This window comes from Lissotriton helveticus, chromosome 2_1 (genome assembly GCF_964261635.1).
Source record: "Lissotriton helveticus chromosome 2_1, aLisHel1.1, whole genome shotgun sequence".
NCBI classification, from domain to species: domain Eukaryota; kingdom Metazoa; phylum Chordata; class Amphibia; order Caudata; family Salamandridae; genus Lissotriton; species Lissotriton helveticus.
Genome location: NC_136059.1, coordinates 1,215,077,983 through 1,215,222,161, shown reverse-complemented (window position 1 = coordinate 1,215,222,161; position 144,179 = coordinate 1,215,077,983).

The window sequence follows — 144,179 nt, the reverse complement described above, 5'->3', positions numbered from 1 at the left end:
CTGAGAAAAGACAACACGCCACTCAATCATGTCATTGCTGATACTGGCAAGCAAATAATTAAGTGAGCGGATCAAGTTGTCTACACCCGCCACCTCGTGATGTTCTAGTTTAATATTCACATATGCTCTTAACTCTAGTGCAGAAATATTATGCGAGAGCGGGGTGCGCGCAACTAGGTGCATCTCGTCTAGGTTTAGCATACGAATGCACGCGCTATCAGAAACGCTCTCGTTACAGACTGCCGAATCAAACTATTGTTTGCTGTATAAATCTAATTAGACAGAAGTAGTTACGCGATTCCCAGCGCATAATATATTCTTTTAGCTTTGCTTTTTCACTTTAAAAACTCAAAATGTAATGACTGAACTCACCCGTGACCAAGGTGCGGCTGCACCGAAACGCGTCGGGCGTTTGAGACCATTTTGCTGAATTAAAATCTATCACGCTTATGGAGATTGTGGCTCGAGTTTCCTTCTTTTCTACCTACAAAGTTGGTTTGACGAAATATATATATATATATATACATATATATATATATATGAAATCAACTCCTTGCAATATCCGCTTTGCGCAGCCACAACAGCACGCCAGCAACGAAGGAGACGGACCAGCCAGGTACAGCAAGATGGAAATTTTATTTTTCACAGAGGAAACAGCTACGCGTTTCGGGCCAACTTGCCCTTGTTCACACTGTATATATTTATTTATATGTATATATATATATATATATATATATATTTATTTTTTTATTTATGAAAATGCAGATCACACTCGGTCCCGGGTCATGGTGAAAAATGCGATCTACTCCGTATCCGGCATTGTTCAAAGTTGATTTATTTCGCAAAGAAACAGAGACCGCGATTTGACCTATGCAAGATCTTGGTAACAGGACCACAGATGCAAAATGGTGCAAAACGTTTAAGTTGAATAGGTTACATGAGCCCTGTGGGCCCCTACGCAAAGTACAATACAGAGTATGCACCCCTAAAGCAACTGATTTACATGTTCACAAAAGCATAGATCCTTTCTGCAGCCTAATCAGTCAGCTACAGAAGCACATGTACTTTCAGTCACTTTCAAGAACCTACTTATGCCTGCAGCAGACTCAAAAGTAGTTGCAGTCACACAATCATAGCTCTCTATTCCCTTATAGAGGCTCTGAAGTATTTGTGCAGCCACTTACATACACATTGGACAGTTATAGAGCTACTAAAACACACAGTCATATACCAGCACATTTACTTAAACATCTTATGGCATCGTATGGCACTCACACAGGTGTACTGCTATACAATATGTAGGAAAGTACTGACACAACCTTCTGAACCATGCAGAGAACTAGTCTGTGAATCATGGGTGATGTCTAATAGTGCAGACCCCGTCTGTGAATTCTTACTCCAAGCTTCTCTTGGCATGTTATATGTCTTTCTCTAGTATCAAACCCACGTTTTAGTGCACATAATACACTTCTAAGATATGTTGTAGGTATGCAATAAAGGGTGATGCTTTGTGCTTAACAGTTTGAGAGATGTCCTTTTGAGTTGAATAAGTTACTTGTGCACTTGCTGGCCTCTATGCAAAGTACTACATCGAGTATGCCATTGCTAAAACAATTGACATACATGTTCATAAAAGCATAGAGCCTGTTTTTCAGTTACAGAAACAGCTACAGAAGCACTTATACAGTTAGTCACTCACCAGAAACTATTTATGCATGCAGAAGACTCAAAGGTAGCTGCAGTGATATCTACATAGCTCTCTATTGCCTAACACAGGTACATTATTTTTTGTGCAGCCACTTAAATACACATTTAGACAGCCATAGAGGCACCATAACAGGCAAATACAAACCAGTGCATTTACATAAACTCATGGAACTGATAGAGGTGTACTCCTACATTCGCTGAGATATGTAGACAAGTAGTGACACAACCTTCTCAATCATGTACAAAAAATAGTTCTTCAAACATGAGTGGCTGCTACCAGTGCAGACCCTGCCTGTGCTCTCTGCAAGCTTCACTAGGCATGTTATAGGTATTTCTCAAGTGTCAAACGCACTCAAAAACACATGCACCCAGTCACTGACCCACGTAGACACTTATGCACCCACTTAGACATCTACTCAAACAGCCAAAGGGTCACTCAGACAGTGATGCACCCATTCACACACTCATTGAGACACTTATGCAGGTAGTCCCAGGTTCACTCAGTCACACACATACCCAATCACACACCCATTGAGACTCTCATGCACTCAGGTTCCAATTTACAGGTAGGAAATAGAATTAAAAAACCCTTAGAATTTCACTGAAAAAGCCAAGGTTATAGGGGTGTTATAGTTAGGAAATCGAATTTGAAAAAAACAAAGAAATTTACTGAAAAAACAAATGTTACAGGGATGTTATAGTTAAGAAACAGATTTTTTTAAACTTAGAAATTCAACTAGTAAAATTTAGTAGTTATAGTTACCTAAGCTAGCTATAACTTGCAATGTATTGCTTATGCCACACATATTACATCACTCATGACATGTGCAGTGACATCACTGACATACAGACCCAATCACACATCCACACATCTACATAACCACTCACACACCCATACAACCACTCATACACCCATTCAACAGCCATGAAAACTACTCACACACCCATACAGCCACTCACACACCCACTCAGAGACCCAGAAAACCACTCCCACTCCCACTTTTCATGCAGCTATACACACACCCACTCAGAGACCCAGAGAATCACTCAAACATCCACTCATAGACCCACAGAGGCACTCAAAGTCAAGTCATGTACACAACCATACAGCCACTCACAGACCCACACAAGCAGTCCAACATGTACTGACACACCCACCACACACTCACACACCTACTTACACACCCACACAACCACTCACACACCCAGGTTACAGGGACCTTATAAATAGGAAATAACATTTAAAAACATAGAAATTCACTGAAAAAACCAAAGGTTGCAGGGACGTTATAGTTAGGAAGTAGATTTTTTTCAAATCTAGAAATTGACTAAAAAAATTAAGTTTACAGGGATTTTATTGTTAGGTTCAGATTTTGCACACACAAAACCATAGAAATTCAGCAGTTATAGTTATCTCAACAACTGTAACTCATGCCCTGAGGTAACTATAAATCATGCCCTCACCACACACTGCTAATTAGTAATTACCCCACATACTACATCACTGATGACACCTTCTATGACATCATTAAAAATATCACTGCAACATTTGAAGTGAAATTATTGATGGGAAAACTGTGCATGGGGAGGGCACAAGTTATAGTTACCTTAGGGCGTGCGCTATATCTACTTGAGAAAACTATATCTGCTGAATTTATATGGCTTTGTGGGTTTATACTCTGAACCTTTCTAGCTTCCCAAAGCTCAGTGGCCTCGAGGAATCAACAAAAAGAAAGAAAATTGTGATTCAAATTGCTTGATCACAAAAACGTTCTAACTGTGAAAAAGTCACACATAGAAAAGACTGTTGAGAAGTGAATATACATCTTTTTGGGAGAAGGAGAGAGGAAGATTGTTTATAGAAAACGTATAACTCTTTTGATATATAAGACATGGTCAAGAGTGATAGGGTGATCTGACATCATCAGTTGTCAGTTTGCATGCAATTGCCACACATATGAAAGTGTTTGTATCAATGATTTAATAACAGTAAGTTTTTAAAGACCTATTGTGTCATGACTAGTCAATACAGGCCTGAGGCTGCATTGCACTACTGCATAAATCTCAAAACACATTTCAGTGCCAACTCGGAATAATGCTTTGCAATCATTTCTAATAATAACCACTGCTTTTCCAATAAAGGTACAAATCAGCTGCAGTCCCTGGTGTTAGATCGTCCTTGTGGATATAATATCTCCTGCAATAATAGGCAACTGCATCTCCTTGGGGATTATTGATTCCAAAGCAAACAAAGACTGGGGTATTTTATAGATCTGTGTCTGCTTGTAGGCCGTGGGGGTACAGACTTAGGTCAAAATATATGGAAGACGTGTGATAGTGCAAATATTGCACAATGCTGAGGATATTCTTGTCATGTCTGGCTCCAATCTCCAATTCTGTCTTATTTGAAATCCAAAAATGGAACAGAATCATCCCTTTTACGAAGTGTCCACGGACCTATTTTGGACATTGAATGAGGGCCATTTTGGATCTTCTTGAATTGTTTGCAGCAGTTGATACTGTGGGTCATCACACCTTTCAGGACCACCTACAATTGGTGGCACTAGTACAATAATCCACATTCCCGAGTCTTAGCTTCTAATGCAATCACTATAATTAAGTTATGTTAGGCAACTTTCTAGTGAACATAATGGGCCAAAATGTGGTACCGAAATGGATCCTCGTTATGTGCATTTCTGAGTAGATGATATTTAACTGTTCCATCAAGATTACAAATATCCCACTGCTCTTTGATTACCTGAACTTATATCTCCAGATGGTAAAAGTGTAAATGGCAGACCTCACTCTTAGTGCTCACTTTTAGAGTGGGCCAAATGCAAAACTGTTTGCATCACCCTCAAGACTCCCATTCCTCCATTATTCCCTTACCTCCACAATGCACTTTTCATGAAAGGAAAACCTCATCTAATCCTGAAAACTCCATTTGGAATAAAAAGTTCTCAGTTCAAGTGTCTGCTGGCTGATCCTACTGACATGCTGCTTTCAGCGGTCCTAATGTACAGCCTTGCATTTCGTTTGTAATAAGGTAGAAATATTTTCATAAGTAATAAATATACTAGATGTTGATGGCTGTAACAGGTCCATGCTATGCTGCACTTTCCCTTTATTGATTTTATGTATTGATACAATAATGTCTCTATACATTCACATTTAGGTTGAAATGGTTGTGCAGTTTCCATATTGCTAATAATTTGTATGGTTTGCTCGGAAGAGCAGATCACAAAAATCAAAAGTGGAAATTGAAACTGATTGCATTGATACATGGATTACGTAGTCAAGTTATTTTTTTTATCAGTCACCAGACTTTGGTATGATTTAATTATTTAAAACGTGTATTTAAAAGTATTTTCCATATACTCCACGCTGTGCTCATATGGTAAATATGTCAATTATTCTAGGTATCAAAACAGACGTACAAACACTGTAACATTGTAATTAGCAGTATCATCTGCAGTGGTGATAGCGGTGTTAGAATTTTCACAGTGAACCATTTTTTCATATATTGTAAAAATGTTTTTCACATTAAACAGACACTCCTGATACTCTAAATGAGCTTTAAAAGAACAATTTTTAATTTTTCTAAAGGCAGAAGCCAACATTACGTAGTAAATTCCCTAACATCACTCCTCAACATCAAACTTTAGAGACAACATAACACAAAAATGACGAGCGAATGTCCACAGCAGTATAACCACAAGCAACATTCTAGAATCTATCTCTTATGTGTTTCAAGGACAATATGTCCTTCTCCTTTCTCCTCCTTTATCTTTATAAGTGTGAACAATCAAATCCTCTTTCAGTACATCCTTTTTGCAGTTCCGTAGACCAGTTATGGTTTCTCTCAAAATAATTAAGCATACAGCCATGCAACACAAATTCGGAATATAAATGTGCTTTTCACATAATATTTTCTGAAATGTTACTTCCTACTCTCCTTAATCTTTTTTAAGTTCCAAACAAACTACCCACTTTTAAGAGGAAGCAGTGGGATGAGAGGGATAATGCTAGCCCCCACGCCTTTATTAAAATCATGATTCACCACCCACAATTTTGGAGAATCATTGTTGTATGTCAACCCGTGCGTCTAATCACAAGGGTGTATTCCCGTTGACAACTTCAGACCGACAGATTGGAACAGCGAGCGCTCTCGCGACTCTGCTGCAGTAAGTCTTCGCTTGCTTAGCGTTTTGAGCACTACGCTTCGTTAACGCGTCTCTAGTACCAGCCTGCCACGATGCGGCAGTCAATGCCTCACACTCCCTTCACTTACCATTCCGTTTATTTTTCGCTGCACGACCGCACTGCATTTAATTTTGTTTGACTCAACGTGCATGCACCACGCCATTTTTACTCATCCTTGCACCTGCCCGTCACGACACGGTAGTTTACGTCTTCCACCTCCCCCACCTCTACTTTTATTTACGCTGCACTTCCCGTAGTCTTGCACTTATGATCCGACTTACATATAACCACTTAATTTTATTTTACATTCACTACCGCATTGAGCACACCCGTTTTTTAATCACTCGTTTTTTAATCACCCCCCTCATTGGTGTTCTGTTTATCATTTTAGCTTATTCGTTTTTCCTTCCCCTAATTCGGGCTCGTTTTCATTCTTCCAGCTCTCCTTGACAAAGGGCGCTAACGCCCGAAATGCATTGGAGTTCGTGTCCAAACGATATCGATATGTATGCATCTAACTACTACCATTGATATGACTTAATATCAGTGGGAAACCACGACCACGTTACTTTCTTGATCATTAAAACTTTACAAACCTTCTAAGAAACTTTGGAATCATTCATTTGATCCTTTTTTTGGAGTGCCTCATCAGGGGATGTTCCTGCATGTTCCATGCAGACACTACTAGTTTGAACATTGGAGGTTAGAAATATGTATATTTAAAGCCCTTGAAACAAGAAACGTGCTCAATTTGACATTAAGTAATACATTTAGAAGTCCCTGCCCAATACCAGTCAACTGTCTCCAAAATGTTTTCCAATGTCCATACTGCCAAAAGACTTTAGTAGCACTTTAGCCATGGATGAAATGCGCTGCAAGACTCCCAAAACCTTTAGAGGTCTCTGAATCCTTACTCTGTATTAATAGTTCTACAGACTATATTATCACTATCAATCGTCTTCAGGTATGGCCTGCTGAAATTGCTGACATGGAGCACTGTGCAGATCAGCTGCTTCCCGAGGACATTTCATTAGCAATTGAACACCTACCAAAAGGAATTATTTAGTTGGTTCCAAAATTAGTACTTCAGATACTACGCTTCAGGACAACTTTGGTCCCTGATTCTTATCAGCCTCAAAAGAAGAAGTTACCTAAAACTACTACTAAAAAAGATCCCATTAAATGTGACATAACCAAAACTTACAGGACAACGTGGATCCCTGATTTTCCACAGGCACCCGCCGCCTCGATTAGAAGAGATTCCCCTGAGGAATTCATACCTCAAATTGGGCTGTCTACTACCCTTTAGCCTTGAAGAAGACCCGCCATGACATCAATGAATTAGGCTGTCGTCAGGGTTGAAACTATGGCGTTACACATTCGCTCAGCTACATCAGGTCTCCTGGTTTAGAATGATAAGCACTTCTGCCTTCTACCGGAGATATTGATTTAATTTATGCTGACCTTTTCCCTTAATTTTGTTTTCCTAATTGTAAATCCAGTCTGTTAATTTGTAAATATTTTACTCACACTTGTATATAATGCACTCACTTCACCACAGTCACTGAGCACTTCTGTCACTGTACTATATGTCACTGTTCCTTTAGACAGCCTTAGAAAGTTAAATAAATATTCTGAATGTATCTGACAATTATTAAGTAATTTCCTTTTGAAACTTTGGTTTGTTTGGGTACCTTTGACTGAAAGATACTATCTAAATTGTCTATGGTGATGTGAAGAAATCATTGTTGTACCCTTGGAACCACTGTAGTTTTGTTGCTAAATACCCAGGTACTGAGGGACACAGGGTTTCCCAATTCTTTTTGTAAGACATGGTGTACTGTACAGATCTTTAGCTAAATTATATTGAAAGAATATCAGATAAACATTTTAAACCATTATCCATCGGATCCATACCCTTTTCAGGGCCCACGTTGCCTGTAACATTCATGCTCCTTGAGAACATTTAATTGTGTATGTTTTCTGAACCTTCATGAGGAGTCCATAAGCCTCCTGCAAAGGTTCTGTCGAGAATCCTGGTTTGATATCTTACAAACATTATTCAAGGTTGTCTGAGACACCAGTAGATGATCTTTCCAATATAGCCTTATTAAAGGAGTTGAAAGTGCTGGAAGCAAAAAAGTGCCTTATGCTTTTCATAAGCTCTTTCCACCTTCCTCATACACTGGCGTGTATTGTTAGCTGAGGTAGCCTAATTTTGTTCTTCAAGTGTAATAAGTTGAAAATTGAGCTGAGAGACGGAACATAACCATATCCACTTTTAGTGAACCGCAAAATTCCTAAATTTACAAAACAATTCCTCAGATTCAACATCCACTTGCTGTAGTTTGAAATAGATGGATTTCCAATTAACTCCTAGATTCTGCTGCTCTGAGACTTATTTTTTTATCTATGCAGTGATGCCAAGGTTCTTTCTTTGAATTTAAACAGAACACTGCATAGACATTGTTTATACATAACAACACTAAGCTTGTCTGCCCTGGTGCTAAGAAGCATTTCAGTGCAAAAGCACCAGCAGTCACCTCTGGGCAATTGATGTGCCTTTCCAAGAAGATCATTAACTACTTGTCTCCTGTATTCTAATGCATGCACCCCACCCCAGGATGCTGTTATTTGGCACTACCATATAAACTAACAAAATGCCAAAAAAAGACTGACCATTATAGGTCTCTAAATTCTCTAAACACCAAATAAGCTCCTCTTTAATCTAGTCTGTCAGAAATATTCTATTGCTGCACCAAGGGCCCTTGCACACGTTGCATGTTTCAAGCCTTCCTCGATCAATAATATAGTCAACCACGGCACACAGTCTGAAAACCAAGACCAAATAATCTACTGAAAACCAGCAGACTGAAAAAAACACTGCTCCACACATACTGAATCTCTTTTTTTATTTTATTTCCCTCTTTTTCTTAGTCATATGCTTCACCTTAGATGTCTTTGCATCTACTTGAAACACCAAATATTCAATTTCATTGTGTCATGGCTTGTTGCAGATGCTCACGTCCACTCCCATCCACCTCTTGTTCTGGGCATCATTGGTCGCCCTTTCCTTCCCTTGCTAAGGGCATTACCAATCAGGATGTCACCTGTGCTTCATGACAGGAGCAATGCTGCCCTGGATTGTGTTGTCACATACATTATGCCCAGCTGTCCTTCTAACTCACTAGCACAGTAAATTCTGTCATGGTGTGGGCACCTCAAAAGCCAAGACCATGCGCCCCATCTGAGTGGTAGGATTCTAGGATCTACCACAGGATTCAAGGATCACACAGTCTACAAAAGCCACACCCAGAGCATGGCTATGTGCTTTGCTTTCCTCTCTGTTGAAGAGAGGAAGCCTTTGCTTGGACTCCACTCTTCACCTGTGTCATGCTATACAGTCAAGATTATCTTCAAACCAGATGTGGGGAACATCTTCCCTGTTTCTGACACTTCTTCTTGAAATTCCTTCTGGAGCCTCATCTTAAAGACTTTCCTTGCTTTCTTAGAATTATTCAGTCTCTCCCAGCACTGTCTTCAGAGGCCTCAGGGTGGTGATAGCTACGGAGATTCATATATTACTTGTTTGGATTGTGCGACTTCTTTTGGGCCCCTGCACTGTCCACTGCATACACAAACCTAAATACTGCACACCTCAAGGTTGTGTGTAGATAATGTATGAACGTTTGCTTCTGATTGGTATCTCAACTAGTGGAACATTAACAAGTACTTCAGGACGAAGACCAGTCTCATGGCAGGTCTTTTGGCTATAACAAGATAAAAGTGCAGTGTCATTGATAGGTTGAATGTTTATCATAGTGCATTAATTACTAAAGTGAACATTGGGCATGTTTCATTTCCTCTAGCATGTTACCATTTATAAGAAATTCAAGTAAGAGACAACACTGAGGTCCTGATTCACAAAGAGCCTCCACACTTGTGGCAGAGGCTTTGCACTTGTGGGGGAGTCTCTGCACTCGTAGGCGAGTCAGGCTCAGGTTAAAAAACTTTATTCGATTCATACAACGAATCATAAAAGTACATTTAAAATTTCCAAATGCAATTGTCCATATAAAAAGAACCATCTATTATTACACATTTTTTTAAAAAAAGATAAAAACATGTTTGGTACATTCTATAAATCAATTGTCAGGATATAAGCATACAGGTAATAGGACCCACATTAATCACCCTAAGTCAGCATATATTATTACACACAATAGTTAAAAATTGAGAGGCCATCATACAGCAAAAATACAAATTCCCACGGCCAAGTACAAGTCTGCGGCCAGATTATCCATAGCGTTTCCTAATCTGGAGTGACACTCGTATGAAATTTAACATAGCGCCACATACTCCAGTGGAAGATAGCGATAACAGGTAGTCATAACCTTCTTTATGGTTAGTTGGTTGCCGCCCCTTCAGGATAGGCTTAATAAATCTAATCCTTGGCTCCTGATATAAAGAACAAAAGAGAACAACATGTATGGTACTCTGGCTTACTCTGTTATTGCAAGGACAAGGGAGCAGCCTCTCACACCAGCCCCCTTGTTTAGGAAAGGCAAAGAGAAAGTGAAGGATATTTAATCTGAACCTTGTGAGGTAAAACCGCCATTGCACATGATTTGTAAAAGTTAAATAAAACTGATGCTGTAATGTACGTGTATAATCAGCTGGCCCACCCAGACTTGGTGTGTGTAGGGATTTCCAATAACTTGCTTTAATGTGGGCTTTAATATTTCCCTGGATATTTTCGGGATTATCATAAACATTGCCCAATCCTATCCTATGCAGCATATCACTGACATATGACAGCCAAGGGATCCGCTTTGCATTATCAAGGCTCTTACAATCTTGAAGGATTTCTTTAGAGAGCTGCAGGTCATCAGATAACCATATTTTACCCCATAGTAATAGAGGCGACAGACGAACAATATCCGTGACCCTGCTCATTCCCATTTCACTGTGGCAGACCGGTTTTTGACCTAGTTTACCACAAAAGCGGAACAGGCCCTCTATGGATCTATGGATCGACTGGCACTCTGGGCTCGAGTTTTCATTAATGGGGCCGAGCTCAGTTTGCGGTTAAAGAGATTTCCCAGGTAATTAAAGTTGTCTACCTTTTCAATGGTAAAGTCATTAACCATAAACTTCCTAGATTTTGTCCCTTTTGGACCACAGACCATTGCAAAAGATTTTGCAAAGTTTACTTTCAGGTCTAGGTCCTGCATGAAGGTATTAAAAGCGTTTAGACAAATCTGCATGTAGGCGAGTCTTCACACTCGGGGCAGAATCTCTGCAATGAGAATTCTCATCGCGCAGATTCTGCCCCAAGTGTGGAGACTACCCCACAACTGCAGTGCCGCCACCATGAGTGTAGAGGCCCATTGTAAATCAGGCCCTGAATTTTTTTATGCTGATATAAGAGCAGAAATTAACAGTAGTCTTGTGTTCTGAGCAAGAGACTGCAAAATATCAAAAATAACCTCCATCTGATGAGATGAGTTGGGCGACTATGAACCCTATTGGCCATTATCCCTACATTTCTGTTAGTCCTGAGTGCAGTCTTGGGTGTGTTCAGCACTATTGACAGGAAAGAAAACTGTTGGGTTCCCTGTCATTCCTACAACAGCACGATGATCAATAGGTTAGTGGTGATATGATTTTGAAACATTGCAAGGCTCTAAGAACAATTTCTCATTGTTCGTTAATAAACCAAAATCTTCTAATAAATCTGTGCTCATTGGCAACTGTTCATTCAGTTCCTTGTGCACCTTAGACATTAGAAGAATGTCTTCTAAGTACAGAGTCTACTGTACACGCCTGTCTTTGAGGTAAGCTGCCATTGGTCAGACTCAAAGGGCATTTGTGAAGCCCCATGTCGCCAAAGACACTCTGAATGGTTGGCATGTTCACTAAAATATGTACCCATCGGCACTGTAGACACAATTGATATGGTAAAATAAGTCTCTTTGAGATTAATTTTGACTAACCAGGCCAGTTCCTGAAGTATCTCACAGTAGATGGTACCAGCCATATGGAAATGTTTGTCCACCATAAAAATGTTTAGCACCCATGGGTTTATAATAGATCTCCAACCCTTGTCTTTCTTCTCTACTAGAACATGAGTATATGAGTAGCCATTACACTATTCCAAGACCTTCAAAATGTCACTCTCTGAACTCACCAAGACATTCTGAAGCTCAGAAATATACATAATTGAAGGCTTCATCAACTAATCTCTTCTATATCTGGACTACTTCTGCAGGCAAAGTTCTTCATAATTATTTTCATTGTGATTGATAATGCAACAGTTTCTCTTCACACTCATGTCCTATAGATCACATCTGCCATTATCTTGCCCTATATAGGACTTCTCTTTTACTTCAATCTCCAACCACATTTTTGCAGGATTTGTAATATCCAACATTTATTTCTGAATTGGTCAATATCTGCAGACCTGATAAGGCTCGGCAAGGCAATACTTGTCTTCTTTCAACTATGTTGTATCCTTCAATTGCTATGTTTGCTGTTTTGGGCTATTCATACGGTGGCCCTTATGAAGTATACTTACAATATCTACTTTTTCCTTTCAATCAGAAACTAGCCATTTTTTTATGTTAGAAGATGGTTGTCTAGCACATTTAAACATGGACATTGACACTGGTCACACGCAAAGTTGCTCTTCCACCCACTCCATTGCCAACAATATGACTGTAGTCCTTAATGAGCTGAAATTAGTACAGACATTCGTGCAATATGGGCACTTGAGGCAGCCTATTGTGTTGAAGAGTCACTGATAGTGAGAGGAAATCATGGGCTGTAGAATTTAATGCCTCACAGTCAAAGTGAGTTAATACAATTATTACATAGCACATTTGACAGACATGATAGGGTGTTTATATTCAGTGATGTGCATAGACAGTTTGGTACAATGGAGTCATAGCTGATGGCCATCTAGGCTGATGGCCCCAACCTGTCAATCAAGAAAGCATCTAAACTAAGCAAATTCGACCCGGATCTATACCTTTCGATGGATTTGTTCAATACTTTCACATTTGATGGACGATGTCTGATGTTTTTATTGGCTTCCAGAGTTCTGTACAATGGTAGTGAGAAGATTCCCATTTGTTTATTTCAAGTTTGTCTTTTGAATTCTTCTTATAATCTTCGGATTTGGGACACACCACATTGATATATTATCATGTATATGCTTTTTTTTTACAAGTGATCATTTCTTTATCTTATACTTATTTATTTATTAATCGCACAATGACTGTTTGGCCCCTGCAATGGTGAGTATTGTCTTTTTCATCGTGTTAAAAAATTTCTAAATTTATATCCATTTCGGGCTCCACTTGGACCAGCAAGTCCATGAGCTCTTTCACATTTTATTTGCATTGTGTTAAAAAAGTTATTAATCAAAATACAGAATGATTAAAGTTAACCATATAGAGCTTTGTTTCCTGTTTCAGTGAAGGAAACCCTTACATTTTAAAATAATTCTTATGCAGATTGTAAATGAAATGTTGCACTGTACAGGGTTAACAGTAAAATGAAACACAATTTTTATATTAACCATGGTGAATCCACACCAGTATTACCGAATTACTAGCAAGTATCAATAAACGGGCATTATTACCATGTGGAACCGATTTTTTCATGGGGTCTTAATGCGTACATTTACCACCTGTGCTGAGCAGGGAAACTGTGGGCGTGGTGGGTGGGGAAAGGTTTTTTTCTGGCAGGACTTCCCCTTTAAAAAAATGGGGAATGAGACTTGGCTGCTACTACCGGCTATAATTATTGGTTATGGCTCTCCCCCACCAGCAAATATTCAAATGTACCCTCTCTGAATAAGAGGGTGGAAAATTCTGTGCAGTGATTTTGCTCCACCAAATCAAAATCAGGGCCTAGAGAGATCACTGAAACTGAAGGACACCATATGTGGGGGGCGGCGGGGGGTTTAGGCTAGATGGTGAGAATGTGCTCTTTATTGATAATATGTGCCTAACACATCAGATTGCATTCATAGGGGGACTAGCCCAATATAATTACGATAGGGTGCATATAGGCATGCATTGGGGAGGCAACTTCAACTGCATATATATAAACACGAAATGGGATGAAATTCAACATTATTTTCCTGACAATGCAGGTTCTACTGAGGATGCACTGCAGTAGTAGTAAGCTTTTAAAACTGTAATCCGAAGCCACTGTATTAAACATCATGTGGTCTAGAAACAAAGCACTAAAAGAATATTCATAAACTGCATTTTGTAGTACATAAAGTAGTACTACAGTAATACTTCTCACATACTACCAAATGCTTTTCACAAACAAACAAGTGGAGACTTCACTCTTTGCCTCACTTATCATTTCTATGTGGAGATTGTCGCCAAGGTGGCATTTGTCTCGGCACACATAGGTATGCGTTTCAGTAGTAAATGTGGAAAGACACGGGGAAGTGGTTGGAAAATGGGGCGGTGTTTAGGGAAATTTAAGGGGGATTTAAGGAGAGATATCCCAAACACACACCCACAAAACAGTATAACAATTTTTATTCACAAAATATATTTTTAAAGTTACTATAGCCCTAAAGGTTTCAAAGACATATGTAACTGTACTCCAGCCCCATACTGGAGTAAGTCACATGCAACATACGGCCAATCACAGTACTACAGCTCACTCCCACAGAAAACAACAGAGGCAGGGAAATAAAATAACACCCTTTTTGAATAAATGTTAAAATAAATAAATAAATTCAACATTTATTACGTATTTATTTCGTTGTGTTTAAAAAAGTACATATAATTATATGATTGTTAAATAATTAATTTAATGATTAAACGTTAATAATAAACTTAGGGCCTGAGTTAGAGTTTGGCTGATGTGATTGTTATTTTTTTTAATTATTTAGATTAATTGAACACATCATTTTAAATTAAATGTATTACATATTAAACAAACTAAAAATGCAGGTGAGAGTGTGACGTTTTATTTTTATTGTTAAGTATTATTATTTATAAATTAAACTAACAGATTTACATTAATTATTTAAAGCATATTCAATTTGATGAGTAAGGGGCCGATTAGGATGGCGGTTTTTCCGCATCCTCCGGGCCGGCGGAAGTGTCCGCCGGCCTGGAGGATGCGGAAAAACCGCGGCGGAGACTCCAAAGACCCACCGCCAAATTAGGATGGCTGGTGGGTCTGGAATTCCGTCCGCCGCTTTTCCGCCGCGGTTGGCTTCCGACCGCGGCGGAAAAGCTATAACATGGCAGGCGGTGTCTATGAGACACCGTCCGCCATATCATGATGTGTGTGTAAATATGCTTTTCCACGGCGGCATTGCCGCCATGGAAAAGCATACGGACCTTCACTTCGGGGGCCCGTTGCGGGCCCCCTGGGTGAAGGGGTGGTGGTGGGTGCACATGGGGGGTACCTATGGTACCCCCCTGCATTTGCGTGCACAATGCAGCAGGCACCGCGCGGTGCCTGCCGCTTTGTGCACGCAAATGCTGTGCATGCATTTTTTACATTGGGGCGGGTGCAGCTTGAAGCTGCACCCACCGCAATGTTAGAGATAGAGGATGTGACCGCCACCCTGGCGGTCACATCCTAATCAGATCGGAGGGAACGCCGCAGCCCATGCGGACGTTCCCTCCTCCTCAGGGGTCGCGGACGGACTCAAGTCCGTCCGCGATCCTAATCGACCCCTTAATGTGTAAACACTCAGGGCTCAATTTGGATGCCGGTGGTTGAACCTTCGTCAGCCATTGCGGCGGGCGGGAGACCGCCCGGCGAGCATGCGGCAGTCTGACTGCCTTATTGTGATCACCCCGCTGGGTTGGCTGGGTTGGTGGTCCGAAGTCAGTGCTACCATGGCGAGGCATGCCGCAGCCATGGAAAAGGGCCGCAGCACATGCTATGGCTGGGCAGCAACTTCTGCATGCCCATGCATCATGTGCCATGCGCCATGTTGTGCTGTTGGAAAGGGATATTGTAATCCTGATGGAAAATTCCTAAATCCTGCCGGTGTCAGTTGTCTTGCGTTGGGCTGATGTTGGTCGACCACCAGTTTTGTAATATAGTAGTTGGACCGAAGGGCTGTCGGCAGTCGGACCACCTCCAACTAATTGGCGCTGGTCCGAACGCCAACATTGTAATCAGGCCCTTAGTCCTTATATTTTATTTACATTAAAATATGCTAATATTTTTAAAGAGCAGTAAACATTCATAACTTTCCCTGTACTTTACGACTGGGAGATCTTTCTTTTGGTTACTAGTAGCAACTTCACAACTGTAGATACTGTTGTAGGAAGCTCCATGCTCTTATTTGATGAGGTGGAGACATCTAAGTCTACACCAAGGAGTATATTTACATTTGTAAACTGTGACTAGCAAACAAGTGTACAGTTACACCTAGGTGTAAAAGTAAATATGCCAGTGAGTACATATTGAGAATATGCCCCAAAGTGATTAGATTAGAGGGCATATCCAGGACATTGTAAGTGCACAACAATGCTGACACTAGCAAATGGTCAGGAGCATTAGAAAATAAATAAAGCATACTATTAATAGACAGTCAGAGATTAATTGATTATAGAGAATATTTACAGAGGACCTCTATTGAAGCTGATAAATCAGGCAGACTCTCTGCATGATAATAAAAAGGAAACATGGCTCCATGGTGGCTCAAAGAAAGGGGTCAATAAATTGCACTTTACACAAAAGATTAAATTAACAGGGAGTTTATGAATTACTATCTATAGTCCTACAGTGAACATAAAAAGGCTAGCTTAACTGAGATAAAGGTTGATGCTGCAAAGTCCATACAGGGAGTGATAATGCCCAAGCAGCAGAAGCTCTCTAAGCTACTATAAATGTAGCTGAAGTTAGAGGAGCAATTGAGCATTTGGCCAGGAGACAAACCGAAGAATGAGATGGGCTGTCAGCTGAGATTTACGTTGCATTTTGTCTTGTTGGCCCCTAGACCAGAGGCACTCAGTGGAGAAATGGGCACTCCTTGCCGTGACTAAAGAGGCAACTGTCATTCCATTGCCCAAACCTAAAAAAAATCCCACAAAAAGGAAATTATACCGGCTGTTGTCAATGCTCAATGTGGATTGCAAAATTTTAATCAAAATTTTGGCTAAGAGTCTGTTGCATATGATGTCAACAATAGTTCACCAAGAGCTGAGTACGTTAATCCAGAGGAGAAATAACTAAACCCCTTTCATATCCTAGAAAACACTTCACAGCTGGGTGCAAAGTCAGTAGTAATCTCTTTAGGCATGGGGAAGGCACTCAGTACACTTGATTGTGATTGCCTGTTCATGATTCTAGAGGAGCTAGAGAGATTACATAATTTATTAAAATGTTTCTATTCACACCCACTGGCCTTCTGTGCACTGGAAGGGTCATCTCAGAGTCCTTGAAAGTGAACAGAGACACCAAACAAGGTTGCCCTCAATTCCAGTTTGCTTTAGATAGGAAGCCACAGGCCATCAGAATAGGGGATTCGACAACACTAAACAAATACTAATGGACGGAGATAGCCATACTATCTCATTATTCAGATACGGTTCCCTTGTATGTGAGCAATGTAGCTAATGGTTTGGAGTCATCTGTCCAGATACTTTGGGAGGACCTCAGACCTAATGGTCAACTTGGATATGTGTTGTACTTCTCTGGATTGTTTATATGATGGTCCCTTAAGACAAATATGATATTGGAATCAGTGAAATTCTGCTACATCAGAGTCCTCAGGGAGCAAATACTCTATTGATATAATGAGGTTAAAGCTGGTAAAAAATAAGTTAGTACGTTAGTCTTCTAGGCCATCGCCAGCAAAATGATAATGGCACTAGCTAAAATCTTGCAAAGTGTTTGTATTCCTCATCATGTGTCACTTGCTAATTTCATTTTGTGTTACCCAAATGCCATGACATGTTCAGCTGCAGGAGATCTCTTGTGAGAATGTTACCACTGCTCCTCATATAATGTCTGCTCAAACCATTCTTGCTTCACTTCTTTACTTAAGTGAGATATACTCTTGCATGAAAATTTCACATACAATACTGATCAAGTACCTTTTGCTTAGTCAGTAAATCTTAACACCATTTTTAAGGGAAAAAGGGTGTATTAGTCAAAAAATGCAATTTATGACACCGATGAAAAGTCAGGAATTGTAGATTGTTTTTATGAGATGCATACTCCTAATTTCCTTTGTCTAGATCTTTTAATGTGTTTTACATGGTGAAACTTAAAATGTAAAAGTTAATACATGTGTTAAAATGTAGTGTAAATTGGGTTTTAAAATATGATTTGTGTAGAAATCCCATTTTGAAATAATGGTATATTGTGAGCGCTTCTGTGAATGCTCAGTACTAATCCTAAATAAATGTGTAACTTTTTAAAACCGATTTTACTTCGTTTTGAGTATGAATATGTGTGAAAAGAAACAATAGTTTACAGATTGGGCACATCAATTACCAAATACCAGGTCATTCTTGATGAGGGCCCTAGTCTTGAACATAGCCCAGGTGTAGTAAATTAATTATGGAATATGTAAATGTACAAAAGGGGCACACAATCTCCATCCCCTGAGGGATACGTTTCTTGAAAGAAGACAAGTGTAGTAAAAGTAAGTCAGAAGTGATGTACTATATGGCGACAAGCACTGATTTGCCTCTTTGAGCTTAAAACTAGTTGGTCATTACTACCAAACACAGTAGTATTTGTGTTAATAACCTTACGTGGATGAAAGGATAAGTATGCTATGTTCTGCAGTTATATGACGGAACAACGCAGGGAAATACTCTGCATGCCTTTACCACTCATTTTTTACCCCAAATTTCTTTTTTTAGACTGCATATGCTTTTACAACGTATCCCTTTACCACGCATTGTTTATATATATATTCATATACATAAACAATGTATTTGTGGGGGGAGACCAACCACAGCCCTGAACTTATCTTAAATGCACGGTAAAGGCATATGTTGTAAAAGCATATGCATTCTAAAAACATGCTTAGTAAAGGTACAAAGTGGTAAAAACATTGTTGTAAAGATTGTTTCCCATGTTCTGCGTTAACAAGCCTTAGACCAAGAGGGAGAATGGCAGCAAGAGACAGACACACACATGCACGCACATGCACCTACACACATATATTTGCAGCAACAGATTAACTCCAAGTTACCATTTTATTAATTAATCAATCAATCAATGAATCAGGGTTTGTAAAGCGTGGCTATTAACCTGTGAGGGTCTCAAGGCGCTGGGAAGGTGGGGTGGCTGCTGGTACGTCTGTGCTTAGGAGGTCAATCAAAGGGCCAGGTCTTGAGGTCCTTCCTGAATAGGGTCAGCGATGCGGATTGTCTGAGGTGGGTAGGCAGGGTGTTCCAGGTCTTGGCAGACAGGCAGGAGAAGGATCTTTCTCCTGTTCTAGTCTTGTGGATCCAAGTGACGGTGACCAGAGCTAGTTGGGCGGAGCGGAGTTGTCTGGTGGGGACAACTGTTGGATAAGCACAGATCTGTGACCCAGAAGATACAAAGCCACATCCCAAACAATTAATTAGCTTAATAGTATTCTTGCCATAGATCCTAAAGATCCCAAGTTGAAAACTCTGGCCACATCAGTCTTTCATCCTTCCAAGATCTGTAGCACGAATACCACTAAGTTTGGTAATAATGGCATATGTTATTCATCGTTGTTGTTGTTCTTCTTCGTCTTAATACTATTAATATTATTATTATTAGTAGTAGTAGTACTTGTAGTAGAAGTAATAGTAATAGTGTTTTTGTTAATAATCTTCTTCTTGTTGTTGTTATTATTATTATTATTATTATTATTATTATTTTTATTAGAGTAGTAGTAGTAGTACTAGTGGTAGAAGTAATAGTAGCATTGATATACATAGCAGTAGTAGCATCAATGTTACCATTATGCACTTTTGGCATGAACTTGTAGCATTAACACGAATTAAACATATTCATAATTAGGAACATTTCCTAAAGAACAATAAAAAGGTCAGGTCAGCAATAACAGCGAGTTTGGCAAAAATGTCCACATGTGACTGAGTTGACAACCTGAGGGACACCGAAGGAAATAGCAGGACGTCTGGACATATCCATCAAAGGCATAAAGTACATCATACAGCTAGCATTTTTTTATCATCATTAGTCACGCTTAAGGTGCATGTAGCACATAGAACTTTGTCTAGGGTGCTTTAAAGTGCACTTAATTTGACGGGCCTTCTTACACCTTTTACAAGAAAAAAGTCAATTAAAAACTTGAAACTTAAAACTAAAGTCCCTGGTGCCTGAACTCTCAAACTGTGCAGGTGAGAAGGTAGTAAACAATTTCAAACATAGTCAGAACCACTGGAAGAGAATTTCATGTCCTGGTTTCAGATTTGTCCTTTTGTTTATCAGGGGGAAAATTTAAGCCAAGGATGCTCGTCTCAGACGTCGCTTTGTATTACAGGTCTAGCTCTACATACATGTGCTTAGGCATGGCCAACTTGTTATGAATAGTATTTCCTATGGCAGGCGCAGCCGGTACAGGTAAGAACAGTGGGATGGCTGTGGGGTTGGGGCGGGGGGAAGTTGACAGATGACGGAAAAGGGAAAGTAACATTTTAAAAAAGAAGACCACTTACCTACCTTGCGCCCAACGCATCATCGACTCGGCGGTGCGGCGAGCGCAAGGTAAGTGATTTTATTTAACTTTTTTCTTTCATTTGCAATATTCCGTCATCTGCCGACTCTGCCCCGCCTCACCACTCTATTGTGAATGGTGTCACTTCAGACAAGGAGAAAGGACCATAGAGTGTCAAGTGACAGGAAATGTACAACGTGATTTTCAAGTCCGAATGTTTTTGGGACTTCCCTTTTTTGATACTTAAGAAGATTTCACACCTAGCACAGCCGGGCCATTAGTTGTAGATTACTATATAATTTGGATTCTGTGGACTGTTAGAAATTCTTGCAATCTTAACAATCCAGAAGCTGCAAGATTCTTTAGCAGCAATTCACACATATTTAGGGAATCTCTTAGTTCTATGGACAGGAGTTTGTCCAACTCTCTAATTATTATGTTTGCTATCCTTTGCCATTTCATTGAGATTTAAATCTCAAATTACCTACATTTCTTTATTTAATTTGAGTATGTGTTCTTCCTTGTTTTCTCTCAGTTTCATGCCCTTGGATTTGGAAAAATTCTTTTGCCATCTTTTATCATTTTATTTGTTATGGTGAAGGATGTCTTGTCTTCAACCACCCACCCAAGACATCCACGGGTTTTACCTATAAAGCCTTATGAAATGTAATTGATTTTTTAAAGATGTCCAATATTTTGTATTGAACCTGGTGGGGTGATTTCTGCAAGTCCTTAAAGGAGTACGTACTGTCACATGTACATGGGTATCATCCTAGTCGTTCTGTAGTTCCTGGTTGTCCACATTCTCTCTACTGTTGGGTTTTATGTGATTGTTTGGGGGTGCTGTTTGAGCCACTACCTTTGTAAAGGAGGGATTGATCTCTCCTGGGGCTGTATTATAGAACGTACCCCGGGGGCTGCAATGGGTGTTTGTACCCACTTTGTGTGCCCCCGGGACACTTTGGTATTATAGAAGGAGCCTCAGACACTTTTGCAGCCCCTTCTGTAATACCCATAATGCTGGCGCACATAAGCGACAGCGCTATCTTTAGGGGGCGTTCCCTCATTTGCATAGGGACCTGCTCCATGCAAATGAGTGAATACTTTTGCCTCTGCACCTGCGCCATATTACATACATGGATGCAGAGCCAAAGAAGCTCTCAGGGGGTGTACTCACAGTGCGCCACCTAGAAGGTGGTGCGCTATGAGTGTGCCCCCTGAAAGCAGCCAGCTGGAGGGGGGAAATGGGGTCCCATGGACCCCCAGACATCCCCTGGCAGGCGGGTGCAGTCACTGACTGCACCCGCGTGCAGGGGGAACGCTAATCCCCTTTAAAAGTGCAGGCAGGTTGCCCCCTGCACTGGGAAAACACAGAGCGGCTGTAAAGCAGCCGCTCTGTTTTTTCATCCAGTGAGGGCAGCGCATTCATTAAAATAGGACGCACTTTCATTGTTTGCCCCGGGCGCACCTTTTAATAGGTGCACCCAGCGCAAACAATGAAAATGCACCTTGTCTGTAATGAAATGAAATGAAATGAAAGTGGGTTTTGTAAAGCGCATTACTACCCGAAGGCCTCGTAGCGCTAATGCGGCCCCTGGTGGTTCTATGCATGCTAGTTGTAGAAGATGCTTTCTTTTCTGCTTACAATGGAAATATGTACATTCTGTACACTCCTAAAACTGGTTGTGGGTAGTGCAGTGGGGTTACTGTTAGCTGCGGTTCTTAATTTTGCAAAAAGCAAAGAAGCGCAGTAGCTCATTTATTTGGAAGCCCACTGTGGGGCTTCCAAATGCCGGAATTAGCAAACATAGAGACTGACTGCTTCGATTCCACCCCTGTGAGGCTCTCCTCCACCTGCCTACTCTTCCTGACAGTTTCTCTCCCTCTTCCAGGTTCTACCTTTTTTATTCACACATTTTCTCTGTCACTGTTTCCCCATCTTTTTCTCCTCCTTCTTTCTCCTTCTTTGGACTTTCTCCCTCTTGCTCCCAGTCACAGTCTAATGGTGAAAAATGTGTTCTGGTCCCCAAAAATGAGTGCCTGTGCCCACCACGTAGAACCACCAACACAAATTTTGTTTTTCTATATATTTCATTATGTTATGTGGATGACTGGTGTGTCTTACGTGTTTTTTAGGATGTTAAGTTTTTTAAATGCTACTGCCTGATTAAAGTTGTTATTCCTGATTTATGGTTTGGCTGACTTGGTACTCCTTTACAAACGTGGCAGTTATCCTGTTCACCTTATGCATTATATCCTATTACTTTTGTAATAAGGCAGAGGCGTTATTCCCCACATGTGTGATGGAAAAAGCCGTCCCGCAAACTCTAAATCAAGTACTTGTTTTCAATTGGCAAAGTACTAAATAATCTGGCGAATGTTTTATACATTTTTGTTTGAAATCTATCATTTTTCCAATTGGTTTTTTTCCAATTTATGTTGAGTAATGTAGATTTTCCTAGTTATTATGACGGAAAGTCTTAATTTTATTAAAGACACGGAGGCGAGTATTATGCTTTCTAATCTTGCATTTATTGCAATAGCAGCCAGAAAAGTGAAAAACTACAGTTCCCAGAGGGCCAGGAGACAACTGGGCCATGGGAACATGAAAAAACGAGAGTACATTAACCAATCAGTACCAAGTAAACAGATAAGAGGCCATACTGACTGCGCAGCTTCCTCTTTTCGCTGACGAGCAGGTCAGATAAAGTCATTGAACAAAGGAATAATAGAACAAACAATAGAAATAGCCAAAGTCCAGGAACAAAATTCTTGAATCACAGGGAGCCAAGGCCAAAGTCCAACTTGAACATCTGGAGAAGGAGCCGGGAGGGCCGAAGAAGTCCACAAGGGTGAAGTACGAAGGCGATGGAGGGAAGACCTCTTATGATGAAGCAGGCGGCAAGGCCGGATTCGCTGTGGGGAGGGAGAACACAAATTAGAATTGTAGAGGTGGGATAATACTCGCCTCCGTGTCTTTAATAAAATTAAGACTTTCCGTCATAATAACTAGGAAAATCTACATTTTATGACAATACCGGAGGCTCCTATTATGCTTGTTTAAAGCATATTAATAACATCAGAAGCAACAGAATGAATGGGTTTACAATAGAACATGCGGAAAACACTGTCATTGGACCAATCAGCTGATCTCAGAATGTCCTCCAAGCGGGAACCGGACCAAAAGGCCTTGGAGGCCATGGCTCCCCTTGCCGAATGCGCTCCGAAAACAGAGACGTCAATACCGGCAAGAGACATAACCCACCGAACCCACCTGGCAAGGGTAGGGGAAGAAACGGGAAGGTGGGGTTTACGAAAGGAAATAAGAAGTTGGGAACAAGAGGACGCTCTGAGATTAGCGGTCTTTTGTTCATATACTTTCAAACATTGTCCCACACAAAGTTGTGGTTGGTCAGGAAAATAAGGATAAAACACTGAATCCAAATTAGTTTTAGTTCTCCTGCGAATCTGGAACAGAACACCTGTAGGGGAAAATTGTCTAGCAGAAATATCTAAAGCTCTAACATCAGAAACTCTTTTGATAAAAATTAAACAAAGCAACATGGTTAGCTTGGCAGATAACATTTTGAGAGATAAGTTAGAATTAACAGGCCAATTCATGAACAGTTTAAGAACAACGGAAACATCCCATAAAAAGATATACTTAGCCAACGGAGGTTTAGCACAGCGAACGCCCTTGAGAAGGCGACAGATCAGGGGATGAGCCCCAGCAGGTTTGCCATCGATTTGCACATGGTTGAGGGAAATCGCACAGCGATAAAGGTTGATGGTACGGTAGGCCTTACCAGAGCTGGCTTCAGAAGCCAGAAAATTAATTATAAAATTAAGAGGGGCTGAAAGGGGATCGATATCCCTTTCCAAACACCAGCTTGCCCAAAGAGACCAGGCGGATTTGTATGCTTTGGAAGTCCCAGGGGCCCAGGCCTGGTCAATGAAGAGAGCAGCTTCCTGCGAAATGAGGATGTCAGGAGGGGGAGGCCGGAAACTTTCCAGGCCGACAGAGTTAAGGAGTTGTCCAGAATGAGGCTGTGGCGAAGGCCCTGGGGATTGAGAAGCAGGTCGTCGAAAGAAGGAATTAGAACAGGAAAGTCTGTTGCCATCTCCAACACAGAGGGAAACCAGATTTGCGCCTGCCAAAAGGGGGCAATCAGCACCAGAGAAGTAGCCTGGCGACGAACTTGAGACAAAACTCTGTTGATCATCAGAAAGGGAGGAAACGCATAGTTGAGGTGAAGAGACCAGTCCTGAAGGAATGCATCTGTAGTGAGGGCCAGAGGATCCGGCCGCCAACTGAAAAACTGGGGTAATTGACAGTTGATGCGAGAAGCAAAAAGATGTATGGAAAAAGGACCCCATTTGCATGAGAGAGAGAGGAAAACGGAGGGACAAAGCTTCCAATCGCTGGAATCGTGAAGAAACCTGGAGTGCCAGTCCGCTACCAGATTGGGATTGCCGGGAAGATACTCCGCTGTTAGGGAGAAATGATGAGAGAGGCAGAATTCCCAAAGACTTTTCGCTAAATCCGCTAGGGGCTTGGACCTGGTCCCGCCGAGATGATTGATATAGCGAACCGCAGAAACATTGTCCATGCGGAGAAGGATGGAACATTTGATTCTGTCTTTGGAAAGGCTTTGGATAGCAAAGGAACCTGCAAGCATCTCTAAACAGTTGATGTGCAACTTGGACTCCTCTGCGGACCATGTACCTCCAGTCGAGATTGGTCCACATCGGGCGCCCCAACCCGACAGGCTTGCATCTTATTCTAATACAAGATCTGGGGCAGTAGCGAAGATAGTGCGTCCGTTCCACGCATCTAAATGGTCTATCCACCATTGAAGCTCGGTGCGAGACTCGTCGTCTAGGGCGATGAGATCCGCGTAGGCAAGGCCCTGACGAAGATGTCTGATTTTTAGGCGCTGAAGAGCGCGATAATGGAGGGGGCCTGGAAATATGGCCTGGATGGAGGAGGAAAGAAGGCAGACGATCCTGGCGAGAGACCTGAGGGACAGAAGGGACGACTGAAGAACGGTGGCAATCTCCGCTTTGGTTCTGGAAACTTTGGAAAGGAGAAGGAGGAGGGAAGCGGCCACCGAGTCCACAAAGAACCCAAGAAATTCCATGTTCTGTGACGGGATCAAGGAGGACTTCTCCGTGTTGATGAGGAAACCCAAATCCAGAAGAAGAGACTAGGTCGTTTGAAGATCGGACAGAAGAGAAGGCCTGTTGGAATTCAGAATCAGAATATCGTCTAGATAGATGATAAGTCTGATTCCGAGAGATCGGAGATAGGCAACCACTGGCTTCAAGAGTTTTGTGAAGCACCATGGAGCAGAGGAAAGACCAAAGGGGAGAGAGGTAAAGCAATAGGTCACTCCTGACCACTGAAATTGAAGAAACTTCCAATGGGACTGATGAATAGGGATAGTGAGATATGCGTCCTAAAGGTCCAAACGAACCATCCAATCCTTCGGGCGAAGGGTGTCTCGTAAATGGAGAATAGTCTCCATTTTGAAGTGGCGATAAATTACAAACTGATTGAACCACTTGAGGTTGATGACAGGACGCAGTTTCTTGTTTTTCTTTTGAACTAGAAAAATGGAGCTTAGAAAGCCGGAGGAGTCGAAGGGAAAAATCTGAATGGCCTGTTTTTGGAGAAGAGTAAGAATCTCGTCTGAGATTAGATTGGCCATATGGGAGGAGAAAACTAGGGGGGGGGGAGGTTTGAAGAGGAGGAGAAGAGAACTCTATGAGGTAACCCTGAACAGTGTTGAGAACCCAAGGATCTGAACTTATGGAGTGCCATTTTGCTAGGAACAACCTTAGACGACCCCCTACAGGAGGGGAAGAAGAAGGGCTTACCTTGTTGATTGGAGTTGGCATTACGGTAGCTTTTCTGTCCTCTACCTCTGAAGCCACGGCCCCGCTGAGGGTAGAATTGGGGCTTATAGTCTTGGGTGTTATTGAAGGAGCCTCTGGAGCCTTGATTGTAGGGACGGCCAGAAGAGCGACCCCTGCCTCGTCCGGCCCGTCCAAAAACACGAGGTGCAAAGACTTTTTTAATTGATTGTTGCGCCTTGTCCAGGGAGGCAAAGGTAGAGACAAACCTACTAATGTCGCGTACCAAGTTTTCGCCAAAGAGAAGACAATTGGCTTTGGGTCCAGGATCCATAGGAGCGAGGTTGGCCAGTTTTGGGTCCAGCTTAATCAAGAGTCCCTTACGTCGTTCGTGGGTAATGGCAGAATTGGCGTTGCCTAATAGGCAGAAAGCTTGTTGAGCCCACATAGAAATGTCCTCCGCAGAGAGATCAGCACCCTCAAGACGGGCGTATTCCGCCATGTCCAGAATGTGGGCCAAAGGACCCACCATATCCAAAACCTTGTCCTGACAAGAGGACCATGCCTTGTCGACCCCTTTGCGGGGATCTTTACCAAACTTTGAGAAAAAGGTAAGGAGAGGCTGATCAATTGAGGGAACTTGTGTGATCTTTTCAGGTAAAGAAGGTTTAGGGCATTTGGATTTAAGTCTAGACCGCACTGCAGATTCCAGCGGAAGGCGAAGACGGGCCGAAATATATTCGCCCACGTGATGAGAGGGAAACCATTGCGTGGAATTAGGATGGCGAATGGAGGAAGGGTCGAACATGGGGAGACCCTCTGAATCAAAAACTGGCTCAAAAGTAAAAGAATCGGATTTTGGAATTTTGGAAGGAGGGTAAGGGGGGTCAGCCACATCAAAAACATCAAATAAATCGTCTGCGTCAGCCATGTCATCATCTGTGTCCAAGACGGTGGAAATTACTAATTTTTTAACTGGTGACTCTAAGTGCTTAGACTTTTGTTTCTTTTTGCCCTCGGTACCAACAAACCCCTCCTTTATAGGAGGCCTGGGAGGCACTACGTCCTCAGTCATATGCGAGAAGGACTCGTTCATCAAAAGTGACAATTTTTTACTAGAATGCACAGAAGCAGAGTGGTCCACCTTACGTTTTCTGCTATCCCCTGCAGACTGGGCCAAAATCTTGGACATAAGGCTGAGCATTGAATTTTCCATTGTCTTTGACATGCGTTTCATATTTAATTCAACAGCATGTTCCACAGAATTTGTGATAAAATTGCTGAGGTCTTGTTTGAAGGAACCACCATCCTCCTTGGAGGGAACCTCTTCCGAGGAACTGTCACGTTCCATTCTAACCAGGAAAACCAGAAAACAGTGGCAGGAAAGGGTTAAGCAGCCGAGCAGCACAGTGGGCGTGAGCGGGGCGGGTCTGAGTAGAGGAAATACCGCCAGCGGCAAAGCAGGAACCCGAAGCCGAGCTGACAGAGGCTTCGACAAGCGCTGAGGAGCGGAGGTCAGAGCGCGCGAGCCACGCGAGAGCAAGGGGGGCGAAACCACCGGCACAAAAGAGGGGGGGAACAGCTGACAGGCTCAGAACCGAGGCAAATAACGCGCGTGAAGCGCGAAGAGCGAGCGCGCCGTAGCGCGATAAGGAAAGTGAAATAAGCGAAAGCACTCTGTGAAAAGGTATACAATATAAACAGTGAAACCAATAAATACGTATTAAAACTGAGAGCAGAATGATAAAGGCACTTATCTGACTGCAAGCAGCAAGAAAAGAGGAAGCTGCGCAGTCAGTATGGCCTCTTATCTGTTTACTTGGTACTGATTGGTTAATGTACTCTCGTTTTTTCACGTTCCCATGGCCCAGTTGTCTCCTGGCCCTCTGGGAACTGTAGTTTTTCACTTTTTTGGCTGCTATTGCAATAAATGCAAGATTAGAAAGCATAATAGGAGCCTCCGGTCTTGTCATAAAATTTTTGAACATCTAAAGAAAAATTATAATTTATTAATTTTGAATCCTTTCAAGAGGACTCAGTAGGTAAAACAGAGTCATGGGAATGTTTCTTTGAAAAAAACTGTATTTATAACTGTTTTGATGTTGATAAGGGAATAAATTTTAAAAGTAATTCACCCTACGATGTTATTAACCTATTCCGATCTTCAGTAAACCCCCCTCCAAATTCTCCCCACGTGCATTTACTTCCTCTTCTAGAAAGTTTATTTATAATCTTTGGGCTTTACCTTTTCTCTCTAGGTTTGGAGTCACTGAGGCTTTTGGGCGTCGGCCTGGAATGATATCATACAAGCAATTGTTACACAAATGTGTATGGGCCCAGAATATCGACCAATAATGATGTGCTACTATAATAATTTACTAAAATATGAAGAAAATATTGACATGGTAAGTATGCGTCGGTGTGCACAGGTTAACTATACTTAACTCCACATATATATACCTTGGCAATATATATTTCTTCAACTTATATAAATATGAAGTCAAAAATAGTAAATCTATTCTAATATTTAAATACTGACCTTGTCAATATTCAGCTTATCGATATTTTGGTTATGATCGTTTTGTAGCTCGATATTCTTGTAGTTAAAATTCTGCCATAAGAGTTCATAAATGTTATGAGCGGCCTACCTGGGGTCGCTAACATAGGGGATCTGTCAGGTCAAAATGCAAGAGACCACAGACAATGCAGGCAGCACTGGTTCACCCTTCCTGCATTCTATACAAGTGTGATATAGCAGTTATTTGAACTTACACTTATATCTGGTGAAATCCTGGCACATTCGGTTGCTGCTTAGTTTAATTAGAGACCAACAGCCCTCTCAGTAGAGATTCACTTAGTCACCCTCTTACTAAGAAATGTATCTTTAATTGTCAATTAATGGGGTCCAGTATGACATGTATGATACATTAGTGAGTGGCATCTGTGACAACTGTGGCACTAGTGTCTTTTCTATATTTGTTCTTGTCGGACTCTGTAATTGTGGTTTTCACACCACTGTCTTAGAACAACTCCTCATCTTTTCTCACTTTTTAGGCTTTGCCTACAGACAGCTTCTGTCTATTGTCGAAACAACTTTTGCGTACCATACCAGCACTTACAGTGGTCTTTGTGGAAGTCTCTTGCTTATCATTAGTTTGCATTCTTCTCAATCTCGTGTGCTCTTCTTATTTGATTGTTATACTTTCTCTTCTTAAGTTTGTTCCTCCCCTGGGACATAGCTTCTTTTCCATCCTTTTGTTACTACGTAGCTAGGCCTTATGCCGCCTGTGGCGGCCCCTGTGTTTGCTGCCCACTGCGGCGTGATTGAAGAGTGGGGCAGGGTACATTTTGCTGGCTATTCATACTGCCACAATTAGGAACGGCGGGGGGAGGGTGGCCGGCCACCACCCCCGGGAACTAATGCCGCTTGGGGTGGTCCGCCCCACCCCCAAGTTATGCCACTGGGGGCCATATGTAAGAAGCCTATTTGTGCTCGCAAATGCTGAAATTCGCAGAATTTCAGCATTTGTGATTGCAATTAGGGCAGTGTGCTATGTAGCACACAAAAACCCACATGCAAAATAAGGAATCGCAAAATTTGCGATTCCTTATTTTGCTATGGTATTTAAGGAATCGCAAATTGCGATTCCTTAAATGCAATGTAGGAAGCACCCAAGTTGTGCGAATTTTGGCTTAAGGAATCAACCACCAACTTCCGGTTGGTGGTATTTTGCGATTTCTTTGAAAAATGCACTTTTTGCCATATGGGTCTGTATGTGGGCCACATTTGCACACATGTTAATTTCAGGGGTGCAAAAGGGTGTCCTATTGACACACTTACAACCCTGAAATTGCATTCTCAATTTGCGATTCTCTAATTGAGAATTGCAAATTGAGAATGTCTTCTTATTAATTCCTAAGGACCTTCTAGCCCTTAGGAATGAATGAGAAGGTATTCCTTATTTGCGAATCTCAATTTGCGATTCGCAAATAAGGAATAAGTGGGATTCGCAAGAAAATGTGCTAATCCTACCTACATTTTGTTTTGCGATTCTCTAATTGCGATTCCCTAAAAATCGCAATTTGAGAATCTCCAAACGAAAATTACCTACATATGCCCCTGGGTTTATTATTTTTGTTTCAGCACTCCAAGGAAGTGCACGTGTTTTTTTCTCTAACTGAAATCTTATCTTTCACCCTTACCAACCCCGGCTGGTGCTTTTCGCTTTGTGCCCCTAGCTTATCTATGGCTTTTCCGCCACTCCCCGTCCAGCTCAGCCTTTATTTTCTCCCCTGAACAGCCTCCACAGTCCTCCTCCATTGCCATCCACCCTTGATGGCGTTGACTCTTTCCTTAGCTTCGCCTACACCACTTCCTCTACCAATTTTTTCTTGTTGTTTTTTTGCACAATGCTGCCAGGCTAATCAATCATCAACCAACATTTATAGAACACGTAAAATCTCCCATGAGGGTCTCTAGGCACTGGCGAAGTTGGCTGCTTTGTGGTGGTTTGTTCATTAGAACATCCAGGTCTTGGGCCAGGTGCTCCTTTTTCTATAGTGCATGTTTGTGCACTTTTACGAATTAATTTACAGCTCCAAGATTGGTGCCCGTCATCCTGGAATGGTAAATTAAAAGCAAAGAAATGGATGCCACTGATTCAGGACACATGCATGCGAAAGCATCATGACACCAGGCCAGCTATTTTACCTCTTTCTTTTCTTGTCGCTGATGCAACAGCATTTTTCTTGTTGTTGCTGATGCAGTTGAAAATCAGCAACAAGCATTGGCCTTGCCCTTTCAAAGCCATGGCCTATTGCCTTTGCAGAAGCTTATTCTAATATAGTCAGGAAATGACTTGTTGGTGAACAAAGCTTTGGGTCTGTTATACCTTCTTTGAGACTGCATCCATTTTCCTCTGAATTTGAAATGGGTCCAATTCTATTTGTGGATCACTTCTCATTGGCAAATCTAGCGGAGACAAGACATAATGGACACAAACAGAGCCAATGTGATGAACAGTGAGTACAGGTCAACGAAATAGATTGATAAGTGGGTGCAAGAAAAGAGGGTCGTAAGTCATGATGGATATTCCAGTAGATTAAACACGAGTCCAGCAACTGATCTACTTATCTGCTGTATTAAAGGCAATAACAGCAGTGTATGGTTACATAATGGAGTGGCGCAGTTCTGGGACACCCCCGCGCCGCACGGCCACCAGCTGCTGCGTGTGCCTTCCCGCCCTGTGCCTCGCCTGCCTAGTCTCCGCCGCGAGACCACGCCCCCTGCCACCGAGCGGCGTGGTCTGCACTCGATTCCTGCACTGTGTCCCTGTAATCGTTTTTGCCTTGTTTCTGGTCCGTTTAAATTGTAATTGTATTGCTGTTGTTGTTCAAATTGTTTTTTTCCCTCCTCCTTTGTTTTCCCTGGTTTGCCTCCTTCTGCCACCCCCGTCTCATCCCTCCCCGCTCCCCGCTTCCCGCCACCACCGCTAACCCCGCCCCTTTTCTTTCTGTACCCTCCCCGCTCCCGCCTCCCAGCTGCTCCGCCCACCCGCGCACTTCGCCATATATGGCGACTGTGCGAACGCGCAGCGGTCACGCGCAGCGGGCGCGCCGATTGTGCGCCGAAGGCGCGCCAAAGGTAAGCCCGTCTGCGCCCATCCGCGCCTGGACCGCGCCCAGTGCCAGGACCCCTGGCCCCCACCGACGGAAGCCGACCCGACGAACCTACACCGCTGCCGAACTCATCGCACTCAACACCGGCGGCATCCCGGGATGTCTTCGCGCCACCCCGAGGCACACCCACGGACCCTTCAGCTGCCACGCCTGCAAGTTCACCTGCATCCGGACCTACCCTGCACCCGCCAAGCCGAACACCAGCAGCAACCACCTCAAGTGCATCCTGCTCAACACCCGCTCCGTCCACAGACACACCATCGAACTCTGGAACCTCCTCGACACCACAGCCTCTGACATCGCCTTCCTCACGGAGACCTGGATGAACGCCTCCTCAGCGCCCGACATCGCCATCGCCATCCCAGAGGGCTACAAGATCACCCGGAGGGACCGCACCGCCAACCAGATGGGAGGAGGCATCGCCATCATCCACAGAGACACCATCCGCATCACGACCAACACCGACGACACCCTAACCACCGCCGAACACCTGCACTTCCAGATCCACACCGACCCGAAGACCACCCTCAGAGGCACCCTGATCTACCGACCCCCGGGACCACGCACACGATTCAGCGAGGACATCGCCGACTTCATAAGCCCGCACGCCCTCCCCTCCGCCGACTACACCCTCCTGGGGGACCTCAACTTCCACCTGGAGAACAACAGCGACCGCAACACCATCACCCTGCTCGACAACCTCGCCAAACTCGGACTCAAGCAGCTGGTGTCCACCCCCACCCACCTCGCCGGACACACACTCGACGCCGTCTTCTCATCCAGCAAAGACATCGCCTTCAGCCACGCAACAGGACTCCACTGGACAGACCACAGCTGCGTCCACTTCACCTTCAAAAGAGCGACGATCCACCACCACCAGCAACAGGTTGCCCGAAGAAGCTGGAACAAGATCACAGCCGACCAGCTCACCGCCTCCCTGAGCCAGCACCCTCCTGCCCGCTCTGCGAACCCCAGCCAGGCCGCCGACAACCTCACGAAGTGGATCAGCAACTGCGCGGACGAACTCGCCCCTCTGAGGACCCCGCCCAGCAGACCCGGCAGCAGAAAAACCCCATGGTTCACCGACGAACTCAAGAGCTCCAAGAAGAACTGCCGAGCCCTCGAGAAAGTATGGAGAAGGGAACCAACAATGGACAACATGACCACCCTCAAGCTTGCCACCCGGAAACACCACCAACTGATCCGCGCCACCAAGAAAAATACATACAAGGACCGGCTGGACAACAACGCACACAACTGCAAGGAACTCTTCAACATCGTGAAAGAGCTCTCCAACCCCAACGCCGGAAACAACGACATCACCCCGTCGCAAGACCTCTGCAACTCCCTCACGTCCTACTTCCACAACAAGATCGCGGACATACACAACAGCTTCAGCATCCAACCAACGCACGCCACAACCGCAGCAACGCCACCCACCACCACCCTCCGCGCCTGGACTCCGATCACCATCGAAGACACCATCCGCACAATGAACTCCGTCCACTCCGGATCTCCGACCGACCCCTGCCCTCACCACGTCTTCAACAAGGCCGACGCTGTCATCGCACCCCACCTGCGGGACATTATCAACACCTCCTTCGACACCGCCACCTTCCCGGAGTGCTGGAAGCACGCAGAACTCAGCGCTCTACTCAAGAAACCTACAGCGGACCCCACCGAACTCAAGAACTACCGTCCCATCTCGCTCCTCCCGTTCCCGGCCAAAGTCATCGAAAAGACCGTCAACAAACAGCTGGCCGCCTTCCTCGAGACGAATGGATCCCTCGACCCCTCACAGTCTGGCTTCCGAGCCAACCACAGCACCGAGACCGCCCTCATCGCTGCCACCGATGACATCCGAACCCTGATGGACAACGGAGAAACAGCGGCCCTCATCCTCCTGGACCTCTCCGCGGCATTCGACACTGTCTGCCACCGCACCCTAGTGCAGCGCCTCGGAAACAGCGGAATCCAGGAGAAGGCACTGGAATGGATCACCTCCTTCCTCGACGGAAGAACACAGAGAGTCCGCCTACCACCGTACAAGTCAGAGGCCACCGAAGTCATCTGCGGCGTCCCTCAAGGATCCTCGTTGAGTCCCACCCTCTTCAACGTCTACATGAGCCCCCTCGCGGCCATCGCACGCCAACACAACCTCAACATAATCTCCTACGCCGACGACACCCAGCTGATCCTCTCCCTGACCAACGACCCCGCCGCCGCCAGAGCCAACCTGCACGAAGGGATGAGAGATGTAGCCGAGTGGATGACGACCAGCCGCCTGAAACTGAACTCAGACAAGACGGAGGTCCTCATCCTGGGCTCCTCGCCCTCCGCCTGGGACGACTCCTGGTGGCCCCCCGCCCTGGGCACCGCACCCAAACCGACGGACCACGCACGCAACCTGGGCTTCATCCTGGACTCCTCCCTCTCCATGACCAGACAAGTCAACGCCGTCTCCTCGTCATGCTTCAACATCCTACGCATGCTACGGAAGATCTTCTGGTGGATCCCCACCGAGACCAGGAAGATTGTCACCCAGGCCCTCGTCACCAGCCGACTGGACTACGCAACGCCCTCTACGCCGGAACCACCGCCAAGCTCCAGAAGAGACTCCAGCGGATCCAGAACGCCTCAGCCAGACTCATCCTCGACATCCCACGAAACAGCCACATCTCCGGACACCTGAGAGACCTGCACTGGCTCCCCGTCAACAAAAGAATCACCTTCCGCCTCCTCACCCACGCACACAAAGCCCTTCACGACCAAGGCCCGAGCTACCTCAACAGCCGAATCAACTTCTACGCTCCCAAACGCCACCTCCGTTCAGCCAGCCACGCCCTCGCCGCCGTCCCCCGCATCCGAAGAGCGACAACAGGAGGAAGGTCCTTCTCCTACCTGGCCACCAAGACCTGGAACTCCCTCCCGACCGACCTGCGCCTGACCCAAGACCACCTCTCCTTCAGGAAGAAGCTCAAGACCTGGCTGTTCGAGCAGTAACGGCACCCCCCCCTCCTAGCGCCTTGAGACCCTACGGGTGAGTAGTGCGCTCTATAAATGTCTTGATTGATTGATTGATTGATTGGCGAATTAGAACCCACTAATTTTGGCTGGCTTCACATGGTATCGTAGTTAAATAGTACAACAGCTCTAGCTTTTGTGTGGACATGTAGTCATAGTCACAAAAATTGTAAATATAGCCATCGTATTTTATGTCTTGGATTTGGACATAGTTACGCCTCTTATGATATTCACAAAACACCCTTGACTGGAATGTGATGGTTTCACCCCAGTATTTAATATACTAAAATATGTAACTTTTAATAATTTGGGCTATAACGTGATGTAAGCAAACATAAATCATCTATTTGGGACTGCCTGGGGCGCATGACTGAATCTTAAGTACAAGTGTGAAAATGGTGCATTCATCCAACGTGTTAAGTGACAGAGCCATACAGGTGGTGTGAGACGGCGTTTTGAAAACGTCTGGTCTCTTAAACCTTCCCTGTCTCCGAACTTCGGTGTTCATGTGAAGTGAGGGCCTGACCTTTCACCTCCTCTCAGCCGGTGACGCTGTGCGTCGTGAAACCCGATCAACGGAGGGGTTTATACCTGTCATCAGAAAATAAACATTACATTGAAAGTCTGGGTGGGACCTTTTTCTTTACAATTTGCAAGAGTGACACATTTTCGGAAATGTGCAATGTTCCCAAAGGAGCTTTCAGAAAAAAAGTAATTCGTTGCTGCTGCAGAGCTGACAGAGTGGATACAAATATCCTGCATTTTGCATGACAGGGTGTATAAATGCGACACCCAACAAAAAGATTGTTTTTATTCAAAAACTGTCGCAATACTATCTACTTTATATAATTCTAAACACAGAAAAACAAAAATGTTGTGCAATACTCTGTTAAAAAAAATTGAATGTCTTATTTGGTGGCAGTCCATACATTTATCTAGAAAATAGTTACAGTGAAAAACGGCTTGTGGTCGCCCCAAAATTGCCTCACTGCCAGTGCTATTCAAGCAATAACAAAAGGACTAATTTAAAACTGTATTACAAACGAAAGTATAAATGCACGATGAAACCGATTGAGATTTCCCTCACACTAAAGAAAGAAGACCCCGCATTAGTATGTCGCTGCTTAAAACCACATTGGACTTTTGGGGGTATGTAGAAAAAAATATGGGGCGCCGTAAACAAGTGTTTTGTTAAAAATCTATTAAATAAAACGTCTTTGAAGGTTATGGAATTTAGAAAATCGCCCCCTTGGTATTTTGAACGCGCCCATTTTTACACGTAATTTCAATCATTTCAATATGTTCGTTCTTTATTTACTACGCACGCTCTGCTTGGGGAAATGGTCACAAACGTCTTAATTTCCATGTTTCTTAGATTGCACCGTGTGAACCGCGCTGCCCCCTGGTGTACGTGTGAGTATTGTGCGCCTTATAATCCCGGCTTCCGTGAGACTCACTTCTGAATCTCAAACACACGTCCTTCTAATGAAGACGTGCGCAGGCCATGCATTGTGTTACTGGGGCATGAAGTAGAATACATGGTTTAATATCCAAAGGTAAAACAAAAAAAAATCAATAGAGGGGAGATGATTGGCAGAGGTCAAAAGGCGAATGATACACAAACTCCAAAAATGGAGCTAGTCAGGGAAATTGTGAGCGAACCTCAAAACTTCAATCTAAAACAAGGGTTCGCCTCGTGACTGGATGGAAGAAAGGCCAATATTTCGCCCGGTTAAGAACACACGCACTCAATGCTTCAAATGGAAAAATAGAAGTGCAGGTACTCAGCACCGGAATACCTGCTTGCTTCTGAGTGCCGCTACACTCCTATTAAAAGTATTACATTTATCTTAAGAAGTGCCGGTACTCTCCCTCTCAAAACAAAAAAGTGCCGGTACTCAGTAACGGCAAAACACACAAGATGATGGGCGGAATGTTGCCCAATGGCAAAACATTCACCCCCAGTCACAGATCTGGGTTTAATCCATCGTTATTTTGCTCACCAAGCTACCCCAGTTCTGACATGGCCATATGCAAATCAGTCTAGATCTGTGACTGGGGGTGAATGTTTTGCCATTGTGCAACATTCCGTCCATCATCTTGTGTGTTTTGCGGTACTCAGTAACGGACAGTACCAGCCCTTTTAAAGCACTGCACGCACTACTTCTGACTGCCTTAGACATATGATATATCCACACCGTATTGTGTCAATCAACAGGGGAGAATGTATGTAACTTAACATGAGCGCCTGAAGGCATCATCTCCTGACCATGTCACAGAATTTCAAATGAAGGTAATTTCCCTCTTAATGTGTGACTGACACACTTTCGACCCCTTTTTAAATGTTTAGCATTCATCAAATAAATTAAGGCATAAGAAACAAAAGTGCTTTCGGCCGGTGCAGCATTGTTTTTCTTCTGTTTCAGTACGCTTCCACCTAGCCCAAACAGTCTGTTGAGAGTCAAAAAACAAAGCTCATTCGAATTTGACCGACGAGCTGAAGTGATTTACGAGCAGATACTGCCACCTTGTGGCCACAGTTAAAAACGACAGTTTATATCCAGACAATCCGAACTAGCTTTGTTCATGTAATAAATATTCTGTGGTACAGAAATGAATTCGCTGTCTAAACTCTAAAGCGTGCGACGGACTCGGAAATCTCCCTCTGGGCTGGCGTCCTTTAAGCTGTTGTTTACACATCGGACCCCCAGTTATTGTTAATTGTCTCCCACTCTCCCTCCCTTTATTTTTTATGTATTTTTCCCAGTGTACTTTACAGTAATTTTACATCTCAAAATAAAGGGTTTATTTAGTTTACCGCCCCCGCGCCTCACTAAATTAATCCGAAAAGAAGGCAGCGACATTCTCTGCCTCACTTATACGGGGAGGGGGGGGTCACAGAGAGGGGGTTTTAGTCTCCAGAATTGCAGTCGCCTTTTTCTCAGTTACAGTAAAATATATCTTTGAACCAATGCAAAGGAGAGACCTCAGCAAACACCTGTTCCGCAGACTGCAAGGGTATCCTGTTGCAGACTGGGATTAAACCTTTATACAGGACGGCAGGAGGAGGCTGAGTGGCTTTTCATGGCGAATTAATATTTTCTACATAAGACAAAAGCGAAAGCTTTCTTGGATTTCATAGGGCGGACAGACACCGGAGAAAGTCTTCTAAGAGCTCTCAATTTACCAGCGACAGAAAAAAAAACCATTTTATATAATACTGTCGACTGCAGTCATCGACATTGTGATGCTGTAAATATCAGATGTTTCAACAAGAACGAAAAACAGTTTGCTGTTCATTTGGAATTCTAAACCCTAGAGCTAACCATTGCATTCATAAATATATGTATAGCCATTGAGGGTTAGTATATATGCTGTGTGTGCTATGCTATTTATTACCAATGTTGTATACAGGGAGGGGCCATAACTCACAAGAGGCAATATATGTATCAGTGATATTACAGAGAAAATAAATGTGGCGCAGAAACACATTATTTAGCGGACCCGTTCTAACAAATGCACATGTACACATTTAGTACTGCAGTGCAAAGGTAAACTTTGAAAGTATTATTACCACAGTGCAGCCAAACTAACATTAGAAGACCACTTTTTACTGCCACACAGATTGCAAGTAACAATTACTTCAAACAAAGAAACAACTCTAGCATAGTGAGGGGGTATTCAATGTGATTTCACCTTATGGCACGCATTTTGACCCTTGAAGCCTTGATTTGGAGAAATACCTCTTTAAAAATAAAAATAAATAAAAATAACACATGAAAAAATGCAATGGCAAGCCATATATGCAGATGCCTAGAGTATATTATGCTATTAATTGCCATTTTCGAGTGTGAAGAAGGGCCCTAACAAGGAGTTAAGCCTCAAGTGGCTCACACTGCCCCCCCAAGATATAATCACATTCAAGAGATATTGTGACCATTAGCAGAGTGGATTCCCTATACAAAGTAATTGTTACATACAATTCGTGAGACAGTAAAGCGTTTTCCCCACATTAGCTTTGCTATTAGTTTTGCTGTACTGTGGTAATAAACTCGACTTTGATCTCTGCACTGTAATAATACATGTGTGAATGTGTGTTTATTTGCAGAATTGCTCCAAGTAACATGTCTTTGGCCCACATATATTTTCATTGCCACAATATATGTAAGAATATATGTGTGTGTGTGTGTGTATAAGATAGATAGATGGATAGATAGATAGATAGATAGATAGATATATAGATAGATAGATAGATAGATAGATAGATAGATAGATAGATAGATTTTATAAAATTCCTTACTTCCTTGATTGAGTTTGTACACTGTAATTTCTGAAGTTGTAAACCACTATTGTTTATCCAAAGTAGGCCTCTTCTGAAGCCATATTTTCCAGCTCTCTAACATGGAGGAGTGGATGGTGGTCACTCGGGTGACGTCAGGCACTGCTTGGGAGGTAAAGACAGGATGTGTTGAGCCACCCTGCCACAGATGGTCAGTAAGAGACTGCAGCAGAATATCCCTGTGCATAGTGCGACCTTCTTAAAAGCAAAATCCAGACAGAATCTATCTCCCTATAAATCTTGCCTCCCTTTTCCATTGCTTGAGAGGCACTGTTGGCTTAGCGCCACATGATTTTACGATGATTTATGAACTGCTATGCTGCGTATATGAAAATCTGATTTACTGAAGAGTTACCCTCATGGTCAGCATTGCATACACATCAGCTACTGTTAGAGAGGTTTATTCCATGACTTCAACTGATTCGTCTTTTGCTTCTCTTCGCTGTAATCTGCAAAGTGTAATATTTGCGAACTTGTTGGTTTAATATGCCCTGAGATTATAAAACACCATATATATTTGGACATGATTTTTGTGAAGATAGAGTGAATAAATACGCTTTGGTTTCTCTAGCCAGGGCAGAAATCCTAAGGTTTCAAATTGTTTACTCCCTGGTGTAAATGTGATGTAATTCCTCCACCAAACAATTAATTATGTATGTTTGTGTTTTTTTGTGTGGACTAAGTGGGGTGGGAATAGAGGTATATGACTGAGATTAGGAGCCAGCCCACTAGGGAAAGTGGGTATGAGAAGAAAAACAGAGTTATAGATACTATATACACTCTTTCCTTGAGAGGGTGAGTATTATTAGAGATAAAGATGCAGGTGGCGGGGAGACCACTCAACCCCTTCTCTAAGGAAGGAGAGGATTAACCACAATCCATTCTCTAAGGAAGGAGAGGATTAACAGAGTTAGAGATGCAGGTGGTAAAACCACTCACTACTATCCTGGGGAGGCCTAGGATTGGTAGTTAAAGATACAGGCAGAAATACCACTCACCCCTTCTCTAGGGAGGAGAGAATTGGCAGAGGTGTTGGCGGAGGAGGGAGTATATTGGTAGTCAGGAATACAGGTGGAGTGGTCACTCACCACTGCCCTAAGGAGGGAGAGGATTGGTAGAGGTTCAGGCGGAGGAGGGAGATGATTGATTGTTGGAGCTGCTAGTGGAGGTGGGAGAGGATTGGTTGCTAGAGATACTGGTGGAGAGGCCACTCCCCCCTATCCTACGGATGGAAAGGATTAATAGAATTACAGATCCAGGTGGAGAGATCACCCACCTCTTTCCTAAGCCCCCTAAGGATAACACACTGCCAAGGAGAGGTTTCAATTAAATCTTGTCTGCAGGATTCTCTCCTCTTCTCAATCTATGGTCTCACTCACCATGCATTTCACATCCCTATATCCAACTTTGCAGTAAGGTATCTATATTGAATACCATGTTGGTGGAAACCTTGTATGGAATTTTTGATTTCATATCACTATAACACAGTTTTCATGAGAAAACAATATGGAGCCAGAATATTGAGGCTTAGATATTGTCTGTCAAAAATATGGCACCCGAAGTGGACAGTTTTATTGAAGTCAATAATAGAGCATTTACATCCAATGGAGCAATACTTTTCTAAACAATATTTAAGCCAGAATATTTATTTCAGACAATATTTCTGTTATGAATATTCTGACATACAAAAGAAAAAGTTCTTTAACTGGCATGATCTCATCAGACACCTCTACTCAATAAGCGCCCTGCAGCTATACACCCCTTGTCCTCACGTTTCATTGGTCAGTCACTGCACAAGAACCGAGAGACGTTTAGGCACATGAATCCTGGGAATTAACTGGCGAGAAATGTAGATGGTCTGGCCCAACTTGAAAATGGAAAGGCAATTTCTTCCACAGTGATGCAGCCACAATTGAGATAGATGTACCATCAGACTTGTCTGTTAACAGAAGGAATTGACAATGGACCAGCTTTTCAATATTACAGGTAGTGAACTATTTATGAAGGGACGCCAGAAATATTGGCAGCTCTCTGACACTCCCTGTCAAAGCTATCAATTTTGAAGTGATAATCCCAATCTGAATCTACCCTCAGGAGCAATGGGGCGGGGAGTGGGGGACTCAACAGATGACGACGAGGGAAAATTCTATTTTTATTTAATTTTCCCGCGTTGCTGTGTGTCGAGTCGCCCCCACCCCACTGCCCCACCACTCTTACCTGCATGGGCTGCTCCTATCTACTCTCATCATGCAGTCTTTCCACAAAGTCTTAAAGGCATGGTTTTCCATGCTACATTTACAAAATTTGCCAGCAGGCTTGCCAATGTCCAACGCCAGACGAGTCCAGCTCCTTGAGGCGTCAAGATCCAACAGTATACAAATACCAAATTAGTATCCTTTCAGCTGCCGTGCATATGAGTTTTTTTTTGAACACTCAACCTTCTGTTCTTTCAGAATCCTGAAAATGAGTACCAAAGAGGTGACTAAGCGCAACACTTGTCGGGTACTGCACTTCAAAGCCTCCAGACAACAGCAAACACTGCATAAAAAGTAATTTTTTCCTCTGCAACCATTGCATGCCGCTTTGGTGCACAACAGTTCAATTGGTTATATCTAATTGATACCATTTCAACTATGTGGGTGATGTGCAACAAGAAAAATATATTTTTATATTAATCTTATTAAGGGTAGGTGCCTCTTATTAGGAAAAAAATAATATTAAGAGGTGAGAATTGTAGTTCCTTGGAGACTTCACTCATTAAGCTCTACCCTCTCTCCATAGATGGAAAATCTTAGATGTGTCAATAAAAAAAACCCAGGGATCTGTCCCAAAAGAGGAACCACTGCATACTTGAATGCGAGTTGTGACGTGAGAGGAAACTGACAGGGCCGCCTCGCCTCATCTGAGTTGTTTCACCGTTTCCAAAACCGCAGGACTCTCTGAGAGTGGCATGTGTTATGAAGTGTTTCTGCAGAAAGAAGTTATTGTCAGGTGAAGGCATTTTGTCTCAACAGGAGTTGGTTACAACGCGCCTGATTTAGATTTCCTGCCAAAGCACTCCAGACCTGTTAGAATACGACTCAGCAGAACTAAAACAGCCTTTGTTTATGGATGTCATAATTTATAGGCCTGTTTTTTGTTCAAGGGGATCTGAATATTTTCAGGTTATTTTTTATTCACGGCGCTTGGGGTCCGAGCAAGACTAGAAAAGTATGAGTGGGACCGAGGAGATTTTTTTTCCTGCGAAATGTGGATTCAATTTCTCGAAAAAGATAGAGTGAAATCAGCATGAAGATGTCCAACCGAAGAGGGAAAAAAATATCCATGGAACATATGAATTTTCAATTTTGTTGTGTGTGAATGAGATTGGCTGGCTGATAGGTGCCTGTTCATAAGCCAGGATTGGCGATTCCCTCCTAGTCTGATCGTTCCACGTGACCAATTGGAGTCAGGATCGGTGCTTCCTGGTGTGATGGTTAGTAGTCACTGACTCATGACTGTATATAATAGAAGGGGGTTCCCCAGGGGGATTTAAGGATATAGGCAGGAAGGTAGGGGAATACAGAACAGTGGAATAGAAAATAAACAAACACCCTGCCAAAATAAATATCAAGGGTCCCTGAAGGGATCAACGGGATTATATATGAGGTGACATCAATACACCAACAGAGCCATAGACTTTACAGGTGTTGTTGGAAACACAATCCTTTTATTACTTTTTTATAATTTTTTCAAATTTCATAGTATTTATGAAAAACATTCCATCAATATACATTTTTCAAAACTGATAAAACAGAACACGGTGGGTAAGTATGTAGTACAAATAAATACAGTTCAAATACACGTTCCTCACATTTCCGCATACATAAGGGAAACTCTGTTGGTGTATTGATGTCACCTCATATATAATCCCGTGGATCCCTACAGGGACCCTTGATATTTATTTTGGCAGGGTGTTTATTTTCTATTCCACTGACTCATGACTGATCTGCCACAGGAAGAAGGCTCATAGTTGAGGCTGGGTTCATCCGCCAATCAAGGTCCCCATTCTGGGGTGTAGAAAGTGGTGTCTACGCATGATTCTGAGTTTTACCAAGGGAAGAACGTTCTTATAACCAGGACTTTTAGTGGGATGAAAAAACTGTGGGGTCTCTCAAAGGGGCGAGGTCAATGTAAAATAAGGGTGTGGCTTACAAACACATGAGCTAAAAATCTGTGCTTAGCATAGTGTGCTGCCCGACTTGTATTTTGCTGTTTCTGTCATTGCATCCAGATATGTGATACAACAAGTAACATCATACCTACAACAAGTCTGGACTATTCGCTTTGTCAATGGTTGTTAGTTGCATGAGATAAATAAGCAGCAACTATGGCTTGTATATACTATTGAAAAAGCTTCCACTTAACGCCCTGGTGGCGCCACGCCAATGTTGCTGGTCCTGCGTTTCAAAAAGAGAAAGGAAATCCAGAGAGAATATGACTCTTTAAATGATTTCCCTTCCCATACAACGCTCACCCGGCCTGACGTCATGCCGTAATTTCTCCACTAGTGAGAAGTGAGCAGTGCGAGCACACGCACATGATGTGCCTGCTGCCACTGCAGTCCAGAAAAAAACAGGCCGCCAGCGCACAAAACAGAGCCCGATAGAGACCCGTTTCGAGCCCCCCTTTAAAAACTGCCGGTGCTCAGCACCGGTGAGACCCAGCCCACTTAAAACCCTGCCCACATATCCACCTCTGCATGTAAAATATGCATGGGAACAGGCCAATAAACAGGAAATGAGTTGCGGCCATACAAGGTCCATTGAGTCATTCCCTGTGCTTGTAAACTCGTGATGGCCTGTAAATGGAATTAAAATGTTAAATGGAATCAGTATCCAAGCCTGGTATCTTTCCCTCCAGTTACTGGCCCTATGCTAACACTAACTGGAACAACAAAAAACGAATCTAGCCTCGTTTCAGTAGATTCAGACCAGATTTTTATTATGCTGGTGTGATCTCATATATTTTCTGTCAATTCCCATTACACTTGAGTGCAATCCTCAAAATTATGCCATTATTATGCGTAGCAAAATTTCAAAGTTTGGTAAAAATCCTTTCGCAGGAGCATGAGAACAAAGCGAACAAACAGAATCCGAGTACCTGTTATTTGCAGCTCTTGTGTTTTTTGCACTTTGTTAGTGAGAAATGCAACATCACATCTAAAATCGACATGAGGGCTCCTTTTGTTCTAAAATATACAACTAAAGGTCAGATTTGCATTTCATATAATTTCTCATAATTATTCCAAAATGTCATGTACTTAAGCAAAAGAAAGTTACACAAATGTCACACACTCTTAGTTTTCAGAGTGACCAACAAAAGTGCAGATAACAGTCACCGTTATCCATTACATATACATCCATGTGCTAAATATTATTGTGAATATCATGAATATCTGATTGGAATTTGATTTCTGGTTCGTCAATGAGGCCAACTTTATTCAGAACTCTGCGGTGTGGTGATATGATTGTACATCACTGCCCAAGATAAGAAGAAGAAAAACTCGATGACACAAAGGTCAGTTGGAAAACTGATTGGGTGGTCACTCATCTAGTAGAGTAAACCGCATAAAAATCTAAAATTCACATGTCGCTTCTGGAAAAAACAGTAACTACAGTTTGAACTCCCAAACTCCAGTAATTATAACATTTGGAGTAACATCACATAGTACCACTAACCTTTATTTGAGTGTACATGGTGTTGGGCAGGCATGCCTGCACCAGTAGTATAAGGGTTAACCTTGATATTCATACAGAGAAGAGTACACCCTGGTCCACAAGTTGAAGGAAAAAAACAAGTAAATACCTTCATTATACCTAGGCCTGGGTGCAGTTGACGGAGTTCCGTGAAGTGACAAAAAAACTCCACCACTCTACGCGGAGTTCCACAACTGCTGAGCGAGTTAGGTTGCCCCGTTCAGGCTGATTTTCAGCATCGTGTGTTTGTCCCACGCTGGAAAATCAGGGCAAACGGCACCACGTGCAACGCAAGAGAGCACTGCTTCTTTCTGCCACTTTAGTAAATATTATATTAGAGCAGCAGCTTCCTCAACATGAACAGAAGGTTTCTCAATGCAGGCGGTCGCGTCCATCCGCGACCGCCCATGTTGAAATATCTCACCGGGATGTGGTCTCGAGTTCGATTTTCCTCGCTCACCAACTTAATGTTGGTGAGTGCGAGCAAGGAAAAAACTGTCTGCGTAGTTTTTCGGAACTTCATGCGCTACGCGGACTGTCAAAAACTCCACAAACTCTTCGAGCGTAGAGGAATTTCAAGCCCAGGCCTTCTTATACCTCTTGATCATAGAAAAGCATAAACAATTTGGTCTCTGGAGCAAAGAAATTTTACCTGATGAATACACACTGTGTAAGTGACCTTCAAAATCTACATTCCTGTTCTTTATGAGTTAATGGAGCCCTGAGATCTGCCAAACAGCAGTTAATATGACATTGAGAAAAAGCAACTGTAGCACCTCAAGGCACTCTTTCTCCTATGCTTTCTGTCTGATTACTTTAACCCAGGGCAAAGAAGAGAAAACAATAAGAGGAGCAATTTTACTATTTCTTACGCCTATTAGTATTTTGTTTCTGTGTTAAATTGACAGTTGACTATTAGATATCCTTATCTTTCATATTTGAACCAATCTGTTATTTGCGTGTTGATTTAGATTGTGTGCCCTGTCCATAGTAAACACTGAGAGGATGACTCTATTGTACCACAGAATTTGTATAGGACTTCACAACCCTGACAAGGCTGGAAAGCGCTCACATATTTATTGATTCCTGGGCACCCTTTCAAAAGCTTGTGCTTGAAAAGGTTTTGGGAATGATAGGTCTTATGTGGGAAATGTTGGGTGATAGGCATGAAGTTTAAACACATGCTCCAAACACACCCACCCATAAGTCTTAGTATAGAGTGTGCCGTTGCAGCGGCTCAGCGACAGCTCCGAGTCCCTCTGCCAGATCTCGAAAGTCACTTATCATCCCAGATCCCAAAAGTCACCCAGGGGACAAGTCGGATCATCATCCCCCTTTATAAAGCCCCCACATTCTACTCTCTTCAAGGGAGTGCTCATTACTCTGTACGAGCTCCATACCTGACCATGCACCAGTTTTAGCACAATCTCCCCCAGGGCTCGAGTCGGGGTACCACGTGGATGGACGGGGTACCACGTGGATGGACGGCGTCCCCCCACTTATTTTAACAGGAGCTCGATTACTGGAGGAAATGGAGCCACACATTCACTCTTTGGCCTCTCTGGAGCGAGATCGGAGCTCATTCAGAACGCAGCTCACGCGCTGGCTTCTCTGATGCAATCGCATCTAAGGGGTGAGCGAGGGGAGGCAATGAGTCTGATGGTGCAAGCCACCTTTCGTGACGTGAGTCTGATGGTGCAAGCCACCTTTCGTGACGTCACTTCCTGTCGTGACGTCAGCGTCCCCCCCACTTCTTTTTTTTCGACTTGTGCCCTGATCTCCCCATGTCACACAAGAGATCAGGTCCTAATGAATGTAGCAGCGCCACAAGACCGGGCGAGATGAGGCCCCTTCTTTATTTTTATTTGTTTATGGCATAACCTTATAAGAGCTGGCCTGCCGCAACCACCACTTCAAAATACATCTAATTTTGAATTAAGTTCCCAGTAAATTAGAGCAGATCTTACATAACCCATGGAATTACAGAGTGCACTGTCAGTTAGTGTTCCTTAAGGGCATTTCTAGGGGTCAGTAAGAACAAGTGACCATGTGGAATAACTTCATAAGTTTAGATTTTAAGTCAGATCTGCAGCAAGGCAACGTAGGGGTTGTAACTGGCAGACATGGCCCCCGGGTGACTACAGATTGAACAACTGGCTGCTGAGTCATCAGGAGAATGTTTAATTCCATCATGATGACTGTGCATTCAAGGGAGAAGCGAGGGAGGTCTTGACCACTTACTCATGGCGATGGAGCGTCCATTTCTTGTTTGGGAGGCTTAAGCCCCCCTTCCCCCCGCCCCTTCAAATATTATGTCTTCGGTAATATGAGGGCTCTCTTGGCGCCCGCTGAGTAACCCTAGGCCATTCACGTGCCGAGAGGTCACTTCTGTTTGGAGAAGGACCGCAGAGAGCATCCTGGGAATTACAGGACGGGTTCCTGGCAGGAATGCTCTCTGAATCAGAAGCCACCGGATGCCGGAGAGAAGAATTTACCCAAGGTTGAACGGACAAGCGGAATCTGGACGTGGGGGTCACACAGGCAAGCCGTATCTGCAGGCAAACACATGCCAACAGTGGGGCATTTGCAAGGGGAATCGGAAATACTATGAAACTCAAAAAAAAGATGTGACTGTTAAGGAAACAGAAAAAAATATTTGACAAATAATAGCAAGGATTGTGTTTCTTTTGCAGGAGTTGGTAATAACTTTGCAAATGTAGGAAATCGTATGCACACTTGTGCAAAAGCGAGGTATGGATTAGAGGTGTGTCCTGAAATCTGTGATGAGGATGACAAGCAACGCTAAATGCAGTGCTTGAAACGGAAATGTAAAAGTGCAGGTATTAACTATCCAAGAGTATCCCTTAGCTTCTGAGAAGTGCTGCAACTCTCCAATTAAAAGTGTTGCACCCCGACAAAGAAGTGCTGGTAATTTCAATTTCAAAAAGGCGTAACCGTCTCAGAACCTGATACTGTCAAGAAATAAAAGCAAACTCCAACTGCTGTCTGTTCTGTCTGTGGCTGGCAAATTCAGCAGCATCTTTTTGATCAAATGTTAAACATGTCGAGGCATGTTTATGAGAGGGTTGTATCATGTTTGCACCTCGCAATGTGGTACATGTGTGATGCAAACCTCTAAGCCACAATTTTGAAGCCACGCAAAACCACTTTGCGTGGCTCTGAATGACTTAAAACATCTGGAGTAATGTAACGCGGGAAACATCCTTTACAACGCAACTTTTACCACGCAGTGCCTTTACGATGCAACTTTTACAACGCAAACCATTACAACGCATTGCGCTGGGGGGCGCTCTAGGATAGGGAATAGGTTTAATTTATTATCCAACACCTTCCCTACTATCCACGGGGACTGGAGTTGGAATAGTAAATTAAACTATTCACTATCCAGCGCCCCAAAGCACTATGTGTTGTAAAGGCATGCATTGTAAAAACAGCGTTGTAAAGGCATGCGTGGTAAAAGCATGCGTTGTAATGTCATACATCCATGTAACGCAGTGAAAATCACTGCGCTGCATACACTGCTCTGGGACGACATTCCATGAGCTTTGTCTGGGTGTCCCCACACAACTCTCATGGATTTTGATGCATCTCCAGGATTTACACTAACTTGTAAATCTGGGGATGTGCCAAAATCTTACTCCTTCCCAGGGGAGGGGTAACGAGGAGAAATATCTCTATTTCTCCCCGTTTCTTCCTCTTGCTATGTATGCTGAATCCTGCAGCACAGACAGAAAGAGGAATTTGCCTGCCAGAATTGTTTGCATGCAGGAAGGTGGCCCTTCCTGCTCAAAAACAATTCTGCATGAACACAGGTCCCTTGCACCATGGTGCAAAGATTACTGCATTGGTGCAAGGCTGCCAAAAGGGCGCCAGTGCAAGGGCAGGAATGCAATCTATTGCCTTAAATTAAGCGCATTCCTGCCTATCCCTGTCACGCAGCGCAGCAAGGTGAGTTGCTGCTCTGTACTGCGGCACAAGCTCATAAATAAACCCCAACATTTATTTTGTATTGCTCTCTTGTTTAACCCCTTCGAAGCTCATGACGAGCTGAGCTCGTCATGAGGCACAGTGGAGCTGTGCTCATGACGAGCTGAGCTCGTCATAACTGCCGCGGCCCTCCCACGTGCGGTGAATTCCCCACCTGTGCGGGCATTCTACAGAAGTGGGCGGAGTCATGAAGAGTCCAGCTCGTCATGAGCACAGCTCCACTGTGCAGCATGATGGGCTGCACTCCTCATGAGTACCGCAATTCCCCCCCCCACGCGCCGCCCCCCCCCCCCAGCGAGGGAATTAGCCCCGCTTGGAAGGGGTTAAAGATACCAAACCTCACTACCATACTTTTCTCTTCCTTTAAAAATGAATTGAACTAAACATTTTTAGAACATGTACATTCTTATGGTTACCCATTCTGCGCAAAAATATGTCCAGCGGAGGGCCATCAATGCCATTAATCGATATCAATTTGATTAATTGTATATTTTACATTTGCTTCTTGTCGGCGTTAGCAGGAATACATCAATACCAAAATTGTTTCTATTTTACATTTGCATACATTTTCGCCAGAAAATAGGGTGGCTATCGCACAAAGTCGTTACTGACCGTAAGTCAGATGTAAGCACAGACAAAGCATAAATCGCTGTTTGCAAAACCTTTTTACCCATTCACAAAGCCAGGAGTCCCATTGTTTTGCAAGCAGATATGTCAGTTACAAGAGCGGAAGTTCTGCAAAGTAAGCAGATTTTTCTGCCATTATAAATCGCTCCTCGGGTCAGATTCACAAAGCCATTTCTGCTTGTATTTTCAATGTACACGCGCTAATGATTTGCTTTACAAGCTTAAAAATTCACAAACACTGAATGTGCACATTTAAATTGATTTACCCATGCCTCATACATCATAGTATTGTACAAGTATAAAAAAACTCTAAGGGGAGCCAATGGGTGTTTTTCGGTTCGGGATAGCAGGGAAGATAGGGAGAGTGAAAAACTCCTTTCTGGGTATTCAATAATTATTTGGTGCATTCCTACCCTGGAAATGGTCAGAGATTTACTTCTGTCAAAGGCAGGAGTAAATCCTGTTAATCTTATTTCAGGTTGTAAATGGGCTGGAAGTATATCCAAAATGAGAGGCATTTTTAGGTAAGAGGTTTATTCACAGGAAAACAACTTTTGTCAGAACAAATTTAGAAAAAGCACAATTGCTCGAATGTGGAAACATTTTCGCATGAGCAGTAATACACTTTGTTCAATTGCATATGTGAAAGTTTTTCATTTTGTCCTGCTTTTTTGGAAGGAGGTCCTTTTGGGCAAGGGTATGATCTTCGCCGCTTTCGTGGATTTAAAATCCGCGTTTGATCTTGAACCTAGAGCTAAATTGTGGGAAGTCTTATTAGGACTGGGAATGCCTAAGGAGCTAGTCGCCTTCGTGATGAGACTTCACACTTCTACGTATGCTCAGGTTCGATGCGGGAAACCTGGTGAAGTTACAGAGAGATTCGAGGTAGGAAAAGGAGTCCGTCAAGGGTGTGTGTTGGCTCCCACACCGTTTTCACTATTTATTAACGGTGTAGTGCAGTATTTTGCTAACCATCCCACGGATGCGCCTATGCTAGCTGGCCAAAGGGTGCCCTTGCTCATGGTCGCAGACGACACCTTGATACTATCTAAGACGAGACAGGGGCTACAGTCGGCCCTGTCTCGTTTTGAGGAGTTTTGCTGCGATCATGGGCTAGTGGTGAACGTAGAGAAGACCAAATTTATGGTACTTCATGGGACTAGGCCTGTCAAAGCAAAAGTCTTCATGAGCGGAAAACTCTTGGAGCAGACCGACGTCTTCACTTACCTAGGCGTCACCTTTGGCGATAAAATGAGCTTGAAACCCCAAATTAACATCCTAGCTCTGAAACACTCACAACTAGCAGAAGCTCTAACTAAGGAACATAGGGTTTCATTAACTAAACCCGTAGCCCCAGTCGTTAAAATTTATAATACTAAAATCATCCCGCCATCCTATATGGTGCTGAAATTTGGGGTTTTGGTAATTTAGCCCAACTATCGGTAGCCCAGAATAAATTCATGAGAATGGTTGTGGGTCTGCCCTAATCCTCCCCCTGCATCCGACTCCTCCTGGACCTTGGCTGTCATTCAATTGAGGATACCGCAAGGTATAGGCCATTGGCCTTTTGGAGGAGGCTCTGGACCACCCCAGAATTACATCTATTTGCTAGGGCTTTGATCGAAGTAAGGGGATTGGACCGTTTGCATAAGATCTCCTGGTTGACTGGTATCAAAGCCTTGCTTATTGATATGGGGATGAGAGACTTGTGGGACAGTCCAGAATCTGCGGACTTTCCTTCCAAAGAAATATATAGAGCTGCATATAGGAATCTTATTAGAACTAGGAGGTATTCCACTCTGACTAGTGCTTCACTGACTAGAGATTTTTGCGCTTTCAAAAATGAACCCTGTTTGCAAAGCTATTGGGATTTAATAACAAAACCCCGAGATCGTAAACTCTATCACCAGTTCAGAGTTGAGACGCTCCCGCTTAGGAAGTTCACATGCAAATGGTTACCAGGAACTAGTGATAAATACCCATTTTGCCCGGATTGTGTAGAAGATATCGACCATTTTCTATATATTTGTCCGGAGTACCAGCAACCCAGAAGTACGTGGCTTAAACCAACATGCAGAAATCTGGGGACGCTCTCTGCACTGTCTGCCAAAAGGCTACTGAAAACCGGTTGTAATGACATTGCAATAATAGGGGTATCTAAGTTCTTGAGTTGGGCTTGGGCTTTGCGGGAGAGAAATGGGGGGTTGCAATAGCTATACATTAATTTCTCCAGGGTTCGGCATTTAGTAAAGTCTTGTGCGTGTGATATATTTAATCCTGTTTTAACATATTGATTCTTAAAATTGTAAATAGGTATTTATATTCTTACTAAATTTGTCGGACAGTTTTTATGGTGTTTTAACGGTTAAATTTTGTTGTAACATGTAATTATTTAACTGTCCCGTCTTTTAAGATGAGAAATCGCAATAAAGACTTTTTGAATTGAATTGAATTGACTATGCATAGACACCAATAAAGAATTCACATGCATTTATGATTGGGTCATTTCTTGGATAATGTCTCAATAGGCCTCAAAACTTAAGCAGACATCAGAAAACAAATGAACATTCTGTAATGCATATTTGTGATTGTTAGAAGTGCAGGACTGGATAAAGAGAATTGTTTGTTCCTTCTACACTGATGTCCCCTTTAACTTGTACTTCTGGAAACCTGAAATAGCTGCAACTTCCCAGTAGTACTCTGAGAAAGGTTTGTAAATTTCCACAATTTGTAAATAAATCCCATGCAAGATAATAAACCTGTGGCTGGAAGTTTGCAGACCGCCTCCTAGAGGAAGTTCCTAAAGGGCTTTCAGAGAGGTCATTATAGATATGAAAAATAAGGAAAGTGGCCACCAAAAGAGGTGGGTCTTTGTGTGTATTGATGCATTTCTTATACTTTTCTGTATTTCCGAACTTATGATTGAATAAACAAGTCATAAATGTATGGAACACCCCTATTTATTCATAGTTAGAGAGGGAAGGGGAGACTTTACATGAAAAAATGGTGCCCAAGTAAAGGAAGAAAAAAGAATGTTATGTATGAGGTATAACACATTTGTAGCCCTCTACAGATTATTCTTAATGCAGATAATCCAGATATGAAGGTTTATAGAATGCAAACACCCACTAGGGGAGTTATGCAAGTCAGACCCTTCCCTAGTGTATGTAAGCATGGGCGTAAAATCCGTTCCGTTCGCGGAATTTGCGGATTTTCTGCAATTTCGCGGTCCGCGAATCTCACGAAATTGCAGAAAAATCCGTTAAATCGCGTTTGGCACGGATTTTCAAAAACTGAAGTACATGAAGCACTTACAGGGTTACAGCAGGTGCCCAAGTTGAAGCTAATTTCTTTGTAACCATTTACAAAATGGTTACAAAGAAATTAACTTCAACTTGGGCACCTGCTGTAACCCTGTAAGTGCTACCTGAGAGGCGCCTCCAGAGTTGTTGCCTACTTGCAACTATTCTCTGACCCTCGAAGCAGGGTCAGAGAATAGTTACAAGTTTGGCACAATGCTCCAGGCTGTCACAAAAATTAAACCACAACAGGAAGCACTTACAGATAAGGAAGCAAGTGCCCGACTTGAAGCTCAAATTCAGTAACACATTAACCAGCCCCCGGTTGAGGCTGGGCAGGTGTGCTTTCTTCCCATATTCTACAGTGGTGAACCAGAGGGTGCTGTGATGAAAGGTGCAGTTGTGAACCAGAGGGTGCTGTGAAGAACCACAGGGTGGTAGTGGTGAACCAGAGGGTGGCAGTGGAGAACCAGAGGGTGCTGTGATGAACCAGAGGGTGGCAGTGATGAACCAGAGGGTGACAGTGATGAACCAGAGGGTGGCAGCGGTGATCCAGAGGGTGGCAGTGATGAACCAGAGGGTGGCAGTGGTGAACCAGAGGTGGTTAGTGGTGAACCAGAGGGTGGCAGTGGTGAACCAGAGGGTGCTGTGATGAACCAGAGGGTGGCAGTGATGAACCAAAGGGTGACAGTGATGAACCAGAGGGTGGCAGTGGTGAACCAGAGGGTGGCAGTGATGAACCAGAGGGTGGCAGTGGTGAACCAGAGGGTGACAGCGATGAACCAGAGGTTAGCAGTGGTGAACCAGAGGGTGGCAGTGATGAACCAGAGGGTGGCAGTGGTGAACCAGAGGGTGGCAGTGGTGAACCAGAGGGTGGCAGTGATGAACTAGAGGGTGGCAGTGATGAACCAGAGGGTGGCAGTGGTGAACCAGAGGGTGATGTGATGAACCAGAGGGTGACAGTGATGAACCAGAGGGTGGCAGTGGTGAACCAGAGTGAGCTGTGATAAACCAGAGGGTGGCAGTGATGAACCAGAGGGTGGCAGTGGTGAACCAGAGGGTGCTGTGATGAACCAGAGGATGGCAGTGATCAACCAGAGGGTGGCAGTCGTGAACCAGAGGGTGGCAGTCGTGAACCAGAGGGTGGCAGTGATGAACCAGAGGGTGGCAGTGATGAACCAGAGGGTGCTGTGATGAACCAGATGGTGGCAGTGATGATCCAGAGGGTGGCAGTGGCGAACCAGAGGGTGGCAGTAATGAACCAGAGGGTGGCTGTGATGAACCAGAGGGTGGCAGTGATGAACCAGAGGGTGGCAGTGGTGAACCAGAGGGTGTTGTGATGAACCAGAGGGTGGCAGTGGTGAACCAGAGGGTGGCAGTGGTGAACCAGAGGGTGTTGTGATGAACCAGAGGGTGGCAGTGGTGAACCAGAGGGTGGCAGTGATGAACCAGAGGGTGGCAGTGATGATCCAGAGGGTGGCAGTGGTGAACCGGAGGGTGGCAGTGGTGAACCGGAGGGTGGCAATGATGAACCAGAGGGTGGCAGTGGTGAACCAGAGGGTGGCAGTGATGAACCAGAGGGTGGCAGTGGTGAACCAGAGGGTGGCAGTGATGAACCAGAGGGTGACAGTGATGAACCAGGGGGTGGCAGTGATGAACCAGAGGGTAGCAGTGGTGAACCAGAGGGTGATGTGATGAACCAGAGGGTGGCAGTGATGAACCAGAGGGTGACAGTGATGAACCAGAGGGTGGCAGTGGTGAACCAGAGGGTGCTGTGATGAACCAGAGGGTGGCAGTGATGAACCAGAGGGTGACAGTGATGAACCAGAGGGTGACAGTGGTGAACCAGAGGGTGGCAGTGGTGAACCAGAGGGTGGCAGTGATGAACTAGATGGTGGCAGTGGTGAACCAGAGGGTGGCAGTGATGAACCAGAGGGTGGCAGTGATGAACCAGAGGGTGGTGCTGCTAAACTGCCCGGGAGCCCTGTGGGTGGGAGCCCCTGCGCTGCTGAGCTGCCATGGGGTTGTGAGCCCACGCGCTACTGAACTGCCCCGGGGCCCAGTGGGTGTGAGCCCCCGTGCTGCTGAACTACCCCGGAGCCCTCTTAGTGTGAATATCATCCGTGCTCAATTGCCTGGGAGCCCTCTGGGTGTGAGCACACATTGTGCTAAGTGTCCCCCTGTCCCCAGTACATATATACCCGAATCGCACAGCACCATTATGCACGTGCACTATGAAGTCCGGTGCCTGGATGTTCCTGATCCGTGTAGGTGGTACCACCGTCTGGTGCATGCCACTGCACCCCACTGCCCAGCGCCAGCATATGCCTGTACGGGGCAGTTTAGTATGAGATGGGACATTGTCCAGCAGCAGCAGCTGCATGCGCCTGAACCCACTGAGCTGGATCAGAATGGCTTTGTACCAACACACACAGCAGAGCTATCTTGGACATCTGAAGGATTCTGGGGTCCTGTGCCAAACGTATTTTTGCATCCATGAGTTTCCCGAGCGCATCCCTGTGTAGCTCCTCTGACCAGGAGGCTGCTTCTCCTCATCTGCTGCTCTGCTCGGTCTCTGACCCTTTATAAACAAGATGCATGTGAACTCGCATAGAAGCCCCACCCGTTTGGCCCCATCCACTACATACTAGCGGTATGAAACGTCTTCCCGCCCGTCCCTACTATAATGGCCAGCTCACTCAAGGGACCTCGGCGCCTTTTGGCGCGCTGGCAAAGTTACAGGCACATGTGGTCACATATTTTTGCAAATGGCACAAAAATCCACGAGTTTGCGGGGAAATTCGCGAACTCGCTGACTTTTTTTGCAATTTCGCCCATACTTAAGTGTATCCCTTCTAGCTTCATGGGTCTGCTGATAGAAAATTTCCATTTTGGAACCGGAAATGGAGTGTTTACTCAACAGAAATTTGAGACCAGGGTAGAATGGACAAGACAAGCTATGTGTAAGGTGCACTTAATGATCCTAGTTGTGGGAAAAATTGTCCGAGAACAACAATATTGCAAAAATGGAAGAACGATATACTTATTAACTACGCATTACAACTATACCACATATTTAAAGTACGTGAAGGAAAAGCCTGATGGGTAAAGGGAAGTGGGTAATGTGTTTACTATTTTAATTGCAATATCATTCAGGTTGATGATTATATTATGTACGAGAAAAATCTTTGTAACCTGCCACAAGTGTTGCAAGTAATTTACGGTCGACAGGGTAGGATGGATGAAATGTATCCTATAGCTGAGCACTATCAGCTATTGAGACAATCTCCCCGCTCAACATTCTCATATCCTCTTCCTGCCGACTCACCACAGACTTATAGCATGGAAAGTCCACTGCATCATGGTGTGATGTTGCACTTTTTCACTCTGCCTTAACAATGGAACATCCCCATCCCGCAACCTGAGATTTGCTGCCTCCTTGAACTTCAAGTGGCCTTTCAAAAAAAGCACGCCTCAAACTCATATACCTGCTCACACACTAGTGTCACACGCTTTGACATGATAGGTTCATGAGTCCACAGTGCAACCAATAGCTTGAGATGTACTTTTGATAGGGTGACCAGGGGTCCTGGATTTGCTGGGAACGTCCCAGTTTTTCACCAGCTTTGGCAGAATTTTAAATTTAACACATGTCCCAGTTTTCAGAGAGGATAAACTGAAAACAGGGGAAGGCAAGTTTTCATGCGTTTCAAGGCAGGACTAGTTAGTCCCTGTTATCAGAAAGCCATTTAGCTAACATCCATAATGCTGGGTTTAAAAGTTGTATTTAATTTGTTCCGTTAGTTCCTCGTTATCCGTGCTTGTATTTTGAAATGTGCTGTCATTTAATCAAGACCACTAGAATTATGCAGCACGGGAGCTCCAAATTATGCTGCAGGTGTGACTAAAATATACAGAAAGAAAAGGCAAATTATGCGGTTTAATGGATCATATTTTTGAAAATATTACTTCATCATTCTGTAATTTGCCCCCACAGGGTAATACTATATGGGCAAAGATGTTGCCACATTATTGCCAGTTTAACAACAAAATACAGAAATAAGCAACTGAAAGATGACAGTCAACCTTTGCGACTTTCCACTACATGCAAACACAGAGCCAAGTTTCCTGCAACTTTTGATCTGTTTGATCTAGAAAAGATCATCATGTCAAACTCTTCAGAATATGCAATAGATCATGAATTATGTGGAAAATCCATTATTATGTGGAAAAAACGACAGCCGCAGAATCGCATATTTCCAGTGACCCTGAATCATTCTGGGTCCAAAGGCTGATGTAAAATCGTATTCCTTCTAGTTTTGTAATATGTCTCGGTTTTGCAGTCCCCAACTTCCTCCCCACTTCCGGTTTCTCTTGAAAAGCAAATCAAAAGACGTGAATGCTAATTCATGGAATCTCGGCACCTCCTTCCTTCTACACAGAAAATACACGCACGTTCACACATATTTCTGTTATTTTGTAAATAGTTGAAGCTTGCCCAGCTGGCTGCATATATACCCGATTTCTATTGTTCCCAATCCCAAGGCTAAAACGTGAACAGGGTAAAAAGTTTTCAAACACTACAGCTTTCCAAAATCATGTATCATTTTTCGGTAGGCTTAGAAAAATCTGGAAAACAAAAAACGTAAGTAAATGTCCCTATAGCGAAGCAGGCCCTTTTGCGTCACGTGTACGGCAGCCGTCCCCTTTTTCCAGTGCTGCAGGTGAACGTAACGAAAACATTTTGTCCCTGATGGAGGCAGATAGTCGGTGGCGCGGAGGCGAGCGAGCTAATCAGACTAAGAGACGACACCTGGGCGGTTAGTCAGTGACTGCACAACCAAGGTCAGATAACCAAAGCAAACCCTTATTTTTAGGCTCTTCAATGCATTTTTATGAGCGTGTCGCGGAGATACGAGGGGTTAAAGGGTGTTATCACGGAAAGCTAACACGCGTTGCCACGCTGACGCCATGTTTATGTCAGGAGGCCTCGTTTTGCTTTCCTCTTGCATAAGCCGCTCTTCGAGCACTCGCATAAAATTAGAGCGAGGCTGAGCACTTAACCAGATCAGTGACTAGTAAGAATTTGAAAAAAATCTGAAAACAGTTGCCCAAGGTATACAAGCACGACTGCACCCCCAAAACTGGAACACCCATAATATAAGTTAGTGCTCGAAAGAGTTTGACGCAGCAGGTGGTTTAAGTGCATGTATTGGTTGGATGACCCAGGCGTGTATTGGTTTGATGACCCAGGGCGGTCACAAGAAGGAATCCGGGACTCTTTGCACCAGGCCTGTGCTTTAGGGGGCCCTATAGTATCCTGAGGACATGTCACTGCAGCGACCTCCCAGAGGAGTGCCCCATATGTCCCCTCAAGCATACATCTACAAGCATCATCAGTCAGGTGACGCTGCTAATAACAAAGAACTGGGCGCGCATGTCCACACTCAGTTTACCCCGGCACCAAGTATCCATGTGGTTCTTTTCATCTAATGACGGCCTAGGGCCCACGACATCACAGGCATCTCACTCCTGTTACAATATGACCTCACATAATAAAATAAAAGCAAGTCTTCCCTGTTCCTTCAAGCTGCAGCTAATGCGTCAACACCATTAGTTGGTGCAAAATCAATGCTTTCTCTTTCCTGTTTCCGTAATTGCTAGCTGCTCCTGAGATTGGAAACAAAAGAGGGGCCTGCAAAAGTTTTGTCCCCAGGTCCACAAAACCTTTGGACATGCCTCTGAGCAGCACAGAAGACAGAGGTAATCTTGTGGAACCGGTGGTTTCCTTGATATACATGTACAAGTGAGATGACCACCTGACTTGGAGTGCCTTCGGGTGCTTCCACAGCCAGAAAAGGTAGGGCCGGGCAAGCCACTGCATGAGCCTCCGGGTTTCTGTCTCTTAAAGGTGGCTGGCTGCAGATAAGGTGGGCAACATAGGCCAGAGATCCGAATTTTAATACACTGGGCATGTGTTGGACTTCCCTCCTTCATTTCACTCCTCTTAACACCTCCTCGCCCCAACCCGCCTGGTGCCCTGTCCTCCTAATTATTCCAGTCCTTGCAGTTGCAAATTCTGATTGAATGTTGTCTTCACTCAAGGAAAAGCTTTGCCCTGAAGATGAAACATAAACAACTGACCCATTAAGACATAAAAAGGGGGAATAATGCATATAAACCAGAATCTTATGGTTGAAACAAGGGTCAAGTAGACAATATCACTGATTAGAAAGACAGATTTTCAAACCCTTATGAAACCTAAACAGACCATCTTAGAGTGCATTTGGGAAGGTAGTGTCTTCATTGCCTTGGCGGTAGCCAAAGAGACATAAGTCCTTGTCTACCAAAGTTACTGATCCAGCTTTGAGGGCATCTGAAAGAGCAAGGTGGGCAGCAAACTATTTCTATTCCATGTTATGGTAACAGTATTTCACTCCCATATAATACGAGTTTGATTGGCACCATGCTGTATGTGTAATGATCATGGCTTTAAAAATGATCATATTTTGTGCTGAAGCCAAAAGGGACTTCGGAGAATTGGGTTAGCATGACTTAGAGACCTAAGTCCAGAAATCTGCCACCCTGCTACCTTTTGCACTACGTGAAGTTTTTTTTAAAAAACGTTTAATTTTTTTAATTTTTATATACTGTATACAATCACACAAACTGTTGCAGGGTTAGCCACAACTGGCATAGGTCGTGGTACAATGCTGTATATGTGGTTACCCTCTTGCTGGTTAGAATTTGATAGAGAAGGAGATGTAAGGAGGAAAGGACAGAAAAGTTAGAGATTAAAGAAAGACGGGGAATAGTGAAGCTTCTTTATAAGGAACCTATGTAGGCAGAATTGATATATTCTATTTTGGATTATATCAGTGCATTGATTACTGGGATGTGGAGATGAGGCTGGATGAATGCTGCTATTCACCTGAGGGGGTTTATTTGCAGAAACCACGATGTAGCCACCTGGGTCTCGGGGAAGAGAGCTGCATCAGTCAAGATGCCAAGGCTGCAGACTGAATGGAGGGTTGAGGAGGTACCTCATCATAGTAGGCCATAGGTCAGGGTTCCAGTTGGAGAGGTCACTTCCAGTGTCCAGGAGCCCTGTCTTTGCAGGGTTAAACCCAAGAACATTGTCCAAAACACCTATTGCATACAAATAACACCAACTTTAGCTGCTCTTGCACCCTTGTCCCTCTCTTTGGTGCAAATTGTCCACATGACCTATCTGCATGTGTGCAACCTAGGATGCAAAACTTAATTCAGGAACTCCGAAATTATGTTTGTGGATGAGGCTGGGAGCAAAGTATTTCCCCCCCCCAATCTGTGCTTGAGCAAGTTAGAAAAAATATTTTGTGTTTCAGACCACAAAGCGGACACTTCCCAAACTAACATGATAGGCAACTCAAAAACATGCAGGTGAAGCATCAGCCAGCCACACACTCCTCATTTGCACTGTTTTTCATTGGATCATAGTCATATGCTGGCCATCTTGGCTGGCATATCACAAAGACAGAAGCCATCCCTTTATCTAGAGCTTTAAGTGGGATGAACAAACTGGGGGGGGGGGGGTGTCTCTCAAAGGGGAGTGGCCAATGAAATTAAGGTTGTGGCTTAAAAACACGTAAGCTAAAAATCTGTGCTTAGCATAGTGTGCCGCCCGACTTGTATTTTGCTGTTTCTGTCATTGCATCCAGATATATGATACAACAGGTAACATCATACCTACAACAAGTCTGGACTATTGGCTTTGTCAATGGTTGTTAGTTGCATAATATAAATAAGCAGCAAATATGGCTTGTATATAATATTGAAAAAGCTTCCACTTAAAGCCCTGGTGACACCACGCCAATGTTGCTGCTCCTGAGTTTCAAAAAGAGAAGGGAAATCCTGAGAGAAAATGGCTCTTTTTAAAGGATTTCCCTTCCCCTACAACGCTCACCTGGCATGACGTCAAGCCGTAACGTCCCACTAGTGAGAAGTGAGCAGTGTGTGCACGCTCACATCGATGTGCCTGCTGAAACTTCAGTCCGGAAAAAAACAGACCGCCTGTGCCAGGGCACAAAACAGAGCCCGATAGAGACCCGTTTCGAGGCCTCCTTAAAAAAAATTAGCACCGGCGAGACCCGGCCCACTTAGAGCCCTGCCTTTATCTTCATAGGTGTAGCAAAATAAGCTGGTTCAGCCATGACAGTTTCGTTCATTCACTAAGAATAGTCCAGAGTGAGTAAGACCGTGCCTAATATGCTTCTCTAAACCCCAGCCCACTTCCTGTCACATGACTTGGCTTGGGGAAGTGACATCACAACGATTTTAGCCACCGTTGACAAAAGTCTGGAGTCGACACAGAAAGAGGTTGTTGTCGCAGGCAGGATTTCTCTGATAGCCCTCTAAACTAGCTGTTCTTAGCCAGAGATCATCTCATTTATCTCGGATTATTGCACTGAATTTACTGTTTGGTTTTCTCCCAGAACTGAAATGTCAAGTCCAGTGTCATGTGTGCAGTAGCTTTGCGCTGCACGAGCCGAACAGATCCGCCGAAAGCTGCCAGCAGTTGATCTTTGGAGAGAGCTCGAAATAAATAAATCCTCTTTAGCGGATCAATATTCATCCCATTTAATGCTCAACGTGAAACGTGCAGGTTTGTGACAGTAATGCTGATGCACAGATAACCAGCCGTGTTTTTTACAACATGGCAAACTATCACTCAGCGGGAAGGAAGGGGCATTGGCCTGTGCATTGTGCGTGCCATCTGCATTTTAAATCCGGAGCAGCGTTAAAAGCAAGGAGGAAACTGTAGGCTGCACATCAATAAAGGAAAAATAGATGTAAGAGGGTGGGGGGAGGGGTAGGATAGAAAAGAAAGGGGGGGGGTTAAGATCACAATAGTACTTTTCATGCAAATTTGACCAGTGGAAGATCAAGATACCTGACTGCATGCCTTTATTTTCTCAGTTCTGGTAAAATTGTCTATATTAAATTGCCAATGTACAGATAATTAAAAACAGCCAGTATTCACTTTGTTCGGGAAGCTAAGCACCACCGTCAATGGTGAGATTTTATTTAGCGCACTCGGGCTTTATTTTGATTTTACCCTGTTTACCACCAAAGCAGGTTGAAAAAAATATATAATAAAAATGAACATTTCATTTAAAAGCAAGAACAGTACAAAATGTCATTATAAGAAGCTTTGGAGATTCACAGGCAAGAGACAGCATTCCACCTTCCGATCAGGATGTTGTGTAATTAGGAAAGGCCCTCTTCCTCAACGTCACTTCCTCAGGTTGGGAGTTATGCCTTTGTTTCTATTAATTTTTACCGAGGTCTATATTTTACTATTTTAATATGTATTGCATGTATTTTTTGTTAACCTCTAAATGTGCTTGAGATCTTTTTTAAGGTATATGTTAGTTGCGGTTGTGGCTTCCTGCTGAGTGGCATTTTGGCCTACTCCAAACAGGTCCACAGGGATAATTTCCCCTAAATTTCTCTTTGCTTTGGAAGCTTATTTTCTGTGAAAATTGGTGCTGGTTTTCTCAGTACCTCTGCATCATCAATTCAGGATATACTTCACAGGACAATAAAGTGTGTTTTACATTAAGTTATTTCCATGGACTGGCCCTGTCCTGCAGGGAGGATCCAGAATTTGGGGTCGGTTTGTAGGACTTTCATTCACTGTAATATCATTAGCAGAGCTTTATTTTGGGAAGGGTGGGGTTTCTGTCCAAAAATCATGTAGGACTCTTCCTGGTATACATGTTACAGTGCATTCATTAGTGTCTGCATTGCCTGATAGACTTATTGCTGCATTGCGTCAGGAACATCAGGGGAAATCTAAGGCCCTAGATATTCTACTCAGCTGCGGAGTCTAATGCATCTGTTCAAAGAGTGCTGCTACGCAAGAAATAACTCTAGAAAAGGAAGTATTTGGTATAGTTCCTCAAAGAGTGAGTGCAGTGGGTTCAAGGGTGGGTATGGCATCAGATTCAGGATGTATTTCTTCCCCTAGGAAGAGGAAGGATGGTGGAGGAGATGATGCTCTCCAGTATTCCCATCCCAAGAGAACAGAAATAAATGCCCCTCATTTGTCTCATGAGAGAGATGCATTACATCCCGCTGATCCTAAGGATTCCGATGGTTATCCTGTGGTGGGAGAGCATGTTTCATCTGAGTTTCCTCAAAATGGCAAAGAGAAAGTTAGCCTAGAAGGCCTAGGGGGCACTTAGTTCAAACCTATTGTGATAGATCACTCATGTTCCTTGGAAAAGGACCTTCGCACTCAATAAGAGAATTTATATCATGTGTAAGAAATCTTGAAGAGAATTCAAACAAGAATAAGGTGAGAGAGGTATGACTCTCTCACATAAGGTGGCAGAGACATCTTAGAATGACCCTTTGAGGAACACCGTCTTAGAAAAGAGATTGAAGGCCTTAGGAAGGGAATTAACAACATGCTAAAGTCCAGCCAGGACAAATCACTGGACCTTTGTCTTCTCCTCACTAAAACCCTTGAAGAGTGCCTTAGATCCATTTCAATGAAGATTGACTCCAAACTGATGGAGGTCTAAGGCATGTTTTATTTGGGAAACCTTTATTAAAGATGCTACCATTAATGACTGAACATTCATAACTGTGATAAAGCTAAGCAGAACATCAGAAACATTTTTAATCGCAAAGATTTCCTCAAGACTTGCTTGCTTGTATGGCCAAGCTCTCTGAGCTTTTTTCACACAATACTGCAACTCTTGAAATAAGAGGTATGCACCCAATCACGACAGTATTGTCCTAGAGAAATGCATGCCTCTTTGTTCAGTAGTCACAGATTCCAGATTCCTTTTATCCACAAAATGGATCCTTGCAGAGAGCAGTCGTGTATGTACTAAGATCTCCCATGTTCTCTCCGGATCTGAACTCTCTACGGGTCACTGCCGGTGGAGGTAAGAGCAGTGGGGAGGGGCAGGGGGATTTAAGTCGACAGATGACGGAATAGGGAAAAAAAAAAACATTTTAAAAATCACTTACCTTGCGCTCGCTGCATCGCTGAATTAGCGATGCGGCGAGCACAAAGAAAGTGTTTTTCGTTTAAAAAAAATATATTTTCCCTATTCCATCGTCCGTCGACTTCCCCTCTCCCCACCCTGCCCCACCCCTCTTACCTGCACCGGCCGCGACTGGTATAGGTCAGACTCAGTGGAGAAGTGTGGCTCAATGGTTAGAGCAGGCAGACCTTGATGTAGAGCTCTGGCCAAGGACCAGGGTTCGATTCCCGCCTCGGCGGGTCTCCGGCTCATTAATTTCCCTGACTGGATATTCTCGCCTCAGTGCCTGTTCTGATCATGGGTCCCACGCTGCAACTCTGGGCAATAGCTTGCTTAGTCTCCACAACGGCCCCAAAAGCGCTGGGATGCCTGACTGCACCTGGGGGGTGCCCAGGAGTGGATATTTCCCAGGAAAGCCAGGAAGGGTTCCACAGCGGTATACGGACAGCGCCGGGACACCTCCGGTGGAGGTAGCTGTGCGCTTTACAAATTCCGACATTTTTACCCAGAGAGGGCATGGGAGATCTTGTTACATCCATAATAGGTCGTAATTTTGTCCTCTTTAACTCCAAGAAATTTGGATGGCCAACTCACCCCATTTTACCATGTGTAGGGGCAAATTACATCAGACTTTTAAATGCTTCAGACAGTTTAGGAGTACAGGAAAGAGTTATAATCGCCTCAATTTCAGTCAACACTTCACCTTTTTGCATTCTCTGCGACACATCAGGCTTTGGTAGAGAATGAGGTGCAATAAAGCTGGGTCCGATGTCATTGCGTGATTTTTTTCAGGAATCTGTTTTTCATCAGAAAAGGTCATGAGGGTTTTCATCCAGTCATACATTTGAAACTGTTAAACAGCTCTGTATCCTATTTTCATTTGAACATGAAAGAAATTCATGACGTCAGTTTGAGTGGTGAGGATGGATTTGAAGCCTGCTTCATATTTGGCAGGTGCATAGGCCATTTCTTCAATTTATTTGGAATTGCCCGATGTTTCACTTAATTCCTTTACTTTTTGTCTGTCATTGGCCCTTTGGTGTTTCAAAAGTTGTTACAGCCAGTGATTGAGTGGGAAGTTCTCAAGGTATCCCTGGGGAAACTAAAGTACTGATCTCACTTTGTGACAATCAGAGTCAGTTACCGCTAGTGATTTGGGTCTCAAGCTTACTGTAGACCCGAAAACTGAGCACCAAGTACACCCTTTTAGTACTTGATCATCAGGGTACTGATGGCAAGCAGCTCAAGGCTTAATCAGAACTGACAATTTAACACCAATCAATGTATCAATCGTGACTCCTTATTTATCAAGCGTCTCTGACCCCTATAGATAATCTCATGGTGGATTGTGCTCTATCAGTCTGCTTCCACAGAGCGCTACCCAGATATTCCTGCTTTTTTCCCAGTTTTTTAGTAGTGAGTACCTGGCTCCTAAGTCTCCGCAGGACTCAGGAAAAAGTACTGTGGTGGCTAGCTGAACTGGTCTCTTACCCTTCTCAATCGACCAGCGCAAGAAACCGGGGCTTCTGGATTGACACCCACTTTATCCATTGAAGACCATATTTCCCTTGCCTCTCCATCTTGTTATTTTAGCCATATAATTCTAAGGAAGATTCTCCCTCTCTACCCAGACTCATCTAGAAAAGCCATAGTACATGATCTGGCAACTTCTACACTAGAAATGGGGACTCATTGTAACACTGCCTTCCTAGATATAGAATGCAATGGCTGCAGAGAATACAATATGTGGTAAACAAGAGAGGTTCTAAAACTCCCTCCATGAAAATCTGTATCCGCAAATCTGAGACAGCTACACTGGCCTCCTGTCCCAAAAAGATCCTTATACAAAGCAGGCTGTATTATAATTTGAGTGATTACTAATTTCAATCCCACAAATTTGAAAGAAAGGTGGCAATCAATGTGCCTCCCAGAGACCTATTTTCTGCCTATCTTAAGCTTATTTCCATCCCTGATATGTCAGAGAATGGGAGGTCGCCCTTGTTCCCTTCTCGCTGTGAAAATTTGGAACTCTCTGCCACTTGTCATATGGTCCTAAGAACAGGAATTGGACTTCTGGAAGCAGGTACAAATGTGGCTTTTCCAGAACTAGACCAGCTTTCTGTTTTTTTGAGGAAGATCGGTTATCAGCACCAAACTACTAATGGCTTCTTGATGGTACTTTTGGTGGAACTAGTTTGGTGAACTGTTTTGTTCTGCTTTGGATGAAATGTATCCACAGTTTGTTATGTAAAGAAACTGGGCAACACAACGTTTAATGCCTTGGAATTATCAGCGGTGTTTTTACATCATGGGCTAGATAACAAAATAATGATCCAAGTAGAATATCTTTCAGGTTTGTAAAATACTGTGGTAGCTTGGAACTCGAAGCGGCAGATTTACAAGAAACTAACACAGTGCGGTGCCGCAAGTCATTTAGCACAGGGATGCTACATATTTACAACAATATGTCACATCTCTGTGCTTCCCCCTGGGCTGGCGCACAAAATGCTGCCATGCGCCGGTGCAGGCACCCTTGCACCATGGTGCAAGGATGCCTGCGTCATAGGGAGAATGTTGTTGTGCAAGAAGGGGCACCTTCCTGCACAAAAACATTCGACTGAGGTGATTTTCTCTTCCAATGTGTACTGTAGAATGCAGCATGCATTGAAAGAGGAAAAAAAGGAGGAGAAATGAAAACATTTCTCCTCGTTGCACTACGCTACACCACCCCTAGGGTGGCATAGCATTCAGACACATTTCCAGATTTACGATTGCTCGTACATCTGGAAATGCCTCAGTGGACATGGGTGTTGCTTGGGAACACCCACAGCAACACCCATGCCACGCCCCTAACACGCAAAGTGTTGCGTGAAAAGGGGCGATATTTGCAAGCACAGGTAAAGTCACGCTTTATGTGTGCTTGTAAATATCAAGCCGTAGGTTGCGCCGTTGGTGTGTCACGCCACGTGATGTATTGGCATCACAAGGGGCTTGTAAATCTTCCCCAATTTCTTAGAAGACAGAAGAAGTTCAAAATATGTTTGTCCTTCTCAGCAATCTTTGGAGTCTTTTTCAGGTGGATATGTTTGACTCCTGTCTTAGCAAGAAACTTCCTTAGTTCTTCTGGTGGAGGCCAGATCTGGATTTCTGGCTCTGATAAATGTATTTATCTGTGGATGCAGTGAAACATCAACATTATCATACATACTGTTACTATAATATTTACTTTTAAATGTTATAATACCGGAGTTAAAAATAAAAGGTCTACATTTACTGTGATGATTTTTCAGGAGTCAATATCACGGCCACGATATATGTGTAGGTCAATATTTTGTCTAAATAATGTGAATTTTCGATCATGGAACACTGCTTTTGCACCTTAAAATCTCTGTGATCTCAAAGGGACACGCCATGATATTTTCATTTGTTCTTGTTGGAAAATGAAACATTTAATTTTTGCTGCTATGTGCACAGTAAAGAGGGTTAAAACATAATATTTCCCTCCATGTCTTTAATAGAATGTAAATCTCCTTTTACATTATTTAGAAGGATTCTGCAATGTAATACTGTGCTATGTAATTCACATGCACATGGTGTTCATTCTGCTATTGGCATGGCCTCAAAGATAAAACTTAACAATAAAAATACACCAGGAACGATGTTTCTTTGCAGGGATTGGCCCTCATGCCTAAAATTAATAATGTGTTTTTGCCAAGGTCACTGAAGGTCAGAATGGTCCATTGATCTCACTGTGAGTTTACGTTCGGTTCACATGTCAAATGCACTCTTTATACAAGAGAGGCTTCCCTCCTCGCCCCGGCCTCCCCCTCCCCCTATATAGTAAAATCCAAATTGCGCCCCCACAGTCGGACAATGTACTTATTGCACAGTGAGCTGAACATTCTGACAAGTGCAACGATCTGAAGGTCACACTTTTGAGATCTGGTAAGACAGAATCAATGTTCCATCCTTATGAGGTAAGTACATTGAGACCCATATATTGGTAACATCAGCTATTTACAGTGCTTAGAAACAGCAAAAGTGTGGTATCAAGCTCTTTCTAAAAATAATAAAAAATTGCTATTAGTCTTCATGGGCAGCTGGAGTTGGGTTGTGCTTATTTGCATACTGTTTTGTTCCATTTTATTGACCCCAGCAGCCCTGTTTTGAGGCAGAACAAATCAATATTAAGATTTTGTCTATGCAGACAAAACACAGGCTTTAATTTTCAGAGCTGGCAACTGCAGTCTGCCATAAAGAAAGAACACAAAAGTAAACCTCAGTTGAAATTAGCACCACCTGGCCACTTTATATAATCCTGTCTTACACAGACATTGTGTCCTTTCATAATACAAGAACTGGTGCGCCGGGTTGGTGTTTAAATGACGCCTGTAAATCAGGCTTATCTGTATGGTTCATCGGACACTAGTTCAGAATGGCCTCTTCAGCCTCCCTGCTAGAACATTTCACAAGCAGGGGCGTCACGCATGCCCCAGAAGCCCCTGCGGTGAAGGAGACCGCCAAGCCTTCAGAGTCCCCCAACCCAACAGGGGGGCCCCATTGACCCCAAGGCCGATGAAAATCTGTAAGAGATGGGAGACTTAGGGGCCCCTCTTGTCATTCTGCAGGGGGGGGCGGGGAGTGGGGGGCACCATCATTTTTTAAAAATGATGTCACTGTTCACAAGTACCTCCAAGCTTCTCCATATTGTGAACTGAGCACTTAGGATTGACTGACCGGCCTCTGATACAATCACAGATATGCCTTGACAGTGCCATCAAAGACGTGTGTCACTTCCGCTGATTCCACCGCACGTGCTCCATGGAACCGACCAAGTGCTTCCGCCTGCATTCTTTCAGGAAGCGGCACAGTTGAATATGTTTTCAACAGCCCTGATGATGTCCGTCAGTGGACGAAACGCGTCGGCTGTCTGATGTTTTGTTCATCTTGGATTTACTTAAAATATTGGAATTAACTTTGGAAGCTGTCGTCAGTGTGTGACTGATATTTGAATAAAAAGAAAAATTTGGGAATCAACAATTCTTGACCCTGTGATGTTTACATGAAGTGAAGTCCACTCCCTCAAATCATTGAAACAACATTGGTCGTTTTTGGTTCTTTGGACGGTGGATCCTTTTGAGGTGTTGAGTGGAGAACGAATCCAGAAAAAAGACATTTGAAATAACTCATAAATTTGGTGGTTTTCTGTGCCACAACTTTTTAGCCCTCACCGTCGCTTCTATTAGTATTGATAAATGGGGATACTTAACAAGCATAGTAGCAATCACAACTCTTTGTAAGTGGAAATGGTGCGTGTAAAGGAAAGAATATTTTACATCGCGTTGGTTAGGGAAGCTGTGAAAGGGAAAACGTGGGTCTTTCTAATTGACTGGAACAACACAGAAAGTCCTGATTCTGCAAATAGTTTCTACACAAAGCAACAATGTGATTTTATGGGTCAGTGAGGGGCTAGGAGGAGAGGGGAAAGAGTAAAAACAGAGAGACAACTTCAGTGTTATGTGTTATTACAGTGATACGCTCAGTGGTTTGCTGAAAAAGAAATCTACGAATCTGAGAGAGACAAAATATGCACTGAATAAATTCATGACATCCTTTTCAGCTAAACCATGGTTTGAAATGAAGAACACCGACCCCATCATGCCTGGAGCTTGTCATATCTTGCCATGCCAGCATTGTCACCCCTAAATAATACTAGTTTGTTATACTGAGAGATCCTATGTTTTCAATGCAATAAGTACTTCTAAATGCAACATCAATGTGGCACAGCCAATATCGTATTATTAATCTTATCTGTGCTTAGTTTGAGCCAGTGGTTCTAATTGGTGGGCACCGGCATTCAGTTTTTGAGGACCAGGACTTTTCTTTTCATCATAAGACTTTAACCCAGAGACACAATGATAGAAAAGGGTAAAAGAGGAAGGAAAAGAAAAACAGAGAAAAGTAGGAATACAGTGACAAAGAAAGAAAACAGAGAGGAACAAAATAGGAAATCCTGAGCTACGGGGCCGGAAGTGTAGGAAAGTGGAAGAAAGGGGCATGCGGCGCAATCAGCTTTTCATATTGGGAACTCTAGCATTCAGCACCGCTGGCTGCAGGCTCCTAAGACAAATTGTGGGTCTTCGTACCTGTATATTCCCTCAATCTGAATCCATAAAGTCAGTAGACTCAAACTTTGGAAATATGAACGGTACACAGCAAGCCGAACCAGAATGGAACCCAATCCCAAATGCATCTTAGAGTTCGTAAGGTAGTACTCCTGCAGTACTCTTTTACGTCCTCTTGCATGCCTTTGTGAATTGTCTCCAAAACATCTAAAATGGGAATATCCATATACAATAATAATGGACTGTACACTCTTTGACCGTGTACTAATAGGGAGTTGGAAGTTTCAAGGCTGATTCACAAGAGAATGAAGAGAGTACTCTTCTATTACTGCTTTCCTTACTCATAAATGCCTCTGTGAATCGGCTCCATAGTTTTGTACATTCTACGGTGTGCACACACACAGAAGCCATACTTATGTGCACCACACGTACAATAATGATCTCCCTGTTGGCGTAATCTTAGTTCAAAGAACACATACTCTGTGACAAGCATTGAATTAATATTCACCTCACTTTCAAACATTATCACCTCACCTCTTCCACACACTTCTCTTCAACACACACCACATTGCTCCTGCTTTTCTAATACATCGATCACACAAGGGTAGCTGTGTACTCTCACATCAGTTTAATTATACCTGTTGCGTTGGCATTTCTAAAATACAGGTTTTGCAGTGCAATCCTTTAAAGTTCCATATATCACAAAACATTTGCATTTATGATAACTCATTTGGTTGAAACAATAGATAACTGAGACCTCTTAAACATATAGTACTCGAACATTTTATGAAACCTAATGTATGGGAGGAGGAAAGGCGAGTTTTGAAATCAGGGGCTGCATCCTAAGTACATTTTTTCAGTTTAGGGGAAACATTGTTATTCTGGCCAAGCGGACGGACAATGGGTCCCCAATCAAATTGGATCTCTGTGACTAAGTTGAGAAGTAAACGTGGTTCAACCTGGCCACTTATCACCGAATTATTTTGACTAATTTTGACAGTGCATTATTTAGTCCTATTTTCCCCTTAATTAAAGCGTAAATTAAGAACTTTGGGCAAGAGGTAGAAAGCCATTTAGTGGCTGCAAAACCCACGATTCACTAAATGAAGGGTTTCAGTATGTACTAAGCCCATTTTGCAATTCAGGAAAAACTTTTTAAATTGCCAAATTTGTTTAGCAATGCCTACCCCTGGCAATTTGGAAGGGGTATGTTTAGGATGCCCCTTTCAAATTATAATTTGGAATGGTATGTATCAATGGTGAGTGATGCAATGTGATCGCAAACCATTGATAGTTTACTGACTCTTCAAAGGAGGTGGTAACTCAATCTCAAAGGGGAAGGGGTCTTCTGCAAACCTCTCCCCCTTTGTGAATGTAAAAAGAAGCCTGTTTGGGAGTGGGCAGTGGCGCAGGGCGGTTAATCAAAGAGAACTAGCTATGTCTGTGTGCTATGTGTCTACATGGGAAACCATTTGTTTTAGTATGAAGGCCCTCACCCACCAACCTAGTTGTTGGCATGCTTCATCATTGGGCCCCAACGCGAGGCACGAGTGCGCCTCAGGTGTGCTGCGACGCCAGACAGGTTTTTTGGAATGTGAGTGTGCTGTGCAAGTGTGTTACATGAGATTTTAAAATTCTGTCCTTGTGGTCCCTAACTGTTACTTTATTGATGGGCCCCAGGCAGAGGTTAAAAACAAAGGCTTGGGACGTGTTAGGGTTGACTTATGGTCTCCCACGTCCAGTGTGGTAGACTAGTTTCAGCCAGGCCTTTTTATTAAACTGGCTTTCTTCAGGACCTATGAGTGGGGGTGTTACAGGGATCTGTGTGATTATCAGTGCCCTGTATGTGAAGCACGCGATAAGGTGCTGATATATGTAAAAGGTATTTCCTCTCAGTTTGTACCTGTAAAGGAAAAAAGGACAAACAAGAGACACATAAAGTTAAATAACGCAAAATTGTCAACCACGCACATGGGTGGGTTAGCGCCTGGTGCCTAGACGTGTGAGCGAATAAGGCAGGGGTGTAGGTGCTTGTGACGGAACGTGGCAATTGCCGGTTTGGTATATGCGCTACAGGTGCTAGTACGTAGATGCGTAAAATAAATGTGAAAATTATCTATAGGATGCTTACTCCTGTCTACAGAGGACAAAACTCCCTGGACTTCCGCCGGAGTGTCGGGACTTATTAGCACTCTGGAAGTGGAGAAAAAGGAGAAAAAAAGAATGTCTAAAAAGGAGGAGAGGTCACACGCTGCTAGCGGTAAAGTGCTGCACGCTCAGTTATGGCCAAAGGCAGCATGACTGGCGGCTGTACCACGAGCGGGGACCGGCCTCCTTACTCACTTGGCTGTGTCTCCAGGCCCAATGGAACACCTGTGATCCGGTCGCAAGGTCCGAAGGAACTGAGTGCTTGGAGAAGGAGGCTTTAAATACCCTCTCTTGATCACAGGTGTAACTCGTTGAGGATGGGTGTTGTCTGTGTGAGTAGCGTGCTCCCAGTGCTACTCTCAGTGAGCGTGTCTCTCTCTAGCCAGCATCTGTGGGATAGACAGAGAAGAAAGATGCATGCGTTCGTGCCCTAGACTGTTGTCGTGGCAGTAGTGAAGAATAAATCTCTGCAATGGTTTACATAATAAAGAATTTTATGCAATAAATGATTTTTATGCAGTAAAGGAATTTGCTGCCTTGGGTTTTACTAAAGAATAAGGGATAACGAAAGTAAGAAATAAAATAAAAAGTGTATGACTGGGCAGAGGTGATGACTCGGATCCCTAGTCAGTGCAGTGTGGTGGGCGGTGCAGCGCTCATGTGAGCTATTCTCTGGTATTCGGTAAAGGGGCAAATCACTGGTTACTGGTAGTGTTTTAGGCTTCGCATGGAATAGAGGCATGTATGTTTGGCACAGTCCTTGCTGGGTTTGTAGAGGTGGCTGGAGGGGACAAGGGATGATTTCTTTAAACTATTCCGAGGCAAGATGATTATTTCTTTAGGGTGTTTCAAGGAATGTTGTTATTTAGGCCTTGGATATGGGTTGACAGTCTATAGATCCAGCGTTGTTCTTTGGCATATCGTTAGGGGTGTGACCTGTAGTGAGAAAGTGCTCCATGAGTCTGCTGTTGGACATTTTGCACCGGATCGTGCTTCTGTGTTTTGTGATCCACGTGCACACTTTTCTCGTTGTCATCCCTATGTATCTGAGTTTGCACGGGCACTCAATGAGGTATATTAGATTCGTGGAATTGCAATTGGTATGCTTCAGTTGATGCCATGTCCTTCCTGGTTCCAGGTCTAGGGTCTTGCTGTGCTGTGTCAGATGCTGCAGTCTCCACAGGGGTAGTGTCCTGTCACTCTAGGCAGGCCCCACAAAGTGTGTAGTGTGGTGCTTGCTGTGCGTTCATTGGTTCTTGGTCGTGTCGACACCAGTTGGTCCCTCAGGCTGTTGGATTTTTTGTAGGAGAATAGTGGTTGTGACCATTCACGACTGCCTGTTTTTAGGATCCTCCAGTTTTTCTTTATTATGTTGGCCAATTGGTTTGAGATGCGGTTGTAAGTTGTGACACAGGTAAGCGGCGGGCTGGCCTCAGTGTGTTCATACACTTCTAGGAGGGCGTCCCGGTTTTGATTTTTAGCGCATTTCTTTGTCTTGGCGATTATTCTCTTTGGGTAACCACGTTGGTGTAAGTTCTCGGCCAGGTCAGCTGCCTGTTTGTTAAAGACCTCTTTGCTGCTGCAGTTGCGCCTAATGCGCAGAAGTTGCCCGAAGGGCAAGTTTTCCCTGAGGGGGCACGGGTGGAAGCTTCCAAATTGGAGTAACGAATTCCTTGCCGTTGGTTTGTAATACGTGGTGGTGGTTAACTTGTCGCCTTTTGAGTTGATCATTAGATCAAGGAAAGGTAATTGGTTACTGCTGCTTGTGCTTGTGAAATGCAGAAATGGGTCCCGTGTGTTCAGCCAGGTTAGGAAATGGTGTAGCGACTCCTCAGTGCCAGTCCGTTCCATGAGGATGTCATCGATGTACAGACACCAGAAAACCATTGAGTCTTTGAATGGGTTGTTTGGTGACAGGATGTGTGTGAGTTCCAGGTGGTAGACATAGAGTCCTGCCACGCTGGGGGCAAAAATGCTGCCCATCGAGGTACCGTTTCTTTGTTGATAATATGTACCTTCAAATTCGAAATAGTTCTCCTTAAGTGCGAGTGTGGCGCAATCCAGGACAAACTTCCTGGGTGTTGAATGTTCCCATTGCGATCTTGTCAGCATTTCCTCTAGCACTTTGAGGGTGGCGTCCTGGGTAAGCTTGTATATAAGCTTTCGATGTCTAGCCCCACCAGTAGTTGTGTGGTGGGATCATACTCCATATCAGAGATGAGGGATAGGAGGTGTTTAGTATCCTTAATATATGTGGATGCTGCCTGTAGGAGTGGATTAAGGAAAAAGTTGCAGAACCTGGAGAGGGGCTCCAAGAGTGAATCAATGCCCGACACAGTTGGTCGGCCCTGGGGTGGTCTGGCTTCTTTATGAATTTTTAGGACCGTATAAAAATACGGAACTTTAGGGTTTGTTTTACAGAGGAAGGCTGCCTCTTGTTTTGAGATATGGTTGCGGTCCGCAGCTGTTGTCACCAGATTGGTAATGGCGACCTGAAGGTTGGTAGTTGGGTTCCCATTGAGATGTTTGTAGTTAAGTGTGTCATCAAGTAGTCTTTGGCACTCTGCTCTGTATGCCTGTTTGTCCTGGATCACTATGCCTCCGCCTTTATCCGCGGGTTTGATAATGATATCGTGGTTGTCTCGGAGGGTTCGTATTGCTTCTCTTTCTTCCCTTGAGAGGTTGTTGAATGTCTCAGGTGGGTCAATTTTCTCTACTTCATTGTAGATGGCCTGTTCAAACATCAGGATTTCGACCGGAATACTCGATGGGGTTGGCGTGAACGTTGATTTTAGTCATAGGCCATTCTCATTGGTCTCTCCTGTGTCATAGCTGTTCTGTTGTTTCTCAAAGAAGGCTTTGAGTTTTAATTTACAAAAAAGTTCAGCCAGTTCTGTGTGGAGCTGGAATTTGTGCACCCGCTTCGTGAGTACAAATGAAAGGCCTTTGTTTAAGACTGTTGAGATCTATGTGGCTGATGGTAAAGTTGATACCAAATTGCACAGAAAGCCAACTGAGGGAAATGCCCTTTTGCACACCACCAGTCATAATCCTAGGCACCTTATCCACAGTATTCCTTTTGGTGAAATGCTTAGGATCAGGTGTATCTGCAGCAAGGATAGGGATTATAAGAAGGCACAGCTGGAGAGCAAACAAAGGTTTTTGGCCAGGGGGTATGCTGTTATTGACATTGCAAACAGAAAGACTAAATTATCTAACAGAAGTGATTTACTGACCAATATAGCTATCCCAAGTATTGGTAATGTTGAAACAGCAGATCCACCAACCAGACTGATCCTGACGTATGATAGACAACTTCACGCTATACACAGGATCGTTAACAAAAATTAACCTCTAGTACTTAGTGATCCTGTCCTTGGAGGTAAAATGTCTAAAAGCCCCAATATCACTTTTAGGAAAGCAAGATCAATGAGTGATTCCCTAGTGAGCGGTAGTCCAGATATTAGACCAGTCACCAATTGGTTAAATTCCAGAAAGGGATTTGTGAAATGCATCACGTGTAGTGCATGCAGATTTGGGGTCAATAAAACGACCTCCACAACCGCTTTCAAGGCAGAGCCAAAGCCCATTGCCAAACTGCTTACCTGTAAAACAGAATATGCCAGAATATGGAGTGTTCTTGTGGGCGACAATATGTGGGCAGTACCAAGCTGCAATTCCACAAAAGAATACTCCAACACATTAGGGCTATTACAAATTCTGATGCAGCATACCCGGTTGCAAGACGCTTTAAAGACGTCCACAGCTCTGGAGTAGCGTATAGAGCGCACTGAAGGATGCGAGTCCTGTGGGATACAACTGAGTCACGATTTAAGTTTTTTACAAGTTGTAAGTTGTATACAAAATGCAAGATTTCAGCACATACTTGACTACTGTATTCGCGAGGTTCACACACAATACCTCATCATTACTTTGCTACATGCCTGAGTGGGGCGGAATTTATACTGAACGATTGTAAATATGCAGCTTTCGTTATGCCGACCTCAGGGTTGTAGGCACAAATACAAGCACTTTGTGGATATTGTCTATATTTGTTCTTGCGACAATAAAAAAAAAAAAAAAAAAAAAAAGACGTCCACAGCAACAAGTTGGAACATACAAAATACTTTGTTGTGGGTGCTATCCCAGTGCTTAGACGTAGGGTAACCGGGAAGCATTACTACATAAGTTGGAAACCAGATACATAATCCAACTGGACACTAAGACCCCATAGGGCCACAACTCTAGCGAAGATTGTTTTACCTGCCTTTAACACTCTCCCTTCAATAGGTGATCCAACATCTTTTTATATGAATTCATAATTATACGGTCAGGGTATCAGTAGGCATGGAGTTAAAGCAATTAAGTCATTACTTGTTTTCATTATATGGACAATGTCTTTTACCTGTCAGGAGTCATTGTGATTTTTTAAGCTCCATCTATACCACATATTTATTTATTGATGTGCAATGTCTTCTATAATATTTATACTATTTATAAATATTTAGTGATGTAAAATGTTTGTTTTTACCAAATCTAACCCGTGATAAACAATGCAATGTATTTAACCATATTTTTGGGATTCACAGTACTGCAACATGTTTTCTATGTCTATGGTTTTGGCTTGACAAATGTTTAAGCATTAGCACCTAAAAAATGTGAAGGTACTCTGGATGCGCATCATGTAATCAAGGCATCCTTAGGCCGAAACGCATCATGGCGATGGTGTAAGGGCTCAATAAATCCTTTACATTGCAAAAAAAGAATGGGTTTGCATTCATTTGTTTCATGGAAGTACCACGAGTGAAGACTGCAGTGATATATACATATATATACATATACATACACACACAAGCCACGTTTCTGCCACAAACTCTCTGATTTTTATAAACTACAGGGTCTGTAACCACAGAGTGGCTTTTCTAAATCTGTCATAGAATGCCTAATTTCATGCTCTAGGAATTACATCTCCTTGTAGCCCCATGTTTTATTGGGTTTAAGATCAGTTTGTCAATCATGAGAATGAGGTTAAAAGAGCTGTAAAAGCCAACACTTAGTATTCTCTGCACTAGACAAATATACAGTGGGAAAAAAGGCAAACTGTGGTCAAAGTAAGACATAAAAAGAACGAGTGACCATAATAAAATGTTAATGCTTTACCTATGTCTAGGGGATTAGTAGGAAGGGTTATTTGTGTAATGCACAATTGCACCCACTCCAGAAATCTGTGCTTGACATCGTGGTAAATCCTTATTGCCGCGTCACCCCACGCACCGAGCTCACTCCTCCGGGTGTGAGTCCAGGCTGCCCCCGCTCCCGCCAAGTGCCGCCACTGCCCGTTGCTGTGCCCCTGGTTCCAGGCGAGTGCGGCCGCTGCCCGCAGCGGTGCCCCTGGTCCCCGGCCGCTGCCTCTGGTTGTGCCATGCCTGCGCTGCCTGCTCCTTCTTCTCCCTGTTAACTTTTGCTCCGCTGTAGTTAGCTGTTTGTAGCCTGTATTCTGCATCTGTATTTCTCCCCTACGTTGTAAGTTTTTTCTACCTTAGTCCGCTGTTGTCCCCTGTCTCCCCTTGTTGAGCCCAGCCCCTGCCGCGTTTCCCGCCACCTCCCTGCCGCTGCCCCCCTGCGGCCCCGCCCACTCCCCTGTGTCGCCCTTCCCATTCGCCGCCCCGCTCCCGCCTCCCAGCTGCTCCTCCCATGCTCCGCCCCCCACCCTGCACATATGGCAGAGTGCCTATCGCGCAGCGATGACGTGCAGCGGGCGCACCCTAAGCGCGCCAAAGGCGCGCCAAAGGCAAGCCCGTCTGCGCTCGTCCGCGCCTGGACCGCGCCCAGTGCCAGGACCCCTGTCTCCCGCAGTCACCAGCCCTCCCGACGGACCTACGCCGCCACCGACCTCTACGCACTCAACGCCGGCAGACTCCCGGGCTGCTACCGAGCCACCCCGAGACGCACCCACGGACCCTTCTGCTGCAACACCTGCAAGTTCACCTGCAACCGGACCTGCACCACTCCAGCAATGCCCAAGACCTCGACGAGCATCAGCAACAGCCAACTGAAGTGCATCCTGCTCAACACCCGCTCGGTCCACAGACACGCCGTCGAGCTCTGGAACCTGCTCGACACCACAGCCCCAGACGTCGCCTTCCTCACGGAAACCTGGATGAACGCCTCCTCAGCGCCCGACATCGCCATCGCCATCCCGGACGGATACAAGATCATCCAGAGGGACCGCATCAACCAGACAGGAGGAGGCAACGCCATCATCCACAGGACCTCCATCCGCATCACGACCAACACCGACGACACCCTCGCACCCGCCGAGCACCTGCACTTCCAGATCCCCATCAACCTCAGGACCACCCTCAGAGGCACCCTCATCTACAGACCCCCGGGACCACGCACACAATTCAGCGAGGACATCGCCAACCTCGTCAGCCCGCATGCCCTCCCCTCCGCTGACTACATCCTCCTCGGGGACCTCAACTTCCACCTGGAGAACATCAACGACCGCAACACCACCACCCTGCTGGACAACCTCGCCAACCTCGGACTCAAGCAACTGGTGACCACCCCTACCCACTACGCCGGACACACTCTCGACCCCGGCTTCTCCTCCAGCAAGGACATCGCCTTCAGCCACGCCACCGGACTCCACTGGACGGACCACAGCTGCGTCCACTTCAGCTTCAAAAGGACCACGATCCACCACCACCAGCAACAGGTTGCACGAAGAAGCTGGAACAAGATCACAGCCGATCAACTCGCAACTTCCCTGAGCAAGAACCCACCCACCAGCGCAGCGAACCCCAGCCAAGCGGCCACCAACCTCACAAAGTGGATCAGCGACTGCGCAGACGACCTCGCCCCTCTGAGGACCCCGCCTAGCAGACCCGGCAGCAAGAAAGCCCCATGGTTCACCGACGAACTCAAGAACTCGAAGAAGAACTGCAGAGCCCTTGAGAAAGCCTGGCGCAGAGACCCAACACCGGACAACATGACTACCCTCAAGCTCGCCACCCGAAAACACCACCAACTGATCCACACCACCAAGAAAACTGCATTCAAGAAACGACTGGACAACAACGCACACAGCAGCAAGGAACTCTGCAACATCGTCAAAGAGCTCTCCAACCCCAACGCCGGAAACAACGACATCACCCCTTCGCAAGACCTCTGCAACTCCCTCGCTTCCTACTTCCACGACAAGATCACGGACATACACAACAGCTTCAGCACTCAACCGACGCACGCCACGACTGAACCACCGCCCCCCACCACCACCCTCCGCACCTGGACCCCGATCAGCACCGAAGACACCATCCGCACGATGAACACCATCCACTCCGGATCTCCGACTGACCCTTGCCCTCACCACGTCTTCAACAAGGCCGACGCTGTCATTGCACCCCACCTGCGGGACATCATCAACACCTCCTTCGACACCGCTACCTTCCCGGAGAGCTGGAAGCACGCCGAACTCAGCGCCCTACTAAAGAACCCATCAGCCGACCCCGCCGACCTCAAGAACTACCGACCCATCTCGCTGCTCCCGTTCCCCGCAAAAGTCATCGAGAAGACCGTCAACAAGCAGCTGGCCGCCTTCCTCGAGACGAACGGATCCCTCGACCTCTCGCAGTCTGGCTTCAGGGCCAACCACAGCACCGAGACCGCCCTGATCGCAGCCACCGATGACATCCGAGCTCTGATCGACAACGGAGAAACAGCGGCCCTCATCCTCCTAGACCTCTCCGCGGCCTTCGACACCGTCTGCCACCGCACCCTAGTACAGCGCCTCAGCAACGTCGGAATCCGGGAGAAGGCGCTGCAGTGGACCATCTCCTTCCTCGCCGGAAGGACACAGAGAGTCCGCCTCCCCCGTTCAGATCAGAAGCCACCGAAGTCATCTGCGGCATTCCTCAAGGCTCCTCGCTCAGCCCAACCCTCTTCAACGTCTACATGAGTCCCCTCGCAGCCATCGCACGACAGCACAACCTCAACATCATCTCCTACGCCGACGACACCCAGCTGATCCTCTCCCTCACCAACGACCCCGCCACCGCCAGAGCCAACCTACACGAAGGGATGAAGGAGGTAGCCGAATGGATGAAGAACAGCCGCCTGAAACTGAACTCGGACAAGACGGAAGTCCTCTTCCTGGGATCCTCCCCCTCCGCCTGGGACGACTCCTGGTGGCCCCCCCGCCCTGGGCAGCGCACCCAAACCAACAGACCACGCACGCAACCTGGGCTTCAACCATGACTCATCCCTCTCCATGACCAGACAAGTCAACGCCGTCTCCTCGTCGTGCTTCAACATCCTACGCATGCTACGCAAGATCTTCCGGTGGATCCCCACCGAGACCAGGAAGACAGTCACCCAGGCCCTCGTCACCAGCCGACTGGACTACGGCAACTCCCTCTACGCCGGAATCACCGCCAAACTCCAGAAGAGACTCCAGCGGATCCAGAACGCCTCAGCAAGACTCATCCTGGACATCCCCCGTCGCAGCCGCATCTCCGGACACCTGCGAGACCTGCACTGGCTCCCGGTCAACAAGAGAATCACCTTCCATCTCCTCACCCACGCACACAAAGCCCTGCACAACCAAGGACCAGGATACCTCAACAGCCGCCTCAATTTCTACGCTCCCAAACGCCAGCTTCGATCGACCGGCCACGCCCTCGCCGCCGTCCCCCGCATCCGAAGAGTCACCACAGGGGGAAGGTCCTTCTCCTACCTCGCCGCCAAGACCTGGAACTCCCTCCCGACCCACCTCCGCCTGACCCAGGACCACCTCGCCTTCAGGAAGCAGCTCAAGACCTGGCTGTTCGAGCAGTAGCGGACTCCCCCTCCCCAAGCGCCTTGAGACCCTCCGGGTGAGTAGCGCGCTATACAAATGCTTTGATTGATTGATTGATTGATTTATTGATAAAATGCATATCATTGATTGGGTAACAATAAATGTTAGACCTGGCATCTTTAGTATGTTTTACCCTGTCTTTTTGCTCCTGACCTCCTGTTTGTGACTTTGTGCTGCCTTTAGCTTTTGCTGGTTTTACAACTCTGGGCATTTGCCAATCTTGACCAATAATGCTAAGGTGAAGGTACTCCCTGTGTAAATTGGGATTATGAATTGGTTATACATGATCAGCATATTGGGTTTACTGTTAAGTCCCTAGTACAGTGCATTGTGTGTGGCCAGGTCCTGTATGTCAAATGCTACTAGTGGTCCTGCAGCCCTGATTGTGCCACCCACATGAGTAGCCCTGCAGCCATGCCTCAGACCTGCTACTGCAGTGTTTGTGCGTGCAGTTTTAAATGGCCATGTCAACCTGGTAAGTGCACCCATTCGCCAGTCCCGAACCTTCCCTTTTACTATGTGTAAGAACCCCTAATGTAGGCCCTAGATAGCACCATCGGCAGGGTGCAGTAGGCCATCTACAGGTGTGTTTTACATGTCCTGATAGTGAAATGCTGCTAATTGTGTTTTTCACTATTGAAAGGACTATCTCTCCCATAGGTAATCATTAGCGGTGCTTGGTAATGCCTTACAGGAGTAATTTTCAATTGGGAAGAGATAGAGATTTGAACTTTGGGTTCCCTGAACTCAGAATTTAAAAATGCATCTTTTAGTGAAGTTGATTTTTAAATTTTGTATTTGAAAATGCCACTTTTAGAAAGTGGGCTATTTCTTGCTTTACCATTCGGTGCCTCCGTCTGCTTGTGAAATCAACGTCTGATTTAGAGAGACAGCTGGGTTGTTTGTGCATTCACTCTAGAAAGTCACACAAAGGGAGATGAGGTGTGCCCTGCATATCCTGATTGCCTATCACCAGACTGATGGGACTCCCTGTGCTTGAGTGGTGGGAGGACTTGTCACTGACACTTGAATGGGGCTGTGCCTGGCTTCTCACAATTCTGTCTCCAACCTCCTGTGGTATGTCAGGAGCCAGAACATGGCAAGGCAGGATATGTGCAGTAGAAAGACTATCTTTTGAAGTATGCCTAATTCAAAGGTCAAAAGGGGTATAAGTACTGGACCAGTAAACTCAGACTTTTAGAACACTTCTGGATTAAGAGGAGACTTTGCCAAGAGGAAGCGCTGGAGAGCTGTGAGGAGGAGTACTTGCCCATTGCTGTCTCGCTTTGCTGGGTTGGCCTGCAGTTGCTGCTACTGTCTTGCAGAGGACAAGGACTAGACTTTGCTTTGGTATCCTACTTGAGAAGATTCTCCAACGGCATTTGCTTTCTTGCCTCTTTTTAGGAAGTCTGAGGGCCAACAAAGACTTTGTCTGCAGCTTCACTGAACTCCTCTATTTTGGAGTTCTGACCTGCCAAGTGGTGCCAATTCCAGTTCTGGGCCCTTAGAGGTGGTTTTGCTACTTCACAAACTAAAAATCCACGCATCGCCCCTTCAGCGCAGTTTTTCCTGCTTCAAGCTTGCCGTGCGGTTGAAAAACTGTGATGGCTGTGATGTGGTGGAAAAGTTTGACGCAGAGCCTGTTTGTGGCTGGAAGAATCCCTGCAACCTCAGTCCGGAGCACTGTGTCATCAATGTCCAAGACCCCTTCTCCGACGCAGGCCCTACTGGGCAGCTGAAGGAATCGACGCATCATCTCTGCTTGTGCCTCGAAGAATCAACACAGCACCTGTGGCTCCGTCGCTGCATTGACTCCAGTTGGTCTGGATTTTCAATTAATTGGACATGTGCGCTATGTCTACATCGACCCTGAGCTTCAGTAAGGAACCGAGGCTGCGTGTCCAGAGAAACGACGTATCAGCTCCCCTCGCAGCAAGAAACCAACGCATCATCTCCTTTCACACTAAGGAACCCACGCATCACTTCCCCTGGTAGCAGTAAGGATCTGACATATCACCTCCCTGGGAGCAAGGAACTGAAGTATCACCTTCCCTGCAAGTAAGGATCCGACGCATCGCTTGCGTTTCCAGCACCTCACCTCACCTGCACCTGTTTTTGTCTTTGATTTTGGCACATTCTGGATACTTTGTGCTTAAAATTCCACATCCATACTGTTATACGGAATGAACTGTTTTACATCATTAAAAGTGATATCTTGATTTATGTATGTTGGATTTTATCGTTTTGATTGAGATAAAGATTTGTTATTTGTGTAAATAGGTGTGGTGTCCATTTGTACAGTTTACACTGTATTACTGTGTGTGTATGTACAAATGCTTTACACATTGCCTCTGAGATAAGCCTGACTGCTCATGCCAAGCTACCCAGCGGGTGAGCAATGATTATCTTAGGTGTGAACTCCCTTACTCTGAATAAAAAGAAGGTTCCCTACGTGGACAGGGTGCAAGCCACTGTCAACTAGAGACCCCCATTTCTAACAATAAACATCCGCTATTCAGATTCAAGGTGCCCAAAGGGGTGAAATGTGTGTGTTACCCATACACAGCCTACGTTTATAAAATGAGGACATTTTAATATTAACAAAAACTAAGACGATTTCACAATTCACAATATTTTCCTAGTGATGGGTTGGTAGCGATGTAAGTTTGGAGGAAGTTTATAAAAACATATTAGCTATATATGGTAGAAAACCTCAAATGAATTGATAACTGCATTAATTCGTGCACTTTACATGGTAGTGCCTAGCTCAGGGGATAACTCATACCTCAAGGAAACATTAAAGCTTAGCAAACAGCAAGAAGGAATTCATTTCTCTGACTCTGCCGAAAAATGCACATTCCTTCCTGTCAGCCTCTTATTTTTCCAATTGTAGCTGTGCTTCACTCTTTCTGGACGAGATCCCATGCTCTCTATGTCATAAGATTACAGCTGTGCCCCAGACAACCTTTGCAGTTTGATCAAATCCATATTTAAGGCGCACATCGGAAGAAATATGAAAAAACAAAGATTTACTGTTGTCTGGCTGTCCTTAAGGATCAAGGAAAGGGAAGCACTGTAAGACATTAGCTTATGGCAATCACTATAATCTGGTAGACAAAGGAAGAGCCAACATCTATGCTCCCTGGACCGGCCCCTTCTGGAGGAAAAAATAACAGTACGCCACATTAAGGATGTGTCTCCAATCAATTCATAGGGTCTATTTTAATATGAAATATGGTGTTTTTTTACAATTAAATGCATAATACATACAAAAACTATCATCACAAGAGGGTATATCATTTGGAATATAGGTACTTCAAAATAAGTGTCCACAGGTGACTGAGCCTGTGTGGAAGGACTTATATATGGTTCGGTGTAGTATATTGTGGCAATACAAGAAACAAATATGATAACAACCAAGTTGGGAAAGAAAAGTTAGAACTGGAGTAAAAAAATTAAAGATTGGTAGCTGTTCCTATACTATTTGGGGACTTCTTGGGAATTTTGCCAGCAAAATGAGGTCTGCTACTGGTTTTCAGCTCTGTGGATCAGACGGATTATGTTCCACCACTGTGAAAAAGATGGTGTCTCAGGATTCATCCACCGTGTGGTGATTTACTGAAGGGCTATAGCTCTCAACAAATCTAGTAGTGTTATTTTATGCTCACTCAGAGGTGTCTCAGTGGTGGGAGTTAGGTGGAAAACATCCTTGCGGGGCGTCTGTTTGGCAAGGGGATGAAAATGATATTGCTTAACATCTTCCACTAGGACCGTAGCAGGTTAGAGGGAGGCAATGCATTGTTGCTAATTCTGTAGAAGTTGGAGGCAGTAGCCGCTATGGCAAGAGTTTCAGGAGGAAACTGGTTGTGTCGTATACATGGCCAGGTATGGCCTAGTGCCCCTCTAACTGTGTACCCCTCTCTGTGTGATGATGGGACCCACCTCGGTGTCCCAAAGTGCTCTCCTCACATCTTCCGCCAAAGCGAACAACCCATTAAAACACAACTTTTTGTATTAGGGGTCGTAAGCCCCCGGCCGTATTTATTACAATTAAAAAATGAATATTTAAAAATTAATATTTAAACAATACAGTATATTCACAGTATACAATATGCAGAAAGTCCAAACAGTTATATTGATAGGCACATATGTCTTGTTGCTTAACCTTAACAAGTTTCTAATACATAGACATTCCTATCCTAAACTAAACATTCAAAACAAATATCATTATCTTTCTCCGTATCCCTGTTTGAACCCATGGCAAAGTGATAACTGGCCACCATATCCTGATCAAGCTATGTCTGCACTCCAACCGGAGTGCACAAAACCAGGGGGCCTGGTTCCCCGGGAGGGTACTTCCCCTCCGAACACCTCCTACACCCACAAAATTATCGACCTGCAAAACAAAGAGAAGAGCTTGTTACGGGCCTCTGGTGGCCCGCACGTTTAAAATTTACTAAGACCTCCTACCGAGGTCCGAGATCCGACCAGTTGGGGGAGCCGTGAGCAAAGAGGATGCTCTTGCCGCTCCCCGAGCATTTTTAGGCCAATTTCTGCCGGGGGCCAGTTTAAACCGGCCCCCGGCATTGTTTAACAAATGTGTGACCCAGAAGTGATTCAATCACTTCCGGGTGACACGCTGAAAACAACCAATTAAGGCGAGGGAGGCAGGGTGTGCTCAGCGCCCTCCCGCCTCCCTGCTTGTTGGTGGTGGACCGGCACGACCGCCATAATGTCGGCATGGCCGATGCCGTCCCCTGCCTCTCACTGAAGTTACTAGGGTGTTCTTCCTTGAATTTGAGTGGGTTCATTGCCTTAACCCATCCCACGTGGAGGTAATTCCCCCGCTGTGCGGGTGGAGGGGGACAGCACGCGGTGCCGTGGTACTCATGACGAGACCAGCTTGTCATGCTGCTCAGCAGAGCTGTGCTCATCGTCATAACTCCGCCCACTCCTGTGGAACGCCCGCACAGGAGCGGAATTAGCCCGGCGTGGGCGTTCCGCGGCAGTTATGACGAGCATAGCTCATCACAAGCACAGCTCCACTGTGCCTCATGTCGAGCTGAGCTCGTCATAAGCGCCAAAGGGGTTAAGGATATTCTGCATGATCTTATTTCACATTTGCTATCGATCAACCCACAGTGTTTCAAATGGGATGACCAAATTGTTTTCATAAAGCTAGTAGATAGTATATACCATTCTTCAGAAAAAGGGTTACAAAATGGGCACAGGGTACTCCAAAGATCCTCGATGTTTCAAATTGATTTGTTAAATCATTTGGTTTTGGAGATTCCAAATTGTCTCTGGTACTTGCTAATCATGTATCTGGTTGAAGTGGGAATACCAAATAAGGAGTCTATTATTTTATTGATGGTCGTTTAGAATATTTGAAGCGAAGCAGGTTTATAAGCAATCCCTCAAGTGTAACCTAAGGAAAAGTCATCAGATGTTTGGGAGGAAAAAGCCACTGAAATGCTTGGCCTTATGTACTCACATCCTGATACATACTGATGTCTGGGGGGTTTACACCTTCTGAGTTGACAGATTGGGGTGTGGGAGCCATGAAGGAATGTGTGCGTGGGATCAGAATGGAGAGGGGGCGGGTAGCAAGCGGGGGGTCAAGGGATCAGCAAATGCACTTAGACAAGCCACATAAGGCTCGAACCTGGCTTGAGCCAGAAAACAAGCTCTGGCTTCGCTTGAAATCCTCTTGGACCATTGAACACAAATGCAGCAAGCTTTTATATGGCTCCTTTCTACACATGCTTTAATCTCATGGGCCACAAAACACAAGGCAGTGACTTCTGATGTAAACCATGAGACACCTTCCTAATGGCTGAACTGCACAAAGTGAAACCAGAAAACGTGTGGTGATTCCCAACTTCCCCGGTTGACCAAATTCTTTAATTCTAGGCAAATATTTTATTTCACCATGCCTCCTTTTTCTTCATTACCTCACATGAGAGCAACTTGAAAACATGAGTTCAGGGTGTGGGTTGTACAAACACCTGTCTTGTGTTGAATTTAACAGACTGTGATCTTGCTCCAGATATAATAAGAATTTAGGCCTCAAATGGGCATGCATGGCATTTTATTTCACTCATGGCATTGTCTTCAGGGTGGGCGGCCATGCAAGTTTCTAAGTCCGTGTTAAAAAATGATCACTTTAAACACATTTCTCTGAATGCAATATCTGATACAGTAAGGTGCAGTACTTAGTTTGTTACAAAAATAAGTGCCTTGCACCGCACATTGCACTTGCTATGCTTTTAATGATAGTAACAGCACAGCTACCAACCATCACACTCTTACAATTGTGACAATTCAAACTATTTCAGGCACCCAAAGCTATAAGAATGGCTTGGGTGGCAGGTAATAGTAATGTTAATCTATTTTGAATTGATAATTAACTGTTGCTGTGGTCACCTCTAAATTAGCTAGATAGTGCCACCTAGTGGCAGATTGTCACAAGCGCCGGAGATGACAATGAAGTGCCGGTGCCACTGGAAACCACCAGCTCAAATTAAACACTGGTAAGGTGAAACGCTTCTGCATGTTAAAGGAATACACTTTTTTGTATTTTGAAGAGGCTTTATTTTATTTTTATATGATGTTTGTTGCACGCATTACATGCCAAACATGTTCATGGCTAGTCTCATGCTCAGGCTATTGGATTCAAGAGAGATGCTTGGCCTGGCTCTGACTCAACACTCCTTGTTAATTTGTTGACTCACCCAGCTCTGGCAATGGAGGAAAGGAGGAGCTTAGAGGGGTATGGTATAAAAAATACTGTGATGTATAAGGTAAACTGCATACATACATCATATTGTTGAATTTTTATTTTTTGTTTTTAGGAGAGGGTGTAATCACTGTTGTTAAACTAAAGGAATGCCAATTTCATTTATTTTATTGAGAGTTTTATGCGTGCACCAACAGAATAGCTTCCTTTATTCTGTTCTGTTGATGAGCATTACACATCTAAAGGAGAACTCAAATCTTTAGAGGTGAAATTCTGATGTTATGGAACGCTTAAGAGGTTCTTAATTCACAGAATCATGTTTGTCCCACACTAAAATGCTAAAAGCTTTTAAAGTTTGTATATCGTCCTTCATGACACTCTTCTGCCTTTTCTAAGTGCTGTAAAGGACACATAATAGAGATACCTATTTTAATATTACTTAGTTCACAAATCTCAAAAGGATGCAAGACTGAGTCTGCATTTGGACTTGTAGCGCTGATATTGTCGTAGACATCCGTGGCAAGCATCATCGTGTGGCGCCATATTGCAGGGTAGTCTTAAAAATCAGTGGTGGCTCGTCGAGGGAGTGCTGCGGGGTGGTGGGGTGGGGCGGGGTGGGGCAGGGTGGGGGGTAGTGGACTCGGGCATACGACAAAAGAAAGTAAATAAGTAAATAAGTAAATAAAACTATTTATCTTGCGCTCACTGCATTGCCAATTCGGCCACTACCCCCCGAGCCCCCACCCTGACCCTCCCCCGCCCCCCCACCCCTCTGCCCTGCAACACTCCCTCTGCGAGCTGTCACTGTTAAGAATGTGGCCTGGTCATGACTAACCACCAACACAATCAACAATCAACAATCAACAATGATATACATAAATAAACTTGAACACACACTTACACATAAGCATACATAGATATACACATATGTAAAAAAAAAACTACGCACACAGCTATTAGACAATTGGTGACTATGTGGACGATCCAGTGAAGGCACTATTGTCTGTCAGCCGCTTGTAAAAAGGCAATTGTGAGAATAGCAAAGCAGATCTAAGGAATAATTAACAAAAGACCCAGGAGCACTCTCACGTAACAACACATAAGACATAATGCACAGGTGGCATTTTACGTTTATGTTAAAGTGACTTGTAAAGCCCATGGCTACCTTGTCAAGTGTCATGGCCCTGGCCTCCTCACCAAACAATAGTGCTCAATCTGTTAAATCGTATTGTACGGATAAAACAAACCAAGTCTTAAAGTTATGTCGAACATCAAGCTATGCAACTGGAAACCACCACGGAGGGGGTTTCTTTCGAAACACTGTGGGTGAATCACAGCCTCTCAGTAACAGTGGCATACCATTCCACAATTTAGGACCAAGATATGCAAAAGATCAAAGCTCTTCCAGGATTTCCTGATCTTGGGAATCATGGCCAGGTCTAGATGGCTTGAATGCAGGGTGCAGTTGGGAGCGTATTCGGACACCAAAGATCTTAAGTACATAGACCCTGTATTAGCAAGTCACTTATGCATATAGCATAAAGTCTTAAATTGAACCCACTGCTCAAGAGGCAGCCAGTGCAAGGTGCAAAGGAAACTGGTTGTAGAAGTATGCCTATGTGGACAAAGAAGCACACGGGCTGCCACATTTAGTCAGATGATAACTCAGATGACGGGATTACAGTATGGGGGTCGACCCAGAGGTCAGAGGGACCTGGGTAATTACGTGGTATAGATAGGGTGGTCCCTGACCAGGTAAGAGTAAATTTAAATCTTGTAACAAACAATCATTGACACTGCCGGAGTGACTGCAGGAAGTGTAGGACGATGCCGGGGACGAGGATTTCTGACCCGTTTCCCCAGCGACCGAGTCAGAATAGAACTAGGACCCTGGCCTAGATCGGGACGCCACAGTTCAGATACCAAACAATAAAGAGGACCGTTCGCCTAGTGCAAGGAACGTGTTTCCAAAACGTGATTCTCAAACACCAATTTTTGAACTGCTCCAGCATCCAGACACAAGGATATGCCCACCCCATTCCCCCTGTCCTGAAGAAGACCTGCCATGTAAGGGGAAACATCCCTACAACGAGGGTCGAAACGTTGACTTCCTAACTGGAACACATAATCAGAGTGTGATTTTGAACACCTGTCTAGTATGATGTTACAAGAATGCCAACTTAATTTTGGATGTACTCCTGTATGGCTCGCTTGAGAAGCCACTTTCAATTGTTAAAAGAAATTTGCAATTGATTTGTCACTTCACCAACCCACACCATTCCTGATCACTGCACTACCCCCCCCCCTTTTCCTGTACACTGGGCACTGTAAAAATGTTATTTATATGTGTATAAGAAAAACTAAAAATGAAAAAATACAGTGAAACACGTATTGACACTATGTGAATAAACAATAGTGTGCTAACGATATTTCTGCCAATGATTGTTTGTTACAAGATTTAAATTTGCTCTTATCTGGTCAGGGACCAACCTATCTATACCAGATAACTCAAATGACAGCACTGTGTACTGGATCTGTCTGCCCCAGGGTTGGGGGGGACAAATGCTTTGTCTAAGCGCCGGGACACTCCATGGAGTAGCCGTGCGCTATAGAAGAGCCAAAATAACATAACATAACATAATATAATGGACTGCATTGTAATAATGCAAAAATATATTATATAAGTTGCACATATGTTCGAAGTGTGTAACTGTATGCAATTTATAAGCATGGAGGCACATTTATGGATGGACCAACCCACTGTTAATAAATCATACTCTCTGGCTGATGCAGTTGCTGCTTACTCTCACACACACTTCTGATTGGGTTGTCATTACAGACTTGAATGGTCTACCCTTTTACCTAGCAACGTTCGGCACGTGAACACCCTTTTTCTCCACTGACTTCTGGCAACTCGAAGTCACTCAAAGCACAGTGTCAAGGGTAATAAACGCTACATAAATGCAATTATCATTTATTTAGCACACTTCTAACACCTGTTTGGCCTTTTTCTGATTACTATAAAAGAAGCCAACTTTTAAGCAAAAGCACATAAACTTTGATAGGCAATACCCTAAGGTTCACAGTGCAGATTAAAAATCTAAGCAAAAATTCATCATTGCAAGTTCATCAACGATGAAAATTGCCTAAAACACTTACTATTGACTTAAAAATACCTATTTACAAACATGACCCAGTGTTTAGGATAAATGAGAAAATAGTAATATTAGTTTATGGATGACTGTGTGGCAAATGAAATCGGTAGGTGGCCCATGAATCTTACCAAATATATGTCAGACAATCATAGTTGAGAAGTGCAGTCGGCCTGCACTTATCAACAATGATTTGGCTACTGAGAAAGGTAGGCGATGGGGGAAACCTGGATAGTACTATAGGCAAGGGAACACGTGTGCAACATCTAAGAATAAATGAGAAAGTGAATCTACAGTTTACAAGGATCCTATATCAATTCTAGAATTCAACTGGAATGTGAATTTTTGAAAGAGTATAAGCTATGAAATTGACAGATGACATTTAGATGAATTTTCTAAAAATGAAATGTACTATTTTGTCAAGTGATCTTTACTTCCAAAAAATCAAGTACATTCAATCAGAGGAAAGAAGAATGAGGAATTGAGAGAACTTGCCGCTTAACCCATATTTTTTACCAAATAAAATATGAAAATTGTTAAAGCTGTGCCAGTGGAAAAGTGTGCCATGCCAGACCAATCCTTCTTCAGCAAATTAACAATATACAAGTTACTTGGCATCCAGCATCCCAGTCAACTACAAAGCGTTTCTCACCCATTTTTGTGGCAGGATGACATGATCTGTGGGATGGAGATTTTTGTACTAATCAATTCAATTCAATTCAATTCAATCTTTATTTCGTTGCGTTGCAACATAAAAGACAAACAATAAAAATACAGGATAACACACAGACATCAATAATCAATACTACGTTTCATCATGACGGACACCCTATTATCAAATTTACATTTCATCATATTAGGACACACTGTTATGGTTAGAATCCATCACAGAAATAGATAAATATTTAAAAGTCTAAAATTCATATTTAAAAAAACATTAAATTGAGTTTATAACAGCCAAGGCAAAAATAGTTTAGAATCGCACGATTTAACTAGACATAATTTGTGGTTTGAACAGATCCATAGGATGAACATATTTTTTTTTTTTTTTTTTTTTAAAGAAAGCGATGCTTTCTGTCTAATAAAATTTACAGCCAATAAGAATTTACTGATTCCGAACACAATTACTTGACTGGTATCTGTAATTAGGATTCTGCCAGCTTCCTTATGGAAAATGGAGCCAATATTATAACACAAGGGAACAATCCATTTTTTTCTTGCGTTACCATAACTCGGACAAAAAAACAGTATGTGTAAAACGTCCTCCCTTTGATTACTAGTGCACAAGGTACAATGGTCATTGTTTGTCTTCCCCCAGCTTTTCTCAGTGGCCTTTGTCCTCAGAGTTCCATATCTAAATTTTAAGAACAATGTTTTAGCCAAGGGTGGCTGGATCTCGTCGAGGAATGATTCAAAGAAGGCCTCATTTTTTACCATTAGGAATTTTTCGGTAAGAGGACCATGCGTTCTTATATATACGGACTCATGGCTCACATTTGACCAAAAAGACAGTTTAACTATTTTCTTGGAGGCTGAGGTTAGAGATTCCGGCTCATTCCAAAAATGAGTTAGTCCTAACTTGATTAGCCAAGATTTTACATGTTTAAACCAAAAAAATTTCCTACCACTGTCTATGTCCAAAACTTCTTTCAAGCCATTTCTGTAATCAGTCAGTTCTAGCGTTGTCCATATTCTGACCCATAACAATAATGGTCTCAGTATAACATGATGGTCGGTATGTTTAATATTTAAATCAAGGAATAGAGGTATCAATGGAGTGTTACTAGGGACTTTTAATAATCCCCTGATAAACCTATTCTCCTGTATTTCAAAAGTCTTCTTACATACTGGACCCCATATTTCTGCTCCATACAGGGCAGCTGATTGGACCTTGTACCTAAAGATCTCTAATGCTGGGGTAACTGCCTTGTTCACACTTTTATTATATCTTTGTAATATTGGAAAACAATTTTGTTTAAACACCAGTTTTGATTTCTCTAGCTGTGGGCTCCATCCCATTGACGAGTCCAGCAGAACCCCCAAGTAGGTAAAACTATGTTCATAATCTAATTTTTGGCCGTTTAACAATATATATATTTTTTAAACTTTTATGCGGGTTTCTTGCCATATATTTTGTTTTTTTTATATTAATTTCTAGTCCCTTTAGGGTGCAATATTGCTGAAACCTATCTAGTAAGGTCTGGAGGCCCCGTGGTGTTTGTGAAATGAGAATTGTGTCGTCCGCGAATAGGAGGGACACTACTCGTTCCCCCCCCAAACGGGGCGAATTGTTATCACAATTCTCCATATAGGCTGCGATGTCGTTAACATAAAGGGAGAAAAGTGTGGGAGCCAGAACACATCCCTGGCGTACTCCTCTTTTTATGGGGATTGGGTCTGTAAGTTCCCCGTTTGGGCCCCACCTGACCTTAGCATAGTTCTCCTGGTGCAAACCCATCACAAGTTTTAACAGTTCACCAGGGAGCCCCTGCGTATCCAAAGTTTTCCAGAGTAGGTCTCGAGGAATCAGGTCAAATGCTGCTCGCAGGTCAACAAAGGTCACATACAAGTGACCCTTGCGAATTATGACATATTTCCAATACAAGCAGCATAGCCTTAATACCTGATCAATGGTTCCAGTTTTTTCCCTAAACCCCTCCTGACATTTGGATAAAACTGACTCATCCTCCAACCACGTATTTATTCGGTTTAAAATATGCCTGGCATATATCTTTTGTGTTATATCTAAAAGACTGATGGGACGGTAGTTGGCTGGATCACCACGATCCCCCTTTTTAAAAATAGTGATAATTTCTGCGCCATTCCATGTGTCCGGAATTTGGTCACCAGCCGCAATAATGTTAAATAAATGATTTAAATAGGGTGCCCAAACATCAACATTATACAGATAAAGGTCGCCAGGGATTTTATCAAGCCCAGGCGCTTTCCCTTGCTTTACCGTAGCAATTGCTGTCACTGTTTCCTGTAGGTCAAAAACTACCAACGGGTAGATCTTCTCTGGTAATGTAACCGTAGGTTCATCTATCAAAACTTCAGTAGAAGTTTTGGCTGCGTACAGCATTGTAAAATGTTTGACCCACGTGCCCTCGTCCAGGAAAACCTCTCTAGAACCCTTTTCGCGTTTGTTCCCCTTGGCCACTAGTTCCCAGAATTGTCTCTGATCCTTATTTTTGGCTGCGGCTAACATACTAAGCCATAATTCCTCATCCCAGGAGGATTTCGCTTTTGTTATTGTTTTATTGTATGACTTCCTTTTATCTCTAATTTCGATTGGGCCTTTTCTTTTTACAGCATCAATCAGTGCAGTTTTGGCAAGGCGACATTCCTTGTTATACCAAGGTTTAACCACCGGTTTAGCAGCTGCTGTGCCCGTCCCTTTTTTGGGTTTTTTAGTGAGAAGTTCTAATAAGTTACTGAAAAGGGATTTATGCAATTTAATAAATTCCTTTGAGTCGCATCTGAGTGGACAGTATGATTCGAAAACATTTGCAAAGGTACGGTAGATGCTAACCAGTAGGTCCTCTCTTTCTATTATATGTGCCCATTTAACAGCCCTACGATTGTTGCTGAGGATAATGTTGTCAGTTGTAAGTGGAGGTGCTGGCCTATTACCTCCTTCATTGCCTCCCGGCCCCTTTAATAGACTTTGGAGAAAACTAGTTTCTAGTGGGCAGTGGTCACTGTCATATCTCTCCTTAACCTTTAAATCGGTTGTGAATGGCCAGAGGTCAAAAGAGATAATGACATAATCTAGTTTGCTTTCATAATCTCGCCTCTTGAAGGTAGGTGCTTTCGGGCTATCAGATGGCATGCGCCCATTGCATGCCCTCAGGCCATGGGCTATGAACAACCTTGTGATCTGAAGAGCCAATGTGGTACCAGCAACCGTTCCATTTTCAATCAGGGCAGGTATCCCATTAGCAGCATCCTCATCTTCAAACAATTGTGCTATTCCTACAATTGGTTCAAAATTGCAGTTCATGTCTCCACACAGGATTACACTTGCATCTGTTTTTAGCGTGTCCATAAAGGTTTCCAGCTTCCCTATGCATGGTGATTCCTTGTGTGGTGGGTGGGGACTATTGTACACATTGAGGAGGTAGATCACCCTATTGTCTACTGTGGTCATTTCCAAACCAAGGATATCTGGGGAATCAATGTTAAGCATTTTATACCAATATTGATGGATACACTGATCCATATTAAAAGGCCTCCAGAAGCACGGCCTCTTAATGAGGGCACAGCCTCTACTTGGTAGGATTTATAACCAACCCTGTACATCTGAGTCGTGGCCCAGGTCTCCTGTAACACACAGATATCAAAACTATTCATATAGGTGTTCCATTCTGGGTCACATAGTTTAGCACGCAAACCTGCTATATTCCATGAAACGAGTGAAAACAAGGGAAGTTCCGCATTTGTCCTAAGGGACACTAAGGGTATAGATAGAGGCAAATTGCTGTTAGCCTCGTCGCCAGTTACAGTAAAAAGGTTGTCTACCTTTGGGGATCTAGTCCCATCTTCCTCATTAGACCCTTCGGTACAAAAGATGCTTACATCCACCCTGTCATCCTCCCTGATCTTTAATCTTCAATCGCACTCCTCCAAACCACTGAAAACATCAAACCTGTTTGATAGCTCTAGAGGTGTAAATGGCATCAGAGGAGCCATTTTTCTATATTCGCCTATATTATGACTGGTGGGTATTGTGTTCCACCCTAGTGTAACAGGAGTTGGAGCTGGTTGGTACATATAGGCTGGGTTCCTTACAAGCTCCATGTTAGAAAAATGGTTAACAAAGGGGGCATTATTAGTTATCGACTGGGGAGGGAAGACTATGGATCTTGGGTAAAAGTATGTCAAAGGACGCGGTACAATACAATTATTCTCGTTGCCATAAGGCCAATTCAAAATGTATTGAACCGCTTTTCTGTCCCTAAAATTTACCACAACAATGTCTCCCCCTATGTCCTTAGATCTTCCACCCAACCAAGGCAGGCGTCGGACATGGACTATTTCACCATTTATATTGCTGGCTATAGGTCTATATAATGACAGCCAATGCATTATTTTATGCTTTAACTGGAAAAAACCTTCCCGTTTAACACCCGTCAGTTCCGGAACGCCAGTAAGTACCACCACATATGGTACGGCTTCCGGCGGTAGTTCAGTGGGAGGTCTCATACCCTGTCCCCCTCTTACATGACTAGTTTCATTCTCCTCCAATCTTATAGGTCTATTTGGAGGGATGCTTGTTTCCCTTACTTGAATGTTACCTGAATTATTAGAAGTACACTTCGGTATTATAGTTGATCTCGCCATTAATGATTTTAGCTGTTTTGGATTGGGGTTTGGGGGATGTTTGCTTGCAGATGATACTCCTATGGGGAAATGGTTCGTGACAGCCGTAGTAGCTGGTTCCTGGTTGTTGTGTGAGGTGGAAGTAGATGAGGTTATAGCCACTACGTCTGTTAGAATAGTATGTGCCATGGTAGGGGCATTTGAAAGTGTTGGTACTATTGTTGGCCCTAGTGGCCTGATGGACTTCCCATGTGTTAACAAATCCACCTCTATTTTCCCCAACCTTAATTCTATTCCCTTTAGTCTTTCTGCTATAGCCAACGTGTAGCTTCGCACTATAAATAATCGATGGATTCTATGCTGTACAGAAGAGTTTTAGGAGGGGCTAATTGAAGCCCTTCAGCTGTTGTAGCATGGTTGGTGTCACACTCTGTTACTCGATGGGATGATGATAGGACAGATATTGCAGGAACAGATTTTAAACGTATTGTTTCTTGAACAGCTAATTCTCCCATAGCCCCATTAATAGTAGAGTTGGATTTCTTCCCAAACTCAGTGTGACTCAGTTTTGGCTTGTTGGGATCCATCCTCTTCCGTCTCTTTTTTGTTGGCGGAGGGCCATGAATAGTATGTGGGAGAGGCCTCGTACTTTTACCTCTTACTATCTTCCCCGGCCTAGCTGTAGGTGAAATCATGGTCTTTGATAAAATAAGTGTACTAGAAGGGTCGTGAGTAGCAATACAATTTTCTGATTGTGTTGTTGTTAAAACAATAGTGGGTGCTAAACATTCCCTGAGTAGTAAGGGTACACTGGGAGTTGGTGATGAAACATCCAAAACGGTAATATTATTCTCGTCGTCCGGGATAACAGCAGGAGTAGGCTCAGATAAGGTCCTATTCTTGATGCGTTCAATAGAACGACGGCGATCTGCCCGCCGCTCTGCTAGAGATAGATCTTTAGATTCCTCGGTAGCGGCTTTGAGGAAGTAATTATCCAGGGTTCGGATAGGCGTGCCCCCAGCTTTGTCACAACTGGCAATAGCAGGGCTGTTAGCAATTGCAGCCATAGTGATGTAGTGGCGATAAAGTGCTAGTAATGTTTGGAAGGTACACTTACTCGTTAATTGGAAGACAAGCAAGGTTTCTGGCCCAGTCCAGTCTCTGAGGGCCTCTGAGGGCCTAAGAGGGCCCGCCCTTTGCCCGGGCTTCGCCCCGGGCGTCCCGCTCGCGTCCCGCGGAGCGGCCTCTGCTCTGTCGTAAATAGCCCAAAAAGAGGGCGGTGGGCGGGGCTAGCAGGGGGCGCTGGCCGGATGTTGGTAGGCCACGCAGGGACTCCTGGTAGAGCGAGTCCCTGCCGCGCTTCACCCCTGACGATGACTCACCGCCTCACTGCCCCCAAGGTCCACAAGGCGCACTCTCCCAACGGATGAAACACGCTGCGGCACCCGCGCAGCGGGTGCAGCGAGGAGCAGCGTCCGTGGCAGGGAGGACAGGCTCAGGGCTCCAGCAACAAAGGATTCCGCAGTTGAGTTCAGGTAGGCACTTCTGTGCGAAAAATAACGTGTTCCCACTTGGTCCCCGGGTGGAGGGTTCTTTATCATCTCGCTCTGCCGGGCGGGGCTAGCAGGGGGCGCTGGCCGGACGTTGGTAGGCCACGCAGGGACTCCTGGTAGAGCGAGTCCCTGCCGCGCTTCACCCCTGACGATGACTCACCGCCTCACTGCCCCCAAGGTCCGCAAGGCGCACTCTCCCAACGGATGAAACACGCTGCGGCACCCGCGCAGCGGGTGCGGCGAGGAGCAGCGTCCGTGGCAGGGAGGACAGGCTCAGGGCTCCAGCAACAAAGGATTCCGCAGTTGAGTTCAGGTAGGCACTTCTGTGCGGAAAATAACGTGTACTAATCACATTCTTCTCCGTCTGATGCCAACCACATGCGACAAAATGTTGACAGCATATAAAGAAAATAATTATGCACTAGAAGATTAGAAAGAGCATTAATATGTTTCATTTCCAGCCTGAACAAGACCCTTCCCACTGGTGTGTGAGAAAAAAATAATGAAAACCTACTTCCCCAGATAGACCATTGTTAACTCAGTCCTTCTGCTGACCAGCCATGTGCTCTGCGATAATAGCCAGTCGTATTGTTGACCACAAAGGCCCACCACAAGTCCACGAAGCTGACTCAGTGATATTCCACCATCTTGTGTGTTTCATATTGGCACACACAAATATCATATCCACAGGATCGACTACCGAAGTCTTGTCAAGGTAAGTAAAAGTGGAGTGTAGAATAGTACACATATACTTTTCTACATAAGCTTATCTTGACGATATGTTGGAAGTCGATTTTGTATATAAAATATTGTTGATAAGTCGATATGAAAGATATGCTATTGTGACATATAGTCCTTGGCCTGCTGTTTGCCACATGATGATTAATCCAGAATAATCTATGGCCTTAATATTGTTTTTAATCTTTTCTTTTCTTAGAGGCATCCTACGTGCCTAGTTAGTCGTCTCTCGTCTGGCTTCAACTGAATAAGATGGAATAAAGGATTCAAATGTAACTGAGCAGGTGCCAGCACTGTTGTTAAGGTGTGTGTGTGTATAGGCCGAGCATGCCAAAAAAGTCTGCTTTAGGCATACTGTGAAAAATGATATGATTGTAACATTTTACGTGTTATATATCAGTGCCTATTTTTAGCTGGTGGTAACAGGTGGGGCCTACTGGCACATATTTTTGGGTATACCAGCACTTCCTTTTCCTCATTAGACTTTGACTAAGAGCAAGAGAGAGAAAAACACAAGAGGAGGAAGAGAATAATGGAAAAGCAATGAGAAAGGATGTGAAAAAGGACCAGCAGGAGAGAAATAAAGTGTCAGCGAGTGTGTAGTGGTGGTAGAAAGAGGCATGAGATGGAATCAAGACTACACATCCTTGGAATTTTTCATCGCGGGCATTCTGCAGTTCGGGGTCAAACTTTTAAACATATTATTTCACAAATAAGCACTGTATATTCTGGTCTGTACAGTGAATTCCTAAACCTTCTATACTATTAACTTTTGTTTTACTTCATAAAAAGTAAAAACTCCTTGTAGTTGCACAAACACAGCTTGCAGCCCCTTGTAGATGCTTAATACTGTTGGAGTTCCCCTATTAAGAGTTTAAGGCTGATCCTCGAAAAGGCCCTCCTTGCACAGTACAACCAGGCAAAAGAATGTCTGAGACTGCGCCATATTAAAAACAACAGAAAGATATTATTTGAAGTTTCACTGTTTTGGCATTCTTAAACTCAAAATGGCTCTCCGCCGGAGCTTTGTTTTGCTGCGTTTTGTTTTCACAGTGCAGAGGCGGGCCCAGACAGGAAGTGCCGCCTGAGAGGCTGGGCCAAATCCCGCGGGGATTAGTCCTGGCCAGCGCGACTGCCATTTGATGCTGAATCACTTTCAGTGCTGTGTGGAAAGACAACACACGCCCAAGTCAAAGAGCACATCTCCGTGCGCTGCAAAGCCCGCAAACAGGTGGGACGTGGAGTCACCCCGTTGCTATGACACTTGAGAAAGGGCCTGTCAATCTTCCATTCTAGATGACAGATACCTGCTGGGACCTTGAGAGCCGCGGTTAAAGGAGGGAAATGGGAGAGAGTTCTATAAAAACACTTGCAACCACACTTGCTGTCAGCCAGCAATCTGTGGGTGGTGAGACAATATGATATTATAGCTATTAGGTTTTTAATCTTTGAAATTGATATCAATAAAAAAGGAGCTGATTGATTGCTTTTGATGTAACAGTATGCCTGTCGTCTGTTGGCAGTGTCATACTGATATGTATAGTGTCCCTGTAAAGTTTTTGTGGAGTAAATAACGTTGGTTATGTCAATCTGCCATTTTAAAACAGGAGCGCCATTTTGGGGTAGCATTTGCTGGCCATATGTTGCCCTTCAAACTCCTCTGGACTGCTTCATATCTCAATAATTTCAAATATTTGTCTATTGATCATTTTATAGTGAGCATGTCTTAACTTTTTGCCAGGGTTAGCAGCTAATTTTTGTGTGTGTTTATTATCTTGCTGCAGTGTCTTTATTTCAGTGAGGGTTGTTTAAATAAGATAGCACGGGCCATCATTGTGGGAGAAATGTCATGCCAGGGCAATTCCAGCAGTGTCTTTGTGAAAGAAAAAAAGTGGGTAGTTTCGGTGTTTCTCGTTTCTGGTAAAAAATACCTCACATCCTTGAAGTACTAATCTAAATTGTGAGAAATTGTCAGGAACATGATTGGCTTTAAGTAGGTCATTCTGTTCGCATTTTACAGGTTGGTAGGTTTTCTATGAAACATTGTTATAGCATGTAGTCAATAACAATTATTTAAAAAAAAAGTATTTTTAATGTTTTATACATTTTCCCTAACGGCTAACAGTTCATTCACCATGTTTAATATTTCAGCAACAGCCCCATTATATTTTCAACCGGCATGAGAGCATTTATTATACACCCCTGTGTTCCTTCATCACATTTATTGTGAACCGTCACTGTGGAGAAACAAGAAAGAAACAAAGAAAGAAAACAAATGAGTAATTAAAACTAACTTATAAAGAAATGTAATCTATCTCGTTGAGAAACGAACTTGATTAAAAATCCCTCAGCTGTGTGAGGCACACGATGGGCTTCACTGATAGCCACTACTTTATATTTTCCCACCTTTACTGTTTCTATTCAAAATGTCGCCTGGTCATTGTAAACTATGCCACATTACCCAGTTCATGTTTGGAAACCAGTTCCTGTAGGTACAAAAGAGGTGCTCTTCAGAACGAGTGATTGAACGACATTTGTCGTCATATTGTGTGACTGTACCACAAACTGCTAAGTACCGGTAAAGCACAAGAGTCGCGTGTCAAGAGTGGCTGTGAGAAATGAGGTTGTGTGACTTGTTGCCCTCATAAACACAACGCGTCTCACCCACACACGATGTACATGTACAAGTTTGGCACGAGAAAGAGACGCCATTCTGCTGTCACGCCATGAAGTATGAGCACGAACAGACGCACGCAGTTTAAGGGTAAAATCTGGTACCCAAAATATATCTGACGAGGAAAAACAAGGACCCGAAAAATACGCATTAAAGTCTGAGGGGAAAGAGTGCCAGTCGTGTAAACTGTAGAAGTTCGTCCGTGCATGCACGTGTTGCTAGGACGAACTTCTTCATCCAATTCATATTGGAGGTAAACAGACAAAATACTTTCTTGTGTTCACGTGCGCGTACATTGCGCCTCGAAAGGCGCTAAAGGTTGAATTTCAGCGCTTCATTCAAGAACGGATACAGTATCTGCTGTATGTCTATCAGCCAGATTTCGCAGATGGGCGCATTTATTCGGGTGACCCGTTGACACCGCTATGCGCTCTGCTTGCGTTAACACTTGGTTGCGTTTACGCTATCTGTTGACATGCCTCTTTGTGCAAATGTCACGCGTTGCAGGGCCCCGCAAGGTGATTAACACTAATCGGCATGACTTCAGGCGTGAACAGTGCCCGGCAGCGGAAGAGCTGCCGCCCAAAATTCATGCAACCGGTGAACCTTTCTCTCAGCAAAAGCACAGCCCGGGGCGCGAGTCAGGAAAAGAAAAGTGAGCGCTGTGAGGGTACGGTGTCAGCTTTTTTGAAAAACTGCTTAAACAAATACGAGCAAACAAATAAAAAAAAACGGAAAATACGTTTTATTATATAGAGAGCTTGTTGCCGTGGTTATAATGTTGCATAGCGCTTTAATTATTTATTAAATGCATCGTAAGGATGTAGAAGGGTGAGGTGACCATCCGGTCGTTTGTATTTCTGACCAACATGCAATAACTATTTGTACACAAGGAGCTACCTGCCATATTTCATGGCAGCTTTTGTACATTTAAATCCAAACGACACAAAATTGTTTTTTTCTGTTAATATGTGAGTTTAATTTAAAGAGGATTGCATTTGGAAATGCGATTTTTTCGCGTTGTCTTTGCTCTGATTTTTAAACAAGTTGAAGGCGGATTATGACTACGCTAAATTACTATGTATTCCTCCTTGATTTATTGATTATTGTGAAAGGAAGGTTTATATTTTTCAGTTTGCTGGAGACAAAGAGATTACAATGCTTCTTCATGGGGGTGAGAAAATAGGACAGTGTGCCGCCGCCCGGCAGAGGGCGCCCCAACCTGAGTTACGATCGCGTGCTTAATATTTCTGTCACAATTTAATCTTCACGCCTTGTAAAACCCTCTACTGCCCTCTGCGGGGACTAGTTACATTGCAGATAAGCAGAGACGGTGGGTTTATTGTAATAGACATTTCACGAGCAAATGTCTCCAGGCTCTGTTTCTCAAACTGTGAAGCTACAAGTTAATGAAACATGTGTAAAGAACTTGTTCAGGGTGGTGCTTATAAATCTCACAATGTAGCATTACAGGATTACACTTTCCTTTTACATACCAGCATTACTTTTCTCAGCTGCATTAGTCCAATAGGTTTAATAAAGCAAACAGAGAATACAATCCGCAGAATGCACTGAGTTCTAAAATAAAAGCTAGAGTGGTGAAACGAGTAAAGCAAGTTTTGTGTACGATTACTCCGAGTTTTTTGGGGATCATTAAAAAGGAGCATAACAACTCATAGAAATAAATACAAGCTATAAGTTTAAAAGTCATAGGTTCGTTACCATTTTGAACTGCCGCACTTCTTCTAGCGGATTGTCAGCGGAGCAGAAAATCTACAGAACTAAGGGGCATATTAGCAAGAACGGCGTTAAAATTATCGCCGCTTTAGCGGCAGGAAACTGTCGCTAAAGCGACGATAATGGGCTTAATAATATGCCCTTGAGAATTCCCATAGAAGCCCATGTTCACACCAGGACATGGGCTCCTAGGGGAATTCACAAGGGCATATTATCAAGCCCATTATTGCCGCTTTAGCGGCAGTTTCCTGCCGCTAAAGTGGCGATAATTTTAACGCCATTCTTGATAATATAGTGGAGAAGTGTGGCTCACTGGTTAGAGGCGGCAGACCCTGAAGCAGAGGTCAGACCCGGGACCAAGGTTCAATTCCCGACGCGGCAAGGTCTTGAGCCCAAATACCCACGGACTCGATAATTCTCGTTTCGGTGCCTACTCGAGTCACAGGTTCACACTCTGCAGCTCTGGGCATTAGCTTGCTTAATCTCCACTACGGCCCCCCTGCGGCGGGATGCCTGGCTTTCACCTTGGGGATGCCCAGTACGGGTATCTCACAGGGAAAAACCAGGACGGGTTCCCAAGGCAAGCGCCGAGATGCCTATGGGTAATCAAGCGCTATATAAGAACGCTTAATAATAATAATAATATGCCCCTTAAATTTGGTGGGAAAGCAGTGAACACGTGACACCCTCTAGTTTTCTTCCACCAGGAATTTTTTTATGTGTTTAGAAATACAGAGATAGGAAAATGACTTTTATACCCAACCTGTACATTGTTTCTAACCTTTTTGGCATACTGTACTTGTCCAAATATGTAAAGAATGCCACTGGAAAGGTTTTTCAATACCAGTAAAGTGATAACTTTGACGTTTGAAACACTTTCTCAATAATCACCCCGCCCACTGCCCTTCATTATTAGGGAGGCACCTGTGTTCTCTCTTCTACCCCAAAACCTAGCAGTGCAGAAAATCTGCTATCCGGACTTATCCCTGGGGTGTTAAGTGCAATCCAAAGGTATCCACATACCCCAATCCCGAATCCTTGAGATGTTGTGGCAAGGGTACCCAAGTCCAAATTCAAGCCTATTAAATGAACCGGTGGCTCCTGGTTGGATGGTAAAACAGAGCCATAATTGGAGTGCAAAGAGCCAGACAGAACCCTGGGCAACATTGCTCGTGTTGCACCGGTGACAGTTACATCCGTAACTCTGTGACTCTGTAACTAGACCTTTAAACAGTTAAGCCTCTTTTTTGCACATGCCCTGGAAACAGCGCAAAGGGAAGGCAGAGCAAGACAAGGAATACACATGCCGTGATGGAGAGGCTGAAGGCAATGTGCAAACCCGATTGGCTGCTGCCACCTAAGGTGAATTTCTTTCCTGGAGTATGTACGTGTATTAAGGTCAGGGCTACTGGAATTATGTGATTTGGCGGCTGCAGTTTTCTGCATAAATACATTTGCTACATAATCCATCATCTGCTGAGTAATTTGCAGAGTTAAACAAAAAAAGTTTACAGCTTAAAACGGAGGAAAACTTACTAAAAATGTGACAACACCTATTGCAGCACAGTGGAAGTCCCTTTGCTGAGTTCGAGTGGTCACCTTTTCTGATACTTATTGCTTTAGTTCAGTGTTATACTAGTACCAATCAGTTGAGCATTTTGCCCAGATAATGTTAATGTGAAAAAATGACAAATTAATGAAGTAATACTATTACAAAATGTACAGCATTATGCCGCATAATTTCCTTTTTCTATTTCTAGTCCACTCTGCTGCACAATTTGGTCCTCCCTTGCCTCATAATTCCAGTGACCTAGTCAAGGTCCACCACAAATTTAATAAATTGCACCTTGTCATCAATGGACAACAGCATGGAAGAGTTAAAGGAACAATGGATCAGAGCGTGACAAAGGGCTCGGGGCTGGATCAGAGTGGTACATGGAATCGAAGTTTAAAGACAATGAATCTGCATCTGCAATCTGCAACAGATATCTTGCCGCATTCCTCCGTCTGTTATGTGATTGGACCTGTCTGCAAGCGCTGGGATGCCTCGTTGTTGGGGTAGCCATGCGCTATATAAGCGTTCTATAACATAACATAACATAACATAACATAACATTTAAGAGCAAAGAATAGAAATGGCGAAAAACTCAGCGGCATATTTTCGATCAACAGATGGACATCAGATACTCTTCTCTTTTCTCCCTCTAAAACCCTAAACCTGGCCAGAAGAATGATCTCAAATCCATTTGTTGCGGGATGACTGTCCACTCTCCTATGATCAACTCTTCAAAGAGTTAAATAATATACTTTCTGGGTGCCTCACCTCCTCTACCTTGCACACATCTGTTGCCTTTCCCCTAACAACCTTGCGCCCGCCTTCTCTGCATGATAATGGAGCATGCAGTTTAATTTGTACGCATCACGACAATAGTCCACAGTAATCACTTCAACTACTGTTTAGTACAGCCACAACACGTCTACGGAAGACATCTTCTCATTTTCTTCTATTCAGTCAAAACACCACTGTAGTTATTAAAGAAATTAACTTTCGAAGTAGTTTTCTTATAGACCTTCTAAAGCACTCCTTCTCCACCAGTAACTTCTGTAACAGGACATTCCTGAACTTCTTAAGACTTTCAGCCAGGTACTCCGACAGAGACCAAATCAGATGGCTCACACCCAATTACAGAGCACAATGCAATCAATCAATCAATCAATCAATACATTTATAGAGTGCGCTACTCACCCGCGAGGGTCTCAAGGCGCTGAAGGGAGGGGGGGAGGGGTGCTACTGCTCGAATAGCCTGGTCTTGAGGTGTTTCCTGAAGGTGAGATGGTCCTGGGTTAGTCGTAGGTGTGCGGGGAGGGAGTTCCATATCTTGGCGGCCAGGTAGGAGAACGATCTTCCTTGCGCATACTAGTATTTAGACAAATGCAGGAATCCGTACCTCCATACATCCAACAGCTCTTCTCAAGAAATGACCCTGCACTTCAAGTTCGGTTCTTAAAAATCCGGCAATCACCCTGCTCAAAATCCCGATTTCAGTCTTTCTGTCTAGTAGGACACTAAGGGCCAGATGGAGGTAGCCAAATACCGGTCGGTAACGGCCGAATTCGGCCGTTACCGACCGGTATTTGGAGATCGACATGTAGGTGACAGAAAATATGGCGAATCGGTAAATTTCCCGAATCGGTAAAATTACCGATCGGTAAAATACCGATTTGGTAAAGTTACCGATCGGTAAAGATACCGATCGGTAAAGTTACCCATCGGTAAAGTTACCGATCGGTAAAGTTACCGATCGGTAAAATACAGAATCGGTAATTAAGAATAGGTAAAATTGAAGTTTGAGATGTAGGGAGGCTCTGAAATACCGATTTTGGGCCAAAATCGGTATTTAAGAGTCGGTATTTACCATGGATTCAAATCAGGTGTAAACCAGGTACAGCCTATAAAAAAGGACCCAAAATGCAATTCTGTTTGCAAAATGGCGGCATTCTATGTAATTGCAAGACGGCTACGGCTACAGGAGGAAGGAGAGAGGGAATGGCTGAGACAGGAGCAGGTCTACAGGCAGAGGGTGACCCTGTTCATGCTCACAGAGGAAGAGATTTTGCAAAGGTACAGGTTGGCTCCAGACACCATCATGGAGCTCATCAAGGACCTCAAACCTCTGTTGGAGCACCCCACCCCAAGGGCACATGCAATACCAGCACATGTACAGGTGCTGTGCAGCATCCACCTGCTGGCGTCAGGGAGCTACCAGAGCGTGGTTGCTGTGGTGGGAGGGGTGACCCAGAGCAGCCTCTCAAGGTTTTTTCACAGATTCCTTGACGCCATGTTGCACAGGATGGACCATTACATTTCTTTTCCATCCACCCATGCAGAACTGGTTCAAACCAAATCGGACTTCTACCAAATGGCAGGATTTCCCCATATCATCGGATGCATTGATGGCACACACATCCCCATTTGTCCCCCTGCTGCCACAGAATACATTTACCGCAATAGGAAATCAACCCACACCATCAACGTGCAGGTGATTTGCAATGCTAAGCACTACATCACAGACCTTGTAGCAAAATTCCCGGGAAGTACCCATGATTCATATATATTTCAGAACAGTGGCATCTATGAACGGCTGACTGCAGGGGAATTTGGTGAAGGCTACCTCCTAGGTAAGACACAGTGTGCAACACCTATTAGACCTATTGCAATTAGCAGTACATGTATGCATGTGAGTAAATTATTCCCTTTTCTTTCCAGGAGACAGTGCATATGCCCTTCGCTCATTCATACTAACCCCCTACCTCAACCCCTCAACACCCAGCCAAAGGAGATACAACCGGGCACACAAGCGCACACGCAATGTTGTTGAGAGAACATTTGGAATTTGGAAGAGCAGGTTTAGATGCCTGCACAAGAGTGGAGGTGCAAGGCAGTATACCCCCATCACATGCTGTAAGATCATTGCTGCCTGTGCCATGTTGCACAATCTGGCTGATCACGACGACGACAATGCTGTGCCTGAAAGACATCCTGCAGGAGTGTCAACACCAAGTGATGGCAGATACAGACGTGAGGAGATTACACGCAACTATTTCTGAGTAAGTGAAGACACTGAGCTATAGTCAAAGCACAAGCTTCTGTTTATTTAGATTTCTTAAACAGATGGTAAAGAAAAAAAGAGCAACAGTAAGCATTTGACATCAATGCTCACAGTGAGCAGATACACTCAGACAGGTCTTGAACCCACCCACCATAGTTGCATATTGTCACTAGGCTTGTTTAAATGGCACAAATGTGCAAATGAAACTTTAACAACTAAAGAAACAAATGTCCACAGGCAGTAGGCCATAGTAAAAAATGTTCATTTTCGGCCACGCTTTGCACTGCCAGGTGTTTGTGGCTCAGCCTGTACACTGGGCGTTTGGCCTGTAGCCTCACCCTGTCGCCTGCTGCTCCTCCTTGGCTCAACACCATGTGGGCTAGCTGTGCTGCTCCTACTGGTGCTAGGTTCACTGTCCGGCACGTCAAGAGCAGAACTTCGTGCACTTTGTGCATTGAGTAGGGCCTCCAGCGCACCAGTCATTCCAGCTATGCCCCTTGTTAACTGGTTGGTATTATTAGTCAGGACTTCCTGGCTATTGATGCTACGCCTGCATAGCAGGGATGTGGCTGTTGCCAGGCAGTGTAAGGATTTCTCTGCTCTCTGTGCGCGCTGCTTGTCCCTGCGCCTTGCAGCAATTTCAGAGTCAAGTTTAGTGCACAGTTGCTGTATGCCTGTTGCCATGCACTTGTTCACCTCCACAAGCTCTTGTATGCCCTTGCCAATGTCCTGAATGTTAATGTTCATGTTTCTCATTTGTCTCTGACAGGCCATGATGCCCTTGCCCTGCATCCTCTGTATCCTGACCATCGATCCCTCCAGGCCTTGGAAGACACTGGACCCCTCCCCACGTGCACCTGCACCCCTTCCTTGGACTGTGCGCCTTCTAGTGGTAGGTGGTACAGGCTCTGTGCCGGGCTGCAGTGTGGCAGTGATGTCAGCCTCAGACAAGTCATGTGACTCTACACCCACCATTTCCTCAGAACCTATCTCCATTTGCAGCAGTGGGGAAACAACATGCCTCCTGCTAGGGTGTGCAACAGGTGTTACCAATTCAAGGGATGCAGGCATTTCTGGTGATGACACCAATAGTGGTGACTGTGAGGGAATTGGGGATCCATGCATTTCCTCACTGATGTCTGTTTCTTGGGAGGGTGGCTGCCCACTCGGAACCCCTGTGTCCTGGGATGCACTGGGCCCTGGATCCTGACTGTCATCCCTCTGGGGTGCCGTGCCTTCTGCCTCCTCGGACTGCCTTCTGGATGTGTGACCTGTGGACATATGGGCATATATCAGCTAGGTGCAAATGTGTCACAGCCACTACAATTAAACATATCAATTTGCACTTTGAACATGCTGCCTGCCCTTCATTTTGTCTGCAAACATTTGAATTTCTTGTTGGTTACAGTGCTATGTCACATGTTCTGTCAAAGACTGATTACATGTACCATGATGCATTGCTACAGTTTTGCACACACACCATGGGACTGGGGTAACTGAGCTGCAAGGGGTGAGGGATGGATGGGGGTGGGAGGGGGATTGCTGTGCATGCATCTTACCTTTTGTTTTTGCAGATTTAGCCGAGCTGTCCACTTCTCCCAGTCCATGGACACTTTCAGACTCCAGGGTTGTGGCTACCAGCTCCTCAAGCTCGGTGAGTGGGGGTGCAGTGTTCTTTCCTCCACCTGTTTTCTGTGACTGTTTGTGGCGATCAGCCAATTTTTTCTTTGTGAGGCTCCTTAGGTCATAGAACCTCTTCTTTAAGTCTTCTGTCACTCTGGTGGTCACTCCCACAGCATTAACTTTATCTAGGATGTCCAGCCATATTTTCCTTTTTGTGGATTCTGCCACAGTGAGGGACAGTTTTCCAAAAAGTCTGTGGTGTACCTTGACCACCTCCTCAACAAGCACCTGTAATTCAGTACTACTGAACTTAAGTTTCCTTTTCCTTTCTGCCTGCTCACTTTCCCTGCTGCTTTCCATTTTAAAGTGTTCTCAATTCACAAGCTCTGCCTGCTGCTGCTGCTGCTCCCAGTCTCTCTGCTCCAACTGCCTTTCCAGAACCTTCTAATTAGTTGCAGCTGCCTGTGTGCACACTTCCTGCCAGGAAGGGGGAGGGTGGTTGCACCTGATTGGCTGTTGTGTTGAGTTTCACTTTTGTTTGCTGGCCGACGCGGGAAATACCGATCGGTATTTACCGATCGGTATTTACCGATCGGTATTTCCAATGCTTTCCTATGGGACTTTTGCCCCATAGGAATGCATTGGCCATACCGATCGGTAAATACCGATCGGTAATTACCGATTCAATATTTACCGATTCTTATTTACCGATTCTTACCGAATCGGTAATTGGAACATCTGGATGTTCCTACATACCCCCCCTTCTTATTTACCGATTCTTATTTACCGAATCGGTAAAATTCGGTAATTAAGAATCGGTAAATATTTTTTACCTACATCTGGCCCTAAGAGACTCATTACCAGGTGACTGGTCATGACTAATGAGAGGGGAGTTAGCGGGTCAGAGTTAGCACGTCTAGCCAATATCTCACCATCAAGATACCAGATATCACAGTGGTCATCCCCAGAATTGGGAACACATATCAGATTCAGAATTTCCTGGTACAATATGCATGTTTCCCAGATTCTGGGCAAGTTTCCACACACATCTTCCTCCTGCTTTCAGCAGAAGAACAGCACCGAAATATGCAAATGTTACTATATACAGCACTAAATATAATGCATATACAAATCCTACACTGCCACTCCTCTTGCCTTATGTCCCACTTACTGCCAATTTCCTGCCTACCCAAAACACCTGCTTGGCTCCTTTCCCTGATGCATATGTAGCTCCATGCATAAACACCTTTGAGGTGGCAAAAAAGTGACTTAGTTGACACTACATACACATTTCTCCAATAAATATATCAATTCTAAATTGTGCTACTTTTGTATACCTTAATACAGTGAGTAGAACAGTGAGTTTCTGCTTCTCATTTTGAGTGTCCTACCCACGTGCTCATGTGCAATCTTGTAAACAACTTGGTTCATCATCAGTGACGTCATTGGAGATATCATTTAGGGTGCGTCTGGACACAGTCGAAATTATTCTTTTAATTGCAATTTTTAGGTGTGAATGATAGATAGATTTGGCTGTCTAAAGAACAGTTGAGTACAGTACCAGCACTTAGAATGGGTTTTGTGTCAGCTTACTGCTTATCACTGATTGCTTTTCTGGTCAACAGAGTCGGATTGGCCTGTAGGGCAATCTGGCAGTGCCAGAAGGGCTGGTCTGACAAGTTAGTGTTTGGACCAGTGTTAATACTAAAGAACCTCTTTTAGGGTCTGGTGGACCAGTGTTTATGTTAGTTTCCATGCTATTACCATAAACCCTGCCTGCAGCAAGCATAAATGCATGCAGTCTCTCTTAACTTGAAAAACACCTATACAGCATGTCCTTACAGGCTAAAAAATGACTTGAATTACAAATGCGGGCATTTTTTAGCTATCTGATTCGCTTATGAAGGCCACTTTTAATTTAGTACCTGGGCTGATTTCCTGTAGCAGTCCAACCCTGCTTGCCAATTACCTGTGCTTGCTTCTTATTCAATGGCTTTCCTTTTGTTTTCTCTTTTCTTGTGTTTGCCCCTCCCATTTGTCACTTATTTCCCATTATTTTGATTGGATGAATTGTAAACTCCCGCAGCTGATATGAGGTAACTACTTCTCTCTTTTTCTTTCAGCACTTTAAGGACGTGCATGTGCTTTCCTGCACTCTCCCTGTGTGTTGTTTCCCCTTACATGCCTTACCCCTGCACTCTCTGTGTTGCTCCTATACAGCTCATCCTCTGCTCCCACTGCTCTCCCCATCCCACCACCACCATTCTTATCCTACACCATTTTTTTCTATCGGTATTTATTTCCTTTTTGGAGGGCATGACAGCTGCAATTTGGTACTGGGCTGATCCTTTTCTCTCTAATGCACTTTCATGCATTTTTGTAGCTTTTAATTGACTTCTCCCAGACAGCCATGCACCATCTTGGAATGGCAAACGAAAAGCAAAACCAAAAAATAAAAATTGGTCATGAGGCATACGTGCACACGTATGATGAAACACAAGCACGCGTTTACATGTTTACGGCGCCCCATTTTGCCTTTTTTTCTGATGCAGTCTAGCATCAGTAATAGACTTTTTTTTCATCCGCAACCAGAAATGGTAAAAGCAAATGGTCGGATGGCGTCCTTCACTGGCGAACTTCATTGGTGTTCGTAATACTTGCTTAGGGTTAGTAAATAATTCTTGTGATGTTTCGATTTGTTTCCTAACTTTTTGAGTTAGAATTGTTCGGTTTACCCTTACACATGCTCTGGTACAGTTTTATTCTCAGATGCCCTTGTAAAAACACGTCGCAGAGGTGGTTTCATTTTTTTCTACCCGAGTCACATTTCTCACGGTTTTCCTTACACTATATATCAGTCAATAAACTATCTTTTGCATTGCAGTTGACAAGCAAGTTGCCAACAGAGTTTCATGTAACTTGACATAGCCGGGGCCTGCAGCCTCCCTGCTGTGACTAGGCCCGTTTCCAAGACGGATGGCCATTGTTGCACTCTTTCCAAGTCATAACTGTCGACACAATTCCTATGGTAAATACAAATGCTTTGACTTCGCCCACATTTTACGACTTAAGGCAACAGGTCCGAAGCCTGGGGGTGCCGCCATTCGTGTCTGCTTGTCAGCGACTTTACCAGCCTCCTCGACAAACGAGGTGAATTCCGTTCTCAGGGCAGTGCGTGAAGTCGTACTCAAGCCGTGTGCTTTCCACCTCACGTTGTGGTACACATTTACTCACAGAACAGACTGCCCTTTCGCAGCAGAAATTCAGGCTGCCCCCATTTAAGGTCGGTACAAATGGGGGTGGTAATGGACGGAGCCATCTGAACCAATCAAACACTCACACCCAGTCAAAAGATCTGGGTTTAATCCATCACCGTTCTTTAGCCCACTCTGCCACCCCAGTTCAGACATGGCTATATGCAAATCAGTCTGACCCTGAGCCTCATGGGAACAGTCCAGCCAAAACTGCCAAGCCATGTCTTCCCTGGACTGGAAACAAGCTTCCGAGCAAGCGTCTGAGCATAACATGTCTTCCCTGGACCGGAAACAAGCATCCTGGGAACCTTTTTGATTGGTTCAGATGCTCCGTCCATTACCACCCCCTTTTGTACCGCTTTTGGCCGCCATAAGTGTGGCAGGGTATGCTCAGACGTGAGTCCCTTGCTCACTTTGCCACTGGATTCAAGCAAGCCGGGCTGAAGACGGCTGTAATGCCAGAAACCGGTCCTCGGAAGCTTGTTTCCGGTCCAGGGAAGACATGGCTTGGCAGTTTGGGCTGGACTGTTCCCATGAGGCTCAGGGTCAGACTGATTTGCATATAGCCATGTCTGAACTGGGGTGGCTGAGTGAACTAAAGAATGGTGATGGATTAAACCCAGATCAGTTGACTGGGGGTGAGTGTTTGATTTGTTCAAACGCTCCGTCCATCATCCCCTTTTGTATCGCTTTGTTCGCCCTAAGTGTGGCAGGGTATGCTCAGACGTGAGTCCCTTGTTCACTTGGCCACTGGATTCAAGATAGCCTGGCTGATGAGGATTATGAATCTGAAACCGGTCCCAGGATGCTTGTTTCCGGTCCAGGGAAGACATGGCTTGGCAGTTCAGGCTGGACTGTTCCCATGAGGCTCAGGGTCAGACTGATTTGCATATAGCCATATCTGAACTGGGGTGGCTGAGTGAACTAAAGAATGGTGATGGATTAAACCCAGATCAGTTGACTGGGGGTGAGTGTTTGATTTGTTCAAACGCTCCGTCCATCATCCCCTTTTGTATTGCTTTGTTCGCCCTAAGTGTGGCAGGGTATGCTCAGACGTGAGTCGCTTGTTCACTTGGCCACTGGATTCAAGATAGCCTGGCTGATGAGGATTATGAATCCGCAACCGGTCCCAGGATGCTTGTTTCCGGTCCAGGGAAGACATGGCTTGGCAGTTCGGGCTGGACTGTTCCCATGAGGCTCAGGGTCAGACTGATTTGCATATAGCCATGTCTGAACTGGGGTGGCTGAGTGAACTAAAGAATGGTGATGGATTAAACCCAGATCAGTTGACTGGGGGTGAGTGTTTGATTTGTTCAAACGCTCCGTCCATCATCCCCTTTTGTATCGCTTTGTTCGCCCTAAGTGTGGCAGGGTATGCTCAGACGTGAGTCCCTTGTTCACTTGGCCACTGGATTCAAGATAGCCTGGCTGATGAGGATTATGAATCCGAAACCGGTCCCAGGATGCTTGTTTCCGGTCCAGGGAAGACATGGCTTGGCAGTTCGGGCTGGACTGTTCCCATGAGGCTCAGGGTCAGACTGATTTGCATATAGCCATGTCTGAACTGGGGTGGCTGAGTGAACTAAAGAATGGTGATGGATTAAACCCAGTTCAGTTGACTGGGGGTGAGTGTTTGATTTGTTCAAATGCTCCGTCCATCATCCCCTTTTGTATCGCTTTGTTCGCCCTAAGTGTGGCAGGGTATGCTCAGACGTGAGTCCCTTGTTCACTTGGCCACTGGATTCAAGATAGCCTGGCTGATGAGGATTATGAATCCGAAACCAGTCCCAGGATGCTTGTTTCCGGTCCAGGGAAGATATGGCTTGGCAGTTCGGGCTGGACTGTTCCCATGAGGCTCAGGGTCAGAATTATTTGCATATAGCCATGTCTGAACTGGGGTGGCTGAGTGAACTAAAGAATGGTGATGGTTTAAACCCAGATCAGTTGACTGGGGGTGAGTGTTTGATTTGTTCAAACGCTCCGTCCATCATCCCCTTTTGTATCACTTTGTTCGCCCTAAGTGTGGCAGGGTATGCTCAGACGTGAGTCCCTTGTTCACTTGGCCATTGGATTCAAGATAGCCTGGCTGATGAGGATTATGAATCCGAAACCGGTCCCAGGATGCTTGTTTCCGGTCCAAGGAAGACATGGCTTGGCAGTTCGGGCTGGACTTTTCCCATGAGGCTCAGGGTCAGACTGATTTGCATATAGCCATGTCTGAACTGGGGTGGCTGAGTGAACTAAAGAATGGTGATGGATTAAACCCAGATCAGTTGACTGGGGGTGAGTGTTTGATTTGTTAAAACGCTCCGTCCATCATCCCCTTTTGTATCACTTTGTTCGCCCTAAGTGTGGCAGGGTATGCTCAGACGTGAGTCCCTTGTTCACTTGGCCATTGGATTCAAGATAGCCTGGCTGATGAGGATTATGAATCCGAAACCGGTCCCAGGATGCTTGTTTCCAGTCCAGGGAAGACATGGCTTGGCAGTTTGGGCTGGACTGTTCCCATGAGGCTCAGGGTCAGACTGATTTGCATATAGCCATGTCTGAACTGGGGTGGCTGAGTGAACTAAAGAATGGTGATGGATTAAACCCAGATCAGTTGACTGGGGGTGAGTGTTTGATTTGTTCAAACGCTCCGTCCATCATCCCCTTTTGTATCGCTTTGTTCGCCCTAAGTGTGGCAGGGTATGCTCAGACGTTAGTCCCTTGTTCACTTGGCCACTGGATTCAAGATAGCCTGGCTGATGAGGATTATGAATCCGAAACCGGTCCCAGGATGCTTGTTTCCGGTCCAGGGAAGACATGGCTTGGCAGTTCGGGCTGGACTGTTCCCATGAGGCTCAGGATCAGACTGATTTGCATATAGCCATGTCTGAACTGGGGTGGCTGAGTGAACTAAAGAATGGTGATGGATTAAACCCTGATCAGTTGACTGGGGGTGAGTGTTTGATTTGTTCCAACGCTCCGTCCATCATCCCCTTTTGTATCGCTTTGTTCGCCCTAACTGTGGCAGGGTATGCTCAGACGTGAGTCCCTTGTTCACTTGGCCACTGGATTCAAGATAGCCTGGCTGATGAGGATTATGAAGCCGAAACCGGTCCCAGGATGCTTGTTTCCGGTCCAGGGAAGACATGGCTTGGCAGTTCGGGCTGGACTGTTCCCATGAGGCTCAGGGTCAGACTGATTTGCATATAGCCATGTCTGAACTGGGGTGGCTGAGTGAACTAAAGAATGGTGATGGATTAAACCCAGATCAGTTGACTGGGGGTGAGTGTTTGATTTGTTAAAACGCTCCGTCCATCATCCCCTTTTGTATCACTTTGTTCGCCCTAAGTGTGGCAGGGTATGCTCAGACGTGAGTCCCTTGTTCACTTGGCCATTGGATTCAAGATAGCCTGGCTGATGAGGATTATGAATCCGAAACCGGTCCCAGGATGCTTGTTTCCAGTCCAGGGAAGACATGGCTTGGCAGTTTGGGCTGGACTGTTCCCATGAGGCTCAGGGTCAGACTGATTTGCATATAGCCATGTCTGAACTGGGGTGGATGAGTGAACTAAAGAATGGTGATGGATTAAACCCAGATCAGTTGACTGGGGGTGAGTGTTTGATTTGTTCAAACGCTCCGTCCATCATCCCCTTTTGTATCGCTTTGTTCGCCCTAAGTGTGGCAGGGTATGCTCAGACGTTAGTCCCTTGTTCACTTGGCCACTGGATTCAAGATAGCCTGGCTGATGAGGATTATGAATCCGAAACCGGTCCCAGGATGCTTGTTTCCGGTCCAGGGAAGACATGGCTTGGCAGTTCGGGCTGGACTGTTCCCATGAGGCTCAGGATCAGACTGATTTGCATATAGCCATGTCTGAACTGGGGTGGCTGAGTGAACTAAAGAATGGTGATGGATTAAACCCTGATCAGTTGACTGGGGGTGAGTGTTTGATTTGTTCCAACGCTCCGTCCATCATCCCCTTTTGTATCCCATTTAAGGTCGCTTGCTCTGTAAAGACACGTCAAAAGATCAGTATCTGACATGAAGCCCGGTGAGTCCTGGTTTATTTTTTGCTTCCTGAGTTTTTTAGATAATACAACCGCTACCCAAATTCATACTTGTTGTAGTAAGTGTTCAATCAATCAATCACAGGTTTGTTAAGCGCAACTACTCACCCTTAAGGGTCTCAATGCGCTGGGGAGGAGGGGAAGTGCAGGTTCCAGTCCATCAAGGAGGGGGTCTGTCGAGCCAGGTTTTGAGGTTTCTTGTGAAGATGGGGAGTGATGTTGCCGGCGTCAGGTGGAGCGGTAGGGCATTCCATGCTCTGGCCGCGAGGAAGGAGAAGGAGCTGCCTCCTGATCTGGTCTTTCTGGCGTGGGGAACCACGGCGTAGGAGAGCTGGGCAGATCGTTGGGTTCTTTGGGGTGCGTGGAAGTTGATTCGGCTGTTGAGGTATGCTTGTCCAGTGTTGTGGAGGGCTTTGTTTGCGTGGGTGAGGATCTTGAAGGTGATTCTAGCCTCGATGGGGAGCCAGTAGAGTGTGCACAGGTGTTGGTAGATATGCCAGTGTCGTGGTAGGTTGAGGACCAGTCTTGTGGCTGAGTTCTGGATGTTTTGTAGCTTGCGAGTGAGGTTTTGGTTTATTCTGGCATAGAGTGCATTGCCGTATTCGAGTCTGCTTGTGACGAGGACGTGGGTGATGGTTTTTCTGTGCTCGAGCGGGATCTACTTTAAAGTCATATGTAGGAGGTGGAGGAAGGGGAAGCAGGAGGATGTGACGGAGTTGATCTGGCGGTCCATTTTGAGCTCAGAGTCTAGGATGATTCCAAGGTTGCGTTCATGGTCTGTGTGGTTGGGTGGGCTGCCAAGGGCAGGGGGCAACCAGGTGTTTTTCCAGGTGCTGGGGTGTGGGCCCCTCATGAGTACTTCTGTTTTGTCGGTGTTGAGTTGTAGGCAGCTGCTTTTCATCCATTTGGCGACAGCTTCCATGCCTTCTTTGAAGTTGGGTTTGGCTGCATTGGCTTCGTTGGACAGGGAGAGGATGAGTTGGGTGTTGTCTGTGTATTAAACAATGTTGAGTCTATAGGTTTTGACGATGGGGGTGAGAGGAGCCATGTAGACGTTGAAGAGCGTTGGGCTAAGTGTTGTGTCTTGAGGTCGCACACCGACCATCGACACTATGCCCCAAAGTTTTGGGGAATATCTCGGTCCTGATGCAATGACCCGGTTAGGGCTGGCTGCAATAAACTGAGACCACAGACTGCTACAGGTCTGCACTGCTGCTCGGTGTCCCGTAATTGGGAGACCGCCTCGCGGCTGCACACATTTATTATTCACGCTATGCTATGTGGGCAAAACCAACATGACACTATCTGTGGGGTGATACTAAGCCCACCCCCGGCTATGACATTAACATAAGGCATGCTGCAAACCCTGTATCGTGAGAGGTGATACAACATTCTTCTCCAAAACAAACCATAAACCGATGGGGAGACAAAATGCTCCTGACATTCAATAACTACAAATCACTTACAATGTTACATTCTCACTGGGCAAGCCAGGCCTTATATGACCACTCACAATTGTAGGCCCTCACCAGGCGATGGGGTATAGTGGCGACATCCTAGCAATGATAATCTTTCAACCTGCTGGATGGCTGGGGATTGTTTCTCAGCGCATACTTAGTCCGGGTCTCATGCCTGTCCTCGCTGGCCTCTTTGGTGACCGCAGAATTACCAATAGAGTTATTTTTAAACTCTACACCTGAGCACACCCAATCACTATATCTATAATCCGGTTTATCTGTCCCACACAAAAAAAGAAATCAGCATATCGATAAGTCCATTTAAAAGTACAATTCAATTTCCCCCAGTTGTCAATCAGGGGAAGTAATCAGGTCACACTCTCCAATCAGATCTGTATGTTTTTTAGTGTCCAATCAAATAATTGTTGATACAGCAGCAGCCAACGCGCGTTTCGCCCACAGGAGTTTTTCAAGGCTGCAACAAAATATGTGTACACTAATTTTAGACAATGCACTACCATTGTTTTACAATGTGTACATAAACTAATTACCATTAAACTTCAAACCCATTATTCAACAGAATAAACCCCCGTGAATTTAAAAACAATAATCACTATTTTAACATTGCGGCATTCTGAAAATGTTAAAAAAACAAAGGATTATATTTATTTTTTTTATATATTTTTTTAAAAATATTTTTTTATAATTATCAGTCAATTAAGAAAATGAGGTACGTAATAACCTCATACAGCAGTCTCATTTGTGTTGGTGGAGAGAGTATTTGTATTTCTTTCCCTTAGGGAACTCAAAATAGGTCCCCATCATGAGGATAAAACAAAGATACATCATGCCCCATATATGATATGGGATGGTCCTGTCATACATCACCCAAGCAACCATCACCATGTGCATACTACGATTTAAGTGGCTCATCCCTAATCTCACCTTAGGGATATGAGCTGAATCGGAGAATTTGTGTTCTCTCCAAAATTATCTAAGTGATGTTTGAACCTTATGATGGTTTATGTCCAGTGATGACAGCAGATAAATTGAGGTGATGTGAGTACAATCACTCTCTATGTTTCTAAAAAGGGAAATGATGTGAGTCTGTTATCAACATCTATCGCAATCTGTGATGTCCAAAATTTGTCAGCATTTGTATATACAAGTTCACAAGTTTTGAGATTAATTTGCAGTTTTACTGTGAACTTAGATCAGTGACTCTCTTGTTTCTAACCCTCAATTTTAACCGTCTTTGTTTTGTAAAAAACCATTGTGACTTCCATATAAATGACCGATGGAACGGGGAGTATGATTATAAAATTAAGTTAATATCTAATTAAAAAACATTATTTAGGACCTTACCCTAAAATGAAAGTCACAGTCCTCTTTATATTTCAAAACGCTGGTTATTCAATCGAATGATTTCCAATCTTTCGAGCGTCATTCCTAATTATGTCCCTGTGCCTGATCCTGATACATCCTGCAGCCTTGGGACAGCATCTGATAGTGCAACGAGAGCGGGAGAAGAAAACAAAAATATAAAAAATATTCGTTTAAAAAAACTAAACAATAGTATTCTGGCCAATGAGCTTCCCCGCCCGCTTGGTCGTTGTTACTCAATTTAAAAGAAAACCAGCCTACTGTATTTCATTACATGTTCACAAACGTACCTTAGAGTAAGTCGATATCTCTCACGGTATGTATCCGTCTAATCCATTGGCAAAGTAAGCGCCGCGTCCGTGATGCCGCCATTTATTTAAACTCGCCCGGCCTCGGATGCATAACTAAACAGAGAGAACTGACTCACAACTGAGAAATCCCTTATTGTTTATTAAAGCAGCCACCATTTTGTAGTTGGCAAAGATTCATTATTGTCATGGTATTGTAACGTAAAAGGTGTTGAAAGAAGTATATATTTCTTTTTGTGTAACAATATATTTGTCTCATTTGACTGGGTATCGACACCATTTCATTTAAAATGTAAATCCGAATCTTATGTTGTGAGGCGTTATTAGCAAAACGCCTTGTTCTTTTTTCAGGGTTATGTTAATAAATGACCCAAGTTGAGGTGCCCGTATAAATAGCTGACACCAGAGATAGCCTGATGGGCTAACAGAAATTATATGTCACCCCTGCATAATCAACCAACATAAATGAAGGACTATACGATTTCATATATAATAGTATGTACCCAAGTGTCAGAAGAGAGAGAGAGAGTTTCAAGTGTTCTAAGTCAATAATTTTACATTTCATTTGTGAATACATCATTTGTCATATAAGAGTCAGGATCATTCCGTACGTTTATTATCATTTCCTTTGAATTGCTCGCATTTGATTTACCTGCAAGGTAAATATGCATCATACAATGTTAACCATAACAGTCCCATTGTGCCAGTCATATATCAGTTATACACATTAATACAGATGTATGGTAACGATCTTACATTACATTATTATGATCACAGTGAGTATTAATTACGAATTGAAGATTGACATCAGAACATTGGCCGTTAGTATTCATAGATCCATTTTTGGATAATGTGCATCGTTGATTACTAGCTATCAAGTTTTCATCATATTTGGTCCAAAACATCTTTTATAAGAACTCATGTAGGTCCTTTTCAATGTTAATCCCTTGTTCTACAGCCCGTAATCTAATGATCCATGCACTTTCCAATTTCTGTAGACATGATGTTTTATTGCCACCTCTTAGCCCCATGTCTATACTGTCAATACCATGGAACGCAAGTCTATGTAAGTCATTCGACTTGTGAATGTTGTTAAAGTGTACTGCCAGCGGACATTGAACATTATTATTTTTTATGGCTCTGATGTGTTCTTGGATTCTGTCTTTTAGTGATCTGATGGTACTTCCTATGTAGATCTTACTGCATATACAAATAATACAGTACACCACGTACTTAGTATTACAATTTATGAAGTAATTGATGTGATAAATCTTCTTTGTATTGTACTTGAACGTAACTGTTTTATTCAACCCAAAGTAGCATATATTACAGCTGCCACAACGATAGAAACCATTAGGGACATTTGATAGCCAAATCTTACGTTTTAGTGGCGGAATAAAACTTGGACATAGATGTTGTCTCAATGTTTTTGCTCTTGCATGGGTCACAATCGGGTTCTTTCCCACTAGGGATTTTAAGGATATGTCATGGGTTAAAAGATGCCAATGTTTCTTGAGTATTTTAAAGACATCAGTACTGACACAAGAAAAGGGAGTGATAAAGTTGCATTTGTTAAATCTATCACCCTTTTTTGTGTTCCTTCTGTTGATCGATAAGTTAGATCTTTTGATTTTGTTATCTTTGTTTCTTGCTAATTTAATTACCTTTTGCGAATATCCTCTCTTTTCAAAACGATGTTCCACAATGTCCAGCTCTTTTTGCAGAATAGATTTGTCACTACAATTTCGTTTGATGCGTAGCATCTCTCTGAAGGCAATGGCATTTATTTGTGAGGATGGATGGGCACTAGTGGCGTGTAATGTAGAATTACAGGCTGTGCTTTTTCTGTATGGTAAGGTTTTTAATTTATCATTCTCAACAATTATTGTGAGATCCAAAAAATTCACTTGTTTTGTACTATATTCTTTAGTAAAGGACAGATTATATTCGTTGTTATTAACATGAGTACAAAATTCTTCCAGTTCATCTATAGAGCCTTCCCAAAAGAACAGGACATCATCAATGAATCTGCCCCAATATAGTATATGTTCTAATAGGTGTTCTGGGCAATTACGCCAAATGTGAATGTGTTCAAACATCCCCATATAGAGGTTAGCAAACGACGGGGAAAATGTTGCCCCCATCGCAACACCACTTAGTTGACGATACCATTGACCATTGTGCATGAAGATGTTGTTTTCTAGGACTAGTTTGATAAGGTCAAGTAACATGATGGTATGTTCATAACAGGTAATAGGGCGATTATCAAGAAAATGTTCTACAGCATTGATACCTAAATCTCCCGGTATACTGGTGTATAAAGAGCAGACATCCATTGTTACCAATAGATGTCCCTTTGTCCATTCTACATCCGCTATTTTGCCTAGAGCATCACAAGTATCCTTAATGTAGGAAGGCAAATTTATTACATGTGGTTGCAGGAACATGTCAATATATTCTGACACTCTTTCAGTTGGAGAGTTGATACCGGAAATGATGGGCCTTCTGGGAGGAAATATACCCAGCTTATGCAATGGGGTATAGAGGCGACATCCTAGCAATGATAATCTTTCAACCTGCTGGATGGCTGGGGGTTGTTTCTCAGAGCATACTTAGTCCGAGTCTCATGCCTGTCCTCGCTGGCCTCTTCGGTGACCGCAGACTTACCAATAGAGTTACATCTGGCTGATGGATTAATTCTCGGTAGATTGACCTCTTCTGGTTCTGCATTTTCAGGTTCCACGTCTGACCACTCGTCCCTGTCCTGACACTCCATCTTCTCACCACTGCAAGGGGATGACATGTCACGGTCAGAGTGGAAGCCCTTGAAGGCTGAAACATTCCACGTGATGGATTCCAAACCGTTCCGGGCCGAATCCTGGGTTCCTTTCATGGAAGTGATGCACTTGGATCTTTTTCAACTTTATCATTCACCTTTGTCCTCCTACTATACACTTCACGATCATCTGGAACCATAGGAACCCATGTGGGGTGATGAGGGATGGAGTCGGTGATCACTCTCCCCATGGAGAGATGTCCGGAGATCTCCCAATGGTGGAATGCAGAGTTTGTTTGTAGTCTCTCAGGAATAAGGGCTGCTCCAAAGACTCACCATTGGCAGATGCAATTCGGATCACTTTATTCAAAGTTCTCATGAAGCGCTTAGCTTCTCCATTTGCTTTTAAAGCATGCAAAATAAAAGATCTTGCTAAGTAAAAAATGCGTAGTAATGGTAAGTCGTAGTAGTGGCCACGAAGTAATGGTAGATTACCCTTGGGAGTGATCTTTCTGTGGCTGATACCTAGAGTGGTGAAGTAGGATGCAATTTCCTGCCCTTGGAAGGGGGGTCCATTGTCCGTCCTTATCTCTCAAATCAAACCATGAGTGGCCATGATCTTTTCCAACTTTTGAATCACTTCTGAGGCACTGAGGAATGATAGCACTTCGACCTCCAGATACTTCGAGTAATTGTCAATTACTACCAAAGTGTGTCTCCCATCTGGGAGGCTCCTAAAGTCCATGCTGGCACAGATCCATGGGGCTGTGAGGCATGTTCTGTTACTATAGGTTCTGGAGGGCTAGAGTCTCTGGTCGCTTGACACCATGAGCAGGACCGCACCATCTCCTACACCTTTTCATCCATCAGGGAGAACCACACCTTGGTTCGGAGGCGTCCCCTAGTTTTCAGCATTTCCTGATGTCCAGCATGTGCTAACTGTATTACTCAGTCCACCAATGAGGCAGGGATGAGAAGGCAATGACTCAGTAATAGTCATCCGATAGGATCAGCACTCAGTTCATTTCTTGCTTGGTACAGGCTTTCTAGCACCCGCCATGCATCTGGAGTTAGGATAATCCACTGGTCTGGTCTTTGAGGTGATGCCACTTGTTTGTCTTTACTGCATCAAGAGCTTTTTGCAAGCACTAGTCCTGCGACGTGGCCTGACACAACTCTCCAAGCAAGGGGCGAGACCGGTCTGCCACACATCGCACGCATTCTTCTGTTTCCTCTGCATCTTCTTCTTCACTTGGCCTGGCTACCAGAGGATGTCTGGACAGGTAATCCGCTGGTTGCCCACTCCAGGGTGGTACTCAACACTGCAGTTATACTCTTGCAGTTGAAGCATCCATTGTTCTATTCTATGTGGAGGCTTTGAGGCTGTCCCCCTGAATAGTGGGATTAACGGTTTGTGATCGGTAGTGACTACGAATGGCTTCCCATATACGCACAGATTGAAGAGACGGCACCCGCAGTGGATTGCAATGGTTTTCTTTTCAATTTGGGAGTACCTCTGTTCAGTGGTGGTTAGTGATTGGCTAAGAAAGCCACTGAAGCCCACTCTTCTTCCTCACTTGCCCGTTGCATCAGGACAGCTCCTAGCCCGCGAGGGCGGGCGTCCACACCAATCAGTTTTTTGTTCAGGATCAAAATACCTCAGGGTGGTGGAACTGGAGAGAGCGTACTTGGTAGCCTGGAATGCTGATTTTTGTGCTGGACCCCACGACCAGGGAACAGATGCCTTGGTCAACTCCCTTAATGGTATTGTCAGCGAGGAGAGATCCTTTATGAACCGGCCACAGTAGTTGACCACTCCGAGAAAACGGAGCATTTCAGTCACGATGGTGGGTGCTGGGGCATCTTTGATATCCTTGACCTTTTCTGGATCTGGGGCCACACTCCCTAAGGAAAATATATAGCCGAACAATTGTAATTTCTGCTGGAGGTACTTGCATTTATTACGGTGGAGAGTGAGTCCTGATTCTTGGATTCTTTGAAGCACTTGTCTCAGGCGGTTGCTGTGCTCTGATATCGACTTTGCATGGATCAGGATGTCATCACTAATGTTGACCACCCCTGGGAGGTCCACGAGAAGTTCCCTGATGTTGTTGTCTCGCCTGCCTGAATATGAATCTTTCGTAATCCTGATTGACCATGAGTTCAAAATAAGCTGTAAGAGCAGCAATGAGCGTGAGGTGTGTGTTGGTGCTCCTTCTACCACAGTCTTGGATATTTTGTAAATGTCTCTCCCTCTGGCTCGCTTTTGCTCATTGTCAACTTTTGTAGCTTAAAAAAATAGGAGTACTCTCTCCACCCATTCCTTCCACCTTGGCGCCTGTGCTGATGGGGCCCCTTCCACAATGAAAGGCTCTATTGCAGGGATTTGGGCCATCTTGGCTGTTCCGGGTGTATTGTCCCCTGTTGTGCTTTTCCTGACATAGGAATTTATCTCATGGCCTTTCTCCTTAAATGGTAGTTCCCCTACTTTTTTTTTACCCTCCCCTTTTGTAGCACTCACAGTTTCCTTCTGGTCAGGTGCATCCACGCCTCCTTACCCATCACTACTCTCAGGGATGTGGTTCACTGTGGCCTAATTTCAGTTGGACTCCTCAGGTGCAGCCTTTTCCTGCCAGAGGAAATCACCCTGCGCTGGCAAGCAGCCTGTGTTGGTGTGGGAATAGCACCGTAAATCATCTCAGAAGCACTTGAGGGCATGTACCTGCCTCGCAGTACGAGCATCGCGCACACATGGTGAATGTGCGTGGCTGCTGCGGCATGCGACCGGCGGTCTGGGCCACCCTCACCACCAATGTTGTGTCGTGAGGTCACACACCGACCCTCGCCACTAGGCCCCAAAGATGCGGGGAATAACCTGGACCTGTAGCGATGATGCAGTTTGCGCTGGCTGAGACCACACACTGTTACTGGTCTGCACTGCTGCTCAGGGTCCCGTAAGTGGGAGACCGCCTCTCGGCTGCGCACATTTATTATTCATGCCCACGCTACGTGGGTAAAACCAACATGACATTATCTGCGGGGTGTTACTAAGCACACCCCCGGCTAAGACATTAACATAAGGAATGCCGCAAACCCTGTATCGCGAGAGGCGCTACCGTAGTATGCTTGTATTTTTCTATCCTGCAAACTTTTTTTTTTCAAAACATGAAGCCATTTTATAATATGCCCAGACCTCAAAGGCATTACAGTTTTTTATGTGGTGCTAAGTAGTATTTTTTCTTGAAAACAGGAACATGAGTGTTCGCCCTAAAATAATAAAATAAGTGATGCTTTGTTAGACACCAGCAGTCAAACTCCTTACTCCCCCAAAATAATATTTGGGATACACTAGACAACTTTCTGCAAACACGTAAACCACAGTAGTATCTCTATGAATTACCTCTTTCCTCCTTTCTCCCCTCCCAGCCTTCCCCACATGGTAATCCGTGACACTCATATTTGCACTTCCATGCCGCATAATCAATCACTCCAAAATCACTGCACTACATGGCTCTCATCTCACCGCTTCCCTCTCTCGCTCTGATATATCCGCTGATTCCGCTCAAATGCATTATCTGCCACAACACCTCCAAAAACCAACCTCACGGTCACACAACCACCAATCTCGCGGGCACACAACCACCAATCTCAAGGGGACACAACCTTTTGACCATATCTTACCATTCTTTCTACAGACAAAATCCTGCAAAATCTCTCTGCATCTAGGATCAAATTCACGCCTCAACGTTCGTCATCTCGAAATAAATAACTCTCTCCTCATCATACAAGAGTTTCACCATCGCAGGCCTTACCTTTGCGAAGCATTTGGGGGCTTATTTACAAGGCCCTTGCGCCACTTTTGCATCATTTTTAACATGGGAAAAGTGACGCAAAAGTGGTGCAAGGGGCTTGTAAATCTGCCCCTTGATTTTTTGCCCTATAAGTTTGTATTGTCTCCATAACTGTATTGATAATTTAATTATGTGTTTTTTTCTGTTTGGTTTTGTTATATCACAAATGCAAATAAAATATTTTGAATAAAAAAAGAATAATAATTATTATCCTGCTCCAGATATTACTGATGTTGTCTCCACTTTTATAGAGAAACCAAAGGTGATGATGGACGGAGCATTGACAATACAAACACTCACCCCCAGACAACTGATCTGGGTTTAATCCATCACCGTTCTTTAGCTCACTCCGCTACCCCAGTTCAGACATGGCCATAGGCAAATCAGTCTGACCCTGTGCCTCATGGGAACAGTCCAGCCCGAACTGCCAAGCCATGTCTTCCCTGGACCGGAATTCAAGCTTCCCAGGACCGGTTTCTGGCATTACAGCTGACTTCAGCCTGGCTTGCTTGATTCCAGTGGCAAAGTGAGCAAGGGACTCACGTCTGAGCATACCCTGCCACTTAGGGCGAACAAAGAAAACCAAAGGTGATGATGGACGGAGCGTTGACAATACAAACACTCACCCCCAGTCAACTGATCTGGGTTTAATCCATCACCATTCCTTAGCTCACTCCGTCACCCCATTTCAGACATGGCCATAGGCAAATCAGTCTGACCCTGTGCCTCATGGGAACAGTCCAGCCCGAACTGCCAAGCCATGTCTTCCCTGGACCGGAGTCCACCTGTTGCTTACCATTTGGTGGTTTTAATGTCACTCTCATTTACTTTCTTCTTATCTGTAGTCTTTCATTCCTTTTGTGTTTGCCTCTACTGGAGCATGAACACACTACTTGTGTCCTCCCACTAGTCATTTCTTAGGTGCCGCTTTGTTTTCCTTTAAGCACTCTACAAGAGTGTGAAGATTTTCTAGCTGTTTCCTTTGTGTACTTCTCCCCCACCATGTTCCTCCATCTCGTCCACACTCAGGTGCATTTTTTGCTTCTTCCCTGTCCACAACCTCTTGCTGTTCATGCTTCCCCATCACTCTCATGTCCATGTGTTCCCTAGTGCTGCTCACCTACCCTCCATTGTCCACATTCTTCCGCAGACCCACCAGCCCACCGTCCGTTTTCTGTGTATTTTCCCATCTACTCAGCATGCTCCCCATCCTCCTCCTACCCTCTATAGTCAGCTCGCTTTCCCTAGCCCGTCCTCGAATCTTCACTTGTCACCTTGCTTCCCCAGTCCCTCACTCCCACCTTCCATTGTCAGCTTGCTTTCCTAGCTCATCCTGCCCATTTTTTTTGTCAGCTTGCTTCCCCAGTCCAAGTAGCACAGGGGGTTAATATGCCTGCTGCAAAGAATGTGTGGAATGTAGATTACAGAACTGTATTTATTGAGGTTACTCACTGGGTTACTGCTTATGTCATAGAGATACCTGGGTTACCTGAAGTTCATAAGCTACAATCATAATATAGAATAGTGATCAATTAACTGTTTTTAAAGAGTGGCATGTCGTGGAGAAAGAGGTTATTCGGGGATACCAAAAAGATTGTTGCAGCGGGCACCACCAATGCTAAAGCCAGCCCTGACCAGTAGTGTTGTCTAGTTTGAGGGTGAGGTAGAGTGAAGGGCATTTGCAATGAAAAAGACATGAGTGACGCAAGAAGAAGTAGTCTCTGATCCAAACAACAAAAGAATCCTGTTGAAAATTCAAGTCACTGAAACTCCCAGAGGAAGTAAACAGTTCACAGCGAATACTGCTCTTGATCATGGTCACAGTTCGAGTCCATCAGTGAGTGTCAAAGATTCAGCAGTAGTCACATATTAGGGCTGAATTCACTGAAAAAAATATGTAAGAGAAAACATTGGTAAAATGAGAGACTGAAGTTGATCAACAAAGAACCTGAATTAACTGAACTAGACACAGAGAACAGTGACAGTGAATCATCAGCTGCTAAAATACCAACAAGAAAGAGAACACTAAATAGAAAGTATACATCACCTGAATAGGTATATCTAGCAACAGTGTCTGAGGAAGAAGAAGAATCAGAACGAGAGATAAATAGTCCAATAAATTGTTACAAATTCACCTTTGAAAGTGAACCTGAGATGAAATCAGGAGATGAAGGACCACCATGAATAGTTTGAAAAGACAGTTTAAGACAAAATTGTAAGACGTTTTGGCAAAATCTGGAATAAGAAAAGACTCTATAGACCAGTGAACTGATTGAAATGAACTTTAGAGGAAAAAGAGTAAATCTTTTAAAGTTTATTTGGACTTTTTAATTATTGTTGTAAATAAATAAGAAGAATAAAAGAAGAGTTTATTATTGCTTTAAAGAAACCTTTTATTAACTTTTAGGACCTTTCATGATATTATTTGCTTTTAGTCTCAATAAAAAATGTCACACTGAAAATTATGTAAAATTATTATGTTATGTTAGATGAATTTGGTAAGCTCATGAATACCCATGGGTGTCATGGTGCTAGTTCCTGTGATTGTACATGAGACTACTGGTGTTTCAGGTGAGTATATAATATCAAATTGCCAGGTTTTTACCGACTTTCTAACACATAGATTAGAGGATGATTTGTTTATAATGGGAGCTTGTTCCAGTTGGAGCAGATGGCCCGCATAAGGCTGCGTCCACCCAAAGATGCCCGTTTATATTTGGGCATGATCACTGATTTTGAAGCTGAAGACCGTAAAGGCCTATTAGTTTTATTGTCCTATTAATTATACTAATAGACCTAGTTGGCCTGTTGTTGTGCTTAGTTTCTCAGGTGAGATATGTCTCCACAAAGTTTGAATTAATTACAGTACATAATTAAGTAAAGCACAACACACAGACACATAGGGAATGTTTAGTGAGTGAATTTTAGGATAGTTCTTTACTAAAATGCTATATATATACAGATAATGTACTATTAAAACTGTTACATTCACCTTTTTCTTCCCTCTTCTGTAGGTAAAGGTGCTACTTATTTACAACAACTGCTGTCATATAGCATTTCTTGTAATGAGTTTGTTAGTATTTTAAACAAATATTAGTTATTGTCTTCCTATTATTCAGATTTCAAGATTTGCCTGGAAGGATTACCTGTATCTCAAGTGCTAATAGGGGTCTTAAATATGATACATTTCTGTAAACATTTTCACAAATTAATATTACTCCAACATTTTTAAACAGGGGTATGAGTGTGGTTTAAGCAAAGAGAAATATGATTTTGAAAAGAGTACAATGAGAGGAGTGTGAAGACTGTGAGACATTGGAAAGATGAGAACAGATTAAAGCTCAAGAAAAGTTTAGATTGTCAAATCTAAATCCAAAAATGAGAATGGAACATGAGAGGAAGAGTGAGTTATGTATGGTGTGTCGTGAACTTTTGAAAGTTGGTAAAGTTGAGTACAAGGGAAACAGTAGACGTGAAAGAAGTTATGTTATTCATGGTGATTTTTTTGATTGACGAAGAGCTGATTTTGAGAACAATTTATTATGTGTGAGGTAAGATTGCAATTTGATGTGTAATTGGTGCTATTGTCCCTCCTATAGGTGTGGCTGTGAATGATGTGAAAATTAGATGTTCCTCTTACCTTGTGGATAGGCTCACTTCTAATACAGCCGGAACCCTAACCCAAATTAACTCTGAGCTAGTTGCTATGCGGGCAATGATAATGCAAAACCGTTTTGCGCTAGATATCCTTCTTGCAAAGGAAGGTGGAATTTGCAAGGCACTGAAGTTTAAGTAATGTGGCACCTTCATAACTGGTAACAGCAGGGTTATTAATACAAATCTAAACAATGTTACTAATATTTTATGAGAATTCCAAGCTTTAGAAGAGCATGGAGCATGTGGGATGGGAGGTTCCTGGATTAGTGATATAGGGAAGGATTTTCGTAAGGTTGGTGAATGGATTGCCAGCTTAGTTACGGAATTAAGAAGAACTACGCAGGAATGATACGCTTATACGGGGACACAGGGAGCCACACTCGGGCTCCCCCCCCCTCACCCCAACTTTGGGATTGATTCATCGCCGCCATTGACCGAACATTGGTTTTAAATTATGTTGGAGTTTTCAGCCAGGACGGAAGTAGAACCGGCAGAGAGGTTTCTTTATATTTTGCCATCTGTCCAATAGCCCTGAAGAAGTCGTGGGGTATTCCCAGACGAAACACGTGTTGGCTGGGCACCTGAAAAATAAATGAACCTGAAAAGGAGAAAAAGAACCTCGTTGAAATCATATACTGCATGATTGTGTGACTCATGGGATACTCTCAGTATTAATACTGCTAATAATAATTGCGTGTGCACAAGTTGCTTGTTTAATGGATTGCCAGCTTGTTAGTGCGGGACTAATCCTATGTAATGTAATAATGATATAATGATATTTGCACTTTTATTCTTTCTTTTCTTTAAAATCTTTTGGTATTCATTTTTAAATTGTGGGTGTAAGAGTAAAAAGATATCATTAAAATGAAAGAGCTAAGAAGACATTGAAATAGAGAATGTCAAGGATCATGCCTCCAACCAGCTAAAAAGATGGAGAAGACCTGTTGGACTTGGCCCTTTTTGCAGGGTCATTCCTGAACTTTTTGCCTTCCACTGCTGATCAGTGCTAAAGTGCATATGCTCTCCTTATTGTAAATTGATGTACAGATTAGTGATTCCATGATTGGCTTATTTGCTTTACCTGTCAGACCCTAGTACAGTGCACCAGGAGTGCCCAGGGCTGGTAATCCAAATGCTGCTGGTGGGCTTGCAGGACTGGTTGTGCCACCCACAGAAGCAGCCTGTAAAAGTGGGTCTCAGGTGTGACATTGCAGAGCCTGTGTGCAATCTGGTACTGCCATGTTGACTGGGCAAGTGCACCCCCTTGCCAGTCCCAAAACCTTCCCTTTTCTTCATATCAGACACCCCTATGGTAGGCCCTAGGGCAGGGTGCATTGTAAGTATAATGTAGGACATGCCCTGGTGTGTGTGGCATGTCCTAATAGTGAATTACAGCGATTTTCGTTTTTCACTATTGCAAGGCTACCTGTTCTCCGTAGGCCAGAACGGGCAGTTAGATTATTACATTTTATAATCCTAACTGACTCAGGGAACATGGTAGAAATTTGAGTTTAGTATGCCTGAACTCAGAATGATAAAATGCATCTTTCAGTGAAGTTGGTTTTAACATTCTGTGTTTGAAAAGACTACTTTTAGAAAGTAGGAATTTTCTTGTCTAATTATCCTAGCCTGCCTCTTCTAGGTTGTGTATTCCTTGTCTGGAGTTTGAGTGACAGGGCTGGTGGATTCCAGGAGACAGGGTGAGTCCGCCCAGTGGTGAATAGAGACATCTGCATCTAGGAGGGAGGAGTTGCACCTAGGACCTGAATAGGACTGTGCCCGCCCCCACAGTGCTTGCTCCACCCCCTGTGGTGCGTCTGATGTCTCTACCCTACACTGTGAAAGAAGAGATGCAATCATGTCAACAAAGTGCTCCAGGGCTGTGCTTTCCCTCCACAATGCTGACTCCACCTCCTGTGGGGCGTCTGATGTGTCTACCCTGCACTGTGAAAGGAAAGACGGAGTCATGTATACAGAGTGCTCCAGAACTGCTTTGGACTGGGCAAAGGCTTTTGGGGTATAAATATTGAGACCCTGATCCCAAGAAATTAAATCACTTTTGGACTACAAGAAGAAACATTTGCTGAGGAGAGGAACCTGAAGAAACTGAGGAGAGACTATCCCTAAACTGCAGTGCTGCTTGGGGGATTGGCCTGCAGTGGTTGCCTGACTGCCAAAGAAAGGAGAAATAACTTTGTGTGCTTTATTTTCAACTTGTGAAGGATCTCCAAGGGCTTGGAACAGAGCTTGCCTCCTGCTGAAGTCTCAGGGACAATAGACTTCAAACCCCAGCTTCTCAGAGTTCTTTGGAAGTGCCTGCTACTGTTTTGAGCCTTCTGAGGGACTGCGAGTCGCAAGGAGCTGGAATCGCGACTCAAGAAGAAGAAGCGTGTCGATGCTGCTGCCGTCGCAACTCCGACGGAGGGTGTCACCGCTGTCGCACCGCATTGAGAGAAACATCTCACAACGAAGAGGAAGCGTATCGCCGTCGCTGCTGCTGCCGTCGCATTGTGAATGTCGGCGCTGTAGCTGTCATATTGCACCGCATCAGGAGAAGAGTCTCGCAACAAAGGAGAAGCGTGTCGCCGTCGCTGCCGTCGCATTGTGGATGTCAGCGCTGTAGCTGTCGTATTGCACCGCATCGCGTTAAGCGTCTCGCATCCCTGGAGAAGCGCGCCACCGTCAGAGATGCTGCCGTCGCATCTTAGATGTCGTCTCTGTAGTTGTCGCATTTTGCGGAAGCCTCTCGCAATGTCGGAGAAGAGTGACGCAGCCAAGGCTGTTGCCATCGCTTCGCTGAACAAGGGTGTCGCCCCTGCAGCTGAAGCATCAAACCGAGACTTCTCGCATCTTCAGAAAAGGGTGCCGCATCTAGAAGATCTTCATGTCTTTATTTCTTTGCACCGGAACTGTGACGCATTTCCGTCGCTGAAACATTACTTGTTGCGGAAGTGCAACGCATCGTAAGGTACATTGACGCATAGTGTCGCATCTTAAGAACTGAACAGAACTAATCTAGAATTACAATTTTCAAGTATAGTATTGTGGATTTTTGTCGTTTGTGGTCTTGTGTTAAGTCTATATAAAGAATACTTATGTTTTATATAAACCTTGTGTGGGGTCCATTTGTATTGTCACTGGGTTACTCTATGTGGTCACAAATGCTTGACACACTGCCTCTGAGATAAGCATGTCTGCTCATGCCAATCTACCAAGGGGGTGAGCAGGGGTTATTTTACGAGTGTACCCCTTACGCTGACTAGAGGCAAGGATCCCTATTTGTCATAAGTACCCACCAGAGGGTCCTACAACTCAATCTACCAGGAATTCAAACCTCAATTTTATCATCAGAGAGGTAGAGGCATCTGTGGCCATGTACAAAAAAAGCTACAGATACAACACACAAACAGGCGAGTCTCCTTTCTGGCCAAATTTCTGTAGGAGGCCATCTCCGATTGTTTCTTACAAAGTGGCAATCCATGTCATCCGATCCCTGGGTTTTAAACACCATACAAGGTTATGCATTAGAGCTTTACACACTGCATTTTTCAAACTGTGTTTCCTCCACTTCCAAAATTGTCATCCGAAATGTCCAACCTAATATTTCTAGAAATAAAGTCACTATTACAAAAACAGGCAATTCAACTTTCTCCCCCTGACCCTTCTGGTTTCTTCAGTTCCCTTTTTGCAGTACAAAATAAAAACAAAAAGATGACACCAGTTATCATTCCCAGACATTTCAATCAGTTTCTGGTTTACCATAATTTCAAAATGGAGACAATCATCCATCTCCGAGACTCGTTACTTCACCATGATTGGATGGTACGGTTGGATCTACAGGATGCATATCTTACAATTCCCTTACATCATGATTACAGGAAATTTCTTCCGTTTCTATGCAGGACCTCAACCATATCTCTTTTCCTCCCTTCCCTTTGGGCTCTCTTCGGAACCGTGGTGCTTTACAAAACGAATGAAGTTTGTGGTGATCATCTTAGATCCCAAGGTATCAGACTTATAATTTATCTAGACAATATTCGTCTAATGTGCCAAAACGTACATACCCTACAATTACAAGTTCACTTTACTTATTCCCTTCTTTCAGATCTGGGCTTTCTGATCAACACAGGGAAATCAATTCTAATTCCTTCAAACCAGATGGAATTATTATTATTTTTTTATATAGCGCGAACTTGACCCAAAGGTATCGGGTATCAGAGAGCTTTACGTAGCACCAGTTGCGTCACATGAGTATACATTATTTTTTTTTGTTAGGCATGGGGAGATTAAGTGATTTGTCCTGAATAACAGGATGTTCAGCGTCAATGCCGAGGCTTGAACCCGGTTCCCCAGATTTAAGGTCGCCCAACTTAGCCGTTAGTCCAACTCCTCTCCCCGGAATTCTTAGGTTTTCAGATAAATTCTTCCAGCGCAACACTGCATCTTCCCCTGCCGAAAGTCAAGGCCATCAAATCTGAGATTCTACAGACTATTCGAAGAGCTTTCATTTCTCTTAGATCTCTGGCAAAATTCGAGGGTCTTCTATCATTTTTGTTCATACAGGCCATTTCAATCACCGGGCTCTCCAAAGATTAAAGATTCACCATTTGTGCAAGAATCTCACATATTCCAACTCCATCAGTATAGATCCAGAATCTCAGCTAGAGCTTCAATGGTGGATAGACCATTTACATGCCTGGAACAACAGAACTATCTTCATATTAGCCTCTGATCTTGCGCTAGAATCCGATGCAAGCTGGACAGGTTGGGGCGCTTGATGAGGATCAATCTTGACTCGGGGTACATGATCTCATGAGGAGTCTAGATTGCATATAACTGTTTAGAGATGCTGGCAGGTTCCTTTGCATTCAAAAGCCTGGCAATAAACAGGGTACAAGGCTCCATTCTTTTTGGTATGGATAAAAGTACCTCAGTTCGATACATCAATCAACTCAGCAGCACCAGATCCAAGTTGCTAGGACAACTGGCAAATCGTTTTGGGGAATTTTGCTAAGTAAACAAGATTTCAGTCCATGCAGAATATTTGCAAAGAGACATAAACACCATAGCAGACTGGCATTCTCATTATCTTTGAGACTCAAGCGATTGGAGACTTCATCCTTTGGTTTTCAGTTTTTTGCTTCGTAAACAGGGTCTTTTCCAAATAGACCTTTTCACCACCAGACTAAATTCTCAGCTTCCCCAATTCTTCAGCTGGCTCACAGATCCCCTTGCTTTAGCCTCAGAGGCTTTCTTGCAAGACTGGCCCCTCACAATCAATGTTGCTTTTCCTCATTTTCTAGTGATCAACAGGATTCTCGCTAAGGTCAGATGACAAGGAGCAATCCTGGTCCTAGTGGCTTACTTCTGGCAATCACATGTATGGTACCCTCCTCTGCTGGAATTAGCAATAGACTTCCCAATCCTCTTCCTTCTTTTCCCAACCTCCTCCCGGACCCGTCAGGTCTTCCTAACAAACTGGTGTTAGACTACTCCGTCTCTCTTACAGCTTGGAAAATTCTAGGCTCTCCCAGCCTTTCCCTTTCATTTCGCCAGAAGCTTCAGAGTACATTGACAAATCCTGGGCTCCAGGTACCACCAAGGCTTACAAATAAGCCTGGTCTTTATGGTGAAGCTAGTGTGTGGGGAAATGTATCATACCTTTTCAGCAGATATATCCTACACTGTTAATTTCCTGGCAGCCAAAGCTAGTGTTGGGAAGAACTATCACACTATAAACTTTTATTTATTGATAAAGTTTTATTTAGCGCGAACATGACCCACGTGGGTGTCAGAGCGCTTTACAATACACAGTTATTAAACATTAGCTGGTTGAGGTGGTATACATAAATTCTTTATTCGCCATTCAATACAAAAGAGGTAGACAGGCGGTCTTAAGGTGAATTCTTGTCTCGTAGGGTAGCCAATTCAGAACTTTCAAGGTCGGAGAAATGTGGTTATTTCATTTTGTTCCTGAGACCAGTCTGATCGCAGCATTAAGCGATGCCCCCAGCAAGGCTAGCTTGTATTTCGGGAGACCGCAAAGAGTGGTGCTTCCATAGTCCAATCTTGGTAACACTAAGGCTTGTACCGCCAATTTTAAGTCAGTCTGTGGGCGGAAGTGTTTAAGTTTCCTTAGGATACTCATCTGATGATTAGCTCCCTTGGTGGCATTATTGATTAGCGCCTGCATGTTCAAGTGTTTGTCTATGGTGACTCCCAAAGATTTTGTGGAGTCAATGATGCGGGGAGCCCAGTCAAAGGAAGTTAGATGCTTCAATCGTAAGTCTATCTTGGGTGTGTGGTTGGGTGAGGAGACGAGAAGGAATTCCGTTTTTTTGGTGTTAAGCATGAGGTGGTTGCTAGTGAGCCAACTTTGGGTATTATGTAGAATAGCATTGAGGAAGATGAAGTCTTCTGGTGAGGAGAATTTCATATGTTAAATGTTAAATGTTGTATACTTGTAAAGCGCACAGCTGCCCCAGCAAAGGGGCGTCCCGGCGCTGTATACCGCTGGGGAACCCGTCCTGGCTTTCCCTGTGGGATGGTCCCTACTGGGAATCCCCAAGGTGGAGCCAGGCATCCCCGGCGTTGATGGGGCCATTGTGGAGATTAGGCAAGCTAATGCCCAGAGTTGCTGAGTGGGACCCCAGGTTAGAGTAGGCACCGAGGCGAGAATTGTCGAGTCCGCTGACCCCGGTCCACGACCCTGCCGCGTCGGGAATTGAACCCTGGTCCTGGGCCGACTTCTGCTCCCGGGTCTGCCGCCTCTAACCAGTGAGCCACACCACTCCACAATGCAGTTGAGTGTCGTCCGCATGCAGGTGATATAGAATGCTCGTAGAGTTCAATGAGTTTGCCAGGGGGTCGATCTGTAGATTAAAATAATGGGTGAGAGTGCTGAGCCCTGTGGAACTGCTATGGTGGCCATGGAGGGTTGAGAGAGTGAATGATTCATCTTGATTATTTGTGTTCTGTTATTTAGGAAAGAAGTGAACCATTGTAACACTGGGCCATTTAGGCCCATCCTTCGTTCCAGTAGGGACAATAAGTTGTCATGCTTAACTGTATCAAAAGCGGAGGATAAGTCAAGAAGTAGTATCAATAGGCATGATTTGTTGTGGTCTAGCATTTTTAGTATGTCATCCATTATGTGGGTGAGTGCAGATTCAGTGCTGTGACCTTGACGGAAGCCGGATTGGTATTTGTCTAGGAGGTTGTAATTCTCAATGTGGTTGCATAATTGTATGTGTACACATTTTTCCAGAAATTTCGCCAGAGTGGGGATGTTGGATATAGGGTGGTATTTGTTGAGATCTGAGTAGAGGGAGTTGGATTTCTTTAGTATAGGTGTGACCTGCCCTACTTTAAGACAGTCCGGTATGGAGCCTTGTCTCAAAGAGGCGTTTACAATCTTTGACCATAGGGGTAGAATAGAGGTTTTATCTTTTTGAATAAAGAAGGAGGTAAGGGGTCAGAAAAGTAATTGGAGGGATTAATTGCTAGAAGAGTGTTATAGATTTCTTGTTTAGGGATGGCCGAGAAGGTGTGCCAAGAGGCACTGTTTTTTAGGATTTCCCTCGGAGTACTAAAATGGACCTTGATCTGAGAGTAAAACTTAGTATCATGAGCAATAATTTGTGGCAGGCCCATCTTAGATTGGATGTCGAGTTCAATGGATTTTGTCTTTTTTAGGAAGAAATTGGCAAGCTCTTCGTAGTTGGGTGTAGCCGAATCGCTTAGTTCCATAGAGTTTGGCGTGTTGCACGCTTGCTGGTTGACAATTTCGAGTAGTTTCTTGGGGCAGTTAATGGCTTGGTTCAGCTGGGTTTTGAAAAAGTCTGCCTTGATCCTTTAGGATCTTCGTGTTGTATGAATTCCTCAACAATCTAAGGTGATATAGGTGATCAATGATGGTTACTGATTTCCATAGTCAATCTGCTGATCTTAACTTGCGCCGATTACAGTTCAAGTTTTTAGATTAGAGATTAGAGTTCTCATTGAACCATGGTTTTGAGATTTTGGAGGAAACTTTTTTTTCTTAAAGGGGCGCTGTAGAGTCAAGAATTTCAAGCATAGTGGAATTGTAAAAGACTGTGAGGTCATGGACGTCAACCATGTCAGTCGTGGGGATCAGGGCGGAGTTGCATCAGTTTACCAGGGCGATGGGGTTGATATTTTGTATATTCCTTTTCCATTGTTTTGTTTTTGTGGGTTGGCCCCTTTTTGTAATTACGTCAATATTGATGGAGAAGAAAATGCTGTAATGGTCCATCCAGTCACATAGGGCGATGGATTCTAAAGATAGTGTTTGTTTTCGCTATGATGAGGTCTAATGTCTCTGCCTTAGTGTGGGTTGGACTGTCACAGAATTGGGACAGATTCTAACCTGATAGAAAAGATTTAAGATAGCTTACACCATGATCGCTTGAGTTGTTCCAATGGAGATTGAAGTCGCTCAGGAAAATCGGTTACACTTGTGAGTTGTCTTTGGATGTAATGACTTCCATTAACGCATCGATGAACGTCGGATTATCACCCGGTGGGTTGTAAATTATGTGAAGTCTGTTGGTGGCGCTTGTTATCGGAGATGTTGATACAGAGATATCCGCAGGAGGATAAAGAGATGGAGTCTGCTTGATTGACTGAGATGGTGTTTCAATAGATGCCGGCTAGCCCGCCACCGGGTTTCACGTTTCTGTCTAGGTTGATTAAGTCGTGACTAGGAGGTCCTTGTAGGTCTAGGATGGGAGAGGAGGAACTATTTAGCCATGTTTCGGTAAGGACGTTAATGTCTAGACTATTTGCGAGGATGACGTTGTAAATGTCAGGAAGCATGTTTGCTAGCAGATCTGCAATTGATGAGTGCACACTTCATCTTGCTAGTTGAATGGGAGAGAATAGTCTGCACTATGTTGATATTTGTGAGGTTTTCTCTATTAATGGATCTGTAGAGTTGTGAGTGGGTTCTCTGAAGGGGTTGGTTTAAATGGATTGGATAGTGCCAAATCTCTATGAATCACCCATACATCAATGGAAACCAGTGGGAGAACATCCTCTTGTCTAATGACTTTTGAAGAGAGTAAACATGTTGCAATCCACCTAGTCTGAAATACAGTAAATTGTGGGATGTGAATGTTGATTTGAAATTGTTTATTTCCTGGTCTGATAATGCAGATCTTTCACAAAAAATGTTGGCTACAAAGTTTACCATGCTATCATGTCTCATATCCATAAAACATCTGTCTAATGTTAAAGCACTAGATATTTCTTATCGTTAGTTTACTCCTACAGGAGTGCTTTTCACAGTTTGCAAAACCTACAAATTCAAATTTAACCACTGTATTTTACCCTTATTTTTCTGATCAACCTAAATGTTACGTCAGAAAATTTCCTAAAGTATACAAACAGAACACAATAGATCACAGAATATCCTCAGACACCTAGCTTCTTATTTCCCTTGGAAAACCCACAAACAGGTGTTTTCTCCTACTCTCGCTCGCTGGGTTAAATGGTTTATGTCCCTGGTGGTTACTGACACCACAATTTTTGGTGTCCCCTCTTCCAAAGGAGCTAAGTGTGACAAAGCTTTTGAGGCCGGTTCCCGTCTACAGGACATTCTGAGATCAACTGATTGGTCTAATAATAATGTTTTTCACACATCTTATTGTAAACCTGTCCATACAGCATCTTCTGTTTTAATTAACATGCAGTTAACAAGCATAATAGGAGCCTCCAATCTTACGATAAAATGTAGATTTTCCTAGAAATTTATGAAAAAAAGTCTTAATTTTATTAAAGACACAGAGACAAGTATTATCCCACCTCAACAGAGTATTAACCTGGGGTTTTCCCACACGGACAATTGCTCCGGCTCCACCACCTTCCTCCACCTAAGGACACTTCAACAACCTGGCTTTTTGCCTGGAAGTGTTTCAGAGGAGGATTTTTCGGCCACTTCCTGTTCTTCACAATTTCCAGTTTGGGACTCAGATTTATGGATTTTTGCCAAGTATTGTTTACATTTACGTTAGCGTTTACCATTGTGTTTTCTATATTTCATTTGTTTACTAATTATCCTTAACTTCTCGCTCAAGAAAAGAGGACTGTTCTGTTTGCAGTTAAGATGGGTCTTATAGGTGATGCTCTGTTTCGATTGGTTGTTATATGGATTATGTTTTGTCTCCCATTGGCTAGTTGTTCCTAAGTGATCTGTAGCTTTTCGAGTTCTTGACCACTGCTATTCAACTAAATGCAAGATTAGAGAAGCCTAATACTCGCCTCTGTGCCTATAATAAAATTAAGACTTTCCTTCATAAATTAATAAGAAAATGTATGTTGAATGCTACTGGTGGGCCTGTAGCACTGATTGCACTGCCCACTTAAGAAGCCCTGTAAAACAGGTCTCAGGCCAGCCATTTGAGCCTGTGTGTGCAGGGAAGAGTCAGTAGGCAATTGACTCAATTGTGCCCAGAACTCATAGGAATGTCTTGCCGTTGATGAAGCAAGCTCCGTCCAGGTGAGCAGAATCGATCAGGTGCTCACAAAGAAGAAGAATGCCTTTACCCAGTTCTCCTTAATTAAAGCTACATGTACTACAATTTACAAGCAAGCAGAAGGGCCTCTTTCCCATCTGTACACTTGGCCAATCCTGCCCATCAGTCAGCCTTTGGCAGCACCCAATATGGATAATAGTCACAAAGGAAGCTACACAATAGGTACCCAAGGCCTTGGCCCCTCAATTCCCCCTCAGATAAACAAACGGGCACCACTCCAAATGTGGCCCCCTGTGTGTAAGAGGCAGAGCTCACCTGAGGTATTATGCAAAAGGGCCATTAGACACTGAAAAGGAGCTATATTTTGCATCTCTTTAGCCATATACCATCTTTGGCCACAATCCAATCAGACAACCTTGAGTGGATAAGATTCTGGAATCTGCAAGGAGACACTCATGGTGAATCTACCCTGCTGGGATTTTGGCTACAGAGCCATCTACTCTCAGCACTAAAGGAAGCACCACAGCTTACAAATTAGGGAATAGACTTACAACCCCCTGCCTGGAGAAATATCCGCATGTCTTGCAGCCTCCCAGACAGGGTACAGAGGTCCATTCGGTCTTACGCGGAACAAACTGCAACAACCGCAGTGGGAGGATGCAGGTAAGTAGGATCTGCCTTTATTGTTCCCCCACTTTTTGCCTGGTGCGAATCAGTTTTTTACTAGTCTGACTGGGATCCTGTTAATCAGGACCCCAGTCTCTCTGCTTTCTCCCTTAAATTGTTATGTTCAGTACTTAGGTACATACCGGATTGGATACCGGGGTACCCTTATCAGTGCCTAGTATATCTCACTAAGGTACCCAGGGCATAGGCACCCCAGAGGTCTGCCAGGAGCTGAAGCCACCCACGGGAGACCATTCAAAATGGAACTACAGGCCTGCCAGTGCAGCCTGTGTAAGATGGTGCTAGCACCATTTACTAAAGATATAGGGCTCCTATATCTAGGGTCACTGCAATTAAAAAATATAATTCACCACTAAAGCAGGCCTTTGCAATCCTGAAGGCAAGGTGCTTGGTTTTATGTGTGAGGGTGCTTCAGCATGAGCAGGACACCCCTACAGCCTATGGAGGGGCACTGCGTGATTATGCGATGACCATCTCAAAACTGGCTGCAGCTATTCCTATCTTGTTTGGTATCAAACATGTCGGAATCATACCCCCACCCTGTAAACAGTGTGGGAGGCATGATTCCAAGCTATGGAATACCCGTCCATTAGGCTCTCTATGTTCCCAGTACCGGTCTTCTAGACCCAGACAGCACACATGGTTACTGCCGACCAGAGACACGATTCTGCCCTCCTGCTGCTGAGCCAATCTCAAGCAGGGGAAGGCAGAACAATAGGCATCCTGTCAGAGGGAAGTGTGACCACCTCTCAGACGGGATTTAGTGTAGTGGGGCAGGGTGGGTGCGCTTGCAAGCACCACTAGGTCTGCATGAGGAACATATTTGGTGTCCCCATGCATAGTCCAGTTCAAATCAGCTCCAGGAGCCATTGGCTCCCACACTGGCGTGAAACTGGTCAAAGGACATGGGAGTAACCTCTCACCTGTCCACACCCTCCCCTGAATCGTCCCAACCCTTTCCTGAGGGTACTTAAGGGCTTACCTGATTCATCGTGGGACACAATTCAATTCAGACACCACTGCAACTTCTACTGTCTGGGCACTCTGGACTTCGCTGGACTTCGTTTGGGCTCGACTTTGTCTCCCTCTCAGTCTGCTGCAATGTCTGTGTCTGTGCACCATACAGGAACCTTCCAAGGCCTGTGGGCCTTAAGACACCTGAAGGAATCTCCCTTGAAGTGAAGGAGTCCCTTCCCTGCATCTGCAGGCACCACAACTAAGCTGACCGTTCTGCTGGTTCTGAGCTCCTAGGGACTTTGAAAGGTTCAACAACACAGGTGGTCATTCTCCACAATTTTCTAGGTCTGCCCTGACCTCTGACCAAGTTTGAGGCCAGTATCCCTCATGGAAGCCGCAGGAACTGAACCCCTGTGCACTTCATCAACTTGCTGTTTCAAAGGCTTGTTGGCTTCCTGATTCCAAGAAGATCTTCTGGCTCCAAGAAGCCCCAACCTCAAGCATCTCCTGTAACCAGAATCTTTGGCCACATTGCATCGTTTGAATCGTGGCCTCCATCTTTTGTTGAGCTGCTTGAGGTCCTCTTGTGACTCCAGTGCCTCCGGCCTGTGGGTCCATTTGAGGGTCACCTATGCTTCTTTTGGGCTCCCCTGATTCCTCAGGCCTGGCCTGATGCCCCTGCTTGTGGTGAGTCCCCAGGTCCTTGCTGGTCTCGACCCTGCACATTCTTCGACTTCTGAGTTGGTTGCTTTTGCCAAGGCTTGTTGGTGGTCCTGCCGGACACCGAACCCTCAGCACTCGAAATCCGACGTGGGACAGCTTGTGCATGGGTCCTGGACTTCCTCAGCATCACCTGGTCATCACAACTGCAGAGTCAAGGTGCTTGTCAACTCTCCTGCAACTCCAGGCATTGGTGGGCATTAGTCTTTCAGATCTCCTGGTCACTCCTGAGTGGCATAGACTTTGTCACCTGTGCTTGCTAGTACCTCTCAACTACAATCCACCTTCGGATTCCATCGGACACTTTCTCCTTCTTCAGCAGCGGCACCTTCCTGAAGTCCTCCGCTGGGTTCGACAGCGGTTTCCTATACTACTTCACACCTATGCACCCGACTTCCCTGGTGTACGTAACGTGGGTACTAGGGTATCCACAGGTGGGGTGGCTCTCCAACCTTCTGTATTCCACAGGGTTTCTTCAGGGTCCACTGGAAAGGGGCCTTAATCTGTAAAACTCCAACTGCGACTTACACATTGATATGTGTTTACGGAGCCCACGGTTGTGTTCCCACAATGGACCCGCTTTCCATGGGGTTCCTAGTCACTCCCCTTGGGTGGTTGCTTGGGTACCCAGCACTTCTACGTCCTCTCGACATTGTCTTGACCCAAGTCATGGTTTATATACCACTTTCGTAGTACATGGTTTGCCATCCCCCCCCTTTGGTCCACTGTGTATTTGGGGCCATTTACTTGATTTCTTTGCAAAGTATTGTGTGCATTGTGTATATCTCTGGGTAAGAGAAATCTGTATGTGTTAGAGAGTATTATATAATAAATACTTGTTTTTATAAATACCTTATGTGGTTCTTTTTCACTTATTCTATACATATAAGATTGTGTTCTGGTTAAACAAGCTGCTTTACACTCCTTCTGGACTAAGCCTTAAGGCTGCTCTCCATAGCTACAACTTAGACAAATTTCAAAGGTTGTCTAAGACCTTCTAAATCACCATAAGGGTTGTCCGGACTGGTGCAGGGTGTTCACTTACATAAGTGTTCATCATATACCAGTCCAGCTTCTCACAGAGAAACTCCAGTGCTTTACAA